Source organism: Colius striatus, chromosome 4, assembly GCF_028858725.1.
Source record: "Colius striatus isolate bColStr4 chromosome 4, bColStr4.1.hap1, whole genome shotgun sequence".
Lineage (NCBI taxonomy): Eukaryota > Metazoa > Chordata > Aves > Coliiformes > Coliidae > Colius > Colius striatus.
Window position 1 is genome coordinate 14082988 of NC_084762.1, and position 144179 is coordinate 14227166.

At 37.4% G+C, this 144179-nt stretch overlaps 1 long non-coding RNA gene across 2 annotated transcripts; it reads right to left on the reverse strand.

Moving 5' to 3' along the window:
* Positions 1-12429: 12429 nt before the first annotated feature.
* On the reverse strand, positions 12430-104292 carry LOC133625397 (uncharacterized). Of its 2 annotated transcripts, XR_009818707.1 has the most exons (5): positions 104099-104292; positions 19536-19659; positions 19103-19272; positions 18676-18862; positions 12430-18418 (listed from the first exon to the last, which is right to left on the reverse strand). It is a non-coding gene; the product is annotated as an uncharacterized LOC133625397 (long non-coding RNA). The 2 variants fall into 2 exon arrangements; XR_009818708.1 differs by lacking the exon at positions 18676-18862 and having other exon boundaries at positions 104099-104290.
* Positions 104293-144179: the final 39887 nt, after the last annotated feature.

The following is a 144179-nucleotide window of genomic DNA, read 5'->3' on the forward strand; positions in this document are numbered from 1 at the left end:
ATCATCCTGACCTATGCCAAAAGCCTTTTATTTCTTTTCTAAATGGTTTAAAAGCACTATTTTCAAGCATAGGCAAATATGCCAACATATACAGTTCTGGTGACTTGTGAAATTGATGTCATTTTTTTTACTGCAGCACAGTTTCAGAACAGATCCTGCTACCCCGCCACTGTAAAATCATTTTGCTTTTTCTCATTAGACTGGAAAGTGTTCTGCTTTCATTTACTTCAGTGGCTGATGCTGATTGCATCAGGTTTAAAGGTATAGTGCTAAAAATAAAGTCTTTATCATGTGTGTGGTTGTGCATAAAGGAATGCTTTCTGTGATATGTCTGATTGCGAAAAGATGCATGGTTACAAGAAAAACAAGTCTACACATAGAATAAAATAGTTTATTATGTCCAAAAATTAAGTTTCCTTGAGCTTTTTAACTTGAGCATCTATCACCCTGTTGAAAACAGCATTTTAAGAGAATTTAGAATTGCTCCAGGCTTCCCAGCCTGCATATGGAGATCCAGCTCTTCATAAAGAAATCTTTTAGATGATCTGCAACATATTCAGCAGATAAATATAAAGTGTTTACTCTCATCATTGATCTTCCTGACTGGCAGATGATGTGTAAACAGAGTGATTCCAGTTTGATGGCTTATTATATATTTACACGAGGATGATCAAGAAGAAAGTTTCCTTTAATTAGAGAGTGGGACCTTGGGGGGTCTCCTGCACACTTCATTTCCCCCAGAGCAAGTAATTTAAATCCTATGAGTCCTTGAAGATCTGTAAGCCTGTTGGGCTTTGACAAGTGTCTCAGTGTCCCACAGAGGCTAAAGCAAATGTAGGTTGAATGTATTTTTTACCCCTGAAATGTGAGTGCTGTGAAGCTTGGTAGCTACCTTTCTAATTTCTTTTTCTAAATTTAAGAACCTGTAGATAAGATGTGCATAGTAAATAACTAAAGCGAGGTAAATTCAGTGAAAAAGCAGCACTTTGATAGCAATTATAACAACATTCTGACTTTTTTTAACCATGCATTCAAGTAGCTGCATACAAAGAAATCAGGCACTCAAGATCTCTGGGCCACAGTATTTTCTCATTTATACATTTGCAAACCATAGTGTCAGTTCTACCATTGTAAACTTACAGGATTTACTCAGGACTTACAATGCTATAATAGCTCACCCAATGTCATTAACATCAAAGGATACACTTTTTTTTCCCCTAACAGACAGAATAAATTCAGAAAAACCAGTAACTTGGTTCTGAGGAGCTAATAATTGAAGGACAGAAATAGTAAGACTCTCCATTATACACCGCGCAATGTGGATATTCACTTTAAAAAGCATTTCAGAAGTTAGTCTGCACAGGTGATAGAAAGGTGAACAGCAGGTTGTACAATCTCTACTATTGAAGGTGTCTAAGGATAGATCAGATAAATATGTCTCAGATCAACATAGGTGAAGTTAGGACAGGAAAATGAAGCAGATTGCCTCTCGTTATCTTCTCTAACCTTATTTTTCCATGCTATATGTGATTAGACATTACATCACTCATAGACTCTGAGTATTGAGGAGACAGAAAATCCATAAAGAATAGTATGTGAACACAGAGCCCAAGACTATCAGAATTGAGTCCCTATGCTTGAAACATAGCACAAAAGACTATTAGTGCCATTTATCTTAGGGACACTTCATCACTCAAACATGGCCACAGTTTCCCTTAAATTACCACTGGACTGTCTACCCAAGAGCTTAGTTATTAGCCTATAGCTCCCTAAAATACCAGCCCCCTTAGAATCTCATGGAATGTATTGATTTGCAAATAAACACAAACAGCATGAGAGATTGAAATGCCTGGAGGTGGTAAGGAGAGAGAGAGAGAGACTGAAATGAGGTATTAGAAATTGGAGTGTCTAAACCTACTTATTTCAAAGCTACTAGAACAAATAAAATCCTAGAATGGTTTGGGTTGGAAGGGACTTTCCACATCATCCAAGTCCCATCCAACCTGGCCTTGAACACTTCCAGGGATGGGGCACCCACAAGCTCTCTCTGGGCAACCTATGCCAGTGCCTCACCATACTTGCAGTGAAGAACTTCTTTCTAGTATCTAGTGAAAATCTATCCTCTTTCAGTTTAAAGCCAGGACCCTTTATCCTATCATTACATGCCTTTGTAAAAACTCCCTCTCTGGCTTTCTTGTAGGCCCCTTTAAACACTGGAAAGCTGCTCTGAGGCCTCCCTGGAGCTTTCTCTTCTGCAAGCTGAACCACCCCAGCTCTCTCCACCTGTCTTCATAGGAGGCAATAACAAATGAACATTTCAGTATGCATAAATGCAAACAAAGCCAAATTTTGTCTAGGTTTGCTTCTCAAAGTTGTTATGCAGATTCTCCAGTATTAGTGAGGGGTAAACTCATATTGCAACCTTTCCATAAAAGGAAGCACTTCCAGGTCTTGCTGCTTTACTCTTTTCTCTGTTTTCATCAAACTTGTACGGATTTACTTATCAGGATGTAGCAGGCAGAGAGACATCATATGATTGCTCCCTGATGAACTGGATATGAAAACAAAGAACCAGGTAGGAATTCTAGAGTGTATGGCTATATTATTACATGAAATATGCCAGTGGGCATTTCCTGAGATGAACTGATACATAATGGCCCATGTCCATGCTAATAAACTATCCAAAAGAAGATATTCATAGGTAAGATATATCCACAAGCTAAGACTCTAAAAGTGTGTGATAGTTCCTTAAACATGACTAGATGTTGTTGGCAAGAGTGCAGGCCAAAACAACGGCAGGAACTATTTTAACAACTTAGGTGACTGAGTTCTTGTATATAGAAATAGCCTTGTCATAGTTTAATTTATTAGTGTCGATGTAGGCATTGTTTCCCCAATCCACAGGTCCAAACTTTTTTCTAAGTCTAAGGCAATAATTTCCTTGAAAAATTGCACTTACTACAAAGCTCTCCTACTGTGTCATACAACTTATTCCACTGTGAAAAATGTAGAATGTAAATAAGTGTACAGTTCTTCGTTCTGTCTGTAATTTTCTCCAATTGCTGATGGAGCCAGTGGTGCCACCTGTGTGAAACTGTATAGTGTAATCTGTGATTGTCAGAATCTTCTCCAATTCATTTTTCTGATGTTCTGCATTAGAAACATCTGCTTCTATGGAAGCAAGCATTAGTTGAGCTGAAATTTGCCTTCTTCGCTAGTATTGCCAGGACATGGAACGTGCCTTTGATAGGTGTCCAGTTTTGACCCTTGAATATATGTGTTGGCTTTTGTTATGTTTAAGCCGTAAGGAATGTTGTTAGAATCCAGACTTTGGAAATCAGGAACTATTCCATTTCTTTTATAAAAGGATGACGCTTGTTTGTGTAGCAAAATTTTAACTGTCATTCTACTTGTTCTGGTGTTTGGTTTTCTTACTCATTAGGGCTTGGTTTGTCTACATGCTGATCCTGACATAAAATGAGTCTCTGAGAAAAGTTGATATGTAGGACTAAGAAAATCAAGGAAAACCAAACTCAAAGCTCCCTAAGAAAAATGACAGGGGATAAATAGTACAGCTTATTCAGCATTTGTACCAATTTATAGAAACAAGAATATTTCCTTAAAAGACAGACTAGCTAGAAAGGATTTGTATTTTTTTGACCTGAGGAGCAATGATTGTCACATCTCCTTTTCATTAGCTTCCTCTAAAAACATTTGTGAATGGTAGTAATCATCTGAAACAATTTCAGAAGCTCTTGATGGAAATATTGTGGCACTAGTTTAGGTATAGAAAGCAGTTAACTTGAAACACAGTGGTCCATGTTCCCAGCTGGTAGAAATTACCACTGCTCCAATGACTTTCACAAGCACAGTTAACACAAGGTGTTATTAGTCCAGTAGCACTAGGGATCTCAAATTGTTAAGATTCATTAATGTTGCTTTGGGATTAGTATCTATGAGTTCGATGCACTTATGGTGACATTCTGTGCTTTATCCTTGCTCTAGTAGGAAAAAGAGGGAAAATAACCTTAATTAAAAAGGAACACAATAATATACAGTATACTTTCCCAAAAATGTAAAGTCACTTTCTGTTGTTCAAAAACTTATTAGAGAATAATTTGTCTTCCTAACAACTAGAGGCAAACCAAATTCAATGGGAAGCTGTAGGAGATATTTCCTTGACTCTACCCAAGACCTTTTTTTTAAATGACTTTTGTGTGTGTGTTACATTTTCTTTGTCCCAAAAGAAACAGACTGGGTAATATCTGGACCACTTATTTTATGTAAGCATGCAGTAAAACAGCCCGTATCTCTGTAAAATGGGGGAAAGTCAGAGTTGAGGCCTGATGAGCGGAAGCTTTGAGAAGCAGTACATGGAGATAGCTAGACAGGGCTCTTCCATTGGCTCTTTCTGTGTACTTAGGCTTTCTGAAATGCATGGGACCCACAGGGATGGTAGATTTGCCTCATAGCAGAGTCCATTCATTCTTTGAAATGTGCTCCTGTTTTCTGCTACCTTCATCGAAGAACCTAGAGGGATCCAGAGCCACTTAAGACAGACTTCATGAAACACTTAGGTGCTGCTTCCTCCCTGTTCCCTTCTCCTTGTGAGACTTGTTTAAAACAGAACATAGCAGAGGATATGACAGTGTAGTGATGACTTGCATGTGTTACTTTTCCAAGTGCTGTGCTAAATTGCTTCTGCCTTTCTTGAACACTTTGGGTGAAACCTCAGCTCTTCTGGGGCTGGCAGAGTTTTGCTGCAGGTGTTAGTGGAGTCAAGTTTTCACTTTCTGGTTTATGTATCATCTGTATTGTGCAGTGCGATTGCCTTAAACCTGATGCGTGCATGTGCATGGATTGTCTGAACTATCAAGACAAGACACCAATGACTTATTTTGGTTTGATATGAAGTTATAGAAATGTTTCTATATTGAAAACAAAAATTCTTTTAAGAACTCACAACATCATGTTATGAAATTTGAAAAAAATGATATGTATTGGGTACTAGCTAAGCTGCACAAGACAATGTTTTTTCTCTGAGTTTTGGTGATGCAAATTATATATGAAATGCATTTGTCTCTGTACTGAAATACTCTAAAGCTTAATCAATGGTAGGCCTCTCCTTACAACAGCCCTGTCCCTTGAGATAGGATACATAAGAAGCTTTGTAAATGATATTTCATTGGACTGGGACAGGACATTCATCCTCCTGAATTATATTCTGTTGGAAAGATGATGAATTAAATGGAATATATGCATAGTTGCCACCTCTGTTATTAATGCATAGCTGGGATAGTCCATCATCTCTACTTTTTTACAGTATATAAGAATGGGAGGAGACCCCCACAGTGTATTTTTGAGGTACAAAGACAGCTCAATAAGATTTTCTATCTTTTCCCTCTTCTGAACTTGTTACTGAGATAGTTTTGTTCCTTCCATTAGTATGTAATGTACATACTATCTAATGTGTAAATGTCTAAAACATTTCACCTGTTTATTGAAGGAGATTAGCTGATACATGCACAAGTGTGTTTCTATATTCAACTCAATATATTACACTGGTTTTAAGTAAAGAGCATTTTCAGGTGATTTACACCTGTCTGGATACTAATCCAGGATTTAGGCAACCTTGGTTCAGTGCCATGTTCTTGCAGGAACTTCTCACAAGATTATGACTGTGCTGGCCATTAAGTGGTTTTAATCTTTCTGCTGGCTCATAGAAATTTAGGTTTCAAGGTTTTCCTGAAAGGTCATCTTTCTCTGTAGTCAAGATAATTTCTTGTTCTGCTTGAGCAAAGACATAATTTCATATTTGCAGCTGCCTAATGAATGGCAAAGTAATCTTGACATGGTGTTGGTATTCATTACCATCTAAAGCAGTACCTGTGCTAGGGCTAATTTGTGATTGCAGATTACAGTTCTTCTCTATTCCAGCAATGCTGTGCCTTGCAGTGGTCTACATAATCTTCTTCCTTACCTTCCTCAAACATCCATACAGCCTCTTATGCTAGTGTTGCCAGTGTACTTATTGTGTCTACACGTGAGGAGCATCTGCTCACAGAGACTGTTGAATGGGGATCGTATCTCTGCACATCCCTGATTGCTGAAACAGGGTTGGCAGGAGGTTGTAGACCTGGCCTGAATCTCCTCCGACATCTGGTGCTTGCTGGTTTTGTAATCCCAGATCATGCCAAGATCTGTAACAAAAGCATTGGCTTTACAGATAAAAGCAACAGACAATTGCAAGGGAATGAAAAAATCAGAGAGCATAGTTTCTTTCTGCTGACAGCTTCCTCCAGTCCCATCTGGCATTCTGTGTGCTCTGATTGAACCCATATACCATTAGAGGCAGTGACACATGCTAACAGTTGCTGTAGCTTGTGGTCCAAATACGACTAGCAAAATCTTTCCTGAATGGTAACTTTGGTGTGTTTAAATGTCTTCTATTTATTTGCCTGGATCTGAAAGTTTCTTCCCCTTCTGTGTTTTAAATACTTTTAGTCTTTCTTTTCCTTCCTTTTTTAAGATTGCCTGATGATTTTAATTACAGCAGGCAGTTAGGCAGGGCTTTCACTGGGATTTCAATTTGTAGACTTTTTAAGTTAGTTACTTTGGACATTGCTTCATTATATTGTGGAAGGATCTGTTTCCACAGACTGTGCAACTAAAGTGACTATCCTTTGAGATGAAAAAACCCTCACCTTCTGTTTTCCTCTTTCCATCCATTTAGATCACAGTTTTACATATTTCTAACACAAATTCTGATAACTTCATATGTATTTCTTCAGCTTAGTCATTACTGAGTGCATGACCTGGATAACAAATCAGTTTAATTTCTACAACATCTATTCAATCCTAGGTAAAAAGCCAGATGTAACACAATTTCTTTGCAAGATAATCCATTATCCTCCAAACTTCCTGGTATCAGTGAAAAAGGATTTTTATATTGCTACTTTTATGCCACTTCTTGATGAGCCCCAGATATGCTGAAGATCCTGATATGCGACTCCTCCTTACGATTAGCCCATTTGTTTCATATAAGAAAGGGCTGAAATTGCCTGACCTATTTTTTATTATCTTTCTTTCTCACTTAACTATAAGCAACTTCTTTCCTTTTTTTTCCCCCCTCTTTTCCTTTCCCTTTCCTATTCCTCTACATGTAGCTATTGATTTACAACTGCTGCAGGGCCACTGTTTCTCAGAATATATAACAATGGGTGGTGTTTAATCAAAAAGCAAATAATAAAGGGAACAAAGGCCTCAAAATCAAGCTTTTGTGATAAAAGCCAAGTGAAAAAATCCATCGTGGCATACTTTAAAATGTAGGTGTTCTGCAGTGTGGATGTTCAATCAACATTACACCATGTCCCCTGCAGAGAGCACAGCTTCTCCTGCAGCGGTGATGCTAACCCCAGGGCTTGGCAGACCTGCATTCACAGGTCTATTTTGATCTTCTCTTCTGTAACTGCTGGAAAGTCATTTGTCTGTTGTGTTCTCTTTCTTTCTAGGAGTGTTGGGTTTGTTTGTTTTGTTGTTGTATGGGTTGGTTTATTTGTTTGTTTTAATGGAGAAGGAGTAAGTTGGAAAGCTCAGCTTTTTCTGTTGCTGTGCCTAACACTCAACACAATCATGGGATGAGGATACTACTTCTCCCTGGCCTCTGACAATTCATTTCATCATCTAGAATGGACTTGAGACCTACAAACCCTGTTTTTTCCAAAGCCTTTGAAGATTCATAATTAGAGCAACTTAGAAAACTTAGTCAAATTGCAACACTCTTTAGTCAACTAAAGCAAGATACCATGAGGAAAAAAGGGTTAGACCAAGAAACAAGTCTCTCTCACACTGCAATCTTTCCTGTAATTCTTCTGTAAATGAACCTCTTATCATCTTTATTCCTAGATTGGAGAAGAGACATCATATAGTCGCTTTAAGGTGGCCTCAGTGTGTATTTCAGTGCTTCCAAAAAAAGAGTAAACCTTGATGTTTTTAGAAGAACAAATACAGTGAATAGTTGTGTTGATACTGATTTAAAGGGTTGTAAATACACGTGGATTACCAATGCAAGAGAAACATACTAGCCTCTCTTTCTACATGTGACATCTCTGGTGAATTTAACAACTTTGGTAGGGTTATTTTGCAGGTAAAAGACTGTAAGACCAAGTAGTATCAGGATTAAAAAGGTGACTTGTTGATACATGGTAGGAGGCTTTATGTAGATGTCTAATCTCTAAATGTTTATTTGTAATTCATGCAATTACATATTGATCAGACTCAATCATTCCTAATTTAAGGGTGTAACTGCCCAGAACAGAAGAGTTGGTATTTGTTGTCAAACTTGCAACAGTTTTGAACCCCAGATGTAAAAAGTTTAAGTACTAGAACATGTGTTAGGGTGATGTGCACTACTAATGCTTCAGGGTACACAGGATGAATCATCTGACTGAAAAAAACCAAATGATAACATTATTCCTCAGTAAAGTAAGAATGTGTTTAAGCTTATTATCACTTGACTGAGCTGATAGAAGCTTTGTTCTCTGCATTTGTTAGATAGAGAAAAGTTGATTTTTTTTCCCCACAGATAGCTTGTGGACAGAAATCAGTATGTAGTGGAAGAACTCAGTGTCCCTCACACACAATGAATAGTGGTGTTCAGCTCTGCAGATAAATGTAACAATACTGCCTGAGAATGTGAAGAGGTGAAAATGCATAAACTTCACTCATTTCATAGAATCACAGAATGACAGGGGTTGGAAGAGATCTCTAGAGATCATCCAGCCCAACCTCCTGCCTAAAGCAGGCTCACCTAGATCAGGTCACACAGGAAGGCGTCCAGGCGGGTTTTGCAAACCTCCAGAGAAGGAAACTCCACACCCTCCCTGGGCAGCCTGTGCCAGGGCTCCTTCACCTTAAAGAAGTTTCTCCCAGTGTTTAAGTGGAACATTTTGTGTTGCAGCTTCTGCCTCTTACCCCGTGTCCTGTTTCTGGAGACAACAGAATAAAGTGTCTCCTCATCCTCCTGACATCCACCCTTTAGGTACTTGTAAGTGTTAATGAAGTCCCGCCTTTGTCTTCTCTTTTCTAGACTAAAAAGCCCCAGGTCCTGCAGCCTGTCTTTACCTTATGAAAATGTGGCATCTGAAATCCAGTGCCTCTTTTGCTCTAAAGTGTGTGTGCATCAGTGTATGTTGCCATCATATACTATATTCTTGTAGTAAAGGACATAGTCAGGTCTTCTGTTTGCATGTTGTCCTTTCTGCTGGCTGTATTGTTAGCAACATGAGTTACAATTAACTCCTACAACATCCAGAAATGAGGGAGACTTGGGAATTAGAGGAACACCTGAATGTGCCCCGAGAAACAAACTAGCCATTGAAGTTCATTCAGTTAATAAGATTATCTACCATGATTGGTAAATTGAGGAGTTAAGTGATTTTTTAAAACAAATCTTTGACAGCTCTATCAGATGTTAATAGATATTGTATCTTAAAATAAGCTTCAGTGAAACTAGTATTCGTCTGTGCCTAAACCAGCAGTGTTTCGATCAATCCTTACCAGATGGTGGTTACTCTAAGGGGAAGAAATGAAAACATGGTATATAACCTTTTTTATCTACTACACTCTGCAGAATAAAAAATGAGCAGTTGGTTGGCTGCATCTGAAACACGAAAATGTGTGCTTTTCAGTTCCTTTGCAGCATTTGTTATTTCCAAGGTGAAATACCGCACCGAGTGTGAGAAAGAAGTTACTAGGGTGACAGAAAAATGACCGTACTGGAATGGCCTTTGACTGACAACCCCTAAGTTATGCTGCAGAGCATCCAGGATATTAAGGATGGTAGCTGTAAGAGGGAACCTGTGGTATAAGGTATGTATCACTTGACAGTATTTTCAACAGTTCAGTTCACGTGGTTTTAAATTCTCATAGTTTCCACATGGAGTTTCATGTAGGGTTTTGCTTATCAACACAGGAGTATGAGACAGCTGAATGCACAGGACTGATAAAGCCAAATAAAACCAAAGGGCACTTTGGAGTACCACAGAGGTGATGATCATGTTCAATTAGAAAACCTTATTGCACATTGAAAATAACTTTCCCAGCAATCCAATTTGAATTGATGGCAATATTTAGAACCAAAACGCTCACACCATGTAAAATCTGTGAGCCAAATCCTCCGCTTTGGCAAAGATGCACTCAAGCAAATTGCTGGCACAGCTAGTGATGAAGCTAGAAAATGTCACCTTTTAGTCTGGTCTTTGTGAAATACTTAAATGTTTCAGACAACACAATCTAAGGCATCATAAAATGGATTTGAACTTGGATTTTTTTCCTGACAGGGCACCCACAGGTGCAGAAAACGAAAGCGTACAAGTACTTGTGTATATAATCCAAGTATTTGCTAATAGGAGATTTAAGTAAAGCCTCCAGCACTCAGGTTAGACAGAATGGGAATGATGGCCTGAGGATATTTTTAACTTGTTGGGGTTGGTAACTCAGACATGTAAAGTGATTTGGATTAAAATAAAAACGGCGTCAAAGGTTTGTGCTTAATTACCCTGCATAACAAAGCGGATGCAGAGGTGATTGAGTGTCTTTGGCAATGTTATAAATAATGTTACATGAGACAAGTAAAGGTCTTTGAATGTAGACAAACTAAAATGAACATTATTAGTGCTTATAATTAATGGTTAGGATAAAAAAGTAACAAGAGTGTCACAGAACAGTATGATAGTTCAAAAACCGTCAAAACAAACAAGCACAAAGCTTTCAAAAAATCATTTAGTTTTGGCAGAACTTTGAAGTAGTGTCTTTCTTATGGTTTTGTGTGGGATGACCTCATTGTTTCTTAACCTGTATTTTGTTGAAAACTTCAGGGAAAAAAAATGCTGAATCAAAATTTCAATATGTAATGAGTTTTTGTTGTTTGGGGTTTTTAGGTTTTTTTTATGAGCTGTGTTTTGTTTTTCCACACTTGGTACTTTGCATCCTGCAGTTATAAAAGTTGGAACTTTAGTTTGAAAAATATATGAGAATTCTCCAGTTTCTAAAGGGAAATTTTGGGAAAAATCAAAGCCAGAGGCACTCTGAAGACAATAGAGCAATGCTCTTTTATTTCTTCCAGCCTTTTATATCATAGTTTTTGACCTCCGAGTACTGTGAAATTAAAATTGAAATGTGAATAATGTTTTGAATGCAAGAGAAAGCAGGAGAAAATGCATCTCTAAAATACCTTCTTGCTCATGTATCTTTGTTCTTCAAGAACATTGTGGTATAGTGGGAAAGGTCAGAGAATGGGGTTCCTAATTTGGCACCTGTACCTTTGTCAGTGTCTTCAGTTGTAGGATTATTAATTCACAGCTCAAAACGAGAGTTCGATGTACACAGAATAGATTTTAGCTGCAGAATGAGCATGCACACACAGAAGCTAGCCAAATCTCCATCTTTCATGCTGTATGAAAGTTACATATGCATATAAGATATGATATCATACATATTTTACATGCATTCATCTAATTATTTGCATCTGGTGCAACCAGGATTCATTCCAAGACAGGAAATAAAGTAGAATGACGCTACTGGTTGATCCATCCAGCAAGCAGAAAAAGGCAAACATCTGTTCTTCTTTCCTGATCCTCTTCATAATGTTTGATCTGATGGATCAGCAGGTCCTACCACCTCCCTTTAAAGGAAAAGTATGTTAAAAATTGTGTTTGTGTGTCCCGTCCCCCCCCCCCACATGTCCTCTGTTGTAATAGGACCCCATGTATCCTGTTATAGGCTACTCACAAGGATCAAATCTTGACATATTTGTATCATTTACATGTATGTAGCCTTCAGGAGGACATGCCATGTATGCCTGCCTGCCTACTGCAATGTGCAGCCACAGGAGTTACTTTAAGGTTGACCCAGTGCTTGCATGACATGTGCTCATGAATAAAAGCAACTTGTGCAGGGTAAGACAGGATAGGGTTCTCAAAAGTGACTGCTACTGCATAGTCTTTTTGGAACTCAAGTTATGGCTTTGCCTTTATCATCACCAAAACTGCAGATCTGGAGCTCAAGATGGTGAAAAACACTACCTTCAGGCCAAAGATCATGATTGGCATGACCCTCTTTTATTCAAGGAGGAAGAAGTCTTGAAGGAGATTAAAGTTACTGACAGACAAATTTTTGTAGGAGCTAAGGATTGTTATAGATGTCAAGGACTGGTACATATTTTAGTACTTTCTACTCATAGAAGAGGCACGGCTGTGGGGGTTTTTTCCTAACTTTACCCTTCCAACTAAACAAATGGATAGTTACATATGAACTTGAAACAAAATGCCATACTACACCAAAACCCCAAACTCTTCAAATAAAAAACCCAGAAATGTTAACAAAGAAACTACTTCATTAAAGAAAGTACACATCTTTCTTTGCCTGGGGAAATGATTCACACATTAAATGTATCCTTACCATTTGCCTGCAAGAAACACAGTCCCTGTGCATAGTAGGTAAAAACTTAGCCAGAAAATATTAAGACAGAGGGCTCAAAATTTGCTTCATATGTTTTAATGCAAAATTTTTACTTAGTTGTACTTTTTAAGAACCAAGTTATCTTTCAATAAGCATATAATTTAATAACTTGCAGTCAGACAGGATTGTTATGACATTTCCAGCAAAAAACTGCTACATAAAAGGTTTTTAAGGCCAAAAGAGACCTGTAGTTAATCTAGTCTGACCTCCTGAGTATCACAGGCCATGAAAATTGTTATCGTTTTATGTCAGGGCAAAAGTACGGTCAGTTCAAAAGACAATAAAAAGTTCTACATTAATGAACTATAAAGAAGGTCAGTTACTTAAACTGGTGACGAGTGCCTGTAAATATTAAAAAATTAAAAGTTAATATCCTATCTAAAAATAGGAAGACTAAATATAGGCTAAGTCAGCTTCTATTCACAGTGACATGTATCCAGATTGTGAACACCTTCAAGGACAACAAATTTCAGTTTCTCTCACTTCTTCAGCCTTTTGATACATCCCATAAATTTATTCCATAAGGCTCTGAAATCTGCGAGTTTGTCTTTTAGTGTTTACGTGTTGTATGCAGCAACACTAATCTCACATGAGCAGCAATGTAAGAAATACAGAATGATAGTTTTGGCTACAAAATGAAAAGTTTTAGCATGTAGTAATTGTTGCACATTTAACGTGGCACATGTAAAGTCACAACAAAGTTGGATTTTTTTTTTACTTCATCTTCCCTCCCTAATTTTTTCTTATTACATTAACAATCTCATTCATGTTTATAAATATGTAAAGGCCGGGTGTCAGGAGGATGGAGCCAGGCTCTTCTCAATGATGGCCAATGACAGGACAAAGGGCAATGGGTGTAAGCTGGAACACAGGAGGTTCCAAAGAAATAGAAGGAAGAATTTCTTCACTGTGAAGGTGAGGGAGCACTGGCAGGGGCTGCCCAGGTGCGTTCTGGAGTCTTCTTCTCTGGGGACACTCAAAACCCACCTGGACGAGTTCCTGTGTGAGCTACTTAAGGTGGTCCTGCTCTGGCAGGGCGGTTGGACTGAATGACTGTTCAAGGTCCCTTCCAGCCCTTGAATTCTGTGATTCTTGAGATTCTGTAATAATGATTGACTTGCCCCTATTTAATGACGGATTACAGAGGAACATCAATCAAATTGCTTCAGTTTTAGCTTCCTCAGTGACCTATTAAAGGGCAGTGTTGTATCTGAACCACTGAAGTGGCTAGAGAACAAGAAGAAAAGTCTTTTAAATACAGTGGATTTGACATATGTTAAAGGAACTATAGCATGTATATAGACATTCAGATAGCCACCAAAATGCTTGGGAATGAACTCACATTTTCTTACAGATGAGTCGTGGCAGATCTGATAGCTCAGAACATCTGTATAGTTGTCTGTAGAGTCAATATTATCAGCTCAATGTTCAAAGAAGCATAAACTAGTTTCTCCCTTTCCTCAACAGAAAAAAAAACCCCAAACATGACAAGTTATCAAAATCATGAAGCTTGAAATAATTCATGATGAATTTTGTCTTCTGTTCAGAAGCTTTATATTCGATAGGTGTTTCATTGTTAAACTGAGAACATTGTAAAAATTGTTCAATCAGGACCACAACTCTGTCGTGAACAATTCCTGATAGTAATATTCCCCATCCTGCTGTTTTTCCTGTTTGTTAGTGCACAGCTTTTCCTGCAATAGCTTATCTCCCTCTGTCAGCTAGAAAACACATGGCCTCACAGGGGCCAGAGGGCTTCAATCATAGTTGATAAAGTATGAATGAATATGAACAAACCCACTCTCAGTTTGATCACTGTAAGTCTGTATTTTAGCTAGTTTGTTGTTTTACAATAAAAAAACCTTCTTCTGAGTACAAAGCATACAAACAGGCTCCCTAATATTCATGGTTCTTGGAGGTTCTCTGTGGTTGAAAGGGTATGTGGATATAAAGCGATGAAGCACATCCTTTTGTATTCACCAGAACAAGTTACGTCCCTTATTGGTCACTGCTGTCAGAGCTCTGTGGTAGATATGTTCAAAGTGCCGTGCTGCTGAGATTGTGATTAATGGCAGTTATCAACTTGGACTCTCAATGTGACATAAAACTGATGGTAATCAGAGTGTTTATCTAACCACTGATGTGTGACACATAAAAAATGGGGGAAATGTTAATGCATGCTGAGCGTTATTAGTAGATTAAACTTTAAAAAGCATTTGTGGTATATTATATTTTGTGATAGGTTAATTATAGTGCTTTAAGATCCTTTAGTAAGTCATTTCAGTATTTTACCCACATGTAAATGAGTGGCATTTCACAGCTTCACCTATTACTATGTCAGAAGTTGAAAGGGTACAGAGTGAATGAAAGAAAGTCAGAGCCGCTGACCACAGGAAACACTGAGGACACGGTCACAGAACTTCTCTTTCTTCACCCCCACCTCATTTATCTCACTGCAGTTGCTAACCTGGAAGCATTTATTCCTGGTCCAATTTCAGTTCTACTCAGGTGTCTAAGCTTGATTTCCTTCACGCTTGCAGGCAAGTCTATCTGATTTCAATTTTAATCAAGGACAAGAAGGAATTACAAATAAAATAGACGGCTTAGCAAGAAAGGCAAAGGGATTCTTTTTTTCCCTATTGATTTGCAAGATTAATTAAGAGCTTTGTAAAATAAAATAGGGCTCAACATAAATACAACAAAAATATCATCTGTAACTTTTTGAATAACTGATTGGAAGATGAATCCACAAAACCAGATAAATAATTCTCTGCAAAGTCTATCATCATTCAACTAAAATGATCAAATATGCTAAATAGCAGATGTGCTCTTGCTTTCCTCTGTTGAAGTAATAAAATTTGCATTCATTTTGCTGGATCAAAAATGCCACAAGCTGCACAGCCAAAAACGTGGTTATACCAGTCCAAAGGCCAGCAAAATAGTTAACTCCTAATTCAAGATAGAAATTGAAGCACAAAAAAAGCATCAGCTAGTACAATTGATAGCCCAGGAAGCAGGCCAAATGTTTCTGTCCTTGACTACATACCAAAAGAAATCTATACAAGATATATGTAAAGATTAAATTCTGGTATGTTCAATTGCAGGATTATGATCCAACACAATTTTGCCAGGAAACAATTTTCAGAATAAATGGAGATTTCCATATCTGAGGGATCAGTCTTATTGCTGCCATGGAAACAAAAAGAATAAATCCCGTGCAAGCTTTTAAAATGCATGCTGGTGACAGCGGGGATAAAGGAAAAGTTAGAACAAACCAAAGTATTAAGTACAAAGGACTTGAGTATTAGATGCAAGATGTCATTGAGCCTCCGTTCTTCTCACTTGTTCCTCAATTTGGTACAATTAGTAAACTATTAGCACATTTCATAATGTAAATACAACAAATAAGATGCCCCAGTTGCTTTGTTTCATGTATTTGGTGTTCCACAAGACCTAATACCAATGCTAAACAGGGTTAGATTTTTCAGAGACATAAAACATGACATCAGCAATAGTGGTAACACTGTTAATAACCCTTTCAACACTGTTAGCTGTTGGGCAGCTAACTATGCTATGTACCCATGAGCCCATGGTTCCTATGCAAACATTTTTCCTTTGTTTTTCAGCAAAGCTGCCTCTGGAGAAGGATGGTCTCCTGTTGCCAGCTGCAGCTGGATCCAGGTTCAGGAGCCCTTTACAGACTTCCCCTCTATCAGCAATTTGTCGCTTCCCACATAAGAGCAGCAGTTCCCCTTTTTTCTGCACCAGCAAGCATCTTTTTTCAATGTCACCTGTTTTCCTTCTCCTTTCTTTAAGTGGCAGGCCAAAGGGAGGACCTGTTGCCTGTTGTGACCATTAGCAGCAGACCTTGACTGTTCAGAGCCTTTGATGGTCTGTTCGAAGCTCAGCAGGTACCTTTCAGACACATGCAGCCGTGTCGGCTACATTCAAGCAGCATAATTGGGTCAGAAAGGAGCAAAACCAAAGCATCCTCCTGATGGGAAAATCATCATTTCTACAGTTCAGGGAACCAACATAGGGTTCCTGCACAGGGAATATTTCAGAGGCAGGGTATGAGCGAAGGATAGGGTACTGCAGTCAGAATAGACAGGCTGTTAAGTTTCTGGTGTACATTAGCACTTCACTGGCATGTTACCTCCCCCCGAGGTGAATATTAACTGGTCAACAGAACTGGGAGATGATTCATAGCTCCCTGATAGCTAATCAGTGCTCCTTGTGTCAAGCAGATCACAGGTGCAGGAGAGAAACTATTGCTTTTGTGCATTCCCAAGACAACACATCATCAGAACAAACAGTAAAGGAAGCCAGGGCACTTCAAACGCCTTAGTGTTTTTGAAGTCGTATTTTCTTCCCTGACTGCTCTCTTGTTCACTGATGCAAGGAACCAGTGACTGCACATAGTGATAGCAAATTATATCTTCCCCTGTAGCAAAATAAAGATTCAGTCACAAGACAAGTTGGTGCAGGGTGGGATGTGTAGATGTTAAAATAAGCTTCCAAAGAGCATTTCCACCTTGCAAACTGTTGCAGCAAACTATAGAGGCCCCCATCGCTCAGTAATGCTGAGTGGTTGTGTGTGCAGATACGATTTACATTATCCTGAACGAGGCTCTGGCTCAATAGTCCATTATGTCATTCCATAATCTAAACAGTAATTAGCTGCAAATCTTTAAAGTACTTTTTGATTGGCCTTGTTCAGCTAAGCTTTGTGAGCTCTATACATACAGCACGTAGAGCCATAATGGTGATGTGATCATTTGGAAAATGACACTACACAATTTTGTTCAGTGAGATCTGTGGGCATTTTTTGCTAATCTCCCGTATATTAAGATCTTATGTATATACTAATTACTTTTGTTCCATTTGGAAGGTCTGTCAATCCAGAAAAATCTGAGAATAGCTTCAGTACTAAGAAGGTCCATGCCCTGTACCAGCTAAGACCAATTGCATCTGTGTCATTACAGAGATGTTCATCTAAAGCAGTCATGATATTTCCAGGAAATCAATACCAGCATTTTACTGTGATAAAGATATTTTTTGTATCCAACCTGAATGACCTTTACTGCATTTTTATCCCAATTCTTCTTGTTCTATTCATTACAGACGTGGAACTACATGATTACAGATGGACATTCAGGAAGGTCACAGAGGACACTGTTCTTTGCAGGACCTTGCTATGTGTCTGAAAACTGTTCTGATGAATTTTCTTCATGTTCTTCAGCCTCTTTTCTAGATCAAGTAGTTGTGAGTAGTTGTTTTTTTCCTCTTTCTACCTATGTTACGCTTTTTCAGCTTGTGTTCATTCCTAATCCGCTTCTAGTACCTTAAGTCGTCTGCTTCCATCCCAGCCTGGGATTCTCAAGGCTGAACGCAGTTCTCTCTCCAGTGACTGACTGATAACTTACAAATTTGTACAGTAAAACAGATGGATTATTTCCTGTTTTCACAGGCAACAAATCCCTTGTGTACCTGAGTATTGCCTTTTTTGTCTTTTGTGATAGCATCACTTGATGCCTGCTCAGCTTTATGACATAATGTCCAAATCCTCTTCAGCACTACAACCTGTTGTCCCACGTCCTTTATATTTGCAGATTATTATATTCACCTATATTCTATGGATGTTCCTTGAAGATGTCTGCTTTTGGTTTATTGTTATGCTTTTACCCCTGTCCAAAGGTATTCCTCCTGTCTGTCTTGTCCTCCTCAGCTTCACCTTCTTAACTAGCTCCTTCCAGCTCACTGGTTATGATGGCCTCCAGATTGGTTTTTCCAGCTTTTTTTTTAATCAAAAAGTCATCACTGAAGAGTAGCAAAAAGTTACTAGCTAGCATTTGTCCTTTATCCTGTTTTCCAGCGGGTGACTCTGTAGTGAAATTTCCTGTAACAAGAGAAGAATGAATCGGGCAGCTTTAACGCTTGTCAGGGAAATAAGAATTGTATGCTTTAGTATGCAGGCTGGAAACATCCCTATCTAGTAAGAAGTGATAGGACAAGAGGAACTGTTCTCAAGTTGTGCCAGGAGAGGTTTAGATTGGACATCAGGAAAAATTTCTTCACTGAGAGGCTGGTTAAACACTGGAAGAGACTGCCTAGAAAGGTGGTAGAGTCACCATTCATAGAATCATAGACTCATACCATTCCTGGAGATATTTAAAAGCTGTGTAGCTGAGGTGCTGATGGACATGGTTTAGTGGTAGGTTTGGCAGTATGAGGTTAGTGGTTGGACTTGATGATATGGCAGATCTTTTCTAACAAGAAATTCGATGATTCTGTGAAATTTCATGAATAAAAGGCAGTCATCTCAGTATAGGGATCTGCTGACCTGAAGAAAGAAACGCTTCAGATGAATTAATTAATATTTTGGATATTCACCATATTTATAAAGTCACAGATGCATAAAATGGATATTTTTCTATATTCATCTAACACAAATAGCATTGGTCATTAAACAATATAATAATAACAGTAGAATAACATAGGGAATAAATAAGGTATTTATTTATCTTAGTGTTAGTTCTGTAGTTATAAATGCTGCAAGTTCTGCTCCTTAATTAATACTTACCCTCAGCTGGAAATCACCAGTAAGCTTTGTTCAGCTGATCCTGGTTTCAGGGTTTATAGTACATTCCCAGCATATTGCCAGCTGTGCTAGTGCTTTCTTCCTGGTATTAGCAGGCTTACTTCAGTTCTAACTTCCTCTGCATATTGGACTTCAGAGTGAACAGTCACGTCCTTGAGATAAACAAAAGAATAACTTCGTTTTTAACACTAACTCTTCCAAATAGCTGAGACCAATTTAATATGGAATCACTTTAAATGGAAACATTTCTCATCTGTTTTGCTTATTGAATCATACTATTACTCTCTGTTAAAATCTTTGATGCAGGCAAATATTGCTGTTGCTAAGTCCAGCCTTCCTTTTTGTTCTTCCCATGATATTATTGCTCAAATTGTTTGGTTATTTTTCTGTTTGTGTGACGGTTGTACATGCTTACCCAGGGCCTTTTGCCACCCGTCACCAGATGCAAAGTTACGCTCCTCTTTACTAGAATGCTCAGCAAATATACAGAGAAGGTGGTGAAGAGAAATGAGAGCTCTTTTTCACTTCCTCTGATCCTCCTAAAAGAATGAAGATGAGGATAAATTGAGATGGTAATGTATCATACAACACAGATAATGTGTCCCTCATTTTTAGTTTGTCCTTTTTTGGGGAAATATTGGCTAAGTAAGACACAAGTCTAGAACTAACACATTCTCTCTTTGTCTCTGTATCTTTGTTTACATCTCTTACCAACTAAAAAGCCTTTCAAAATAAGACAATAAGCAAACAAATAAACAAAAGCCCACAAACCCCCTCACCTGTTGATTCAGAACTTCAGTTCTAGTCTGGTATTTTCAGTATGAGAATTTTCTTATGAAAGAACTTGTGATTTTCCCCTGAAAATTATTACAATTGCCCTTCTATGGGTTAAAGGTGAAAATTCCACTCAGTGTTAACATCTTTAAGAATAGAAAAATTTGATGTAACAAATCAATTATTGGTTTTCCAAATAACTACAACAAAAAAAAAAATCTGGTTTTCACATGTCATCATTAAAATCTAAGTATTCTCTGGCCCTCACACGATGAAGTGACACTATTCAATTTCTCTTACATTTAAAACATTGCAAAACCTTAGCTTAATAGAACAAAATAAATTAAAATGAATTCTGTTACAAAGGACCTCCAGGTAGAAAAAAGTTAATGGTCAAAGTGAGGTAAAATAAATGAGCAGAATCAAAATGGTTTATTGAAAAATTAGTCTTGCTACATATAATGAAATAAAATAAAGTGTAAGGGAAAGTAACCCAGAAGAAAGACAATGACCAAATGTGACTGCAGGGATCTTACTTTGTTTAGCTTTCCTTCTGCCCTTTTATAAAGATTAGTGACTGAATCTTAGAACCTGTTCTTTAGTTTTGGTATTGGATAAGACTTTTAGAGCTGTTAACAAAACGAATAGTTAAATCACATGGATTTTCATCTTCATTTGTGAGTAATGTCTAAAATAGGTGTATTTGGAGAAACCAGTTGTTCCTTCCACATGTATAATTTCAACTGTAAACTGTTCTGAAAGCGTATTTTTAGCAACCTGTTTCAAAGAAACGGCTAATTATGGATTGTGAACTTTCTAAATGAGGATTAATGCCATTAAAGAGACTTACCTGGTTAAACTTAAAAGACATAGTAGTGGGATGAAATTCTTTTCAGGTTTATTTAAATGAAAGCGTGCCAGTGTTAGGAAGAACAGAACCTGGTTCACTACGTTTTCAAATCCATTCAGCCTATCTGCTTATCATTCTAAGAATGACTTATCTAAACTGTACACCTAAATTATTAAATATTTTATAAATGTAGTTTGTTTTAATACTTGTTACCATGTTTACTTCCCTGTCTTGTCTTCCTAGGATACTTCTGGTTTTTTGAGTATAAGATGTGAAACCTTAAGTGTTTTTTAAATGCTGTTCAATGAATTTTGAGCCTACAATGTAGGTCTTTTGAGTTTGAATCTCTTTTCAGGTACATTTTTTCACTGCTAGTGGCTGGAGGCATATAATTTTTAGGCATGTGTGTTTGTGTTGTTTTACGTACACCTTGACATATGTGTTAAACCAGGATTATTCCAAAGAGGAAAGATAAAGCAAGACAAATATTAATAAAGCCTCTATATATTTCCATTGTGTTTAATTTTCCTCTGTTGCATATTTCATCTGAGCAGCTTGAAAAGCTTTATTTTAATCTTATGGCTACTCTTTACTCATTCTAGCCCAAAAACTGAACCTTGCATTGAACTCTGCAGGGTGAGAGGGAGGAAAAGTTATAAACAACAAACAGTACAGACCTCTAAATATTACCTGAGATTGCTTTCCAGTGTCATGATTTTATGACCCGATATCTTCCAGCCTGCCAGACCTAGGAAGAATTGCCATCTCTCTTTGCAAGGAAAGACTCTCCTCTTTCAAATGTGATAAAGCATCCATTTGAAGTCAGATGGCCAATGAAATATTGAAACTTAAACCTGTCACTAATCCAGGATTTAATGTTGACTGTCCTGCATACCAGGCCAGTGTAGGTCTCTTACCCTCTCATTCCTTCACTCCTTGCTCTGAACCCCAGCTGCGTGGAAGTGGGAAAGAGAAGGACATTCATATTTGGAGAGAAAGGAAAAGCTGCCTCATATTGAGGTCCAATTTTTTAAATGAAAAATCTTAAAAGTGTATTTTAAACACTGTGTTCCCATTATCAGGGATGAATAATATAATAGCTTCTTTTAAATTGATCTTCAAAAAGGATGCAGGAATTTTGGAGTCTTTTTTTCCCCCTACAGAATAAAGCTACAGAAGGATAAAAGAAACTTAAAAGTCCGGAGTTCAGATGAGAGACAGTTTGTGTATTTAACAGGTTTATGCAAATCTCAAGAGGATCAGTTAGAGGCTTAATTTTTTTTTAATTGTCACATTTAAATGACGAGTAAATTAAAATGTGAGAGTAGCTCTGATAATTAATGCATTACAGGCTCTAAAAGCTTTTCTGTAAAAAAAAAAAAAGTACTCCATTCACATCAGAAAAATAACTGTATTCTCCTACAGTGATACAGCTCGTAGTCTTCAAAAGGCTTAATCGCCCCATAGGGCTCTTTAGAGACCTTCATAGAATGTTTTATGTCCACCTTAACTCTAGACTCATGTCCACGTCATGAATTTAACCAGATAATCCAAATAATCGTTCTTTACCAGTGGTTTCAGCCATTCTCTGGGTAAACACACCAGGGATTAACAAATGCCAAGTCTAAATCACACATAAAGACGTGAGTAGATGTGACAGCTTCAAGGTAAAACAATCACTTGGAGAAGCAGGACAAGCAATGTGTTCGCTTTTCCACTTTTAGGTAAAAACAGTCTTTTTATCAAGGTATCATTTCAAAAGTGCCTGAAAAGATCTGAATATGGTAAGAGTTCAGGAGGCTAGTACTCAGATGTTCTTTGGTAAGATCTTCGTGTGTCTCTGTGCCTCAAAGGTTCAAAGTGGCTAATAATATATCTTTTTTAGGCCATATTTCAACAACCTATCTGGCTAAACATATATTTGTCAAGCAGTCTTTTCATGTTCAGTCATATTTAACAATATTTTAAAGACATCCCTGACTTCACACTAGACTGTAAGTCAGTGGTTAGATATCTATACACTATGTATAAAATGAAAAAAAGAGTAAAGATATTGTGATGCCAGCCAAAAATTTTTGATTTAAGGGCATGGTCTCTATTGCAAATATATTCAATATTATGTTACTCCCTGTAATTATGGTTTATCTAGCTGTTATGTGATGTTAGAAACATTATTCTTTCTAGAAGAACTAGTTACAGTTTTTATCTGTACTAAAAATTTCTAGATTGTGAGGAAAGAAGAAAAAAGACAGAAATATGATTGAGCCTAAAGGTACTTTTGCAAGTGCAAATTGCCTTTGCAAAGTCTCTGCTTTCAAAACACAGCTCTAAACTGCTCATGTCTAGACTCAAAGATACAGATTTGCCTTCAGTTAAAGCATAATTAACTTTTATTACAGGAGCAGGAAGACATGGAGGAGAAGGGTTCATAGCCATGTCGATGGAAGGCTGTTGGAAGCCAAGCACAGAGCATGTTTGGGAAGGAATGGCTTGGCCAGCACATGGAAATGCAGGAAGCAGATGAAATGAAATGGGAAATGGCAAAATGTTGGACAGCACAGGCAGCAAGAACCTCTTCTCTGCAACATCCCAGCTCAGGTAGGAAGAGATTTCCACAAAGACTCTGCAGTCTGAATCTTTTAGCCTTCACCATGTGCACCATGTCCTTTGCTCTCACCAGCTCCATAGCTTCGCGCCTCTTCCCTTCTACAGACAAAATCCTTTCCACTATTACTTCAGCTAAAGCAGAGGAAAGTTTTTGTTAGATGTACTTCTCACTTTTTCATCTCCAACTTTTTAGCTACAACTCATCTCAGATATATATAACTAGTGGGAGAAGAAAAGTTACGGAGGTATCTGTCTTGCAAGTGATAGTCTGATGACTGGAATGGCTGCACCATTGGAGTAGTAGGTTTCTCTTTGAGGCTTTTTGTTTGTCATGACAAGGGTATTTGAGCATACGAACCAGGCAGGTTTCTTAGCACATGTGTGTATCTAGATGATTAAATAAACAATGAATAGATGTTCCCTGGCCCACTAGGATTATGCTTTAGAGCTTTGCATATTGTGTGGCAAAGGCAAAACAAGGAGTTAGCATACAGCACTAGATTAAAGAAGGCATATTTTTCTCTAAGAAGCCATTGCTTAGGTTTTTTCACTGACGCAGGAACAGTAAGAAACAAAAAAATACATCCTCATCCCCCAACAAAAACAACCCCCAAACCCAAACAATAGCCCTCTCCTTCACAGTGTTTTTATTAAACCACTCAGGGAGACACAGACTTTCTGTGAGGGTAGATATTTGTGTGAGAATCCTTAACTGGTAAAACCTCACAGGTTTAGGAGAGCATGTACATATCAGACTGTGTTACTACAAAACAGGATGTTTATGTTTGTGTGTATGGAGGGACAATCTGCAGTCTCCTTTAGCAAGTCCTTTACCTTGTTCTGTTTTAGCAAATCCGCATCTTTTTAATTCAGTGTAAACTTCTTCTGCTAGTTAAAGCTCCAGAAAGCTGTCTGTCCGATAGGCATATAAAAGGAAATGCCCTTTCACCAGGTAATAGCGTTTAACAAATTTAATCAATTGGTGCACTCATGTATTAAAACATAATAATTTACTTTTTTTGGTGCAATTAATTTATTCTCTATCACAATAGCTGTGTCGTACTTGAAAGATGTCAGGGCGACTTCTGCACGCTGCTCCAGTGCTCTCCAACCCCATAACTTTACATTCATACAATAAAGTATGCCCTGTTTCACCTCTAACCTTCTGAGAAGATTACCTTCCTTTCTGTTTCCTTGTTTTTGAGCACACTTATTCCCCTTCTTTCCACTCATTTAACCTTTAACTAGCTCCAAGATACACAGCTTAATTATGATCATGGTAGCAGGTGACCTGAGGCTTTTCTCTGGTTAACAGGACTGACCTTTACTTGATTTGCCTCCACCTCACTGTTTTTGACTACCGGTGCTGCAGGGGAAGTGAAGCTACTGCTTTTGTTAAAGCAGAGAGGAAATAAATAATAAAAATAGTAATAGTACTAATAATGAAAAATATCAGCTTGGTAAAATGGTTTCCTGCTGCTTTCACAGCCTTTGTCGGTTGTGCTCACCCTTAATTACTCCCCGCAGGTTGATTGACTGAACAGCAATAGTGTGAGAAACAGTTGGAGTGAAGTTGGTGTTTCATGTTTACCAACCATCAGACATGTTCTGGCTAGGGAGCCCTTTCAGCTCTGACAAGGTGATGCTGCTTAGTAATATCCAATCTGCTCCAAGTCTGGTGAGTGCATTGACAAGTAACATTTACAGAGACTAAACAAAGAAGTGGAAAAGGATATATAGCAAACAGAAGGAAAAAAAAGTACAGGCATGGTTTTCCGTGTTGTTTTACTTTTGTACATTAACAAAGCTCTTGTTAAAAGGAAGGGGGGAGGAAAATAGCTCTGTCAAAACAGAGTTCTCCATCAAATTTCACTGAGTGAGATTCCACAGGCTTGATGTTGCAGATGAGACAATGAAAAAGGAAAGAGGTTCCTGTTAGTTTTGCATTGTTCTTTTACACAGCAGTTGTGTCATAGTCGCTTTTCAGTGTTCCTAGCTCCTAATTTAGAAGTTTATCAGTATTTTTGCTTGGTACACATTAATCCCTAATACCATGATCTGAATTTCTGTAATCTGGATTACGTTTCTTGAGTTTACAGTACCTTGCCTGCATTCGTGATAGGAAACATTTGCATATACTTACATAAAGTATTTAGCTGGCCTACATTCCTAACAGAATTCAGAGAAGAAAAAAAAAACCAACCAGGTGTCTAAAATAGCCCACGAAAACTTTGGGAATATCCACTGTACTTTGTGTCTCAGTTTGGAGAGCTTTACAGAAAGAGGAGTCAAATTGTGATGAAAATATAAATAAATAAAACATACTAAAACATAAAGTTGCATGCAACTTCCAGAGGCATCCTTTGAAGCAGGGCTTTGATAACACTGCAAATCAGTACCATGCTGCATAGGTGGAAATGGGAGAGCTGAATACCAAGGTATAAGACTTTATATGAAATGTTTTGTACACCAGCAGAACATATGGTACAACGGAGATTTTTAGAGTGGTAGGAACGTAATTACAATAGTAAAATCACATCTCTGTGCGAATTGTACAAAGGTTCAGGTTAGAACCCTCTATTTAATGTATTCGTGATATGGGTTGACATTTGAACATGAAATAGTAACTGGATAAGAGGCAAAACAAATAGTTCAAGGATCCCTGTGAGAAGCTGAAGGAGCATTTTCATTTTATCTGGGCAATACCCCTGGTAATATGAACCAGAGTGAAGGACCTGTTGATAGAAAGTGCCGAGACACTGGCACAAGATTGAATGATATCTAATCTTGGTTCATAAATAGTAACTGCAAGAGTTATCTTTTGTTGAAAGCTGTTCCCTACTCTTGCAGTAGTTCTGATTTCATTTTATTGGATTCATTTTTCTCTGTCTCCTACAAATGTTGCTTAAGAGAACAGAATTAGTTCCATTAACATCAATCACAGGTGATCCAAAGGAGAAACGTGAGGTACTATTATGAGTCTTCAAATGATTCAAAAGTCAAGAGATTTTCTAAAATTATTACTTTGAGACCTTGCATTTTCTGTAGGCTTTTGGTTTGATTTGTTCTTTTTCACTTTGAAGGAAAACTTCTGTATCTCAAACACACAACATGTCTTAAAGGTCAAGTCCCATCTTAAATATGCATGCAAAATGATCCCAGCATTTCATCCTTTAGGAATTCCACCTGGAATGCTTACTGTCTTTCAGGTTTTGGACATTTACATATTTACCTGCAGCATCAGCAGTGCTACTCTCTAGCTCTTAGAGACCTAGTATCTAGTCTGTATTCTCCTCTCCCCCTTGCCCCAGGTCAAAGAAGAAGGGACACCTTGCACATGGTCATGAATGGTGTTGGCATAATTGAAAATAAAAGCAGGCAGTAGCATTTCTATTAATTAATTAATGGGAGGTGGTAGCCATGAGGAAGCTGACAGTTTTGTATAACCTTTTCATAAAACAGACAATGAAATACCCCATAACGACTAGGTGTATGATAATAAGAACAATAACAATTGGCAGCACTGCAGAAGTACAATCTCAGATGAATAAGGAAAGCACTCTGCCAAGAATAAGGAAAAGGAAGGAATCATAATACAAGTATTTTGAGTACAACAGTTGGAAAGCCTAAAATAAAAGGGAAAAAGAAAAGCCAGGGGTCAGAAGAAAGGTCAGATGTTAGGTTCCAGCAACCCACTCCAACACTTCAGACAGCATAACAAAGAAGTGAAAATCTTGGCTTCACTGGAGACCTTGAGAAAATCAAAGACTGTCCAAGTGCCCCAGGCAGAGTCAAGTTTTCCAGAGTAGTCTAAAGTAGAGGGCAGGCTGGGACGAGAGGGAACCAGGGAAAAAGCTTAATTCATTTTTCAGCTATGTAGCTGTCAGGGCATGAATTAATATTGCTTGCATTTAGCTGCTATTTTAGCACATTTTTATTTGCAAATAATAAATTTTTTTGCCTAGTTGATGCTCCCAACACTTGGAATGATTTGTGACAGTCCTATAAACACGTGACTGCTGGGAAAAGAAGCCTCTAAATAATCCCCATGCAATTTAATTTGCTGTTATTGATCTATATTTTTTAATTGATTTGAATGGCATTACAGGAGCAACATTCTGTATTTTGCCATTTGAATTACTGTCTTGTTACTGTGCTGAAGTCTAGACACTGTCTCAGTTTCCAAAGGGCACAGGCGTCTCTGATGATGTCTTCCCACAGAACAGTACTGATTCGTTCAGGGTAAGATGTTTTTGTCTGTTCATTACTGCTTCTTTGACAACTTCATCTGTACGGTCACCAACTGAAACTTACCTACTTTTACAGTGTCTTACATGGACTGCTGTTTTCATGCCACTGTATCCTTGCAGATGGTTCAGATGCAGGACAAAACCAGGCTGTCAGTAGAAGTGGCTTGGGAGTGCAGTCAGTCCTTTTTTTTTTCTTTGGTTTTAATGCCAACTGAATTTAAAAAAACAAAACAAAACCCTAGTCTTCCTCTGAGATGAAAAGTAGTTTTTTAGTTAACATGGGTCTAAAAGGGACCAAATTCCAAGTAAGAATGCTTTCACACTTGAAAACTGTTACGTATTATGCAGATCATGAAGGACAGGTCTCAAACAAAAGGCAAGGAGTCTCTATTCTTACAGAATCCATCAAATCCTCAAAACCAAACTGAGCCACGTGTCTAACAATACTCTTGTTATCACTGGGTTTCCCAGTGATTCTAGGAAGACAATATAGAAATAGTATGTAATGATCAAGGTTTTCAAATCTATGCATCCCCTGCTGTGGTGCAATTGTTATTTTTATATTAATTTATTTTTATGAGAAAACACTGTTTGATGCATTTGCCAGAATGCAGGGGCTGTTATGTGTTGAAATGAGAACAGAGATTTCTAAGTTAAGGAATTCATTTATGCTTGCCTTGAATAATCATCATCCTTCCCATTTCCATTCCCTTACTCTTCCTTCTCCCTCCTTATCCCTTTTTACCGTCCTCATTTTTCCCTTCAATTTCCCTTTACTTTATTTCTTCCTTACTGTATTTAATTATTTAAATCATAATTTTCTGATAAAACATTTGAACAAAAATCTCCATGAAGGCATAGAAAGAGAGAAAAAAGCCCAACCAAAGACAGAACAAGAAAGAACGATAAGAGTAGCATCTGCCATAATACTACAAGCAGGAAGAGTTAGTGCCTCATTTATTGTCAGAGTGGAGCATATGGACAGCATGGTGTGTTGTCATTAGAACATGGTGTTAATTAAAGCAAACATGATCTATTTATAAAACAGTAATGTTTATAGAATTGACAAATCTACAGCGTGGTAAACTCTTTTTTTCCTACAACATGGTGAGGATTCAGTTTTTTTCAGTGACAAATTTAGGGCTCTTTTTGCAGTCTTTAGTCACACAGGTTAACTGTCGTCTTCCCGTTTTCCATGAATGGACATCTTCAGTTCTTTACGTTCCGTATTTATCTGAAAAGCCTTTCATGCAAACTGGGTTGCACCCTTGTAAGCTCCTCATTACAGAAATACTTAATAAAAGAATGAGTCTTAATAGCACGAATAGTTGTATATATTTTTAAAGGATTTTTTCTCCAGGGTTGGAGTTCTTCAGAATCACACCTCATTGAAAGAACTTAGTAAGTCAGATGCAAATAATATTACTGAGAGGAATTTGCCAACCTTAAGGAAAAAAAACAGTACTACTTAGTTATTTAAATGCTAAATATACAACTAATGTGTTCAAGTGAATCTTCCTAGGGCTAGCAGAAGGACATTCAAGATCTGTTGTTCACTCCAAACACCACCGATATAACCTCCAGCAAAGCTCCAACCACAGTAGCCTCTGAGGTAGTGTTTGAAATAGTGAGGAAGAGACTACAGATTCATTTCCATAAATGCAGTAAGAATTTCATTAAATGCAATGGGAACACTAGCTGTTCTTTCACAATGATAAATTTCTATTAGGGAATAATGGCAGAAAGATTTGATTAGTACCTTACAGCCTGTGGCCCATATATTTTAAATGGACTATTGAAGGACAAACAGTTCCTGTGGGTCCTCCCTGTCCATAACCTTATTTTAAGATGATGTTGAGCTCAATATAAAACTGAGTTGTAGCAATCAACTTTTTATTATTCCAAATCTTCAGGATTCCCCTCATTTTCCTCTCATAAAGGTCTTCTTCATAATTCATTGTAGCACGTAGAACTTTCAGATACCAACTGTAGGATCACATTTAAGCCTGACAATCTTTTCTCATCAGTGTCATTACATTCTGGAAATATATTTCTGGAATATGTGTAGAACATCCCACTGGGGTCATTCATGGCTTGGACATTCAGTGGTATGAGGTTTTGCATTCAGCTGACATAATTGCTCAGGAAATGAAGCATCTCCTTTTTCAGTTCCAGAATATCCTTTTGCTTTTCTATTTGCTTTTAAGAGGGAGAGCGAGGAATATTTCAGATGTAGCTTACTGTGTATCTTTGGATAAGGCTTAAATCTGGTTTCCTGAGAACTTTAATATGTTCTGTAAAAGGCATATTACGTGCCCTATTTACGCTTGTAGCTTTAACTTGCACTGTATAAATTAGAAGACACACTGTAAGAGATTGAGTGCAAACTGCAGAATGTTCTCTTTCCCCTCCCCCTCTTTTTCCAAAGCTGAGCTTATTTTTAAAATGTCTTTTCTTCATCTTTATCTTGGGGCAGTAGTGCTTATTAGAATATTAGGTCAATCTTCTTATAAACATGCCTCGTCATTTAAACCTTTCTTCTTTCTTTTCCATGTTGGAAGTCTCACTGTTAGAATTTTCTGTTGAGTAATTATTATCGATGCATTAGTAAAGACCAGTCCTGAATTTTCCATTTAATAAGATACCTGGTCAAACACAAAAGGAATAGTATTTGTGTTCTCCACCCCCAAATATGGGAAGTTGTCTCAGGGAAGTAGCAAATGACACAATGAGTAAAAAGCAGATTTTACAGTTTATCACACAAAATTCATCTAATAAACAATTTATCATCTTATTAAGCTCATAATCTTTTAGGTGATCATTTGGTTCTATAAGTCATTTCTTTTAGCAACCATCTCTCACTTTCTCATGTCATTTACTTTTCCTTACAGCATCATTCTTTTCCTCATGTTGTCTAGTCTATGACCACTTATGAGCCTTCTGACATGGATCAGAGAAACACAACCCTTTGTTCTTGCCCCCGCAGTCTCCCAGCACCCTGTGTGGCTGAGATTTCATTCCCGGTGATGGGCAGCTCTTTTTTTCTCTTGGCTTTTTCAGTCATCTTTACTCTGAGATATGGAAACCCTTGATCTATTCCTTTAATCTGAAATGCCATCAAAAAGACATTTCAGAAAGAAGTGGCCATCTTCTTGGTCGAATTGCACAATCTGTATACATCCATTATTTAATAAGCATTTCTATGTCTTAAAAACAGGCCCCACCCCTGGTTTTGTTGTGTTTTCCTAAGTTTTAAACAAAGATGGTATGAAGTTGCTCTTTGTCTAACATTCTTATTTGTTGCCTCCAAACATGTATGGTAGAAGGGAATGACAGATAAATTATCAAAATAATTAATGTTAAACCTCCTACGTTCTGTGACTCAACATCTGGTACATTTACAACAGGAAACCATTAGAAATTTTATGAGAAGAGTCTCTGTTTATTCACTGTAACTAATGTTTAGGATGTAAACATACTGACATGTTTTTTAAGTTCAGCTATTACCCTGTCTCCTTCAGGCTAGTGCTGCAAAGGAAACACGAGCGTGTGTATTTGTCAGATATGCATGTTCTCAGTAACATATACCACGTGGAAGTTTATGTTTTAGGACTCAATGCTGTCAAATCAGTCTCACTATAAAATAAAATCATATTATCTATATTAAATAAGTGATTGGGAGAAAATGCAATGGGAGGTGATCAGAAAATACCTTTAACCTCAGTCTGTGCAGATTACGATTACTCTCTTAAATGTTGTGATAACGGATGAAAAAACAGAATCCCTGCAAAATTAACAAATGCTTAACCAGCTGCTCATAGAAATATTTGTAATCCTTTTTCAACAAATATGAAAATCAACCTGTGAAGTGAAGACTAAGCAAGGCTTAAAAGTCTTATGAGGAGCTACTCAGGGAGCTGGTGCTGTGTAGCCTGGAGAAGAGAAGGCTGAGGAGAGACATGATCACTCTGTACAGCTACCTGAAAGGAACCTGTAGTGAGGTGGGATCCAGTCTCTTCTCTCAAGAAACAAGTGACAGGACAAGTGGAAATGGCTTCAAGTTGCACCAGGGGAGGTTTAGATTAAGAGATTAGGAAGAATTTGGAACAGGCTGCCCAGGGAGATGGTGGAGTCACCATCCCTGGAGATATTTAAATGATGTGTAGATGAGGTGCTGAGGAACAGGGTTTAGTGGTGGGCTTGGCAGCATGCGGTTAGCAGTTGAACTTGATGATCTTAAAGGTCTTTTCCAACCAAAACTATTCTATGAAAAAGAAGTCACTAGCATAAATTATTTTTCATGAAGCACTCTAAATTCTAACTTATTATCAATTTGTTCTAAGCCATAAATACATGAGTTATATGGCACTTTTTACTGAATTTACCTTTGCCTTGCTATTTTCTGACCAATATTTTAATAGAATTAATGGTTTGGTTTCTTTGGTTTTGAATTTAAATCTAAAACTCAGAAGTGGCGAACAGGTGAGCTATTTCTGACAGAAATGAAGAGCCAAAGACGAATGAGAAAAGCAGAGTAGGGCTAAGCTTTCTCAGACAGCTACCCACTCCTGACAAAACACTGACATCCACAGCAACTGATTTCCAAGCACCTTTTCCCTCTCTTGGTCACATACATGCAGATCCAACTGATACAAGCTTATTGGGAGTAGAGAGGAGTGGGGAATGGGGAGGAACAATGGACACCTTCCAAAATGTATACATGCATTTACAAATTATAGAAAATAACTCCTTTTAGAGCACAGCTTTGTCTTCACATTCTGCTGAAGCTCAGGCTAGCAATCTCATGCCCTCCCTTAACAAAGTATCTCTTGTAGCCTATGTAAAATACGTGACCGTATTAGAGGCATTGAGAGCATTACAGAGCTGTTAGGGGCATCTTCCAAAACAGGTATTGGATATAGATGAATACAAGTCTTAAGTCATAAAGCCACCTCTGTGTATCTTAAAAAATGCAGGCACATTGAAATTGCTTTAATTGCAGATGGGAAAAGATAGCTTAAAACCAGTTTATATAGGTGATGCAGAATCTACATGCACTGCTTCCTGAACTCTTCTGGACTTTAAGTATAATTTAATGACCTGAATGTGTTTCTCTGATGGGTGCTTAGTCTTGATATATTGCAGGTCTAATAATTTTACAATGATATATAAGATTTTCTTCATCATTCAGTATTTACCCATGTCATTTTTCTTAATTCCACTAATCTGTTCACTGCTTTCACATTCAGCCACCAAAAGAGACTAAAATGCTAAGATAAATCTGTTTAAAGGAAAACTTGGTGCACATCATGCTAAAAAAAAGGTGTTTGCAGCATTCAAAATCTAACCTATTTTTTAGTATTGCCACCGAGTTAAACAGAGTTTTATTGATTTGCATTCTATTAAAGAAATGCCCCAAAAAGTGAATTTCTGACTGTGCCCTTAAAGAAAAAAAATTTGTATTTTCCCCAGAATCTGGAAAACTCAAAGACGACTAATAGGAAAATTGGTGCAGCAAGTGCTCCAGTTCTTGTATCTATAGGTGAAATGTTGTCATGGATTGACAGAGGAGGAGCACATTTCTTTCTGCAATGTCTCTTTGCCTGGCAATAACTTAATAGTTTAGTGAGCAGAAAAACGTCTATTTTACATGGAAAATACAGTACTTCCTTTCCTTGTCTTCCTTCCCGATTGGCTATTAAATGAAAATCTGTAATAAACCTGCTCAGCATTCTTAAGCTGTGGCAAAGGAGTTGTGAGAAATTATGCTACTGTACAATATTAACTCTAAACACAGGGTTTTTCCATTTCATATTGTTTTCACCTGACCTGGTAGAGAAATCTCTGTTACAACTTTGTTGCTTTGTTAGGAGTGAATGTTTACAGTTCAGTATATTTCTGCTTCACTTTGTCAAGTTAAGGTGGGTTGACAGTCTTACTGGAAGTAGTCATGGAGTTAAAGACTTGGGGTTTTTATTTCCATGACCAGCAATGAGCCACTAGCTCTCTTCTTCCAGGCTGTACAGCTTCTTCATTTACTGATGCCACGTGAGAGCCAGAAGCTTTCGTTAAAGTATCACATTTTTTTTTCTGTGTAAAGGTTGCTCTTATTTAAATAGTTTCACATTTATAGAAAAATGTCATTTTTCCTTCTCAACTCCCAACACATCCAAAGACAAAGCAAGCAGCCCCACAAAAATACAAACCCACCATATTAAGTCATTAAAAAAAAATCTAGACTATTAAATGAGGCCATTTTAATGCAGATGTAGAAACAGGTCAAGTGAAATATGCACAAAGCCTGACATAAATCTTTCTTAGCCTTTGCAGATTCCCTTTTCTACAACAAAAAAACACATGCAGCGCTTCTGAAGGAGACTAAGTAAGGGTCAGGAACCTAAAGAAAATAGTTGTCATAAGCCATATGAACTTGGAATCTCAGTGTGAAAATAATGCATATCTAGCAAATGCCCTAACAAGAATGAACAGGACGTTAGTATCCGTGGATATATTTTATGGATTTCCAGTGTTATAGAGAGCATATTTATCTGAAAAGAAATTAAGAGCAGCATTCACAAAGTAGTCAACTCTATGCTGACTACACAAAAATGATTGCTTTAGTTCCTGTGTGACCTGCTCTAGGTAGTCCTGCTCTGGCAAGGGGGTTGGACTAGATATCGTTCAGGGTCCCTTCTAGCCCTTGAGGTTCTGTGATCCTTTTACATGTCTTTACCACAGCAAAAAAAGAGAAAGTTAGAAAAGGGTAAAGTGGGTTGCCATCCTGCTTGTGTATCTATACAGCTATTAATACATTATTGTTGGCACCTTAAGAAATAGTATAAAAAGATACTTTTCCTTCTTCCTTTTCATTCTTCTGTCATCAAGCTTTTTCAGCTTCAGAGAGGCCGAGCATTAAGCCAAGTGTGGATTTATGTGCCCCTGGATCTTGTGGGATATGTATGGATGCAAAGCTATTTTGCAACGTGCATTCCTTTTCTTGCAGAACCATTGTTCCGCAGCCAGCATTGACAGCTGGTGAGTTGCCTCCCTATGGTCTTTGCAGAAAGTTTCTTTGTAGGTTAAGTCCCTCAGCACAGAAGGGGGAAAGGCTCATCAGCACCGTGTGTGCTTATCTTCAATTGGTTTCCACAACCAGTCTTGAAAAAAACACCACAAAGCTCCTCATGGCCCCAGCACCACTGGGCCACTCAGGTGCGAAGAAGGCCTAAGGCTTTCACTTTTTAGATGACAGAAGCCCTAGTTCTGACTTTAATTATATTTGTATATGTTTTTTTACAGCAAAGGAGTTTCTTACACTCAAGGATGTGATTTGACAAGAGCAGAAATAGAATGAAGAATCAAGTCTTCGCAAAGAGTTCCAGTCACTTAGTGTGCCTGGCAAGCTTTACCTATTAGTAGCATCATCAAAAAGTCCTCAAAGCATAAAGCAAAGAATTAATTTCAGAAACATGGTGCTTGCAATCATCTGACCAACTGTGCTGGCTTTAAACAAAAGGAATAAAAATATTGTAGTTGTAACAAAAGCCTAGTTGATGAGAAGTTCAACAACAAATTAAAGTGCATTGGACAATCACAGTGCAGTGACATTTTTACAAAGCCTCTCTTTAGAGACTAACTTCTTAACGCAGGAGATTATGCCATGATCATGGCATAATCAATGGCCTCCACACCAGTGGGAGCTCAGGAGAAGTGTATGAATGTTAAAAAGAAAAAAAGTGGGATATTGAGGGAAGATGGTAAAAATGTGGAGAAAAAGAAGGATGCAGAAGGGAGGGAAAGAGGCTGTGGGATTTAAAAGGTGATTGGAGAAACCTGATAAAAGAAGGATCATTATTAACCGAGGGAGAAAAAAAAGGAGGAAGGAGCACTGACATTAAGAATTACTCTTCTGAAGAGAGTCAGGACTGGGAAATTGTCCACTAAACCAAAAATAAAAATAGCACTTAATCTTCAGCCTAAGAGATAAAGCAGCTGTGAGGCAACTATCATATACATATTCCTTACACAGAAATCTAAACAAGAAAGGTCTGAACACCTCCTGTACATTCAGCGGTGATGAAAGGGACTGTCAGGAAACAAAGTGCTTTATTTCCTTCAAAGATTATGCCATCTATTCTTAGGAATTTCAGCAAGTCAAATACACCAACCGCACTATGTACTATTCAGAAAAAAAAAAAGACTTTTTCTCTAAGTATTTTCCAAGGTTATAACCTGGAAATGTTTTCCAACCTCTCCTCAGGGTACATTTGCACATGTTCAAGGTACATTTTCCCAGTAAACTCTGGTTACTGATGCCTATGGGGGATTATCTGTAAGCAGACATCAAACTCTTGTCCCTGCTGCAACATCAGTTTCTCTCGTTCTCTTGTTATGAGGAGATCAGTAGTTATAAACTTCCCATTACAGTGTATTGGTCAGCAAGAAAGCCACATGGACATTAATGTTTATTATCAAGCTTTTTAGCAGAGTAATAGCTAAAGTGGTCTAAGCTTTAAAACTCTCCAGTGCCAGCTGGAGAATCAGAAAATGTGTATGAGGCTTTAATTAACTGTAAAATCTGAAGTGAACTGCATTGCACGATACCTGGGGATTTCAGTGAAGAACGTACATATGTTCTCTCTGCTAATTGAAGATGAGCTGCATTTTAAGGGATTATATCCCTTGAGGTCGCAGAGCCAAAGAGAGCAGAAGATAGGAGAAGAATATTAAAGGCCTAAAGTAAACTTTCTGTTAATGGTCTGCCCTTTGCAAGCAAAGTGTATTAGCAGTTTATCGTTAAGCTGATTTACTGCATGTTATGTGAATTTTATATGGAAATGGGAATGTGGCACAGAAAGGAAGTTAAACATTTCTTCTTCCTAGTTATAAAATAGCAACACTGAAACGCTTCTCTTAGTTCTGTGACACAGTTCATACTTCTTTCTTTTTCATTAAGGACTGAGAAGAGGTTACAGAAGCAGATTAAACACCCTGGTGAGGCCTCATCTGGAGTACCGTGTCCAGTTCTGGGCTCCTCAGCTGAAGAAGGACGGGGAACTTGTGGAAGAGAGTCCAGCACAGGGCAACCAAGATGCTCAGGGGTATGGAACATCTTGCATACAAGGAAAGGCTGCAGGAACTGGGGCTCTTTAGTCTGGAGGAGACTAAGGGAGGATCTCGTTAATAGTTACAAATATCTAAAGGGTGGATGTCAGGAGGTTGGGGCATCCCTTTTTTCTATAGTAGCTAGCAACAGGACAAGGGGTAATGGGATGAAGTTGGAACACAAAAAGTTCCATTTAAACTTAAGAAAAAAATATTTTACTGTTCAGGTAAAGGAAACCTGGCACAGGCTGCCCGGAAGGGTTGTGGAGGCTCCTTCCTTGGAGGTCTTCAAGACCCGGCTGGACATGTTCCTATGCGACCTGATCTAGGTGAACCTGCTTCTGCAGGGGGGTTGGACTAGATGATCTCTAAAGGTCCCTTCCAACCCCTACCATTCTATGATTCTATGAAAAGAAACTGATCCTGGCTAGGAACACCTAAAATGTAGTGGACAATTACAACACTCTAGTAGCAAGGTGATAATGAATTGTCTCTTTCAAAGATGCACAAGAAGTAGCAGATTGCAGGGGGATTTCCCTTTGCAACAGGAATAAATTACAGAACATTGTCCCAAAAAGAGTCTTAAAGCCCTCAATTTTCAGTAACACGTTCCAGCCCTCTCCTTTCTCATGCTCTCCAGGCTTAGCCACTGGCTTTCTGGCAATCTGTTGTAATATTTCCCCTTCCCAGCCTCCTTGCCACATATTGAGAGGTACACAGAAGAACAAGCAAACTGAGTCTTGTTCGTGGATTGAGACTTTTTGGCTGCTCATTCTTCCACTTGCTGCTGCTTCTCGAGGATGAGCAGAGGGAGTAAAGAAAAAGTAAGAGTAGCAGCTGCCTTCAATCCTTCCCTTGGGGTAAGACACAGTGAAATCGCTGAGCAATCTGGCATCCTTGAGATCATACTACAAAGTGATATACTGAAAACAGCAGCAGATGAACCATTATGTAAAAGTGCTTAATTTCATTAATTTTAGAATTGATAGAATCAAAGAATCATCGAGTCCAACCACTGACCTCACACTGCCAAACCCCAACACTAAACCATGTCCCTCAGCACCTCATCTACACGCCTTTTAAATATTTCCAGGGATGGGGACTCCAGTGCCTCCCTGGGCAGCCTGTGCCAACGTCTAACAACCCTCTCAGGGAAAAAGCTCCCATCTAAACCTCCCCTGGTGCAACTTGAGCCCATTTCCTCTTGTCACTCGTTACTTGGGAGAAGAGACCAACCCCTATCTCACTACAACCCCCTTTCAGGTAGCTGCAGAGTGCGTATGTTTTCTCCAGGCTAAGCATCCCCAGCTCCCTTAGACGCTCCTCGTAAGACTTGTTTTCTAAACCTTTCACCAGCTTATACCACCTCTTGAAAAGTATTAACAGGTTGAGAGGGGCAGATTAAAAGGGCAGTGGAAATGACTTTTAGGTATAAGAGGAAGTAGAAGTTTTCAGAATATCCATCGTGGTTGAACTCCACTGAGGAGCAAAGCCAGTGCTATGGACAGGAATGCACTGGTGTATTAAATTTACAGGAAACAAAAATGTAGGAAGAGGCTAAAAGAATGTGGGAAAGTGGAGGCTGAGTCGAATTGAATCTGTTTTCTCAATATATTGGGGCAGGGATATGAGAGAGAAAGAATTAGATGAAACAGTCTAGAGAAATGTTTTTCCAGTTTTTGCAAGTGGGAAGATGTGGTTTTTTTCCTTTCTGTCTTTATCCATTGCTTCTTTCCACAACTGTGGTGTGTGACTGAGATAAGGAGACATTGTACTGAGTGTGTACCTAGTTGATCTGAGTCTCCTCTATGGAAGTGAGCTGTGGATACGTAACATTTTGCAAGCTGCATGCAGCGTTCAGTTTACCTAAGCTGAATGTGCATTTAGCACAGTACATGGTTGCAGCAAGCAGGGCATTGCTTAATATGCAGCAGTTTTACAAACACATGCTTGTATCACCTCCATATTTGGAATCCAGGTTTTTCATAGTTTCTAGATGGGAACTAAAAACAGTGCAGACTAATACATCAGTAAATAAATGAGTAAATATCCTTATTCATAATTCATTGTGAAAATCAAGTGGTTAATAATTACTCTAGCTTTCGTCAGCAAAGTAATTGCATTTTCTCTTACACTTGAAACAGAGTTTTAGAAACGGCATAGAAATTATTGCCAACACAATCTAGAATAATACTTGGTTGCTGGAAAAGCAATGAGCTTGTTAAAATACTGTAACTTCCTCTGTTACCTGGTATTACATATGGGGTGTTCTACTGAAAAAAACCCAACCAAACAAAATATTAAGGAAAGAAACTGAGGGTATATTCAATATATAAATATTGAATACAATCTGAAGGGGAAATTGCCTACATTTCCTTTCTATGAAGTGTGTGAGACAGAAGATGAACACGTAAAACAGCTCATGTAATATTCAGCACAAGAACCTCTGAAGAGGTTAATGAGCTTGACTTAACTTTGGCAATGCTGTACAAGCACAAGATCTGGTACCTAACCTATGAACTCTTAACAGAAATATTTGGGGTCATATATCTTGCAGCTTTAATGCCAGGTGAGAAGGAGAAATAATATGTTGTGGACACCCACAGTGCACTACACATTACTGCCTGTATAAACACCAAAGAGTCACAATTATTCCAGGCCTTTCTTCTCGACCTTTTTATGGACACTGAACCTTTGATGTAATTCCTATTTATTCAGAACTATACTTTGGTGTCCATTAGTGCTGTTGCTGTTTACTTTTTGCTTGTATAATAGTGGTTTGGCAGACAAATCCTGGGGTAAGTAAATCAAACAGTTAGAACTATAGGATCTCTTCTTCATATATTTTTTTGTTAAATGTAACTGACACCTGCTGGCTAACTGGCTATGTAATTACCTCCTTCATTTAAGTATTACCTCTGGAACAGGCTCATGAGAGGTGTGTAAGTCCAAGTGAGAGTTCCATGGCAGGGATGTATAACGTGATGGCACAGTGCAGCACATGGGCCTCTCCCTGATCCAAATCCCATCTATGTGAAGACATGAGGCTCTTTTGAAGCTGAAATCAAAAGATCATTCAATGATCAAGATGCACGCCCATCCTCCCTCCGGTAACAGGGCAGTGAGATCTCCTAGGGAGGTCTCTGCTACCTTTTGTTCCTTTCTACCTTTGAACCATTCACAGGCACCTGTCTGCCCTTCTTAGTTACAGAATAAATGTCTTGTGCTTTTCAGATGTGGTGATTTTGGTATTCAGCTTGCAGAGCCAGGAGAACTAGGCACTGCTGTACTAGACATGGAGTCTGGCAGTTGCTGAACTTGGGAGAATTTTCCATCCTTTGCATCTCCTTTGGGGAAGGCAGCATCTCCTTGAGCATCAATGACTGTCAGAAAGCAGGGCCATATTTACGTATCATCTGAGTACCGTAAGTAGTTGTGTTGTCCTCATGAATCTTGCATAAAAACTGCCTATCATCAGGTATAATGTGCCAAACAGAAAAAAAAAGTTTGCTTAAGTTTTATTAGGAAACAGAATTTGGATTAAGTGTTGACATGCTAAACATTGCTCTATAATCAAAAATGTCTTTGTTTGTGTAAGTATTTAGATTATGGTAATACTGCAGATATAATAAGCAGTTAAAACTTTCCAGAGACTGAGCAGGTACAATCCTCACCCAAGAAAAGAACATTCAGGAATAGAAACTTTCAGATACAAATTGAGGTTCTGTCTTATGGCAGTTTTATATCCTTACCCAAGAGGCAAGTTACTGATTGGAAACTTTACTTGCATGTTCTCAAATACAAACCCCATGTCTTTAGGTAGTATATCCAGGCACTGATTAAAGCTTGAAATTAAGATTACTCTGAAGCAAGTTTCTGCTTGAAGCTTTCCACATCTGACCTTCTAGATTTTCCTACTGCATGCACAAACTCCATGACTGTATCCAAGCTCTGCTGAGCTCCAGTGCAACCTTTCCAACTCACTATATCTTGTTGTTAAAAAGGCTCTAAGTGGAACACCTGAACATGGTAAGGCCCTCAATAACCTATGGCAACAGATTAAAATTAGTTTGCTGAAGCTGATAATAACACTGGGTGTTCCCATTTCTGTTAGATACTGCTACTCCAGCACAAGCGCAGCTGCCTTACTACATTTATTCCAGGGCTGGGTGATAATAGCATTTTCTGCTGTCTGACTTCAGTTGACATCCAATATCTGTTAACGTGCTATAGCTCACTGTAAAATGAAAAAAAAACCTGAGCAAATGGCTATGAATATGAATGCAGTTCATTGGTTTCATTCCTGAGTTATGCTAAGGTAGCATTAAGACATTCCTGCCCAGACATGGAAATGGATCCTTCTTAAGTAAATAAGTGCTTTTAAGTTCCCCTGATTTGGTGGTGTTAGTTTGCCCAGGTATTATTCATTTTTTTTTTCAGTTAAGGCTATAGTAAAGGGCAAATTATTTCACTCTTATGATAAAGCAGAATTTCTTCCTTTTGACTACTTCTGCAAAGAACCTGCAATTCCAGAACTTTTGATTCTCACATTACTGCTATAAACACCATAGAGATTTGAGTAACTAAATAATAATAATAATCTGTGTTTCATTGTTGGTTTTGGTTTTCATCATCTATCTTCTTACAAAACACGCTTGATGACTTTCTGCATTTATTTCCATCTTGGCTAATGTTAGTGTTTTGTAGTTCCAAAAGAGGACAGAGGACAGTATGGTAAATACAAAAGAAATATTCCAGAAGAAGGCTATCATGAAGTTATAATGTGATTTGTAGGAAATTGAGGGAACTTAACAACAATACATAAAGGAAATTACAACAGCAGTGGGAAGCAAAGCAGTGTAAAAGAAGAAACTTGACGCCTTAAGCTACCCAAATATTGTCGAATCCATTTTAAGGAAAATCCCTTTCTTTTAAAACGAGGGGGGGAAATGTGCTCTGTTCTATTTCTGCCCCCTTTATTTTTGCTTGATGCATTCTTCCTTTGAAGCTCTAGCTATTAGAAATACCATTAAAATAAAATAAAAAAGGTGAAAACTGGATTTTTGAAAGACACTTGATTCCAACACTTGATGCTTTAAAGCAGGTACAAGTGTCTCAGAGTTACCTCTAAAATCGTGTAAGTTAGCAGTCCTGGAGGTGCCAGGGGATAGATTTATGTTCTGTGTAAAATAAGAAGCGGGGTCAAGTCTGAGAGTTTTAAAGGAGAGAGCTGCAACCATTTGTTGGAGGGGAAAAAAGAGATGAGAAACGGCAAATATTTCAAAAGGGTACTAACAGTCCTGATATGAGCAGGCCAGAGAGCCATTATTGTGAGGGGAAAGCAGATTCATACTGGGTAGTACATTGAAGGTGGTTATCTAGGGTGTTACTGCAGTAAGGAGAGTGAGGACCCTCTTAACTTAGAACTTCTCCTTAGTCTCTAGGCAGCCCCAGTTCCTTGACATACTTTAACTCTTGCTCTAAAGACTGTGATTTGAATTCCATCGCTCTTGGAAAGCACCTAGTCATCTACTGTAAAGAGTTTTCATGGCTATATTATTGTCCAAATGTCAGCATAAAATCATGGAGAAACATCTGTAGTTCTCTGGGAAAAAAAGCTGAGAGGCAACTGATTTCCAGACTAATAGATACAGCATCTTGCCACATTCTGTGCTGCTGTTGAAGACATAAAATTGCTACATCAAAGGCAGTTGCTAAATGCTTTTATCTTTGGGGTTTTTTTAAGTATTTTTAATGCATTTTTAGTTCTGCAATCTTGCAGTATCCTTACTTATTGAGTAGCATAAAACACAATTAACGTGTGTTTGTTTTGGATGCTATAATGTGGAATCAACCATAGGCATCTCCAATAGTGAACTGTCCCTGCTACTGCCCACAGCAACGATGTGACACTAATTTCTCACAGTATTGCTATTTGAGATTTGTCATCAACTGTAACTTACACTCTTACACAAACGTATCTTTGGAAAACGTGACTTTTTTTACTGCTTACTGTGGCTTGATGTACTTCAATGATTCTCTGTATTGTAGAGACTATGACAGCACATTTCGTTTCCTCTGTTTGTTCAGCTCTTAAGTGCAATCTACTCTCAACTAAGTACAGAAAGGAGGTTTTCACACAGTCGGGATTCTCCCACTGAAAAGATATTGAAATAATCTGAGGAAGAGCAAAGCTTCTTCCTTGTCATTATGAAGCAGCTGATATTGAAAATACTACAGTGCATGCTGATGACATGCTAAATTTTATTTTACTCCCAAAACAAAGAAGAAGAGGAACATTCTAATGAACAGTAATGTATGTTATATGCTATCACTGTGAGGCCATTACACTGAACAAGAAGAAAACATACCCTTGATTATAGAGGTTGATTGAATCACTTTTCAGCTGCTTTGTTTGCATGCAAAACGTATCCTTGTATTTCAAAGTGCCTGAAAAAGAGTGAAGACAAATTCAGAAGTCCAGTTTTCCCTATTGATGCCATGGAAATCTGATAAAATCTCATGGGACTTGTTTGAGAAAGCTGCTGGATATGACATGCAATGATAATAGACAAAGCGAGAATAGATGAAACAGTCGTGAACAGAAAGTACATGATTTTGTATTTGTGATGTATGGATGAGGTGCACGTGTCTGAAGAGTTGATTAGACTTCATAATGGAGCTGGTGCATCAGCAGCCAGAATTTAAATAGATGATTATACAAATCTGAAAGTAAGTGAACAACTCTGAAAAATCATCTCTGTGATGAGATCATTAAAATTAAATGCTCAAGCTTATTTGTAACAACCAAACCAAGCCTATGGTACCAGTATTTGTGCTCTAGGAAGTCTCCTCTCTCTCATCCTTAAGACCTGGCTACTGGCTGCTCCCTCAGTTCTCTTTCATGGGTCCTATGTGAGATGTGGAACTTTTCCTGTTTCACGTTTTCTGCTCTTGACATCCTTTCAGTACCTGCAAGCTCCTCTCTTTGAGCAGCCCTCTGCTTTCTAGATGAAGTGTAATTTCCTCCACAGCAGAGGTCTTTCCATGATAGAGTCGGTAATAAGGTCAGCAGGGACTTCTGGAGACTATCTAATCCGTTAGATTGCTCAGGACTGGGTCCAGTTGGGTTCTGAATGTCTCCAAGGATGGAGGCTCTGGAGCCTCTCTAGGTAACATACATTTGACCGCTCTCCCACTGAAAAACTTTTTGTTGTGTTTAATGGAATGTCTTGTTATTTCAGTTTGTGCCTATTGTCTCTTTTACTGTCAATGAATACCCCTGAGAAGATTCTGGCTCCTCATTCTTTACCTCCATCTATCAGGTATTTTCATACATTGATAAAATCCCTGTGCCACAAAACTCACTCCTCTAAAAGAAATATAACATGACTGGGAACAACTGAGAATCGAAGATAGAGGCTGTCACAGACTGGTCTGGAAGGGTTTTCTCCAAGCCCACTAAAACACCTAAATGAAATATCTGACAATTTAAAATATGAAAAGTTAATTCCTTCACTGGCAGACAAGTGTCTGTCCCATCAGAAAGAACTTTACTGTAAAATTTTTTGCCTCCTGGTTAATACCTGTTACAAAGTGTAACGGGATGTAACATCCAGTTAGAATTTCTAGATTGCACATAGGACCCCAGTAGCATATACTATAGTAACCCATATTAATGCCATAAAAACAATCAGGGGTGTCTTATCAGTGGTGTCAGCAGTTCCCTCAGTCACAATGTCCATGGATAATCAAAGATCCCAGAATTCCTATTTTGTGGGCTGCTGCTTCCTACACTTCAGACAGGTCCAAAGATCTTTGCTCTTCTGCTGTTCACATAGTGGGTTATCTATGCTGATCATCTTTAGCTATCTGATTGTGGATGTTGTTCGCTGCTTCTCCTAAATAGGGGACTCAGCATAAGCATCAGTAGTCCAACCACTGAAAATAAGCAACAGTCTCACAGAACTAAAAGCTTGTTATTCCTTTTTTCATTTGACATGTCAACAAACAAAATCAACTAATACTTCATTTCCTCATTTTACATTTGTTGAAAATATATTCAACATGAGGATTTCAGTGGCTCAGATATAAACATTTATTCCAGTATCACCAAGATTTAGAAATTTCTTAAGAAAAAGAGAGAAAAGAGAAAGCAATAGGTTGTATTGGTGACCTAAGCTGATGGGAGGACTTCTTAACTGGATGTAGAGACATCAATCTCTGATGGTAACTTTTACTTCAGTCTTATCAAGTGTTTTATGAATGAAAACTCTGTGGATGTTGAATTCTCAGAACTAGAGAAGAGTCCCCCAAATAAGCACAGGTAAACTTGCTATGTAAATTCAGTAATCAGTTTTGCAAAAGCTAATATTGAACAGAGATGTGATGGTACTGTATCAATTCTTGAGGCCTCCATAACTATTCCAAATGTAATAGACATGCGAGTTTAAGATAGTTCCAGGTGCACGGTTCTGTTTTCAGCCATGATCAGCTGATTACTCATCATCATCTGTTGAAAGCCAGCTGTCAGCTCACAGGGAGAGCATTGAAGTCAGTTTGGCTGAGCAAACAGAGTTATTTCTGAACTGAATGTCAATTGGTTTCCAAAGCAGTGAAAGTAATAAAAGAGGTGATGTCAGTACTAGCAATCAAACTCCAGAGAAGAAGCATTATTTCACTGCCCTAAATCATATTAAACCATGGCTTTGATTAACAATGAGACAATTTCTGTTCCACAGGTTCAGGCTTCTACTTACAAAACTGTGTTACTGGTAGATCAAAGAGGGAGGCAAACTTGTTTCAAGAAACTCATCTTAAGAACTTAATAAATACTAGCTATGAGGCATTAGGTGTGAAACAATAAGAGAATTTAACTTTCTAAATATTCACAACATCTGCAGGTACTTTGGGTAGGAGCAGAGGGGAGACACTATCACTCTCTACAACTACCTGAAAGGAGGTTGTAGTGAGGTGGGGGTTGGTCTGTTCTCCCAAGTAGTGATAAGACAAGAGGAAATGGCCTCAAGTTGCGCCAGGGGAAGTTTAGATAACAGATTAGGAAGAGCTTTTTCCCTGAGAGGGCTGTTAGACGCTGGCACAGGCTGCCCAAGCAGGCGGTGGAGTCACCATCCCTGGAGATATTTAAGATGTGGTACTGAGGGACATGGTTTAGTGATGAGCTTGGCAGTGTCAAGTTAGTGGTTAGACTCGATGATTTTCCAACCAAAATGATTCTATGCACTATGTGGTTAAGTTTGATGTTTCCTTTATTTCTTTTTTCAATGGTCGTTACAGTGGAGGCAGGGAGAGTGTTGAATATATCTATTTGGGAACATCTCAGCAGATACAGGTGTACATGTGCAATGGTTCAGACATTCTGTAAACTGTGATTCCTTTGGACACAGATGCCTGTAGAAACTATTAATGAATGACAGTTCTAGTGCTTTGTTTAGGAAATGCTGATCCTAATGCAAATGTACAGAGCAACTGTATGTAGTTTGTATAATAGATAATTACATCTCTCAGACTGATATTTGTCATTTCCAGAGAAGTAGAAAGTTGTCTGGAGTTTCTGTATTTCCCAGCTGTGTGTTTGGAAATGCCAAATACAGCCAGAAAGTTCTGCAAATCTACCTGGACAAGAGGGATGTGTTCAGGAAACTTCAGTCATGAATAAGCATTGAAAGAAATACAAAAACAGCAGGCCCACAGGTTAAGAAAAAGCACGTGAGTTCTAAGTTTCTGTGCCACTGGAAAAAGGAGTGTTTATTACTCGCATGTGCTCATGGAGATGAACTTTGCTTGTTGCCTTTCTAAAACAATGTTATCAATATACTCCTTTTTCTTAGGGCTTTTCTGCCCCATCACTATTTCAAGAGTCAAAATGGAGAAAAAAAAAAAAAAAAATTATAAAATAGAAAGATTTTCATATCAAACAGGAGCTACCAATGAGAAATTAACATTAACCCTCTCATGGGGGACTGAAAATATCAGAATATCAGACTTTGGGATCACCTCATATGTAAAAACTCTGTTACCAAATACACTTTAGAAAAACCTCCTAACATTATTCATTTAGATTAAACAACCATCTGGCTGTCTCCTTAATCACTTGACCTAACTGCAAGGTGGTCATTTAGCGTATGTTTCAAAGTGATATTCAGGTAGATGAGGTTACCAAGAAAAACAGCTGTTTCATATCACAAATAATGATTAAAGTTAAACAATTAAAGCAGTGATGTGCCTCTGGGATTTGTACGGAGTCCCTCGTTAATATTCCACAAACTAAATGAAGGTACGTTTATACCTAATTTTCATGCCTCTGATGGAGCTGATTTGCTTTCCACCTACTGTTAAATCATTCCTGTAGGATCCCTGCAGGCAACTTTGCCAAAGCAAATATTTTTCACTATTCTATCATGATAGACACAATAAGGAATGGTGCTCTTTAGAGACTAGCAGGAGAAAAATACAGCACAGAGAGCTAAATGCCCTTAAGATAAAAAGTACTTGAGAAGGTCCTTGCTTACCTCTAGTCATACCACCTGTGTTGTTTTTCCTGGAGTGTGATTGAGTAAGTGTGCAGTAAGAAATGGCAAATCTATTTAGTCCATATTTGTTGCCCTGCCCTGTTATCTTCCTTCTCAGTGACTGTACGGAGGTATTATTTTGGAAGAAGAAATGCACAGCCCCCACTGCCCCTCGTTCAGCTGGCCCTGAAGAGTATGTAGTTACAACAGGCATTCTTGGGCACAATGCTATCATAAAGTAACACGTTACATGTCAGATAATTATTCTGGCAATTTAGAAAACATCATTTGGGTTTTTTTCAGACCAGAAGGGAGACCTTTTGATTTTGTGTCAAATAGTTGTAAACTTTTAATGTGAAATTAAATTAATGGCTTAAAAAGAACATAATTTCTATTTTATTGTATTCTAGATTTGTCTAAATGTACAACAGAGCAAGATTTAGTTAACTTTGCTTAGCAGCTGGATGTCACCAAAGCTGTAATTTTAATTAAAATGAAGCTTGAATGGTCACATTTTATCTAGATCTATTATTTTTTAAGAATATAAGAAATCATAGTAGCAATTACCATTGGAGTGAGTGCTGTCTTTCACTGCTCTGCCGTTTTACAGACAGCAGGTATAAGAAAATTCACAACAAGTGGCTGAACTTAGCTGAAGTTTCTTCTCTGACAGTCACAAGGCAAAATACACTTTGAATCACAAGAATTGAGGCAATTAATATTTTAGTGTGAGATAACAATGGAAGTTTTCATAAACACATACAGACATGTTTCGGTAGTATACTGATACTGGCATACTACTAAATTTTGTTAGTCTAATGACATTTTGGGGCAGAAAGTTCCACAAATATCATTATATGCCAAAACCATCCAGGATTTTTAAACAAGTTCTCAAGGATGAATACATCTACTTAACTGAAAGATTTTACTACTACTATTCTACGACAGCAAGATTCCATTTATATCCTTGGAATTATTTTTTGCTTGTCTCTTCCTTGTCCTGTTTCAAGTCAACTTACTGAGAGTCAATCTTACTTGCTTTTTGTGTGACAGTCCTTATCATGCTTCTCATGCAATCATGTTTATTTCTATTATTTGAATATATATCCTCTAAAGCCCATAACAAATCACAGTATTCCTACTGGGAATATGTTATTGTTTTCCACATTCTACATTATACAAACTAAATTCAGGCGTATTTATTTATTCTGCATTTTAGGATTTACCTAGTCTTTGTATCCTTCTGTGGTTCGTTTCTGACACTGTACAGTGAGAAAATGTTTTTGCTGAGCAATCCAGAGAGGCACAGGGATCATTCATTTGATACATTTCAAATTTAATATGTGAATGTCATTTTTTTTCCCGTCCACTGGATGCTTTCTTGAATTTATGAACACAAAATTTCACATGCCAGCCATGTGCCCACTTTTCTAGCTAGACTGGATCCAGTAATTTCTTCTGGTTTCTATTAAATGGGATGCATACCAGCCAATTTTCATTAGAGAAACCAATTTCATGATAATTTCTTGATGAGGGCACTGAATTACAGCACACATGTATTTTCATATTATGTTTGCATTTATGTGGACTGTTTTGTTTTACAGGATGAATTCCACTCAGCTAGATCATTATAGGTCTGTGAGTAAGCTCAAGGACTTAGTCTCTTTTCTCTTGCTGATGGCTTTTTGTTCTGTGTTTTACTAGGTGATTTTGAAACCAGAGTTCTTTCTTTTTATATTTGCAGAAATAAACATGAGAGAGAGAACAAAGAATGATTTTGGAATGGTAAAATGGAATTACTCCAGCTTATTATCTGTCTTGCCAAGGATAAAATGTCATGTTTGTTTTCAGCTTTCCCACTGAGCTTGGGAATATTCAACAAGCGAAGAACATAACTTTGGATACCATTGCCCAAGGAAGGAAACAAATTTCTTTCTCTGTTGTTTTCTTCTTCTTCTTCTTTGTTTTTGAAAAACGTGTTGAAACTGCCATTAAGTCAGTGGGTGACTAATGTAAAAAGTAGATAGGCCTGAAATTGCTACTAGAGGCCAGGAAACGGTGTCACAGATTCAGAAATAAAGACGTTTTTAGAACTAAGGGCAGACGACATAATTTGCATGCTTTATACAAGTTACTGTGCCAAGAAAAACCTTTTGTTGAACGCTGTTTTGCAGCTTAGGTGGCGTGCACGTCGCAAAACTAACTTACACTGAGAAGATAGCATAATTCCTGAGAAGATAGCATAATTCTTAAGAAGATTCACAGTTCCAGGCTACAAAGGATAAAAAAATGTATATGCTATCTTCAGTCTTGAAAATCTTTATATTGCCAGGAAATACATAGAGTTTATCTTCTAGGAAGAAAGGGAAGATTCTATCTTATCTAGGTTTCCATTTCACCTGTCACATTTCATACTTGTCATCTTTTTCTTAACAAAAGGTACCTATCACTCCTTGGTGTGTTGGGAAAAAAGAAGAAAGTGAGTCACTGCTGTTTGGACAGTGTATCCCCCCAACTGCAAAGGTACGTGTCTTCTCATTCTGTGCTGCATGTGTGAGATACCAGACAACTGCTGCCATGGTTACGGTACTACTCACTGGCTCCATTTTTCTGGATATTGTCTGCCCACGTTTTGTAGTAGGAACTAGACTGTTACTGTTGTGGTGCTCAGGCAAGATAGCAAATGGCACATAAAAATGATGCCGCTGTAAAGAATATTTCATGTATGTCTACCGCTCAAAAGAAAATGATTTCGTTGTGTAATGCTTTTTGCCATCTTTGGAGACGTCTTGCTAAATAAAGCATGTGATTCTGCTCCCTGTCCAGAACAACACATACAAAGGTCTCCATAGCAAAAAGCAATACAACACAGGATTTGAGAACATTGTGGTTTGAACCTGAAAAATATCCACTTTTATTGAAATTGGTTGTGTCTATGTAAGAATGGGGCAGGCTTGACCTAGATCCAAAAAACCAAACCACGAACTTCTGTGGCTATCAACAGACCCTGGAACAATGTCAGTCATCAGAAAAATCAGTACTTACTCATCCTAGTTTGGATGGGCAGATTAAGTTTTCCAACAGCAAGCAACTAGTGCAGCCTCAGGACCATGAGTGAAGTGTCATGGACTGGCTGCAATCTTACGTACCAATAGCAGCTCTCTATAAAATTCCCTGATATTAATTCTCAGACTATGGCCACACCGCTGAGAGCTTTAGTAGCCCCACATCTTAGACACTATGTAACGAAGAGTAAAGTCTTAGCATTAACTCTGTTGAATACATATATATACACACATAAATCTATATGGGAATTGTAAAACTGAAAAGGTGTATTTGTTGCACAAGGTACTGTAAAAAATCCCATTTCTCAATGTATTTAATTTAATCTTGATGTAATCCTCTGACTTAGTTCTCCCTGTGGATGCTTTTTGTCTGTTCTTTTTGTTCTCATAGCTGGAAGAAAGTAAATTCTCATGTCTATTTCTTCTCTCCTTCGGCCTGAGAATAGGAAGCACTTTCTTTCACGGGCCAACTATTACATTTTAAAACACACATTTCCTTCACCCAGTGCTTTATGCAGAAAAGCTGAGCCTGCGGGATAAGAACCAGATGGGAAAGAAGTTTGGTAAGCTGTTCCTGCCTTAACATTCAGTAGACATTCAGACAATTTTTGATGAATTTGCACAGCTATAGGGAACAACATACATTATGATGTAAATGCCATCAATATGACATATGCTTAAAGTTCTGTGTATAAATAAATAAAACATATTGAAAAGCCTGCTGCTTACCCCAGCTGTTTATTTCTCACAGTGTATAAATACCAGAGGAAAAGAGAAAAAAACCCAAACCCTTGCTTTCGTAGTGTTTTCATATTGAGTTTGAGTCATAAAGCAATTAGTAATCTTAAATCAAGATTCCTAGCTACATTCAGGTCAAGTCCCATGTGTAAATTTCTGCTTTTGTGCTGAAAAAGATGCTAAACCTTCTACATCAAGCTGACAGAAAATGACTTTTTCTTTCAAGATTGTGTCCTGACTGAAAAACAACATATTTTGCCAGGATATTTTAAGTAACTCTTGATAATTCATGGATGAATCGATGAAGCTATTCAACATCTTATTGGGGCCACTGCAAAAGGCTTCAAGCAACATCCATGAGATCATCACTGGTTCTCAAGGTCAGTTTTCTTTGCAAGTGTAAAAAAAAAAAGCAGTAATTGAAGTAGAAAGTAGGGAATTGCTATCATATGCTAGGAAATGCATAACGATTGGCAAAGCAAACCCACTGCAAGAGTCATCTGCAGTTCCTCGGAATGGATCTGAGGTCTAGCATCCCCAGAGTCTGCTGCTGTGATGCGGCACCTGGAGACTGGTAAAGGCAGTGGCCTGCATTGCCATTCAGCTTGCATTTCACTGCCAAGAACTCGGGGGGGAAGGAAATAATCTGACCTGTGAGCAACGGACTGTGGCCAAGTATTCGGTGTGACTGTGTTTTAAGTGTAACTGCTTGCTTGAAGAGAAAGGTGCTAAAATCATAAAACAGTAGAGAATTTGTATCTCTAGAAAAAAAGTGTTATTGTATTGCATATTATACACATATCCTCTTTCATAGTGATTTGAATAACCAGATCCATTTTGAAAAACTGAGATGGGCTCTGACTTTATCCCCTAAGCAAAATCCCCCTTGCATTGAAACAGGGTCTTTCTAGAGCCTAGCTTTTGTGATTTCTGGTAATGCATGTGTACCACACAAATAAACATTTCTAACGCTGAATTAACACTACTTTGTAGTATCTTCCAAAGTATTCAACATTTAATTTCCTCTGTTCCAGTGCTAGAAATTACACTACATGTCCTATTGATACAGATAGGTGTAGACTTGTATTAGCACTAGCATGTCTTTGAAAATCCCAACAAATTCTTAGTCCTCAATCTATGATTATTCAGTTTTGTTCCCTGAATGATCAGGATGAGCAAATTTGGATCTCACTTTTACGAAAATTTCTAACTTGATGGTTTGGATAAATCTTGGAGCATTTGTAAAAAAGGAAACTCTGTTAAGAAAAATATGGCAAGTATGAAATATGACAGGTGAAATGGAAACCTAGACAAGGTAGAATCTTTGCCGTAAAAATTCCCTAGGAAATTGCCTCTGAAGTTAAACTGGCAAATCACAGAACATGAGTATACCCAAGATGGTAAGTTCTCCAGCATCTGCTGTGAAAATTCCAGTGACAGAGTAGTGGCCTTTTAGTAATATCTTCATCATTTGGATTATCGCACCACAGGTGAGGAGTAAGTCATGGCTTACTTCTTGTCATGAATATGTGCATTCACCGAGAACTGGTAAGAACAGCTCTTTAAATGTCTCTAAATGTTAATATTATATGAAACTAATATTTTCACTACTACAAGCTGTCTTGATGGATTAATGTCTTTTTCCATATTCCACATGTTTGAAAAAACATCAAGTGGAACAGCTAAAACCCTCACTTTCTAAATGCTCTCCATTTTTTTTATCTTTCTCATATTAGGACTGGATTTTTGTCAGGTTTTGGGGTTTCCTCATATGCTTGCTATCACTTGACCTCAAAACAGAGTCATAGATGATTTAATGGAGTCGTTTTGGTTGGAAAAGACCTTTAAGATCATCAAGTCCAACCACTGAAGATATAGCTCCATGTACATCAATCATGCAAAGAAATAATTAACTGCCATTAAAATTTTCACTTGTGTTTGCATCTCTAGCACAAACATTAAGCTGGGCAAAAAGCCAGTTAACACATCAAAGGTACATTTGGTGCTTGCTTCGTGAGATAAAGGGTGGGGATATGTTTGGTTTTTAAGTTAGAATTTGCACAGTGAAATGAAGTGTTATTTTGTTAAGTCTCCTACATTGTAAAGAGTTTGTTTTCCTCATCAACTTCTTATTTTTTTGTCACTTTCTCCCAGCAAACTGTATATTTATTATTTTAAAAGTGGATGAAAAAAATCTAGTTCTTTTTTGAAATACAGTGACTCTGATCTATAACCACACGACTATTAAAAGCCTTATTCTTGCTTCCTAATCTTTCAAGGGATTTGAGCTCCGTATGAATGTCCTGGAGGCAATGGTGAGCTCTTTTTATCAAAACTGGGGGTTGAACAAGTTTCTGTGAAATAAGGAGAGCCTGCTGCCCAAAGTCTGGGAGTTAATGTCTAAGTTCTTCATGGTTGATTGTCTTCTGAGAAAGGTTTGAAGTGCTTAAGTTTTTTTTTCTAGAAAAATATTACATTAGCAGTTTCTCATTCTAACCAGACACTTGTGCTAAGCAAAGTGATCAAGGTGGTGCTCATTTTTTTTAGTTTCCCTTTTCTTCTTTGCTCCTCTTTATTTTTTCAGGGATATGCTTAGTACCATACTGCTGAGATTGTTCGGGGATTGGAGCATGTGAAAGATGAGGAGAGGAAAAAGAAAATGGATTTGTTTAGTTCAGAGGAGAGGTGACTAGGCAGGGGAGGAACAAATTGCTATTTTCAGCTACCTAATGGCTGCTATAAAGAAGAAAGAAACATTCTTCAGACATTAGGTGCAAAAGGAAACATCCAACTAGGTAAGGAAAAAATTAAACACCATGAGACTTGTTAAGAACTGGGGCAGGTGCCCAGAAAGGCCATGAAATCTCAATCCTTCAAGTTTCTTATAATTCAACTTGACAAAGCCTTCAGCAACCTGAGCTAACTTTGAAGTCTGCCCTGCTTTGAAGGGACTAGATGGTCCAGAAGTACCTTCTGACCCAGCTTATGACTGTTTCTTATAGTCATAGTCACGTTTGCAGAGTTGATCATTAACTGGATTTCTGTGCATTGCCATCACTGAAGTAAATAACAATACTGACACTCTCCTGTGGTAAATATATGTTATATATATATATATATATATATATATAAAATCATAGAAACCTTGAAAAGATCTTAGCATTTCTTCACAAAGAAAAAGAAATTCTATTTATTTTGCGCTAGTCTGTCAACGGAGACATTAATTTAAAAGATGGAATTTCAATCTTTCTGCAAATAAAGGACAAAAGAGCAACATTCCAGTTTGGATCTCAATTAGGGTGACTGCTACATGACTTTTTGATGTGAAGTCTAACACAAAATAGAGTTAACTTGCCATTCAAACTCATGAAGTCTTGTTCTGGCACAAGGGAGAAGGCAAGTGCAGAAACTGTCTCTTTGGACAGCAGTGCAGATTTATGCCAGATTAAAGTGGGCAGTAGTCATGGTTTATCTTTAGGCTACTGGTGAGATTCCACATTGTGGTCTCAGAGCAGCTTGTATTATTTTCTCTCCAATGATGACTGAAAAGAATGTATTTCTAACAAAAGCAACCTATGTAAGATTGCTGCCAATTGCATTCATTTGCCAAGGGGATAACCCTTCCTATTCTAAGTTTCTGCTACTTGAAACCACGTGTGAGCTGTATCAACTGAAGGATCAAAACTGGTATGGATCCATCTTACAATTCCAGCCCCTTCCTTCTTTTCTTTCTGGTATTATATGTACAAGCCTACAACTAAGCTCTTACAGATCTAAATCTTGTGATGGAATCTGTCAACATGTCTTCTGACAGAGTGAAAAGAAGCTGAGGACTCTGATATCTCAGACAAGGCATGTCAAGTTCTCCTAGCTAGATATAAACATTTGCATGTTTCTTTTATCTGTTTTACAAGCAGCTACCATGTATTTTGTGTGTAGAAAATGTCAATTGATGACACTGCTTTAATTCTTTTCTAACCAAGTGAGAAATATTTAGAGATACAGAAATCCCAAACTAGGTATTTCAAGAGGGAATAACTTGCTAGCCTTATTTAGAGAAGAATCAGCAACACAGGATGTTTTCTGTTAGAAATCTTTGACAAATGCCTTGGAACTGCAGAAATGATTTTAAAGACAGCAGGAATAGCTAAAATAGATTAAATTTATGTGCTAGGCTCACTTTCTCACAGCATGTTTCACTGTAATTGATTACACTATAGCCAAACTTAAATTACTAATATCAGTGCAGATAGAATAAAATGAATATTTAATAAAATCCCTTTGTGCAGTTGTAGTAAATTAACCTATTTGAATAAGCCATAATTTGTGATAAGCATGTGAAGAATGTTTTCTACCTGGAACACTTTGTTGTGGAACCTGTAAGAGGTTCCTGTAAGACAAAATTATTTAACAAAACAGAAAAAAGAACTCATTATGTAAGCTCATATTATTTGCTTATTCAGTAATGTATTTGATTTGAAAAATAGATGTCACCTGACTAATATTTTAAGCTTGGTCTTGTAGCTGCACAGGATCTTCAAATAGGTTGACTTGAGAAGAAACAAATCTCCAAACTAATATCCATTTGGTTTTAACTGTAAAATGGGGTAGAATTAGTCAATAAAAACCTGTAATTGTGACTAACGCCTGTAGCTGAGCAAAAATCTATGATTCTAGGGAATACAGAAGGTTTTATTTGTAGGTAGTCTTAATAGAGAAAATCCATATGTGTCCCATGCTATAATTAGTGTTAGAATAATCAATAAAAGAAATAATTTTGACAGGGCAGATCTAGTGTCCAATCATGAAAGGAAAATTGGAACATGATACAGGAAAGCCTGAGTAGATGACAAATGTAAAGAAAAACATTTCAGCAACAGCGATATTACTAGGAACATGGCATAAGCAACGGAGGAAAGAAAACTATTTCATACTAGCAAGAATTCAGGTTGGTTAGTTTACTTCTCAGAAGCCTATTTCTTATATGCTACTTTACTTTAAAACCATACTTAAATTTTATATGATTTCCCCACACTGACTCTTTGAGGAAAATAATGGACTTATCATAAAATCCCATTGACTCCAGTTGAGCTGTGATTTAGCCTGGAAAAATCTGCTGGTTTAGATCTTCCAAATCTGTACACACAGCCTTTCCTTCAGCTTAATTGTTGGGTCTTTATTTCATTACATTAATCTAAGTAATGACTCATCATCAATTTGACGTTCTTTTCAGTTTTTAAGAGATAGCATTCTCTGCTTGATTTGCCAGTGTAATACCAAATGAGAATTAAAATGAGGGAGGACCGAGCAACTGAACAACATGTGCTCTACCGGGTTCCTTCAACTTCTCACACACCACCACCTCCTGCACATGTGAGGGTGGCAGTACACAAGTATACCAACTCTTCTGAAAGGCATGAAAGGAATTTACTTACAACTTTATTACTTTCACACAATTAAGTGTATCCAGTGAAGGTTTTTTTTCTAAAAGCTGTCTACTGAGAAATGCCAAAATGATACCCAGATGATTAAGTAAACCACACTTTAAAAAGCTGCCATCATTTCACCCAATTACTTGCCTTGTTACTCCAGTCTCAGCTGTTTTGTCATGAATGCCTCTTCATCATTCATCAACAACAGAACTCTGGTGTATATCCTACAACTTCTCCTTTTTAATACTCAATTACTTTTTTTGCTACAAATATCTTTTTTAGTACAGCTCAATTTTTTTTCCCTATTTTTTTGAAAAGTAAAAAAACAAGATGGAGCTTAGTTGTTGCTTTGTATTTTTAATGAAAATATCTGTTAGTGTACTCATAGGATTTGTTTTCCCTATGTATGAAAAAATAAGGAATTCATTATATGTCATGTACCACACACACTCTATAAGACTGTAAAGATGATGGAGACATTTTACTGTGTACAGAATTCTCCACCCAGGCACTTGCTATTCTCTTTTCTTTCAGTAGTTGGGCTATGTCTAGATCATTACACCAAGAATAGCTTTTCTCTGCTTAACCTATGTCTGCATATTGCTTTGCCCAGTATTAAGACAGAGGCACAGTGTCCTATGTAATGTGCAAAGCAGCCATGCTTAAAGATACTGCATGCTTGACTGGAGAGTACATCAGTTAGTGCAGTCAATCAGAATAAAAACAGCCACAGACAGTATCTTTACTACAAAGTGTTGAGGAATTTACAGCAGTGCTATTTTTTAAATAGCACATGCTTTGGGGGCACTAAAAAGTAATTATGATTTGGAAAAGTCAGTAATTTTAATTGGAGATTTTGCTACTGAACATCATTGCAGTTTGTAATATATTCATGTGATAGTAAAAAAACCCCATTCATTCAACTAAATAAATAAAACAGCCCCTTCTTGGAGGTGGAAAATACACCAGATAAAGTTGAATAATAGCAAGATTGTGATGGGAAGAGAGTGTGCTGTTGAAGTCACCACAGCCATAGAATTGCACAATAAATTATTTCAGAAATTAGATGGATAAAGCTTGCTCTGAGACGTTGCAGAAAAATATTATTTGACCACAGAGATGTTGCTTTTGTTTGATTCAAGAGATTACAAGTCAGGGAGGCTATTCATCTCCCTTACACTGCAATTTAAATATTTTATGATACAAAGAACAGAAAGATCCCAGGTCTCTGAATGGATTAATGAGTTGTTAGTGAAAAATACTCCAATTCAGCTTGAGATTTTCTGTGCTGTTAGTAGTACTAGAAAAAAACCTGAACTATCAGTATCATACCCACTCAAAAGTCACAGTATGCAAAGAGGATATAAAATGTCAAACAAAAGAAAAACTAGATTATTAAATGTAGCCATGAAATACAATAATCATAATATTATGGGACTTTAAATGAAAGAGTGGAAAAGGAGACAGTAAGTCTTAAGATCCTGCTGAGGCTTCCTGCACATTGGTTATTTTTAAAAAGGATATGCTCCACTTACAGAAGTTAATTCTATAACTGGGCAAAACATAGCAGAGTTATTGATGTAAAGCATATGAATGTGGAATAACTATGGATGTCTTGCCTTGTTGGTGCTGATGGAACAAAGTATCCATTCAGACTCCAGATAAGATTATTAGTAGAAATCTCACTGAATACTTCTTACAGTACTTTGAGGGGAAAAAATCAACAACAGAGAAAGAAGCAGGTAACTACATCACAAACTCACCTGTGAGAAGGTGCCATACTAAACTACACATATGATCCTCACATCAAATCAAAAGTCACAGCAAATCAGAAAGCAGAAGCTGACAAGGTTTCAGTAACAGCAACATGAATGCCTAAATGTGCAGAGTATCTGGTTCCTTCTATTTTCAAAGGCAAACACTGGAAAAACTATACAATCCCACACAGTGTAAAATCATTAGATTCCTCTCTCCATGTTCCTTATGTAAGTTAAGAAACATCAGGAATGAAATTTATGGAAAAGCTTTCCTTTTCCTCTGTGACTTTAACAAATACAGTTCTAGTAAACTTTAACAATGAGTTGCTTTTTGTTCATCACAACAACGGGTTAAATATAAGCAATAGAAGAGATACAGGTAAAGAAAGAGAGGTATTGTCATTACTGTTGCTAACATTCACTCTGACTCGGTACTTTAATAAGCTGATGTAGTTCTAAAATCTGATGGTAAACAGTGTTGTTTAATAAGGTTCCTTCAACTTTGTAACTTTATTATTTCAAATAGGGGCCACATTGTGCCTATGGTCTGTAAGAATGGTGGTCACTTCAGAATTTCAAGAGTTACTTGAAGCATAGAGTAAAATTTCAGGTTTATCGTGCAAGAGATAAGATTATCACTTTTGTAAAACAGAGGTTATGTATCAAAATGTCTTTCGTATTGGTTCTGCTCATTTCCATATAGCCTTTTTGTAATAATATGTTTCTTTATTGGTACCTGTTGTCCTTAGTGCAAAAGCCCAGACTTGTCTATCAATGAGGTACAGCAAAGCTTCAAGTTATATGTACTTCAAAGACTTAAAGTACTGTAAAAAAACCACTGTAATTTAGACTTATAAAAGGGCTTATAAGGTTTCCTGTGAGTTGAGTGGCAGTACTCTGTACAAAGACTCCTTTTGATTTAGCTGGGTCTGTTGTATTTATTTAAAAAGGTTGGGCTTTAAGAAAAAAATAATTAGAATCCTATGGGAAATAGAGCTGCATGCAGCGAAGAACTCCTGTAGTACAAATTTAATTGACTCCCATTATCCAAATAAGCTGGATAATTTAGAAATTTGTATCTGCATGAAATTGCAAAGGAGGCTGATTATAAGGCAGAAACTGAGGAAAATAGAGATAATTTATTTATGATGATAAAATCTTATTGTATTTTATTAAATAAAACCCAAAATAATAGGGGACAGACTTTTTCTTTGTCCTCTTTGAACAATGCTGTTCTAATTCATAACTATGTGTCCCCCAAAGGGAGATATTTTTCCTAGTTGCTTCTCAATGTTAAGCATTAAATATCCAAAGAAGACATTAAAAAGAGGAGGAAAATCCAGGAAAATTGCAGGTAAGAAAATAAACCCATGGTCCTAAAGTGCAATGACCATTTAAGTGATAAGTAATTCAGCTATAAATGAACAGACACACTAATTTCAGTCTCAAGGGATAGGTCATCCTTTTCTTGAGGTAGAATCAACAAAGTTGATCCAAATACTTCATCTTTTGCTTATATAAAAGTGGTGGTTTTCATTTGTGTCCTGTGCCTCACTTTTATATCAGCAGAAAGAATGGAAAGCAGTGAAATAAAGGCTGAGCTGGAAACTTGAGCAGGAGGAAATTGCCACTTTTCCTGTAATAACAGAGGAGAGTTGTATGATTTCTCATTTCACATTTATTTGCAGCAATGTAGACATTTTTTTTCAGGTATGTGTGGTATTTCTGCCACCTGTTAAGATTGCACACGTTAGAGTCTGTCATTACTAGTGATTGCAGTCAGGTTCTGGCAGTGTTTAGATGTGTATTGAGAAGGCACAGTTCGTAACCTTATTCTGTCAGTCACTGACCTGAAGTTTCCAGAAGTGTTAAGAAAACATAGTGCTCTGTTATTAGGTGGTGAGTGGATTATTGTTTTACGCGACCTTTAGTAGCACTGAAGATGGGAGAAAAAATACAAAGACTGTCACAGTTTCTGGTGTTAGAAGGTTTAGAATGTTAATATTTATGCATAGGTTGAAACTGAAAAGTTCATGAAGAAAAAACTGGTAGAAATTCCAGTGACTTGAAACCAAAGGGTTTTTATTTTCCCCACTCAAGGAGTATGTTGAGTTTCAGTGATTTATTTTAAATTATACAAAGCCAATCAAAACTATGGAGACAAGATTTCTAGAAATGAAAAGTAGGCATTATTTCCACAAAAGTTAGATCCGGTCCACTTAGCTTGACATTTACGGCCCTTTCTCTCTCTCTGCTTCACTTAACTAGGCTAATACATCATTGTTTACCAGAGAAGAGTAGTAAAAAATAAACTCGCAGAGTACATTTCTCTTAGCAAAAAAATATTTAAAAGCTAGCATACTGGATAAAATGCTTTAAGCCAATGCCAAAAAAAGTTTCTGTTTTCACCCCTAGGGCCAAGATTTCGCTTCTACGTTTATGAGCTGCAGTAGTACAGACTCAGAATGTCACTGGGGTTGGAAGGGACTTCTGGAAATTATCTAGTGCAACAGCAAGGGTTCCTGCTCAAGCAGGGTCAGCCAAGGCAAGTTGTCCAAGACTGAGTTTTGAGTACCTCCAAAGATGAAGATGTCACAATCTCTCTGGACAACCTGTCTGTTTATTAAGAGAAGTTTCTCTCTCTCTTCTTCATTCCTTTCTACCAGATATGAATATACAATGATAAGATCCCTCTTAGCTTTCTGTTTTCCAGGCTGAACATTCCCAGCTCTCTCAGCCTCTCCATGTATGAAAGATGTTCTGGTCACTTCAATATCCTTGTGGCCCTTCACAGGTTAGCCTCAAAGAATTCTTAAAACTGTAGGGCCTCTGAATCCCAGAGCTGAACTGTGAGAGTACTAGAAATTTGCCAGAGATTTACTGATTCTTTCTTATAATTATAAATGTATTGTTCTGGTTGTTAATTTGCAGTTCAGGAGACACCACCCACAGACAGGTGCACAGAAGAAAACAAAGTACAATTGCTCATGCTTAATTGTCTCTGTAGAGTCTCTGGTTCATCTGCAGGGAGACTTCCTGAAGAACTGAGTATTTTTAGCAACTCACGAGAGTTCCAGTTTGCCGTGACCTAAACTGCTTCTTAAGACTGCTTTTGATCCACTGTCCCTCTTTATCCTGAGTAAATACTTAACACTTGCTAGGATATGTGGATTTCATATTGCCTTTAAATGCCTTTTAAAGCCTTTGGAGAATAAATATTTTTAAAGTCATCATGTGCCATTATCTCTGTGCCGTTTAGCTCTGTGTAAACCTTTGATAATTCATAGTCAGCTGTAATCTCATCTCAGCAGAGTTAAGTTAAATGCTCTGGCTGTATCTAGCTGAAGAGTCAGGGAGCTGGAGAGAATGAGGAGGGATGAAAGGACTGTGAGGTCTTAGCTTGTTATGAGGTCGGAACATAGCTGGACTGTGCGACAGTTGGAATTGGAGCTGTGATTATTTCTTCTTTAATACTTAATATGCAGAGTGAATACTCTTTAAATATTTTCAGAGTACTTTTGAAGCATTTGTGACAAATAGTCTGACTGTCTTTACAGTTTTTAAATATGTTTTAATGTATGCTATAAATGATCAAGGAACTCACTCTCTTTAACACTGATAGAAAAGGGCTTAGAACAGAAAATTGCTTCCTCCTAAAACATGCAGTGAATATTTTTTCTTCAAAGACGGTTTCTATAATTAAAAAAACAGAGTAAAACTTCAGTAGCTTGACACATCTGGGTGACGATCTGGAGCTAGGTTTGAGTGGCAAACACTTTATCACTGGAAAAAATGAATACAAGTCTGAAGAGTAGTTTAGTTTAGCTTATATAGCTTTTTCTTACAGTAAATTACAACTCAATTTGAAAATGTAGCTGCCTTATTTCTTCTGCTGAGCAGTAACTCTGATACTAAAAAAAATTACAACTCCCGTGCAATGTTTCAGTCTGCCCTAATTAACCCTGAGATGTAAAGAGAATGAATCAATCCTTATCTTACAAAAATGTTGCTGTTTTAAAGCTCTATGGCTAAAAATTTTATATTTTAAAGAAAATGTTTTGGTTTTGTTTTTCCTTCCTGGTATTTATAATCAGTGCACATTTTGTGACTTCACAGTCAAGATAATCAATTAGTCTGTGAATCCCAGGACTTTACTCTTTTGGCACAGATAGCCAAAATCCCATCTAGCCCAACTAGCCAAAACTGCATTTATCTTTCCAGGGAAAAGTTGCCAGCTGGTAAGTTAGATCCACTCCAAGTTGGAGCAGAAAGCTAAAATTTTAAGATGTCTTGCGAAAAAGACAACAGAAATATGAAAACAGTTGCTTTACATGTATAAAATACAGATACTAATATAAAATATTGGTATAATTTAATTTGCTAATAAGTTAATTTGATACCAACATTAAGTTTGACCTTATTAAGCACATTCAAAGAGCAATGGCATCATTTTTTTAAAAAAGACTTCTAGAGAAGAAAATATAATACAAATTGATCCATTAGTGAAAAACTCTCAAATTTCTAATGTAATCTTATTTTCAAATGATAAACTGGTCCATCTCTTCTACAGGGGAAGTAAAAGAAAAAAGACTAAAGAAAATCCAGCTTTGTTTTCTGGGTACACGTCTGGCTTCTGACCCAGTACTGCCTCTCAGCCCAGTCCCAGTGGGTGCCTGGCCTTCCCCTTAAGCAAGAATTGACACTGCAAGTCACCCCAGCAGGTATGAAGAGGAACCCCTTCAGATGTGCTTCATTTCAGCAACCTACTGAAGACTTTTTCTGCAAGTAAACAATAAAGACAGGAAGCTTTTTGCCCTAGAGTGTTCTCTCTTGCAGCCTCCAAGGTCCGAACTAGATGACTCCCCTTCCCCTAAACATGACAGCAGTTTATATCACAGTTTCAACTCTCCTTTCTAGATATTCTCTTCAGGGAAAGAAGAAAATAGAGTTTACTAGCATAGAAAAAAGAAAAAGAAGAAAGCTGATTAAGCCTGCTTTTATTTCAAAACCAAGGGGAATTGTTTTTGTAGGAAGAACGTAAATACGTCTCTTGGAAGAGATTTCACAGAGCCCACCTAAGAATGAGAGGAGTGGCAAAATAAATCCTACTAGACTTTGCTGCAAGAAAGAAGAAACTTACACTTTTATCTGCATTAGGGGTATGTTTTCACAGGCATGTTCAGGGATTTAGTTAGAGAACTTCCATTAGCATCACTGGGAGCTGAGAGGCTTTTTCTTTGTGCTCTGCTTTGAAAACAGACCTCTTTGTGCTGTATGCACAGACACTGTTATATAAATACTCTCACTCACTCTTTTTATTATAATAATAATTGTTAAAGAAACAATGTTTTGATTACGATCAGCAAGGACTTCATACAGTGTAAAATAACATACGATATTAATTAGGGTCAGAGGACCCAGTTTTTCTAATAGTAACTATTTAAAAGGCGCTATAAAGGAATCGCTTTTGAATTTCACATACTGCAAAAGCTCACCGTAGAAGCAAGTATAGCAAAAATTGGAACAGTGCAAATAGTAGAAGCTAAAATATTTTAAGCATCCTTTCTACACAGATGAAAGCTCCTTTTATATTTCAAATACCTCTTAAGTAAAAATCAACATTTAATAATCATGTTATATAAAGCTACTTTTACTGATATTAGCTTAGGGATAATTAAGACTAGCTTACAAATTGATTTTTTTTCCTTCAGTCCTGTTAGTAGGAACATAATGTACTCTTAAGCATATAGAGGGAAGGATCCATCTTGTTTGTCCCTCATATAAACGTACAATAGAAATGTCTTTGTTCCTGAAAATTATGCCAAAGGTCCAAAGAGAGGAGGTTTTTAAAACCAATGAAGTCCTCAGTGATGATGATATTTGTGCAAAGTAATTCTAGTCAATTAGGTCATTGTGGCTTGAGAAGCAGTACAAAGCTGTGGTCATCCACTTTCTTTGTAAGAGAAGGGTAAGCTGAGGAAAGAGACAAGGAATCAGCCCACCTCATGGTGATATGAAGCCTCAGAAGCAGCAAGAGCTTGTGACAACAGTTCCTACAGCATATAAAATAACTGCCCTTTTGGAAATGGATGCCAGAACATGCTGGGACATTCCAGAAACTGGCAAGGGCCTACAAGAGCAAGAAGACATGACAGTCTAGCTAAGGGATTAAAAAGTAGAACTGTCTTATATAGGTAATATATATTTTATTATACAGTGAGCTCTTACTAACATTTCTAAACAATGTAAATGGATGCATTTATTCCTCTCCTTGTCAAGGGAAGAGCTGGCTAACAAGAATGTAGGGGGAAAAAAAAAGAGCTGACTGGGAAACTAGGATTGTAGCTGTCCTTTGGGCGAAAACATCTCAGAGCATTTCTGGCTTTCTTTAATGGCATGAGGAATATTATCAAAAATGTAAGAAATTTAGAATGAAAAATAAAGCAAAAGTGTTTCAAGGAACAATTTTTATGTAAATTATCTTTCATGCATCTCTCACTGGAAGACAACTACCATGTAGTAAAACATGATGAAGTGAGGTTTGTTGCGTTTTCCAGCATACTCAAATTCTTTTCCTGAATTGATTCTTCATAACAAAAATGGTCAAGCAAAAATATGAGGGCTCAAGAGAATGAATACTTTAAAAGCTAGAGACAAGAAGAACTTAAATTATCCCATAAGTGTTCTGTCACTGGCATGAGACAGGTGTAAATCACCCTCTATCATTAACCAAGAGTTTCATTTCAAAATGTATTACAGCCATCCAGAGATGCAATTGTAAGGCTGAAACACTTAATCACATGCTTGAGCAGGGATTTTTACTTAACGAAATGCAACGAGCAGTTTGAATTAACATTCAGTACAGGCACTTCATCTTAATCCCACAAGGGTTTCCAAGCTCTTTAAAACAAACAAGGAAACAAGAATACAAATACAAATGTTGAGTCTTAGGAATAAGACTTGTCAGCATTTTTCATATTTAAAGCCCTAATGAAAATTTTTCATTTGAAGTGTGTGTAGGGAACAGTTCATAACATTTTTCTGATTAGAATATCAGAAAACTCTTACTCTTTCCCATTCTAACAAATTCTCATCACTTAAGACGTTAAGGACAGGCTTCACTTCAAAGGAAAGCTGTGAATGTACTCTTGAAAACCTGACATCAAATTCAGTTGAAAGAGGAAAGCAGAAAGGCAAGCTTAAAAGAAGGAGGAATTCAAGAAACTTGGGAATGTTTCATAATACTCTAAGCACTAAGGTTTGCAATCAAAGAAATCATCCAAAGTAAACATCTTTTTACATATTAGCTCTTCCTCCAGAAGGCTTAATAGATTTGTTTCTGTTTAGCTAAAAACTGTCCAAGCTCACAGCATTTTCAGTCTGTAACATAAACTTTCTCTAAATTAGACCTTTAATTCTGAACACAGATAACTAATAAAAATCAAAGTTTTGAAAATAGTGACTTCTGCTTCTTGAGTTCTTTATTCCTAGTGTACACTTAAAGCTCAAAAATCCTCCAGGTACTAGTTTCTGCTGGAAAAATCCTTCCTGTACTCCCTTGGTGTCTGGGAGAAATGAGTCTACTGGCATTTCCACAAAAGGTTTGCAAAGAGAAGAAGGTTGTGTTTACAGGTATGGAGAGGCCTCTTAAATCTTCCCTATTTCCTTTCTGTGATCACTGAGGAACCTGATTTTCTCTAGTTCAAGAGATCAGAGGTGATTTTAGAATTGTCATATGATTCTTTTGGCATTTACTTATGAAACCTCTCATTTAATTTTGTTCCTACAGAAAAAAGTAATCCATCTCATCATACCTACTTATTTAAAAAAACAAACCAAACTAAAATAGTTACCAGTAACGCTTTGAAGACCTATATTCTCTGGCATTTCTGACATCAGATAATACAATTCTTTTCAAATGACTCTTTACTACATTAGAGTGCAAGTAGAAACACTTGCTAGAGCAGGATGAGGATTTTTAGATGGCAAAAGCCTCAGACTTTGCAAAGAACATTCACAAAAAATACAACTAGACAGTCACCTCATTCTAAATCAAAGAGAGAAATTTTGACATCTCAAGCTAAGCTTTAGAGTCCCTTGTTGGCACTGGCACAGAACATACAGTTCTGCACATAAGAATAAACAGAAAAGTTACATTACAGTTCCAGAGCTCTAACATTACCATAAAGGGAGGAAACAAGTATTTGTGTATTCTAATACTTGTCTAACCTCATGTTCTACAGTTAGTACAAAGACAAGGCTACCACAGGCAATTTGTAGCTAGTAATGACAAAGTGTCAGGGCCTGAAATGTCTGGTTGACTTCCTTTATACAGCTCCAAGATGAGTGGTTTGAAGGAAAAACTACAGGTATTTCAGCATTTCATATTTTCAGTTCATGTTTCCTTTTCAGAGTTGCCAGCTTGCCCCCTAGTTAGAAAGGAAGACTTACAAATGAAAGTTTTTATTGCATAAAAAATGGTTTATCTTGATAGGAAAACTATTGATTAGGTTGGAGAAGTATGGAGGGGTATTTACATCATATTTACCAATACTTGTGACAGGCAATTACAAAATATCAGCAGTGGATTCACTGCAGATGTGTAAATGACTAAAGGTCAGCTTCTTCAGTTAGTTTTTTCCCCTAGGTAAAAAATGTAAAACTTCACCTTTACACCCTCATAAGTGTATTAGGCAGTCAAGCAATTGTAAGGAGTGACTCCCCCTTTGTTCCTTATTGGGTATTTACACATCCTTTTCTCAGAAGGCAGTATTATTGAAATATTTGTCTTAGAGGGAAAAAAAGTAAAGAGATGCATCACTGAAATAAGAAAACACATCCAGGAAATGCTGTTTGTGTTGCAGGGTTTTTGGCCAGTTGGCCATCTGTTGTTGAGTGATTTTTTTAGTATATTATTATTAACACCAAGTAAACTGTGTCCTAAAACAGGTAAGCACAGAATACCAACAAGTAAAGCACTGCAAACTGTTATTTAAATCAATAGGTAGAGTATAAAAGTTTCATGTAGAACTTTAAATTGCTTTCTCCTTCACTCTTCTGCAGCTGGTGTGTGTTAGTATTCTGCAGGTTGGTAACTTTAACATCACACAATACATCCAGCTAATGAGATTGCAAGAACATTGTGCTCCTCCATCATTTTCTTATCAGTGACAGTCAGTCCATTAAAAGCTGTAACCCTGAGAAGTGAACTCCAGTCTCAAACTTTTGCATTCTGGAAATGGTCTTCCTTAGGCTGTTAATAGATAAGACGGTTTCAACATTTTGTGACAGTTCAAGACACATGGCCTCCAAGAACTGTTCTGAAACCAACAACAGACCTATTATCTCCTTTTAGAAAAGGGTGTTTTTTTTCATCCAGCACAATTAAGTGCATTGTGTGCTCTTGTGAGCTATAGGCTCATCTTCCAGGGTTGCATCTACCCTCATGGATACAACGCCCTTGTCTTCTCAGTTTTAATGAGTTTCTTCTAAGTGAATTCAAAGGAGGTAGAGACATTTCTTTCAGTCATGTAATAATTTAGAGATAGCTGGAGCTGCTGAATGAGAACATCTCCATTCATAAAGTCAGAAAAATAAAAAGGTAGTATTTAATACTGAAGGCTGTTGTACAGTCTTCACTAGCAAAAACACCAGATAATTGAATGTATGGGTCAGATTCTATTCTCTATGAGCTTATTGTGTGTAATGCTCTGGATTTGCATCAGCGTACAGAAGTAGTGCTTGGCATTGTAACAAGTCTCAAGCAAAGATTTGCTATTGATGATAACTGCAACCTGTGAGCGATCGATCATCCTACCTAGGAATGTTGACTATCCTGTATAGAACAACTTGATGAAAAACTATTCAGTCCTCTGGTCCTGTCATGATTTAACCCCAGCCAGCACCTAAGCACCACACAGCCGCTTGCTCACTCCTCTCCCATCCCATTTGGATGGGGAGGAGAATCACGGAATTTTTAGTAACTCAAGAGAAAGGGGCATCACATATATAAATAAGTCTGTATGTGTTTAATGTGAGGACTGAAGAGTTCACAGCTACTAGAAATTCTTGGATTTCTGTCAACATTGTTGTGTTTTTAAATATTAATAAGATTAATAAGAGATTCTCTGAGACCGCTGGGAAGGGAAATTGAGAGCCTGGCTTGTATGTGGTATTATCAACAAGTAAAAATACTGTCATTGCTCCAACTCAAACTTATTCCAATGACAAAGGAGAATTACGAGCCTACAGTTAAACTAAGCTTCTGCTTTGATATCCTGAAGAACCAGGTTCTCCTTGTTTACTACATCTATAGGAAAAGTATGTAAAAGTGCCTTTGATTACAATTAGCTATGTATGGTTTGCTCCTTTAAAAGGGAGTTTATTAGTCATTACTACTATGAAGATACGTTCAATGTATGTGTTGCATCATTTAAACAACAACCCATTAAAATTCAAAGAACTATACATGTTAACTTCCTCGTTAAATGTAGCTGGATTTGATCTGTATTCTCTGGCAGAGGGATACCAGGTATAATCTCAACAGAACAGTGGCAAGTAAGCTTCAACACAGATAAAGTAATGCATCTAGGCAAAAGAATCTAAGTCAAATCTAAGAAAAGCTGAAGTCAGAGCTGGCAATTAGAATTCAGGAGAGATCTTGGAGCTGTCATTAGCAATTTTCTAAAATCATTACTTCAGTGTGCTGTGGCAGCCAAAAAAAAGTCAAACAAATGCTGGATAAAATCAAATAGGGTATTCAGGAAAAATCTGAAAGCTTGGGGGGGGGAGGTTATACTCCTGAATAAAACCTTGTTTTGCCTGTCTCTCAAGGAGTGTATATAGTTCTCATCCAAGAAAGGTGTAAAGGAGTTTGAGATGTTTCAGGGAAGGACAACGAAAATGATGGATAGGGCAGCTGCTTTACGAAGACAGACTAAAAGGCTAAGGCAGTCTGGAAAAGAGATAGGTGAGAGGGATAGGATTTAAATTTACAAACCATAAATTGATTAATCATAGAACGATCATGACCATTATTCTGCTGAACAGCTCTAATAATAACTCCTTTTTCCTCCCCTCAATCTGCTAAAGGTATTTTTCCATTCTCCACAATATCAGGAAGTTTTAAGAGGTTTAGTCAACCAACATGTGACATGTACCTACGAGCATTGTATTGGCAACCGTAAAAGTATTGTTCTGGAATATACAGTCCAGAAGAACTCTTTGAACTTCAAATGCTATTTCACAAGTTTAAGAACTTTCTTAAGAGTATTTTAAAAATCCTTCTACCTGAAAAAAGTATCATATGGAGCTGACATTCAAGATATGTGAGCTTGAGAAATATCTTTGCTAGCTATAGTACAATTTTCCAGCTTTGAGTCAATTTGCATCTTCTATATTGCTGATGAGTGAAATGGCAACTCCTCTGGAAATGCCTGTATGTGCAGGATAACAGCTTTTCATTTTTAAGACAGAGCAAATAATTTAATAAAGACATTACTGTAAACCATTTCTACCTTTCAAAAGCAATGTATTTTAATACCAATTTTCAAAGTGCAAACCAACACAATCATATCTATATATAGTTAATCATATATAAGTACCTTGTAAATATATAGTCTGTCTAGCTTATAATGCAAGACTAAATTCACTTTCATTACTTTCTGGTTCATAGATGTATTCACAAATAATTCTCAATGCTGTAAATAAATGAGATTCAACTGTGACTCCTCACAAGAATGTAAAGTAGCTTTTCACAAACAAGTAGTTAAGATTCCCCATATTTTCACCGAAGTTATCTTAGAGAAAAGCCAGAGAATAGGCTGCTTTCTGCATTCCTGTGGTGTTTTGTTTCATGATGCCCTCAGATAAATGTGTTCATTACCACTGAATAGTATCTCTCAGGGGTCTCTTGAAGAACATAATGAAAAGAATATAACACTTCTTATTCAAAGATTTTCCTTTAGCCGTCCATAAGAATAGAACACAAACCCAAACAAAAACATTTCTTTTAGAGCAAGTTTTGCCATGTGCTTGTGGTATATCGGGTCCTAGGATTATCAGCCAGTGGGAGCATGCACCCGAGGAAAAAAGATAATAAAGGTGGACTTGCAGAGAAAAAGCTAAAAGCAGAAAGTTCTGGGAAAGCTTAAGGTAGGGTTTACGGTGGGTTTTTTTCCCCTTAAGATAAGCAAATGCCATTGTAGCATAACTAATGTACTGCATGTGTTCCATGTTGATAATGTGGTATCACCCACTTCAGGGGATCCTGCAGAGATTCAGTTTGCTTCAGAGGAGATCTATGAAATTGAGAAGTAAACATTGAACATTTTTCTACTGCCTTGATCTTTTCACACTGTACTGAGCATTTGTTTGTATGAGCGGTTCAAGCACAGCTAGGGAAGTGCTTGGACAGAGTACCGAATGAAGACTGCATGGAACCATTAACTGGTACCAGGACAAGCCCCACTTTGACACAGCTTCCTTTTTGTGAGATTGCACTGAAAAGGCTATTTTCTTGGACTTGGTATAGATTATTAGGCCAGAAATTAGAACTCATTACAGAAGCTCTCTACTATCTCTACACATTTAAAACTACAGCCAAGCCACTGCTAACATTGTGGGTAAAGAGAAGAAAGTAAATGTTAAGAGATGTGTATTATTAGTCAAAGAGAAGTGATTAAAAAAAAAAAACAAACCTATGTTCCTGTCCTCTTCATTCTGAATAATTTTATATTTCAGAACTCAGACACTGAATACACATAAAACATCTTTTCATTATTAACTGAGGTGAGTTAACCAAACACGCCTTGCTTTGCGTTGCTACCAATGTGTCAAGGGAATTGTTTTCAACTGCAGACACTGCTGCCTAACCCTTGTAACTCAAACACCTACGAATAAAAGTGTGCATATGTAAATAGTATTAATTGTCTTTAATCTGATTACAAGCAAACTAAAATAGTCTGACAACAGTGTGCTATTTTGTATCACTGACACAGTCTTTTACTAAGTATGAGTACAGCCACTAAAGGAGCAAGCAGAGGGTTATGGACGGTGTCATATAAAGGGCATCCAATTAACACAGAAGTGCAAGAAAGAGAAAAGGTAAGTGCAAAGGTGTGTAAATAGTATGGGCTGGATACACAAAGGAATGACTGACAAAACAAAGAAAATTCGATAAACGGGATTGGGACAGATTAGACTTCCCTTTTGGGGAAAGGAAAATGTCATAAAAACATCACACTTAAGTGCAGAAAGTCAGAGAAGACACAAGACTAAACCACTATGGTTTTGGCCTCTCATCAAAGATCTCTCCAGCCTGATTACTTGGACATCAGTGACTACAAACACCCAGAAGCACAGCTGTTGTTACCAAGTGGACATCACCAGCTCCATGTCATTGCATACTCTCAGATAATTCAGAATATAGGTTTGCATATGTAGTGATCATGATTAACACTTCGTAAGTACAGCTACAGCAAGAATTTTGACAATAAGGCACTCAGTAAAGTTTGAAAACTAGCCTAATCTGTCAGTTTTATTAACAATCCCATCACAGTAACCTCCGATTACCTGATATTTTCTACCTACATATACATGTATTCCACTGAAATATGCTGAATTTGAGCCATTTCCTCCGTGTCTTCAAATTATCATTTAGTACCTGTCTTATTGTCATAGTTGAGAATAAGAATATCAATATCCAAACTTACATAAATAAGAAGTATATAAGAAACGTTGCCTTGCAGTTTAGACTTTCTATTGTTATTTAATAGATTTGATACAGGGTGCAAATCTTACCTTGTTTTCCTCCCTAGAAACATATGCTGTTTCACAAATACTTTAAATGCAGTGAAGTTTGCCAGACTACAACAAGAATGGTTGCAGTATTGCTTTCATTTTATTACCATTGGCAATTTTAGGGTAATTAGCTAATTAATATGGTAATAATATTAGCAAAAACATCAGATGGGGATTAATTAGTCATACTAAATATCTCATATTTCATGAGTTATTTTATGGCCCAAGAGAAAAGCAAAATTAAATGAAGGCTTAAAAGTCTAGTTAGTAAGTAGTTCTCTTCCTATCTTTTAAAGCAACACAAAGAGCAGGAAGAAAACAAATATGTATTTGTTATTATTTAGGGTTGTGTACTCACAGAAAAATGTTATACCTTTATGTGAACCTGTTCTGCAACTGTGCCTGCCTGTCTGTCTCCTCTCTGGTCATGTGTCCCTTCACAAAACAGAATCAAAGTAATTGACATTGAAGCTGATTATTTATCACTGAGGAAAATATTTTTAATGGAAAAAAGATTATCATGTCACTATTAATACTGAAAGGTATTTAAAGAGAATCAGTATCACTGGGTGAACATACATTACAGAGCTTTATGAAATGCCTTTGGAAATTAAAACTGAAATGGAACATCAGAGCTCTTGTATTTATCTCTTCATGTTTAATTGTAATGAAATATGCGAGACGCAAGCTCTGGATGCTGAAAGTCTCCTATTCAGTGCATAGGGATAGCACAAGTAATGACAGTTTTCTCTGAATACCTCACCTGTAGTAACTACATGAACTACAGAAAGGGGATGTGGTGCAAAATGGATTATTATAATAAAAACCCACCACATTTTATGATTTGATATGATGTGTTGAATGAAAATATCAAATGACAATATTGAATAAAGGTATTTTACCAGTTTCTTGTAAGACTAGTGGAAACATCCTATTGTCCTCATTGTTTTGCATTAGCTGAAATGCAAATCTTCCAGGAACAAACTCAGCATATCAATTCGGTGTTAAATAACACTTAGCACATGAATCAGTTCTTTGGAGCATACACACTGCTGACCTCACAGGTTCAGCTTTTACTTTGTGTCAATTCTTGAACCCTGACTTTTGCAATGGTATGTTATTATTGATCATTGCAAGATCATAGCCTAGAAGTGCCAAAACTGAATCAGGATATTTGGTCCATCAGCCTTTCTACATATCATAAAAAAAATACATTCAAAATTCTTGAAACCTTGAGAGGACAATGAAATAGATTTCCTAATGAGTAACATGGGAATAAGTCAAACAAATTGTTAGGTTTGTATGTCATTTGTGGAAGTTTTTGTGGGTCGGGAGGAATATCAGTTTCTGGAATCAAAATTCTAGTCTCTGTATCAAAAGACTGGGGAGGAACTCCACTTGCAGAATCTAGATTAAGACTTTTATCAGTCCTAAATGTCATACTGCTAGATTTAAATTCTAACACATCAGTCCATTAAGACTAGAAATGTAAAGGACTATTAACCAAGTCATTAGAAAAAACTGTGGTCCAGAACAGTGACTACAAGGCCTTAAGGCAAAATTCCTGGATGACGCTCTGCAGTTACACTTTGCAGCTGTAACAGCAAAGGTGTTACGGCTTTGTCTGTCGACCTTAAAAATTGACAGGTTGACAGGTCTAGAGGTGACAGGGAAACAAAGATTTTGGAATGGCTGAAGTAATAAAATTAGGAGTTGAAGAGGCTAAGAATGCTGGCATCAAGAAAGAATTTGGGGGATAGGCTGTATCTGCATTCCAGCTCTTTGATTCTGCCAATGTATGCAAAAATCTTATTTTTCCATGTTTTCCATAAATGTCATCATGATGCAGAATATTTTTTTTTGCATTTTCCATATAATGCTACATAATTGCTACCTGTAATTATGCTTCCTATCAGCAGTGCCATCAGAGATATGCTGGTGTAAAATTTCATAATCAACACATTGCTCAAAGGAAAGGAAGAGGTGGACTTTACATAATTAGCAACAACAATATCAAATTCCTAGAGATGTCCAGCAACAATATCTTGCTGTTCTTCCAAAGGGAAGGAAGAATGGGGAAAAAATTATCTCCCCTTCACACTGCTTAAGGTCCAAATGGATTGTTTCCTTCTCTGGAGACATTCAAACCCACCTGGACCAGTTCCTGTGTGACCTACTCTAGGTGGTCCTCTAGATGATCTTTCGAGGTCCTTTCCAACCCTCAAGATTCTGTAATTCTGTGATTCTCATCTTGAAAGGCAAGTATCTTTCTTCATGGGGTGGGAGAACGTGTCTTGTAGATGCCTACCACTGTGCTTAGTTTTCTTAATGAGCAGGTCTGCCTACTATCCTCTGTTGTTAATAAAATCCTAAGAAATTAAAGGAGCTCTGTACTTCTGAAGGGAAAAGCTTGTAGTGCTAATAAAATTTATAGTCACAAGCTAACTATCATTGCAATCTCTCAAGAAGTAAACTGGCAGTGAAATGACTCTTGTTAGCCTAGAGATCTCTTTCCCACCTCAGAAAATGTTTTGAGTGAAAAACTTGTTTGAAATCTCTAAAACAAATTAATTCCTCTAGTAAGAGAGGGACTCTGGCAAGGCAAATGTTAACCTTTTTCATAGCACATATGTACACATTATATGACTCTTAAAATTCACTTCAGATACCAGCAGTATCTCTGGAGAGTTTATTACACTTGATTATTCCACTTAAGTATTCATAAATATTTATGCACCAATTGATGTTCTCGATCTAATCTTTCAGTGGCTGGTACAAATGTGTCACTAAAAAGAACAGTGAGGGAATATGCAATTAGCAATTAGTGATTCAAACATATCGTGTGAAACGTTCAAAATCTCACTTGTATAAAATAAGCTTCTTCATTAAACATATGGATTAGTTTAGTTTCTAAATGCAAGTCATCGCCAGAGAGCTAAGGCTGTTCTCTCAAGACTGAGTTATGAACCTAACATGACACATGAAGGCATAACCATTTACCTGAATAAGGTTACAAAAGCTTTGTTTACCCAATAATATGCAAATTTCCCATGATTGTTCCATTCCTTTTAAATTTTCTTTTCAGCCTTTCTTCAGCAGTTCTCTTGACCAGTCTGATGGCAACAACCCTGGATAGTCTCCTTACCAAGCACATCTGTATTCCTGGAGTGTTTTACCTCGTACAAACACCTGCTGATACAGTTTGCTTGATTCAGAAATTTATATAGGCTGGTTAATTTTGTCATCGAGATAGTAGCCAGATATTAGCATTCTTTTTTTTGAGAGGAAACTCATATGCAACATGAAAGTAAGTCCAGAGTGTTAAACCATCCTTTCCATTTACACGTTAGTTATGATCAAACACAACAGTGATTTATGAAGCACTAATCAGGCAGGCCTTACGTTAGCCCATTTTATCTGGAAGGAAAAAGATGTGTAATCATATTTTTTAACTGATTACTTAAACATGACTGAATTTTATTTTCTCCACAACAAAGTCCTAGTATCTAAGGTTCCCGTCACTTCAGGGGAAGACTTGGGTTAACATCACAACTAAATATGAAATAGACACTGCATGCCTAACTCTCAAAGATCTCCATGTGGTATTTCTTCTCCTCTTCTTCAGTTATATTGGGCTTGTATCCTTCTTCCACAAAACTGACCCACAGATTGATCTTTGCTGTCACGTTCTGAGGTATGCCAAAGACCCGCTTACTTGCTGATCTAATTACCCTGACTGCTACCCATGACCCCCTTTAATTTTGAAGCTCAGTCATGAGAAGGCTGTCAAGGAAAAACTCTCTTTGTGGTTTAGTTGAGTGAAGTTCATCACCCTGCATATGCACTTACTTTGCACAGTTAATGTCCCAATTGCCTGTGACTTGTCCCTGACTAGATTTCAACCACACAGACTCGTCCTACCAGTATACTGACACAAGTGTACAGATCCACTTCAGTGCCAGGTTTACAAACAGGAAAAAGAAGTAATTGATGAGAGCAAGCTGGCTGCCAGACACTGCAAAACAGGAGTTGCAAAAATGTTAATGCCAGAGCCCTGTGAAAAAAAAGCACTATGCTACTGCTGTGGCTCTTGTTCCTCAGGGAACTGCTGTGTGTCAGCCGCTGTTCCCAGAGACGCCTGATGCCCCTGGCAGCTCTCACATTGGACTTCCTTTCCTCACCTATTGCAGCAAAAGCCTTAAGCTTCTGCAGGACTGTCACCAGCATCACATCACTTTCAGATTCAATGAATTCAAAGAAACAGACAGTAGGGCAAACATATTCTGACCAATTTATTTTTTTTGTCCTCAAGGAAACAGATGTTGCAACTACAAGTGTTTTCTGGAGACTTTAGGAAAAGCCTGGCTTCATAATGAGTCAGCAGATGGTTGTAATAAGCCTGACTCTTTTGTTCAGGCTATTGCACTCTTATTAAGCTTGGTAACAAGAAAGACTCCTTTTAGTGATTGTTCTCCTTTGTGCTAAATAAGTGTCTTCTCTTACTTCCTGTAATTTTTATTAGAAAAAAAATCACATCTCTCTGAAGTAATAAGTTTGGGAGGTGGAAACCAACCATTTTAGGATATGGAAAATGTATCTTTGTTGTGAAATACAACTGTTCTTCTAAGACAAAATATAATTGGCCCGAAAACTAAAATACCTGTTACTTCTGTGCTCAAAAACTATCCTTCATTGTACAGGTGACAAGCAAAGGGGGAAAATCTCTTACTTGAACACATGGTCTTTCCACTACGTGATGAAACTACACCTATGTGCTCAGATTTAAATAAACATTCTTTCCAGCTTTTTTATATTTTCTAAGATCATGAGAAACAAGCTGAATTTGAGAATCTCATGCCAGGAATTACTTGTTCAGGAGAAGAGTTATTGCTTCCGTTAACATGCTTTGGGATTGGATATGTTAATGTACTTCCATTGCAGTGATACCATTTCTTGCTGTCTAACTCAGAGCTATAGGCAATGAACCGATCCTAACACTAACAACTGCCATTTCAAGTGACAAACTCTGACTCAAGGAGGATTATTTGTACATGTTAACAAGGTATCTATGAGTATCTGTTTTCTGTGAACTAAAATTTGATGTCACAACACAAGAGCAGGCTTTTAATATATTGGTCCTATTGCCCTCATTTGTGTAGTGTAAGTTATAATCAATGCAATGTTTTATTGCAGATTTGAGGCGTGTCACCTATGAAATCAGACAGTGAAGACAGATGCTATATACATCTTTCAAATGTGTATGAAAGACATGAACAGTTGACAGAAATTCAGAAGTTTCATATGTCAATTGAATGTCACTTTGGGACATGAATTCATATCATCCTTTGCTGAGATTCACAGTCATAATCAGTTTTGGCTTTACTAAAAACTTCAGCAAGGGAGAAATGATGCAGATATGGTATCATCAGAAACAGTAAGCATATTCATATTAACCAGCTTTTGGATATTTTTCTTTGAAACATGCAAATTAAAATGACATTGACAAGAAGAAGTCAGAGAGGCCTCAAGTGATTAAGGAAAAAAAGAGATGTTTTGGCTTAGGAACAAAAGGAAATGAAAGGAAAAGGATGGAGAATTCAGTTAAAACCCTTTATGTGCAGGTGGAGATGTGCAAAAGCGTATCATGAAAAAGAGGGTAGATGCGTTCCTCAACTTACACAATATAATAGATTGTTAGTGAAGAACCTCTTTCTCATCCAGAGGCACATTTTTGTACCAGCCATGAAGAAATCAAAATAACAACAGAGAAGAGTATTATGTAATAGAGATTCTAAACATTCTGCAACAAAGAGTCTGTAAAGATATGGTTTCTTTTCATCAGAAATAACCTCATTGCTAGTTTGGAAACAGTAAGAATTAGTGACCTCACAGAAGGATCAGTGTTGTTCAGAAGACATATGAAAGTCAGTAAATTAAAAAAGTACCCAATAACATAAACCATAAACTAGAAGGAAAGTTACAAGCATGCTACACATTCTCTTGTTGGAAAAAAACCCAAAACAAAAAGGGAATTTATTGCTTGTCTAAGAAAGCTTTCTTAAAGTACTAAACGTGGAGTTGAAATTACCCAGATCAAAAGTAGCAGATATACAAGCAATTTTAAGTAGATCAAGTTTATAGCTGAAAGATGACATTTAAGTACAAAGTATGAATGAGTTATGGCCTCCTTCCCTCTAAGTGCTCCAGCTAGATTCTCTTTTTGAACACTGTCATAAAGACAGAGGAAGCGCCCAGTTTACCAATCTAGGTAAAATAAATATCAATATTCCTCACCTAGGATTCTGTAACCACATGAGTAAAAATGTCATAGAACGAAAAACGTTTTGGTTTGAACATGCAAAATATGAACACTCCAGAATACCCTGAACATTCAAATATCTGGAATACTGATCATGTCACTGAATTATCACTGGGACAGACAGAATCCTTTCATTCCACACCAAATATTCAACCTCTTCTACACAGAAACAACTACAGCTTGGAATAAAATTGACACATCTGAGGAAAGAATGTTGCCTCATGTAGAGAAAATTGCTTTTTCTGTCTCCTTTTACTAGATCAGCATGCAGACAGACATTAGCTAATAGTGCAAAAAAAGTAAGTACAGAATAATCAATGCAACCTTATTGTTTCTGTCCTATTAAAATGCTCAGAAAGGATTGAATCTTCTCTGTTTCCAGTACTGGAAAAGAACACTGTCAGCATAATACATAGCATAAAGAAAGACTGACATACTGACTTGCTATTTCTGTTTACCTGCTTTCACACCAAAATAATCCCAGACTTAAATTTATGAGATAATCCTACTGCTGGGTTCTGGTGCTGTTTCAGGTGAGTGTTGACAAAAAAATTTCTATCTAATCCACTAGTCATTCCCCTAAAATAAACCTGCCCTTCATCAGCTCTTATAAACTAGTCATTGGAGAACATGTAAGTGATGAAGTTGTATAAAAAACACTTCTTAGATTAACATGAAATAAATTTCCTCCTTGCCTACAAGATAATTACATTGCTGATGTTGCCCACTTGGAAGATGCACTTAAATGTATCAGCAGTGCTTGAGATAACATCTGCTAAGTGCTTTTTGATTAAGTCTTTTATAATTACTCATTTTTACAAACCATGTACCTATTTGAAGGGCACCTCAGTTATCAGAGAGTGGATGCTAATGGAAGCCTTTCACTATTTTGAATTTCTTATACTGATTTGACATTTTACTTAGGTTTTTGAGAAGTGACAAAAGGGTATAGATGCTCTGTGTGAATCCCCCACATGCCATGATTCCCTGAATTTTGATATATAATCCCAAATCTGTCTCTCCTGTGTACTATGTGACTATGCAGAGATGATGGATGCATTTGTTAGCTACTCAGCCTGGAAGCTTGTTGGCACAGACTGGAGAACTGCAGTACATCAGGCAACAGAAGAGACAGCAAACAAAAAGTTATACTATGTGTCTTAAACAGAATTTTTTAAATGACACTGCTTAATTCCTAAGAAATGAACTTTTATGAGGCTGCTGAGAAATCTGATGTAACTGAAATACACCTTAATAACTAGTGTGGACCTCTAGGTATCTGGCATTTGAAAAGACCAACAACACTAAAATCTTTCATGAAACAGTGGGTATTACCACAAAGACCTTTCCAGTCTATCAACTGGTCAACTAATCCCACTACATGTTGTTCATAACTTGATGAAGTCACTAGAGGGATAAATGTATCATGATTTTAAATCTAGTCATCTCAAGTGTGAGGTGATTGTTGTCCTTCTTGTAGAGACCGTATAATCAGACATCCTTAAAGTGTTTTCAGATATCAACTCAAGGAGGGAGTTGTGAGTATCTTAGGAAGGGAAGTTATATTCAAAACAGACAAGAATGTATTAAGAAATACATTTACTTGTGCTCAAAGCAAATGGTGGGACGGTTAAGATATACTGTTTTATTCTAGGCATCAGCAATACTGGGTGAAATGTTGAAAAACAAATGACATATTTCAGGGTAAAGGGATAGTATGGACTGTAAATCCTATAGAAACCATCCCCAGGCCCTTTGTTATACCAGCAGCCTGAATGCTAGAAAAAAAACACTTGCAGAACTTCCAGAACATGCCTGGTGACTGGCAAGAGAAGATGATACTGTAGGTCAAGTAATGAATATAGACCTCAGCATGCACTGGGAGATATTAATAAAAGATGCTGAGATACGCAACAAAGAGCCAATAGAAGCATTATTTTTGAGGGAAAAAAAATGCTGCAAGTCAAAAGTTCCAGCAACAGTGAAATCATTTGTGCATCTCCACCAACAAATCAAGCTCCATCAAATTATTTGATGACAGATTTTTAAAAAACACAGAGATACTTTACATGGCAAAAAAAATCTTGTGACTTGCAGATTAACAAAAGACTGATCTTGGAAAACTGAGTTTCTGAAATCCTCCTAAGCAGAGGAGAACTTAAGTCATTTTGCATATATGCAGTAACAAAAACGTCAGCAGAAAACCAATCACAATTACTATTTTAAATGTTGAGTGCGGCAATGATGTTGGAACACAGGCCCAGACAAGATTTTTACATTAATGAAAGAGAGGACTTTAAGATTTATGTATGCAGAGCACTGATTGCCCATTTTTCCAGTTTGGTATCGTGAGCACTTCTGCAGGAAAAAGAAACTTGAGAATACAGTTTGAAGCAGACCTTTGTAGGCTTGGACAACTTTGGAGAAAATAAGGAAATAATTTCTCATCTTTTTATTCCTAGAAATGTAGCAACAGCTAAAACCATAAATGTCATTGCTAGATTTTCTATGTGCCAAAACTGACACAATCAACTCTGGAGACTGACTTTACTATGTATTAGTAATGTGGTTAAGTGATAAATGTAACAAGCTGGAAGGATGTGCCAGTCAAACAAGAATAAAGAGAAGGTTGTAGGAGACTTATGATTCCATGATTTTCTATGATTAATTGAAGATCTGGAGAAAAAAGTTGAAGAGGCTTCTCATTAGAAAGATTATTTCTTTCTCTTTCCTTTTAGTCCTGACTTCTTATTTAAATCTTTCTATAGAAAATATTGCCACAGTTGGCAATATGTGAACTCAAACCATTTAAAGAAACTTCTAAAGACCAACTTTAAATTGAAGAGCCAGCTTAGCATATTTTTATATAAGCCCTATTACTCAGTCAAATCACAATTCTTTATATGTGATCTCATCCAACAGTATAAAAATTGTTATGTCCTATTATCAAGAATACTCTAAGATAACATGGAAGCGTCCTGGGTATGTGCTATTTCTTGGTAATGAAACCTTGATGAACAACATCAAACAAATTGCAGCTGCGGCTTGCTGCAGCTGCCCTTTACTGCAAGACACTGAAAAGAGCTTATCAGATGCCATCCATTAGGGATAGACATACTTTAGACACATCTGAAGCCAAAAATTTCTAAACAGCTTATCAGATGAGAAAAAGAGAGAGGAAGAAGTAATGACTCCCAAGGAAAGAAATCTTGTCTTGACTTATATGAACACAAAGCTATTCTTTTGGCAAGTCTGCAGCCCAGGATTGCTAATTATAATGACTCCTCCACCAGGATTTCCTGAATTATAATATACTATGTATTTTGAATGAATGATTGACTTCAGACAGAAAATGACACATGCCATGAAGATGTGTATATTATCTACCTGTCTGAATGACTATGCTTGATACTTCTTTGAAGATACTTCTTAAGAATCTACAGAGCACTGAAAGCTTCAGTCAAAGAGGAACATTTAAAAGCATCTCCTTGTGAAATACATATTTCCTTACAAAGCTGTGAATGCAAATGACACTGCTTCTTTTTGGGAAAAAAAAAAAGGGGCTTTGATTTCCAAGTAAAATTCAGTGTTTTCTAGAAGATATGTCTTTGAAAAATTTGCCTTTGAATATTTTTAGGCTGCCAAAAGATATCATCTGTCCCTATACCAATGGAAAAAGCCCTACAGTATTATTCATGGCTTGGTATATAATCATGGTGCATGAAGTAACTGGCACTCACCTGAGGCATGTGTTTGCATCTAGAACTATTTCAGCCAAAGAGGGTCCAAGGTCCCTACAGAGATGTAATGTTTCCACATAAAGATATCTTCCTGTCCATCAGATCTCTATTTCAGTGTGCAGCTGTACCCATACAGGCTATTCCCATTGCTAACTCTGCATGACTTGTTTGTACCTCTGATCTTGCATGGCATAATATGCATTTTGAGGGTATGCCCTGAATCTGACACAAGTTCCATGTACACTTGATCCTTCCTGTTTGCCTTTCTGGAGTGCTGAAACAAGGTATCATCTTCAGTGAAGAACTGAGTACAAGGAGGCAGGCTTAGACTATTTCTTAAGTTTATGTAGGTGACTGATCACTTTGGTGAAAGCTGTTATTTATATAAATATATTCCTATTTTTTAAATTGTTACCATAATTTTACCAGCTTACCAATATCTGTAACTGGGGGAGCTGTAACTGGAGGGCGTCGTGGTTACTGGGAACCGGATCTGAAGGGAGACAAACTCTACATCACTGTGGCTACTCTGCATCCCATCCTGGCTAAGGAAAGGACCGGGAGGATATGAAGCATACTGCAGAGCAGTCCCTACCCTAAAAGTAGCCGTATCCAACATGAAATTAGATGAAGAAAATCCAATGGCACACAGCTAGTCATAGACAATATGTAATCCCTTTGCTGGAATCCCAGTGTGGTCTGTATGCATGCTGAACAATATGCCAGGTGCAAGAAAGTGGTTTCAGGGATGCTTTAGCAGAGATGCAATTTCTAGTGTTTTACTGAAACAGTAATACTTGTAATATACATATATTAAGCAAATAGGCCATTACTTTCTGAAGTAAAATAAAAGCAATCATCTCCTCTGGAATACTGATGAAGCATTTGATCTGTGTCAAACTGTAAGTGTTTAGGATGCAGGATAACAGACTGAAAAGTCCAGCATTACACTTTTAAAATTTAATTTCCATATTAATATGAATCAGATCTTCAGAGATTCACAATTTAAATGTTTGTCAGCAATTCATTGCAAATGCTCCTTGTTTCTTTGAGAACAATAATTATTTGTCAATGCTGTGGTGATAATTATAAATGATGCTTAAAAATAATGGCCTTGAATATTTGCAGAAGAATTAAGAGAGCTGATTGTAGCTTTGATCTCATTATTTACTTTGTCTTGTTAAATGTGTGGCAGATTTATCTACTGTGAAACATTTAATATATTAATATTTTTGTGTCAAAATGAAACTCTACATCACAATACTACTTATGATTGTGGTATTATCCACTGGCATCAGTTTTTATTGTCTTTAGACTTGAAGTCAAGTATTCTAGAACTATTCTAGAAGGAGGAGTGTGTTAAAATGTTTTGTCAGATAGAAATCAGAGTGTTCAGCAATGGTATCTGGACTTACCTTTCAATACGTTTGCCCAAAGGGTCAAGACACCTAGTCGTTCAGAACAGCAGCCCTTTAAACTGCATTACAGCTCCTATGTGGATATTCACTTCTTTTGAGTGGAAATCTGGCTGTCTGAAAGTGCGAGGTAGGATGTGGACAAGGCCTAAAAACACCTTCACATCCAAGATTAGGAAGCGTCCTCGAGTGCTTTTAAAAATCATTGGTGCCATGATGTGATGCGTTAACCTTGACTGACTGCCAGATATACCCACCCCCCTGGGTAGTTCAGAAAGATGAGGAATAAAGGCTTGCAATCAGACCCTAACAGCTCGTCTCTGCCCCTCCTTCCTCCTCAGGCGTCTCCCGCCCCAGCCTGGGCCTTTTCCTGGGGCTGCAGGGAAACCCCTCCCCAGCAGGGTCTGCCACACAGCCGCAGAGGCCTCTCTGCCAGGGTGCCTGGAGCCCCTCCTGCCCTCCTCCTGCTCTCCCTCATGGCTGGCAGGGCGGTTCCCCCCCCCTCTGTCCCTCAGCCCTGCCTGCTGTGAAGGGTTTTGCCCTGAATATCCACGTTTAAGTACAATTCACTACATAAAGCGCTCAAAAGACTTTCTTTCTGTTCTGTGGAAGCAGAAATGGTTGTACACTAAGGCAGTGAGGCTATCTGACTCCTGGGGCCTTGCAAATGGATGAGTCATGTAGCAAATTATCACCCAAAAAAGAAAAACTTCAAATGGGAAATTTAAGTTTTTTAGACTGTTTAGCTTAAAAAAAACCAAAAAAATAATTAAAAATAATTTCCCAAATAATCATTAATGAAATGGATGATTAATATTTACAAACATGTTTTAAATGTTGCAAGTGTCAGCAGGATGGACCCAGGCTGTTCTCAATGATGTCCAATTACAGGACAAGGGGTAATATGTACAAGCTGGAACATAAGAACAGTTAGAAGAATCATGGCCTTTGCTTTGGCAAGGATGTGGCTGGTGGACAGCACATTTACAGACCATTATTTCTGATGCACTGTGTGATGCCATGGTGCTATGCACACACTGCTGTTTGGGTTTTCTATGGTCCCTGGCTTTCCTGGACAGGTTATGACATTAATAAATGCCTGGTAAAGTCATGCTATACAGCACAAAAAACAGAGGAGGGAAGTATGAAGTTTGCCTTTATGCAGTGATGTGGCACACAGGGATATTCAGTTGAAAGCCAAACTCAATGGAAACAAGGAAGTCTGTCATTTCAAGACCATAAAGTTTTTGAACTCTCAGAACAGTTGGTCCCATAAAAAAGCTTTGAATAGTTGATTTGGGCTGACACAAGTGTCAGAATTTCAGGACTTCCCAAGGGACTATGCTCAGGTTTTCGCCTGGCTGAACTATCACTGGAAGCTGTTGATATTTTTCTATCTATTCTTGACAATCAGGGGCAGAAAATGGAAGTTAACAGACCATTGCCTAGAGATAAAAAGACTTCACAGTAACTGCATTCAATACAGAAACAATTAAAATTAAGAGAGTCCACAAACTGAATCCCTTCTAAAAGTATAAGTATAGTATTCACCTGATAAAATTTTTGGTGCTTTGGGGTTTTTGCAGTGAAGTAATTCCTTAATTCTGTAGCGTATCACTGAGAATTAGTAATAGTACATGAACTGTCATGAAAAAGAACAAAACACCTTGGTTTTGGTTGATTTCATCTACCTCACACAGTTTATTCTTGCTACTTTCATGATAGTGATGTTACCTGCTGTTTTCCTTGATATGTCATGCAAATATAGAGTTTCAGCTACTGTATCAAAACCAAGTATTTTGTTCATCTTATAAACTAAAAAGTAAAGTAAATATCCCTTTAGATTTGTACAAGGTTTTATAGTGTCATGATTTCTGAAGAAAATGATGAGATTTCCTTTGTATAGTCAAAACTCCTGTTAGCTGGAAGGATAACATTACTTCCTATAGTATCACACCTTCCTTTCTGATCTAGCAAATCCTTTGATAAACAGTAGATTCTCTGCCAGCATTGCACTGTATATTGCTTTCAGTATGTTCTTATAAGTGAAATACTTTCATCTTCATATCATGACTTTCTCAGTCTGCTTCATATAAATACATCTGTTTCTTCAAAATAATTTAATTCAAAGTGGATTATAATATTAGCTTTGTCCCAGCCAAGTGGCAAGGCAGAACACCATTTCCTACAGCCACTTCAGTTGTAAAAAACAGACCTCACTTCTAGAAAAAGGAGAAAGATCTTTCAGCAAAGTATTATCAATCGAGCATTTCTGAAGACACTCTCCTGGCATTGCCAGATTTGGAAACTATTTCAAGGGCGCACATTTCAAGGGCATACATCTGAATTTTAAAGTGTGCTTGAATATGTATCGATATGTAAAAATACTGAACTACACTTTCATAGAACTGTAGTAAATAGCAGCATGTTTCTGCGACTTTTCTTTCCTTTTACTTCGAAAACTCACAGAACATCAAAAACTTCTGTGGTTTACCGAAAGTTACAATGAAAAATGTTCTCAGAGGTTTTGCAATTTCAATCCAATTTTACATGAAAGAAGCATGATGCTCACCAATGCAGTTCAGAAACTCCACGTGAGTGCTGACATCCTGTTGAGTACAGGGAAACAAAGAGTTTTGTACAATGCTTATACATGCAGTTTATTTAGGATCCAAATAATCAGAGGAAAAAGGTATCAGAAGCTCATGTTGTGTGTGACTTTTTTTCAGCTGTGGATTTTGCATGAAGAGAGGCAGCAAAAGGAACGGTTGCCATCTTGCACGATGGTGGACAAACACATGTACATGCTTGGCTCTAACACAGTAAACGGGGACCCACAGCATATGCTGCTCTTTCTGCCCAGGTGGTCATGGCAGTGTCCCCATGAGCTATGACCCAGTAAAGCCATCCATCTCCCTCTTGGCACAGAGAGTTTAAAAGTTCTCAGGAAACAAAGCTGGCTTACTGTATTGTTGAACTCTGTCTCCCTGCTCTGGCTGTGAAAAGAGCAGGAAGGCCGAAAAGATACTCAGGAAAGGAAGGGAAAGTACCGTGGGATCCACTGCCCACTGTTTTGAGGCAATTCAAAGAAATCAAGCAGTCCCTGGACATTCCAGGACCACAGAGATCATCTTCCATTCACTGCAAGGTAGAGGTTGAAATACTGATCCTGTCTCACAATGAAAACAGTTGCTACCACAACCTATTGAATACCCTTACATCATTCATGCCTCATTCTGGCACTCTGGACAGAAATTCCATTTTGTCAAGTTTAGTTCAATGTGAGAGTCACATTTCGAAGCAGAAGTAAAATATCTGGACATTTAACTATCAGCCTCTAATACATTGGGCACGCTGCAGATACTATTCTTAAGTACAAGATGTATTCTTATGTATGTCCTCAGATTTAGATTCAGGACACATTCCTTCTAAAATAACTTAGTGTTTCTATGAGATGATGAATGGACTGAAGTAACCCATCTCGACAGAGAAAGATATCATCTTAATAATCTGATATTTTATGTTCTTTGTTATAATTACTTTCGCCTCAGATTAATGAATTCCATTTACAGTAGCAAGCTAGCAAATGAAAACCATTCAGTGCAAGTATGAAATATAATGGAAAGATGAGATTATCTGGTATGCAAGGCATAAATAAAGGTATTGAAGAGTCATTATTTACAAAAAAAAACCCCATGGTGTAAATTTTATTAAAAAGAAATCCCTTTCCCTCACAAGAAATCAAATGCATTTACATTCTTGAAGACAATTACCCAAGCCACAGAACTGAAAAAACTAAGCTTTCAATTTTCTTCTCAAATCACTCCCTTTGTTCCCAGTTATTTTTCTGTACTGTATTATGTCCTTCCTGTCTCTGTTTGTTCCATCTGAAGACTCACCATTGAAAGAAAAAAAACGAAAAAGCCCCAACCAGTATTTTTTAAACAAACTTCTGTTTCTATATAAATCCTTGTTTAGAAATGCATGTCCTCATTTCCTGAGGAATGCACATCTCTTTCAAACAGGGTCTCCTTGTAACAGCTGTTCTATAGCCTAGAGCAGCTGAGTGCTGCCTAATAAAGCCATTACACTAATAAGAGAGATGGAAAGGATGCATGAGCTGGGAAGGAGCTGTACCAAGGAACTGGAACACAGGGCTCCAGGTAACAGTGCTGAAAGCAAAGACGTCAACACGAGAATCAAATGCCACAGGAAGAAATGGCCAAAGAAGTCAGATCTCTCCAGAATGAAAGGCAGTAAGTAACTCTACAGCAACCAAAGTCTGAGAGGCAGGTTTCCAGTGAAGGCAAAACAGACAGCACTCTGGTTGTGATTTAGCATGGTCTGAAGCAGAGGAGCAAATGACAAAGAGAAATGTGCCTACTGCTGGAAATATCAGAAGTCTGGTCATTTTTCCCATTATTGTGTCCAGAATAACCAGCAGTGACTCAACTAGTGGAAATATGACCTATGTGAAAATCCAAGGTCCTGAAGTACCATTCCAGCTAGCAGCATCTGATATGAAATTTAATGCAAAGTTCCTACTGGTATCTGGAGCTCTGATTTCTACGTTAATAGAAAGGCTAACCCCCTGCCCATCCCCAAAAAAACCCCTTCACAACAAAGTCTCTCACACAAACCCAAAAACATCCTCCTCCTCCTGCCAAGAATCAAAACCATTCCGGGGAAAGACTATAGAAATTAACTTTCTGATAAAAGGTAAAGTGGCAGAGACCAAAGCAAAAAGTTTTCTGTATGTAGCTGATAAAACTCTATAGAAACCAAGAGTTTGTGCTGGTATGGAATTTTACTGTAGCAACAGATGTAATACTACCTGTCAGTCTGCAAAAGGACCAAATGAGACAACATACACATAGCAAATGAAGACAGAAAAGAATGAGGTGTTACCCTGTAGACATTAGAAAACTATGTTTTCCCAGTAATACGTGCTCTCAGAACTACAAAAAAAACCCCTATTATCTGGTCTAAATAACTGAATATGCAGAATGTAACAGTATATTCACTGTGCCAAGGTGAGAAATGAAGACTATGACTGCATCCCAGAGTCTAGCAAACACAGGTGAAAGAGTAGGAGTCTCCAGCACCCAAGACTGCTTCTGTGTTTAATCCACAATGGTTTAATGTGAAACACATCTAGTATTGAGAGTAGTAACAACTTTAATAGGCAAGAAGATTGTGTCTGCTTTTCTGATATTTGTGCTGCTGAAAGCAGTGATATATAGGAGGGAAAATAGAGATGTGTACTGTTCATTTCCCTCTTTTGTTTAATGTGCCTCAGCTTGTCATCTCAGAGCATCTCCATTATTTCTGGGATACTGCAAACACTGGTTTTGTTGGCTTCTCTTTTTGCTGAGAAGTACAGGTACAAAGAGGGGAAGATTTCATTTCAACATGCTGATGCTCTCTCTCCCTGCACCATTCAAATAGACCTTCCCATTTCATTCTCATGCTTGTTTTCTGAACTTAGCAGTTAATCTATGGAAAACTGAAAGAATAAAAAGCCATGTTTTTATAACCACATGTTTACTCACCGTTGCTTTTCCTGCATGGACCTTTTATGACATTCTATGCAATCTGGCAGCTGACACTTTCTTGCTTCTTTACAGTAGAAAATGATGCTTGATTTATACAGTATAGTAAAGTCTACAGTAAAGTGGTATTTCACTGGCATTTAAAAAAGATATAGCATATGGAAACCCATGAAAGAGTAGTTAACTCTATTAGTTTTGAATGGGAAGGTTTTGGTACTAGGAAGGATACAGGTGTGGCTTCTGTGAGATGTCACAACCTTCTCCAACGTCCAATAGAGCCAATGTCAGATGGCTCCAAGATAGATCCACCACTGGCTGAGGCCAAGCCAACCAGCAATAGTGGTAGCACCTCTGGGATAACGTATTTAAGAAGGGGAGAAAAGTGGCTGTGCAGCAGCATTTGGAGACAATTTGAGGAGTGACAATATGTGGAAGCAACACCTCAGAAGGCACCAAGGTCAGTGAAGAAGGCCCAGAGCAGAGATTTCCCTGCAGCCCATGGTGCAGCCTATGGTGAAGCCCTGCCTCTGCACCCATGGAGGCCATGGGGGAGCACAGATCCACCTGTAGCACAGGGAAGACCTCACACCAAAGCAGAGGGATGCCTGAAGGAAGCTGAAACTCTGTGGGAAGCCTGCACTGGAGCAGGCTCCTGGCAGGACCTGTGGAGAGAAGAGCCCAAGATTTGCTGGCAGGACTTGTGACCCCATGGGAAGATCCGTGCTGGAACAGTTTGTGAACAACTGGGGCCCATGGGAAGGATTCATGTTTAATGAGTCTTTCATTATATTTTCTCTCCACTGTCCATTTGAAGAGAGGAAGTGATAGAGTGGCTCTGGGGGGCACCTCGAATCCAGCCAGGGTCAACCCACCATATTAACCACGTGAGATTCCAAACTCATGGCAGACCATGTGTGATTTGGAGTGGGGGGTGGCGATTCATAGTCATACTTTGACAAAGAGCAGACAATCCTGTCTTTAAAATCCTAATATGCAAATTTCATCAACAGTAATATAAGAAGTTTAACTACACACAAGTCTTAGTTTCTTATAAGCTGTTCTTCAAGGCATATCTTTTCTCCCAGCTTGCTAGCAAAGGGGAGGAGGGAAGGAATTGAAGTCATGAGACTATAGCTGTTTAGATTGCCAGTCTAGTTCGGTTTTTGTCATATTTGCTTTGGAAGGACTGTCAGTGGCTAATCAATCGAGCCTGCTTAGGACTACTAAATATATTTAAGTTTGGCAAGGGCACTGTAGCTTAGGATGGCCTCCCTTTCATGTAGCTATCATAAGCCTACTGTTATCAACTTGCAGAATTTTACAAGTCTCACCCTGTTTCATCACTACCTTAAATCCCTGGCTTTCAGTTCTATGTGGTAACATAAGAGTCTCACGGTTCATTTTATAACATGAGTTTTGGTGCCATGGAACAAAGCTTTTTCTCTTTTATAAAAGAAGCCCCCACATTCTGTTATTTTTAGGATCATTATTAAGGAAAACTCATCATATTATGGCTTTTATTTGCGGTTTGACTAAATTTTCAGTCTAAAAAATGTATTTAAGCATCTAGTCGAGTATCAGCTATTATATTTTTGTTGTAAACATATGTTTCTGCTGATGAAATCTAGTTAGCAAGACCAATCCAAAAGTTTCCATAACATGTTTATGAAAAACATTGCCACAGGAACTCATTGAGGCAAACACTACAGTTACCTTCTAAAGAAGAGTGGATAACTAATAGCATTGCTAAGAATCCATGCCTATGCAAGCTAAGATGATAAGAAGGTAATCAGATTTCATGCTTGAGGATGTTAGCTAATCGCCTGCAGAGGTTTGGCACTGCACAATTGGCTGAGTGCATCTTGTTTTATGCTTGCTCTGAGACATCAGTTATTCACTGCCACTGTCAACCGCTTACTGGACAAGATGAACTAAATGGTTTGTTCCAGCATGATGAACTCTATGTCCTGAAATAAATGTTATCATAAATATAGCAAGCCATCCATTTTAAGACATCGATAAAATGTACATTACAGTGTAATAACTGGTTAGTGGTCATATGTACTGCTGCCCTCTACTGACTTACAAACCACAGGAAGGGGGAGTGATACTCCTGAAGTTTTGTGTTACTCCATGGGGAAAAAAAAGTAAAAATATGTTGGTGCCACCTGTATGCTGCAGAATGAGACACTTTGTGCTTTAGCACACATCAAGAGGAGAGCAATAAAAGCTTTTCTTTTCCTCAGAAGCAAAGGTAAAGAAAAGCCACACAATATGCTCCCCACATTTTAGGCATGAAGATGGAAAGACTCTTCTTTGACCATCTAGCCTTCAAAAGCACCAGGTAGAACAATTTCTGCCTCCTTGTCAGCCATTTCCTTTAAATATCAGAGAAATGGGACCCCTGACCAGTGGCACAGGGGTAATTAAGTTGCTCCCTACTCCTTGAAGCAATTGTCTATTTAAAGTTGAAAACAGTCCTGACTGTTTTCAGGACAAGACTGAGGTAAAAGGGAAAACAAATGTGAAGGACTTGAGAACGAAAATTCTGACATTAAAAGCCCAGAATTTAAAAAATGAAGGCAGCTTTGGTTAAATAACTTTCTAGAAAGAGAAATTCAAGCTACAGATAAATCTGTGTAAAAGATGGGTGAAGAGAAAAGGAAAACTGCCATGATGACTCAGTCCCCAGATTCTGGGGTATCCTGAAATATTGATGTTCTCATCATACTCACGAGAGGATCTACTAGAGCAACGTACTTCCCTCTTATAGTTCAAATCTCTTTGAAAGAAGCTGGACATAAAAGTGACTTTTTCCTTCAGAATGGAGCTGAGATGAAGTAGGGCATGTCATAGTTTTGCCCAGCTGGGAACAATGAGGTCACTTGCTCACTTCTACCCCCCTCCCGGTGAGATGGGGAGAAGCATTGGAGAAAAACCTCATGGGTTAAGATAAGAACAGTTTCATAGAACACCACAAGTTAACAGAAAACAGTTACAACAATAAATGAAAGGATGTACAAAGTGACTGAAGTATGATGCAGTTACTCAGCACCTGGAATGTTCTGATGTGCCCCTCCCTGCAGCTCCTCCACCATGACTGTGTATGATGTCAGTATGGTATGGAATATCCCTTGGACAGCCTGAGTCAGCTGCCCTGGCTGTGCCCCTTCTTACCTTCTTATAAAGGTTAACCCTATCCAATACAAACCCAGGACAGACACCTTTAAAGCCCAGGACAGTAAAAAAAAAACCCAAAAAACACAGACCTTACTGACAGTACTCTCATTCCATAGACAACACTCAGTAGCACCTACACCAGCCTACAGGGTTCTATACTGTAAACCCAAGACTGATTGTTATAGTTTCCCTAAACTATAATACCTAACTCCTTTTAGAAGCTCCATATACTCTTTCAGCCTCATAGAGAATTTGTAATTAGTCATTCTGTGTGAAAACCAGGTTTGACTTAACCCCTTTAGACTATATACTGATGCAGCTTTTTGTATGGTATATTTATGATATAAATTAACATAGGTTTTTTTCCCCTTTGCCCTACAAACAGATCATGCAGACTTCACATGTTCTAAGATACATTCAGAAATGGCACACACAAAAATAAATAGCAGTGTATTTTCTTTTAGTCTTTCACATTTAACTTTTAACTTGTCAGTTAAATTTCCATAGGTGGAAGGTACTTTACTCTTTTAAACAATGTCCATAAACATCTTATTGATTTAATTTTATTCCAAGTCATTAAGCAAAATGGCTCACAATTATCATTAGCTAATGAATAAACCATTACCCAAACAACAACCCAAATTACTATAGAAATTGAGATGTTTCTTTAACCTACTATGTGTTGTTCATTAGGTCTCACACAAAGAAAAATTATATTATTGATGTAATAATATGATTGATTTGAAAGCCAGAAGGACCAAACAAGCTGGTGAATTGCTGTATATTCTCATCCTGTTTATTTTGTGGATAGCTACTGAAAAGCCTCTTCATGTTGGGCTTCTTTAGTCTGGCAAAAACATTAATTTTCAATTCAATATATACCTAGTTCTTTTTTTTCAGCTATCACTTACACCATATATAATACATATTTTCCTGCAATCTGGGACAATTTAGCTGAGTTAGAAAGCCATAGCTGAAAAAAAACATTTGGAAATTTTTCTCTCTCTTTCAGTGGACCTCCATTATGTTAGGCTGTCAGGGAAAAGTGTAGAAATTAATATCCCAGAAAACTGCATGGAGCCCAAGAAAAGAATGTCTGCTATCATTTTGTCAGCTGTTTGATGACCAAACGTATTTATTTTTATAGAAGTTACATTTAAAGTACTGACAATCTACTTAGTCATGCCTCAGACTGGACCTGTGTTCTGAATAGAGTCATAATGCAGATGTAAGTCGCCTGTTCAAAGTTACATTTAGAGCAGTACTCAAGTTGTTAAACATGTTTTTTCTTTTCCTCTGAAAGAAGAATGCGCAGGAGAAATGTAGCTAATAAATTCTATTACTTGAGTTTACAAATTATAGCACCTCAGTCTGTCAATGTTCACTTCACCATTTAATTGCTATTCTTTTACCTTAAGAAGATCCATATACATCCAGTTACAAAAGGATACTAAATTTTAACACTGAACTCTACATCAAACATCTAATATATGACAAAGTAGTCTCTAATGGATATTGCAGTATATCATGTCTTCAGATAGAGTAAAAAAACCACAAGGTCAAAGGAGGAAAGCCTTCAGTGCTCTCTCAGCTCAATCCTTCAGATATATCTCACTAACACAGTGCACTCATTCATGGACAACTAGGCAAGGCTGAGGTCCATGCTGCCATCAATATCTGAACTAAGTAGCTTCAAGGTAATTTGCATATATTTGCACACAGATTTCCTTATTGCAGTGTGGATACATGCACATATATGTGTTGTATCAACAGAAACTTGTTGTCTACTTTACTGAGCAGACACAGTCTGCTTCACCTGTGACAGCCTACCTGATCCCAGCTGCTTCACGCAGAATGGCTTATTTAACAACACAACACAGAGCAGCTGCTCTTGACCGCTCTTCTGTTGCAGGTGCCATTTCTGATTGAAATTAGTGGAAACGGAAAGTCCCGGTGTGGCCAGGTTCATCCCTTTGGAAATTCTATAGTGACTCAACCACAGCACTGCAGACCCATTTGTTCCTTTATGTGGTACAAAGTATTAGGTTCAATGTACTTAAATGGTTACACGTATCTGCAAAGTGCTTTAACTCTTGCTTACTTGGCTAACAAGAAGACAGCAACCAATTAAGAAAAAGCAACAATGTACCAGCCTATGAAAGGCTTTCTTGGGCATGTGCAGCTCTGTCACTGAGACAGCAGAAACAGCTGATCCACCACTCATGTTCACCTGATTTTATTTAAGAGTAATGTTGAAAACACAAGAGGACACGTGTCAACAGTGATGAGTATCCCTACATAATAATTGAATATAGCATCAGTGTCTTGTCATGCATTTGTTGCAATTGCCTTAGGTGCTTCTAAGTGTAGCTAAAAGCTATCTGTTAAGTCTCTACATTCCCATAGATCGGACTGAGAAGCCTCAGACAAGCTGCTCTTCCATAAGCTATTCTTACCCTTTCCTCAGTTTCAGTTGCACCCTACTCCATGTGGAAAAAAGCACCACTTAGCAGTGAATTTGTAGCTTTGAATTTTACTCCCTTTGGAGTCTGTTAGGACTGAAATGGCATATAATTAATTTTTTCACAAAACAAGTCATTGAATATAGTCTCCTAAAACATGATAATTTCAATTCTTGCCAATCCATCCTTTAGACACAAAAATCTGCACCATCGCAGCCATCTCGATGATTTTTTTTCTTACAAATGCTGAAAAGCCTCAGAACCCTATGTCTTTTACCTTAAAATATTAACTTTTTCAATCACAGCCAGAAAGGAGAATGATGGACTAGAGACAGAATTCACAAGATAAGAAGGCTGGAATGCAGAAGTTCGCATACTTTAGCCCTCAGACACTTCACAAAAACTTGTCCAGATCTGGATCCAAATTCTCCATCTCAATCTTTTTTTTTTCCCCCCGCTTTCTTGACTTCAAAAGCTTCTTTTTCCTTTAAAAAATTCTGCTGTGATAACAATGCTCCACCTAGTGGAAATAAAACTGTTTAAGCTATTGTTAAAACTAGTACAAACTCTGAGAACTCTTCTGTCATTGCCTAAATAGTCAGTTTTTGCACTGATAAGAAGTGCCAGTGAGACTATTACAGTGCCAACTGAAGAAGCAAAACACTGACATTTTACAATATAACAGTGAACAAAAAGAACAAACCTCTTAAACATCTGATGTAATTTTGAATCTGTCACTACTTTTTTTTATGACTCGATACAGTTCAAATAGTTACCTTTACAAAAACATTAGTCATTGATCTGCCACATCACATGGTCTAAAACAAACACATTTCAGGTTAGTAAATTTCAATACTTCTCAGTCACTTTGGTTTTATGGAAACACTTTGGTTTTAAGGCAGTGTCTGATGACTTCAGCAGGGGATTGAAATCCCATTGTTTTTATTGTTGGGGTCAAACTTGATTGAAGGGAAGAATTAATCTTCCCTTCAAAAGATCAAAACGTGGTGTTTTTTTCTCTGTCATCACACAGCATGTTCACAACTCAGAGAGCAAGGGCGGTATTTTTCATTCTAGAAGATATTTTAGATCGAGGTGTATGGAACAGCCAGAAGCCTTTAGGAGCCTCTGTGAAGTGTGAGACAAGGTAATGAAGAATCATTCACAGTACTATCTGTGGGAAAAAGTCTGCAGTACCTAGTGACCTTGTACCTATGGGAACTTGCACCTACTCTAAATCAGCATCAGGCTTACAAATCTTTTGATAGCTTTAAAAGAACAACCACAAAACCTCTACCTTTCTTGTTGTATTACTGCAACATGTCTTAGAATTACAATACTCCAAGTACCCAATATGAAGAACACACTGAATAGTTTAGACAGCTGTATACACTGCATAAAGATTTTTAGTCATTGACAAGAGTAAGACGGATAGCTCCCATTGAAAGTCAGTGAGAATTTGTGATGCTTGCCTCCTCTCAGAATCTCTCTTCACTTCATTCAAACTGATACGCAAGGAAATGCTAAAATCCAACCAAAACAAAAGCTAGACTAGGCATCTGTAGATCATTATATATATGTATGTATGCATGTACAAATACATCAACATACTCCATAGCACAAATCCTGGGCAGATTGGTGTCTGGGGTTTGTTCTCATGCAGTAATTTGTTTCCAAATGATGCTTACACAACCGATATATTACATGACTTCAAGAAAATTGAGATTAAGAAACAGAAGTCTGCAGGGATATTTGAAACTTCCGGAGAATAATATGCTTACTTTTCATTCATTCAGGACCTGCTTTATCTTCTTTCTCTTGCATGCTGGGTGCCCATTCCTCAATACCCTCTTCTTCAAGACCTTAAGTCATCACAATTCACAAGTGAAGGCAATATTTACATGATAAGTATATTTGAGGCAGCAATTTCATTCTCATTAACGATATTTCTAGTCTAGATTCAGATTACATTTATTTTCTTCCATCAAGGTAACTGCCTTCAATATCAGTCATAGAACCATAGAATCACAGAATCATTTCAGCTGGAAGAAACCTTTAAGGTCATCGAGTCTAGCTTTTGTCCCTATCAACCCTGAGACCATTATTTCCCTAAGTGCAATATCCAACTGTCTCTTAAACACCTCCAGAGATGGTGACTCCAGCACCTCCTTGGGCAGCCCCTTCCAATGCCTGACAACCCTTTCAGTAAAGAAATTCCTCCTCATATCCAGCCTGAACCTTCCCTGATGTAACTTGAGACCGTTTCCTCCTGTTCTACTGCTTGTCATTAGGGAGAACAGACCGACTCCCACCTTGCTACAACTTCCTTTTAAGTAGTTGTAGAGAGGGATAAGGTCTCCCCTGAGTCTCTAGGTCTCTAGGCTAAACAGCCCCATTCCTCATGAGACATGTTCCAAACCCTTTATTAGCTTGGTCATTTGATTTGAAGCTGACACAAGCCTGCTGAGACTACATAGCAAAGAAGGAAGTCAGATTTGACCTCTGCATACAGAACTATGCAGAGAAAATTGCCACGAAGACACGCAAGGTATGATTTTAAAGAGCACTGCTTTCTCTGTAGTAAGTTCTCATGCGTGTACACTTAATATGCAGGAGGGGTGAGGTAGCCTAGAGCATTCTGGAATGTTCCCATTGAGAGACACTGCTGTTGTTACACAGCATGCTAACTATGCAGTTAATAGTTACTTTTGCTCTGAGGCCAGTTAATAGTTACTTTTGCTCTCAGGCCCAAGATGTGGATTTCTACTTGTTCCAAAGAATAATCTTAGTTAAAAAACCCACCCAGTGCAAATGCAAAGATCAACAATTTCTTTATATGAATGTGGTATCATTCCAACCCACAGGTAGCGAGGAAAGTTCAAGGAAAAAACCTAGTCATTTAATTTGTTAGGATAAATACATTTCTGTAAATTTCAAAAATTAGGGCAGAAATTGCACAAGCCTCTTTGAGTAATTTGTACTGTTCGAAATAAAGCAAATATAAACTTGTTAACTTCCTTCATAGTTTAATCTAAATGGTCCTCTCTGACAGAGTCTAAAGATTTAAAGGTCATATGCTTAACCTTCAGGAAAGGGTGAACAACAGAGATGAAAGCATATGATTTAGCCTTGTCAGAAACGAGGTGTAGATAAATAATGAAATACCTGCTTATTTTCTCAGAGCTACTGATTTCCTTCATACAGACCACTCTGTATAATGAAACCTTTTTATCACCCTTTATCCTCTCAGAAAGCATCACTTTTTTCAGTAAGAAGGAAGGAAGATAAATTATTAAATAGGCTAGTTGACACAGTAACATTTCCTACAGTAAAAACATTGGTGTAAGATTTGACATTTTAATCCATTCTGTCAGTAAATGAAAGGTAATTCCTAAGTTAATTCCTTAGTATCCTTAAGTAACTACATTGACTCCTGCAAAGCAGAAGTTATTCAGTCTCTTTATCAGAGACTTTAAAAAAGTCATTTCTGCTTTTTTGAATGTTATATTACTTTGAGAGTTTTAGATGGTCTTTTAAATTATTTCTATCCAATTTTTTGCCTGTAACATAACAGTATTTCCAAAAATATGTAAATGAGGACTGAGCAAGGATAGATAGTCAATGGAGCATATATTCTTAAATTACCTGGGTGCTTGTAAATGCCTTCTCCTGTCATGATATCACAACCACTGATGATAATAGTAGATATATCTTTTGTAAGACCTCAGTATTACACATACATTTAGTTGTTTAACAGCTGTTTAACACAACACATATTTACATTCAAGCCAATAAAGGAAGAACCTCTTCATGAAGAGCATGAAGGCTGATCTCCTTAAAGATTTCATTAAACGAAATGTTTCATTTTGTTCTACCCGTTGACTAAGCTCCCTGTGGCCAGGTAATGATTGGAAGTAAGTCAGCCAGACACACTACAATTGTAAAGAAAACAGAAGAGGAAACTCATTGCTGCTGGGAACTTCTACACTGACTGGATCTTAACTCTAAATACACTGGTCATCTCTTGTGACTCCTGGTGACTCTCAGGAACAAGAGATCTGCTACGTTTGCTCTTTCCAGAAGCCCCTTTGGGGCAGCCAATTGCATGGATTCCTTCTTAGCTACCCTTGAGGTTTTCCTCTAGTAATGTTGCTCAAATCCTCTTCATGATCTCCACTGCCACAGATATCTCACTCAGGCCAAGTTTGCTGTGAGTTGATTTGTTTCTGCCCAAAAGGGGTGTCTTTCCCACATATGCACTCCAGATGTCAGCGTGGACAGGCAGAGTGCACAATGCCCCAAAAAAGAGAAATGCAGATGCCCTATGTCTAAGGAAAAGTCTGAACCTCACGTATGCAAATTTCTTTCTGGCATCTCTCTGTACCAACTCTCAGTAGGTAGGAATAACAACAGCAAATCTCTGGTCCCCCACTCACATGGCACTATATAAATTACATGAATATTACATGAATGAGATCTTGTCATATTGATTAAAGATTCTGGCTGTTCTTCAGGCTTCCTGTTTTAACCACAAAATGAGTTTTCATACTAAACTCTATTTTATACTCATAGTTTCTAGCCAAAATATAATCCTTGAAAAAGTTGCAAGTGACTTTATGTTGCATTACAGTTTTAATTCCTAATCTAGTCCAGCATCCCTAGTGAAACAGAGAGAAGCAAAAGAGACAGGGCTCTGTTTCCTCTTAATTCCTCTGCACTCAGCAATATGGGCAAGTAATTATGATACAAAACACCACAAAGGTGGAACCAAAGATACCAGATGTCCCTTACTTCCCTAAAGTTTTCTTGGCAGCAAGTGTTATTTGTGTTACATGGAAAAATACCTTTTCCTACATAGAGATTACAACCTCCTTTTTGCTTGCATTGAATGGAAATGTGTATCTAGAAACCTGAAGATTACAGAAATCTTGCTTTCAAAATTGCTTGAAAGCTAATGTATGAAAAGCATTTTCCTGTGGCCTATTTACAAAGTTAGAAGAGACTATAGAGAAAAATGGATTTGACCCACAAACAGAGCACACCTCAGATGAAGACAGCTGAAAGAAAAAGTTACTCCAAGTAATTTTACCTCTGTATCATCTATGATAGTCTTGAAGAGTAATTGCTTGCACACTCTAGCTATTTCAAAATTACTTGCTTTCAACAATTACTGCATCTCTTGGGTGAAGTAAGTGCCATTTTGCCCCTGATTAATTTTACGGATTGAGAGGAACTAACATTATATAGATACCATATTGATTTGTCTGCTGACATGGGTAATAATTTTAATTGTGTCTCTTTATGCTAACTACTTTTGATTAATTGGGCATCAATTCAGTAGGATCTGTGAAGTGCTTAATTCACTATTGTACTTAAACCAAATACCTTATCTTACTCTTTCTTTAAATTTGAGTATATAAAAGTAACACCTTTATCAAACAGGAAAGGTCAATAAACTGAGGAAAACCAAGGCAATTTAGGAACAGTACCTCAAATTGCTAAGTAGACATCCTAACGATTTGCAAACTAAAGAAAAGGTAAAACTGTAGTTCTAGTTAAAACAAGAAAAAATGTGAAATACACACACTAAAAGTAAAATGTGTTTTGTGAGAAACCAAAATGGCAAGGAAAGATTGGAAATACCAGCAATGATTTATCACTTTTCCTCCCTGCACTTCCATTTTGCTGTGTTTTCCTCTTCAAACTCTTCTTCCCTCTATGATATAATAATTGAGAGACAGAGAAGTAACTGGTTATTGTAGCTAAGGAATATGTCCTATCTTTCCTGCTCCTGCAGTTTACCGAGGTTTAGAAGATTGTTACTTGTGGCTGCACAGTGCTCTATGCAGAGCCATGAATCTGCCCTAAGAATAAGGCCCAACTCTATGTGCACTTGCTTCAGTTCAGGCACACGCTGAAGAAACGCAATACAGGCTCAAGCTTTTTCCCAAAATGCAGACCCTTTCTCATGCCTCTTCCTGTTCTTTGCCTCTCCTCAAATGCTGTGGCAGTTCCTTGAATTCAGTATTTTTTTTTCTGTAGGTCTATCCACATGCTGCCAGAAGAAAGTCAACCCTCAACCATGAAGGCATAATTGCCATCTTCCCACCTGCTCCTTGTTAGCTGTCTGTATTAAGAGTTTTTATTTCTCAAACTGCATGTATGACGAAGATACCATAACCTTTTATCTGCCTAACCAGTGTCAGATCACATTCTTTATAATTCAGTTGTATTTCATGCAGAAAACTCTTCAAATCTCAGACCTTCTTCCTTGTAAAAGAAGACAGAGGGATTCACTAGGAATTTGCTGGGTAGCTTATGGGGTTAGATTTTCCTATTGATGTATCTGTGACAATTGAAAGATACTTCTTATACAATTTTCCTTGTACAGCTTATCTTCATTCTACAAGTACATGTGGTATTTAGACTGCTAAGTAAATCTATGGCAAAACTGTTTACCAAATACAGTAACGTGGTAAGAACTTTTACATTAGCAAAAGATGTCTTTACAACTGCGAGCACGATTATTGTTACTAGCACTGTCTAGATGCCCTGAGATTGTAATCATTATCATACATTATTTATTGTGTTGCTACTGTTATTAACTTTGAATAGACAACTTTACTACTATTTACTCCATTTTATTAGGCCATTATATTTTTATTACTTTGCTAGTCTTTATTGTTATTGCTATTATGCAAATGACTTGCACTGCAAATGTCTTCATTATCAGTGAAAACTGCAAGGAAACAGAAAGCTCTTTGGTCACCATTTCTAAAAAAAGAATAAATCATAAACTGCCCTTGATAACTCAGAAAACTATGTCTGCTGAACCAAAACAACATCCAAAGCAAATACCAAGCTTTTATCAACTTTGCAAGAATAATTCAGCCACCTGGGGATACCCTACTTACAATATCAAGGTGACAATATCAACCTGGTTCTATCCCTTGAAACTGTGTGGTCTAATAAGAAAAAAGTAACCGCCCATCAAACTGTTAATGATGTATCTTTATTACATCCCTTTCTACTCTACTACCTATCATTTTAGTACCTGTAGCTGCAAGAACAAATTGGGCACTACATAAAACTTTCATCAATCAAACCTCAAGACTGAATATTTTTTATTGTCACTCATGTATCTGATTTTTGGTTTTATCTTTTCAAAAACTGAAATAATGTTTGACTGAGAATCCATCAGGCTGTAAATACACAGAAAATTCTGAACAGCTGTGGCTGAACAGCTATGGTTTCATGAAGGGGCTTAATACTCACGTGCTGTGGATGAGGATAGTCAAAGCAGTTTTAACTGTCTTTATCTGGAAGGGCTTTCTAATCTTCTTTGAATGGGTAACGCTTTATGCAGGGTTGTACTTCACATTGAATATATTTTACATAAAGCTTAATAGTCTCTGCTTTGATACAGATGTTGACTTGGTCGTTTTTCCTTACCATTTCTCCTTTTTTGTTTGTTTGGATTTTTTGTTCTTTCTTTGGTTTTGTTTAGTTCGTTGGTTTTTGTGTGTTTTGTGGAGTTGTTTTTTCCATTGACGGTAAGTCATCATGAATGAGTTTCATTAGAATATACCTTTTCTCTACTCGTATACTTTTTTCCTGATATGGGACAATATTTCCAGGCAGTTCTTGTCATCTTACTTGCTTACATGATATATTTTGCTCCTTTCCAAAAACAGGTGGTATATAAAGACTTCTAAGCTATCAAATAGTCCATATTTCGCCCAGTGACTATGCTTCATAACGTATATCTAGCTAAAATTTAACTATAGGAAAGGCAATTAGTTTTAACACATCAACACATCCATCACTTGATTTGTACTTTATTCTAGTGGCTAGAAACCCTCTTGATTGCTACTTACTTTAACATCTAAGGGAATTAGTCAAGTTTTTGTCTCCTGCTCTTGGTCCTATCCACGTCTTCACTGAGTCTAAAATACTTTTATGAATAAAACTACACATGACTAAAAGAGAAAAGAAATATAATTTTACATAATTGATCCATTCTTACACACCAATACTTAAGCACTAACTGAATTAAGTCAATATAAATTCAAATAAACAGTATTTAAACTGCCTAGTAGATTTTTCCCCTTTTCAATTCCTTAAATCTGATTGACATCTACAATTGATCAGGGATTTAGAACCAACATAAAGGTTCTCTTAACTCCTATGCACAATATCCATGTTTGAAACACAGATGAAAATGATTTTTGTCATTTCATTTCTAGTTATGGAAACAAAAACAGATGGGAAAACTATCTTCAGATCTTCCACATTATTGCTTTTCTGTTACAGTCCAAGTATTTAATGTCAGATTTGAAAGGGTTTTTTTTAATAGAAAAAGGAAAAAGAACAGACTTCGTAATATATAAAGCACCTTCAAGCAAAGTAAGAGTGTTTCTTACATGTCTTGTCTAGGTGAGAGCTAATGGGATCACACAATGAAGTATGTTTCTCTCTTCTGTTTCATCATCTGTTTTACATTCCACTAACTAAAAGCTTTGGTGCTTATGCTACTTACAACATCATTTCCAGTGTGCAAGTTTCAGTGATATTCCACATTTTTGAAGACAGAAGAAACAAAAATCCATTTTTGTTAAAGTCAAACTATTCTGTGCTGCAACATACTGCTAAATACTCGACCAGCAAAGAGTAACCGTTTTATAAATCTCAAAAACCGATGAGGAGGACAATTATACTGGCAAATGGAGAATAGAAGCAGGTGGATGGAAAGAACATTCTGGAATGCAGGTATTAGTCTTGGAAGAGATTTTTTTGCTTTCTGAGATTTTAATATTTAGCTATTTACTCTCTCTCCATTGCCTGTCATGGAACTTTTTCAAATACATCCCACTAAATTAATTAACCTACTAAATCATACATAGAATACACTACTCAATATTGGAAGGCCATTGCTCACAGAAATAAAACATACAACAGTATCCTGTGTTATTTTCAGGCAGCCAATTTTACTTTTAATGTTATAAAATCTAATACTAAAATAAAGATTATTTCTTGAGTTTTTACTGGGATTCACTTGTAGTTATTTTTTAGATACCAGAATTAAAATACTTTGAAATTTAGTAGTTTGAAACTTATGCACTGTCTGTCACGATCCCCTGCTGGGTTTAATTTGGCAGAAGTTAAACCCCCTTGCTTTCCAACCGACCTCAGACAGCTCTGGGTGGCTGGGTGCGGCTGGGCTTAACTCCTGAGTGATGTCCAATCCAACAGCTGATCCTCATCAGGTTTCGCTCTGTTCCCGGGAACAGAACTAAGACTCAAAACGGAGTCAAACGCTAAACTAATTTATTTTACCCACAACAATCCACAATCAAAACAAATAGAGAAGAAAAAAAAATAGAAAAAGCACAACACTCACGGCCGCGAATCCACGCGGAGCGCTCCCGGCAGCCGCTAGTCTGAGACCTCCGCCGCTCCGTCCGGTCTCGTGCGGGGAAGGAAAAAAGGAGGAGAGGGCCTCCGCTCGTCCCCCTCTTGTATCCACTCCTCTTGCTGGCTCGTGTTCAGTACCATCCCTGGAGGCTCCTGGAAAGTTCTCGAGTGTCCAGAAGGGTCTTGGAAAGTCCCTATAAGTCCGTGAGGGCCGCAGCCTCGTGACCCCCGGCTGTGGGCGCATGCGCAGAGGCGGTTCATCCTGAGGCAGCGGGACGCGCAGGGCAAGGCAACAGCGCCTCTAGCAGGCAGAGGCCTTGCTGGCCGGGGCAATGTGGTTTCCGTGGTTAACTGCTGCCGGCAATGCTGAGGCTTAGTACTAGTACCTTACACTGTCTCACTAAAGTTAAAATGCTTTTAATGGCCATACAGTTGTTTCTCAGAACCGGAATACAGGATTTAACTTTCACCTCTTCCAGTCTTCATCAAGGCACGTGAACGTCCTGTGACACATAGCACTTACATGCTTCTGTATACAACATAGATATTATATATATATATGTATATAGAGGGATGAACCCTCATAACATCACTGTAAGGGAGCAACTGGAATGATTCATTATGTACATTACTCTATAAAAACATGCAAAAGACTGAAAGAAATTTGTGAAGGTTATAAAATGCTACTTTGAAACCGAGAGAGTTCAGACTCAAGCTTCCTCTATCTTCATAGAGGTGAAAGCACAGAACCATGTTTTATTTACCTAAATTCATGCTTAGGGTTGCCAGCCACACACGAAGACCCTACTATGTTAGGTATTAACCAAACATAGAGCTGGTTTTCACACCCACATGTTAACTTAGAGAAGATGAGATTATTTCAGTTGGAAGGGAATTATAATGATCACCTGCTCCAACTGCCTGACCAGTTCAGGGCTGACCAGAAGTCAGAGGACATTGTTAAGGGCATTGTCCAAATCCCTCCTAAACACTGACACACTTAGGGCATTGACCACATTTCTAGGAAGTCTTTTCCGGTGTTTGACCATCTTAATAAAGAAATGCTTCCCAATGTCCAGTCTGAACCTTCCCTGGTGCTGCTTTGAACTAGTTCCACACATTTTATCACTGGACCACAAGGAGAAGAGATCAGCACCTCTCTCTCCATTTCCCTTCCTTAGGAGGCTGTAGGGAATAATTAGGTCACTCCTCAGCCTCCATTTTTCCAAACAACACAAGCCCAGTCTTTAGCTGCTCCGCATAAACATTCAAGGATCTTCACATCCTTCTCACATTGCAGGACTCAGAACCGCACATGGTATTCAATGTGAGACTTTACCAATGCTGAATACAGTGGGATAGTCATCTCTTCTGACTGGCAGTTATACTGTGTTTAATGCACTTCGGGATGGCGTTTGCCCTCTTGGCTGCCAGGACACTGCTGACTGCTACTGAGTTGCTGACAACCAGCACCCCTAGATCCTTTCTGCAGGGATGCTCTCCAGCCACTCCTCTCACAGTTTCTACTTATGCACAATTTTCCGCTGTCTTAAGTGCAGAATCCACCAGTTTGACTGTTTAAATTTCATTCCATTAACAATAGCCCAATGCTCCAATCTATCTAGATCCTTCTCCAAGAATCCTTCTCCTGTCCCTCCAGAGAGACAACAGCACCTCTCAGTTTGGCATCATCAGCCAAACTGGCTAATGATGCATTCAGTTGCTGCATTAAGATAACTGATAAATACATTGGACAGAAGTGGCCCTAGAACTGAACCTGAGGAACACCACTTGTGACCAGTCACCAGCCAGATGCAGTTCCGTTCATTACAACCCTTTGAGCTTTGTCCTTCAGCCAGATCTTCACCCGATGCACACTGAGCCCCCTCATTCCATGGTTGGGCAGCTTCTCTGGAAAGATACCGTGAGGAACAATATCCAAAGCCTTACTACAATCCAGAAAAACTACATCAACTGCTTCCCCTTCATCCCCTGGATGGGTGACCCTGTTGTAGAAAGTCACCAAATTCATTAAACGGGACTTTCCCATTGGGAACCTATTACCTTGTTCCATACATTTTTCAGGAACTGAGGTTAGACTAACAGGTCTGTAGTCCCCTCTGTTTTACTTGGTGTAGCTTCCAGTCAGCAGAGACTTCCCCAGATTCCTAAGACCTCTGATCAAGAGGAGTCCTGTCAAAACATTGGCTAGTTCCTTCAGTACTTGTGGATGAATCCCACCAGGCCTCATGGACTTATGAACATTCATAGCTGATCCAGCTGGTCCCTTACAATTTCTGTATCCACTAACAGAAATGCTTTTCTTTCTTTTCCTTAAAACACACATGTAGACACTTACCACAACAAACATTATTAAATAACTTTCACAAGTCCATCTATATTTCAAGAGCTGCAAACAGTAAAAGTATAGGGGGTTTTTTTGGTCCTGTATTATACATATTACTCCCAAAATTTTAGTGCCCTGTGCATAAATTAAAAAAAGACCTGCAACTTTTCTAACTATGCCAGTAGGACATACGTATGCACAAATATGCATATGCACAGTCATAAATGGTTCAAGAAGTTCTATAGGTTGTCTGCATAATAAAAAATCTGTTCAGATAATTTCATTTATTAAATATATTTGGGTTAAATTCACATAATAAGTTCTACAAGGAGTCCTTCAACTCTGGTAAAATACAACATCTATACTATCTTTGTTTAGTGCACTTGGGGTTTGATGCAAAACCTACTCAAGGCTATTGAAAAGTCTCCAGTTGCTGTCAATCGGCTTTGGAATTAGTGTCTTAAGTATGTGCTTGCTATTTTCTGGGTTTTTTTCTGAGTAGGGTAAATAATGCACCATTTTCCTCACTGCTTGCTCAAGCTAGAATGGGTCTGGCATGTTTTCAAAATTTATCCCATAGTGAGGATCAGAACTAAATGTTCTATTTCTGTTCAAACTGCACTCAGCATTAGTTTCACTAACAGTTGTATACATGAGCTGTAACTGGAAAGTTCAAAAGTCCTATGTTTCATTTTCTATCTCATGCTCTTTCTACCTCAGCCATTTGTTTTTGTTGGCCATGAACTCATTAAGAACTGAATCACCAGAGTGGGAAAACAATCCTGATTGACTTCAATAGTAATGATATGGCAGCAGTCACCTGTAAAATACCGACACCTGCACACAATATTAAAATTTTAACCACCGGAGACTGTTTACTGAAGAGAATCACATTAACATAACATTTGACATTCATACCAGAGTGATGACAGTCAAGGAAGACAGAAAGACAAACAGATTGTATTTGATATCTTTCTCCGTATGTGGTCAAATATAAAACCATTAGCCATTTATTTCATCTTTTGATTAGGCACAGAGGTAAGTAATATTGCAATCATTTGAGCTTTAATTTCTAATCTATTTTCTACATGGCTAGACAGAGCCAGAAAGATTAGAGAATAGCTGGAATTACGCCTGTTCCTAACAGTTCCCAAGGGTGATAACATAACATCTTTGAGAGGTGTCCTTAGATGTGCACTTCCTTGAGAGAAAAAAAGGAAATCCCAGAGGCATTCTCAATACTCCCACTGACTGTTAGACCTCAGCTTCCAGAGTTATGCACAGGAGTCAGAAACTTTCCATTCAAGGATCCTATGATTTATACAATCTGCTGAACGCCTTAGTCTCAAATTAAGGACAATGCAACCTACTGTGTACTATGTGGAAACATTTTTTCTTCTTCTTCTTGTGGAGAGAAACAGTATGGTAATGGTACCCTGTCTAACTTGAGTTACAAATTGTTTTCTCTATATGAATCCAAAAAGGTAAGGAGTCATTTAACTGAAAAGGATATTTCTTTATCTACCATTCGTAAATAAGGTGAAATGTCAGCTTCTGTGCTGCTGAGTTGTTTAAAAGCAGCTAAGGCCTTGGCTGTCAAATCTTGGTCACTGAAATTTAAATAAATCAGACTGGCCCCATGAATAATGTTTTATGTTGGTTAGAAAACTGCCAAGATTGAAAGGGCCTTTAAAGCCTGTCAAGGCTAAAAGTTAGGGGCAAGTCATATTTTTAAAGTACAATAGGTTCAACAGATTTTTTTTCCATCTAAAAGCTTTTATTTGGATCTATTATTTATGACCATTAAATGACTTATTAATATTGAAGACTAATGCAAACCACAGAATATGGTTCACTTTTTCCGCTAATTAAAGATTTAATTTTTTTAAACACTAATGCCAATTGTTACAGAGCAAAGTGCTTTGGGATGGAGAAAGAATAAATGAGCTCTTTGCTTCCACAGAGTTGCCAACAGATTATTCAATTAATTGGCCACATAACTTGAAATCAGATAGCTTCAATATTTACTGGATACCGCTAGAGAAAACTTGTCATCATTATGTCTGTACTTTCATCCTGAGAATGATCTCAAGGTTATGTTTGTTATCAACCAGACATCAAACCTAGAAGCACAGCCACGTGGAGCACATAGTTTCCTCATGCATCAATATACAATTTAGGATATCATTATTAATGTATTAAGTGTCTCTCAATGTTTGCAGTCATGCTTGACATAAGGTATTCTCTGGCATGCTTGTAGAGACTGTGTCAGTGAAGTCAGTGGGATGTAAGGCAAGAAATTTGTGGGAGGATCCCGTATTCTCAGTATGTTGGTTTTGGCTGGGATAGAGTTTATTTTCTTCTTAAAAGACCATGCTATGTTTTGGATTTGTGACTAATACAGTGTTGATAAAACAGGGATGTTTTAGTTATTGTTCAGCAGGACTTTCACAGCATTGAGGCCTTTCCTGCTCCTCATCCTGCCCTGCCACTGAGTGGGATGAGGGGGCACAATAAGTTGGGAGCAGACAGCCAGAACAGCTGACCCCAACTGACCAAAGACATATTCCAGATCACATGGCATCATACTCAGCAATAAAAGCTCGGGGGAAGCAAGGAGGAACCTTCAGAGTTACAGTGTTTGTCTTCCCAAGTAACCATTACACATAGTGACACCCTTCTTTTCTGGAAACAGTTTAACATCTTTCTGACAATGAGAAGTAGAGAATGCTTCCATCTACAGCTTTTGCTTTACCTATCTCAATCTGTATCTCAATCCATAAGTTTTCCCACTTTTGCCCTTCTGATTCTTGTCCCCCATCCCACTGCAGGGGGAGTGAGTGAGTGAGTGAGTGAGTGAGTGAGTGAGTGAGTGAGTGAGTGAGTGAGTGAGTGAGAAGCTGTGTGACCATTAGCTGCCTACTGGAGTTGAACCACAACACCCAGGTACACTAATTACCGTGCTTAAAGTTTTTCAAGTGTTTCTTGAGCTGGGCATATTACATGTACAGAATAGGTGCATCACAGCAAAAGGTGAACATTATAAAATGAAAAAAGGAGAAAGCAATGACTGAAGTGAAGGTTTTTGAAACAAAATTCATAAATAAGATGGAAAAGGGCAAACATATATACCAAAAAGACAAATTTTTTCCTGTAGGAAAAAAAAGGTAAAGTAAGGCATTGAATTGTTAAGCATGAAAATGGAATGAGAATTTCATGAGAATTTCAAAGGTTAAAGAAAATGAAACAGGTCTGAAAGCAAGATGAGGGTGGGAATCTGAGAGTGTGGGAAACCAAGATGCTGGACTCAGTACAGTGTGAGAAAGAAGTGGACTGGTGTGTGAATACAGCGTGCACATCTAGCTGATTGGAAGAGCCTCTGCCTAAACAGGAGATTCAAGCAGCAAACAAGTTATCAGCACAGCTTCTCTGAAGGCCACTGAACAAAACCAATCTTGATTAGAAGAAACTAATGGGGGGTATAAGTAAGGGGGATGCTTGTACAGTAAACAATTCCAATTCTGCTTCTGCTTGCACCATAACTGGGATCCGTGTCTTCACTTGCTGCATGAGACACTTGCTGAAATTCTAGTTGATGTCCAAGAAAGGCCTGAAAATATAAAAATGTCTTGAGCTGTGGATCCAATGATTCCCTCATTTTTAAACCTCCTTATAAATTCACCATTTGAATCATGGCAAGTAGGCATTCCTTCTGAAACTCATTATTTTTTTGCATTTAAAGATGAAAACTGGAAAAAAAAATCCTAAATATTCCTTAGAAAAGAATACCAAATGGTTCAGCTATCTGTGGAAAATACTGTTGTTTTCCACAGATACTGACTTTTGAGAGTAATATCTCCATATGTGCCACACGTTGAGGGGAGGTTTGATACAGAGCACTCCAGAAATACAGCCTATAGGAATACTACATAGCTTGCAAATGGCTCAGGAGTAACCATTCTGTCTCAGGAAGACTTGTATAATTATGTGCATACTGCTTTAGTATGTGTTCTTCATTTAGTTTAAACATCATAGAATAAAATAGTTTAACTCAATTGCACTTACAGCTTTATGAACAGAATATAAGTTTGCTGTGGGCTCAAGTTTCCCTGCTTGGAGACATTCAAATGAAAGTGTAAGTCACAGACGCATGAAGGCACACATGGTGGACCCAGTCCAAGCTCAGGATTAAAGGCACTGTGAAAGTACAATCTTCTCATTTTCAGGTATTTCACCATTGCTGGAATATTTGCATTTGCATTCTTCTGGGATGTTTTCTTTCTTTAGTCATTCTTTCCTCTTAACTCAGTTTGTGTTATCACAGAAATTTTAACTCCACATGAGGCTCTGATAATTGGATTTTTTTTCAACAGAAGGTTGTATGGAAGACTTCATATAGGCCACCTCAAGTATACGAAAACTCTGACCTCTCCACATTTCACCTTTTTTTTAATGTTTTGCTGGCTGCAAAAGGTGTGGATCAGCAAAAGAGACTCTCAGTAGCACATTTTGCTCACCTTCTTTCCTTCCTTCCTCATCTACTGGTAACTATTATTTTGAAAGCAGGCTTTCACACATTAGATTATTCCTCTGTGTTTTGTTTAACTATAATCACATTTTGTGTGCCAAAAGTTGGATTTTTCTCCCAATCCATTATTTTCCCCAGTATTTATAAAAGTGTTTCATGATCTGGCTTTTTTGGAAATTGTCATTTTGGGGAAATACTCATTGATAAGAAAATGTATCCTGGTCTCAAGCCTCTATTTCTCGGCAAAATGGGAAGATAATCAGTGTAAATTTGGTCTTAACTCATAGACATGCTCAACCTTTAGACAGAATTTTTGCTACATCTACCTTAAAAGTTTATTAGAGGCAATTTCTACAATTTAAAAATATCTGGGTTAATAATAACTTGGCATTTTCAATCTTGATTTCTATACACAGTTATCATTGATGTTATTCTTAATCATCAAAAACCAAATCTTTAGCCCAAATCTATTCTTTCTTTGTAATTGCAATGTTTATATTTAATATTGGTGCTTATTCCATGCATTGGTCTGCCGTCTGACTTCAATCATTAACAGAAGTGAGAACTGCTTAACTGTATTAATCAAGTCTGGAAAAGGAAAACAACATTCTTTGGTTTATAACAACAGAAAAGAAGAAGCCAAAGAAATACCAGTTCCTGACTAACACTGATACAGGTGATTTGGACCGTTCAGTTTTATAAAACAGAAAAATACTGGAGCAAATATTCACACTATTTTAAGGAACTACAATATAACTAGGAAATAATAATTGTCTATAAAGATACTCCTGATACAACTTATATCAAACCAACTTAGTTTTCCTCTGTGACAGGATGCCAGGTCTTTTAAAGTTCTGAATAATGCAATAACTTCCAGGATCTGTCTCAAAAAATAAGACATATATTAATCTTCAGGTTGCCTTATACTGGTCACATCTGTGCTTAATATTTCTAGGGACTATGTTGCAAAATGAGAATTCTGCTCAATTCCTGCCTATTCAGTACTTTTAGTTCGATGAGGAGTCCTGACACAATGGTGGTATGTTTGCCACTTGATAAAAGTAATACATTTGTGGACCATGCTCATTCCTACTCTAACTTTTATAAAGATTTAGTAAATCATTCCTTTCATGAACATACAAGGAAATGCTGATTTATGTCTTTACCTAAGTCTTATACATCTAACTCCAAAGCAATGACAGAATTTACCTATTAAAAATTGCAGTAAGGACTGTTTAAAGAAAATGTGAGCAATAAAGTATTCGTAATTTTAAATAGCTGATTTTCAAATGCTTAAGCCTTGGCACATCCTGAAAATAAAACAAAAATTCTACAGCTAACTTAAAACTGGCAGAGGAAAGCATAGCAAATTGGTAGCTTCATACCGATCTTTCATACCAATGTTTGTACAACAGACTTCAAGTGTACATACATCTACAAACTTGGTTCTGGACCTTGCTTACTTTTTTGTCTGTAGGTTTTTACATGTGCAAGAAGGATGCTAGCAATTTTATGTTTGTATGTCTATTATTGAAACACTCCTGTGTACAGTAAAACCAAATACACAAGTGACTGAGAAAGCACAACTGCAGAGACCACAAGATCTGCCCTATAAAAAACTTATTTGCACAGTACTTGAAATCTGAGGGAAGAATGTTTCCTTTTCTGTTATCAGCAATTGAAAACAGAAGTCTATAAGAGAAATTATGGCAAACCTGCATTTATTGTATTGTCATTACTAAAATATAGCAAAAGCCGGATGAAATAAAGTCTACTAAATTATTATTTGAAATGGGTAGAAACAGCATTATTTAAAAGAACAAATTGAATAAACAAATAAAAGAAACCTGACAGCTTACATTATGCTGTGAAATTCAGTGGGCTTTTTCCACTAACAGAATTATTTTTTCATTCCAAGTAATCACACAGTATACAAAGCCTTTTTAATAATTACTGCTGTTTCTCATCATAAATTCCCACAAGCTACAGTTGCAGATTAAACTTAATATTCCCATTTCTGCAGATGTTATTCAACTATTCCCCTTCCAGTTCCCAACTCTTTGAAACTGTGTATTGATTTACCATGATTGCCGCCTCAAAAATATCATATATTTCCTGTATGATCTGATCTGGGTGAATCTGCTTTTGCAGGAGGGTTGAACTAGATGATCTCTAGCTGTCCCTTCCAACTCCTACCACTCTATGATTATATGATATGTATAGACTCCCTCGTAGCACTCACACAAATGCCGTTTTCTCTATTCTTTCTAAAAACTCTCTTGAACCAGTCATTAGGCTTTAACTTAGTTAATGCTCTCCTTTTCCAGATGAAAACATAACTTCCCTTCTAAAGTATGGAGGTATGTGATAAGAAGACTGTGAAGAATTTGTTTTTCAAGATCTTACGAGGACTTCTTTGATACCTGCAGACAAAATTCTATAGTATCTACAGGTAAGAATTTTAAAGGACCTTATATAAGTTAAGTATGAACTCCAAACCTATTTATATGTTTTCAGCAGCTTTCAAAATCCCAGCTACAATTTAAGAAAAATGCCAAAATAAATTCCAGCAGCTAACAAGAAAATTACTAATTTGAAGTCATTTCCAAATACATAAACATAAAAGAACAAAATCTCCCCTTTGACAGCTCTGTACTTTCAAACTCAATGTCTTTCAGTTTACTTGGCTGGGCCATGCCTGACCAGACATAATATTCTAATTATCTTTCTTATAGGACCTTTTTTCTTTTCATGTCTTAAAAAAAGAGAACAGATTGATTATGAGTGTGCTTTGTTTAAAAAACAATTAAAATGCAAGATTTAAATTTTTCCATTTTCCAAACAACCATATTATAATAAATATTCAGAAAGCAACCTGAAGCATTATCAGTAGAACAAAGATTTGGACGGTCTTTTTGCTTTTAAACATGCTCAATGTATTACATATTCTATACGTAAAGTTTTCATACATTGTTTATACTTACTGTCCTCTCACCATTAATCCATCTCTAACTTGCATCACTTTAATACTTTCAATAGTATTTATTAGAATACAACTAGAATTAAAATTAATTAGAAACAAACCCTGTTCCTTTCTTTTCCATGAACTTATCTCACTGCCCTGTCAATTCTTCTGGAAACACAGCTAAAAGGAAGCTCATTAGAAGCATTTTAATGTTTTGTGGTTTATGACTTTCTGTGATTAAAATTGATTAATTTATGAGTTTTCAGATGAAAGAAATACTTATTCCCCAGGGAGCAACACCACAATTCCCAGAAGACAAGAAGACATCAGATCGATTATTCATAAAGTCTTCTTCTATGAAAAAATTGAATCAATTTTAGACCATTTAAAAATGTTCTTAACATCTTTAAAGCTCCATAAAAGTGAACAGTGTGCCATGTGAACCTAGTATAATCCCATAATTTTCAAGTTTATTGTTTTTCCCCTGAATATCTTTCTGAGATATTTTTTGGGGGGAGACTTTTTGAGACTCAAGCTTGAGCTCTTCTATCCAGTGAGTGTCTTCCAGTGTGGGTTTGTGCTGGCTCAGGAATTACTTCACAGCGGTTCTTTACATGGTACTGTGTTACGCAGAGTAATGAAGGCACTTGGCTCTGCTAGGAGTGTGACATGAAGACTATCCCTTTAAGGGACTTCTGAAATACATTTTAAACTATAATATGCACAGTATATTTCCTATTATGATAACAAGATTTTTTTTCATGAAAAAAAGAAAATGTTTGTAAATTATGTGCAAACCAGCATGTAGTATCAGAAGATCCTAATTTGAAAACTCTTTAGAAAAAGGCAACATGTATAAGGGCAATAACTACTTAACCCTCCCAGCTTGGTGTATGTAATTTTGGAGACTCATTCCTGGCACTTTGGAGGAATTCCAAACGAGATTCTCCCATTGCAGTCCAGGGGTTTGGTACTTATCTATCATTTCTCCACTGCTAATGGTATCTTGATGGACTAAGTCATTGGACAAGTTATGGATGCCAGTGGTTTAGTATTTTCCACACTATTGGATTTTGAAAAAAAGAATTAGAAATGAGGAACAGGCTCACACTGAAGTAAGGACATAGTTATGTTCATACAGTAATAAAACATCCTATTTCCTTGTTTTCATTCATGCTTCTAAATTTTCTTTTAACAGCTTACTCAGACTATTGCTGTTTTACTTTTATACCTTTCAATCTACTCTCTATAAGCCTTGACATAGGATTTACCTTTGTGCTAGGTTAACATATCAAGGTGCAGTGAGGGGCTGCAGGGTGGGCCTCTGAGGGCACACAGCCAATTCCAACCGGTTCCAGCAGCCCCAGCGCAGGGCATATCTGATCCTCTCAGCCGCAGACAGGCGGGCACCTCTGGGAAAGCCTGGGGAAGAGCAAGAAAAATGCTGCTTGGCATCTGGGGCTGAGGGACAGAGCGGGAGAAACAAACAGCCCTGCCAGCCCCAAGGGAGAGCAGGAGGAGGGCAGGAGAGGCTCCGAGCGCCCCAGCAGAGAAGCCTCGGGAGCCCCAGCAAAGAGGCCCCTGAGGTCCTGGGATGGATCCCGCTTGGAAAAGTGTGTCTTTATAAGGGCACTGGGGGTTAAAGTGTTTTAGGTTTTCGTTGTTTTTTCTCATGATCCTACTGTATTGTTGTCGATAGATTACCCCCAAGTTGAGCCCATGACAGCAACTGTCAATCTCCTTGTCTCAATCTCTACCCATTAGAATTTCCATCCTATTCTCTCCCGTTCTGTTGAGGAGGGGGAGTGAGCATGTGACTGCGTGTTTGGCACACAACCAAGGTTAATCCACCACAATCACAAAGACACTTCTCTCGTGCTTTTGATTTATTCAAATCCATGTAAGGTGTTGGTAAAATTGACAGACAACAATGATGAAAGTCCAACTGAAGCAGAGTCCTCAGCCACTGTTTTCTCTTCCAAAATGAAACAAAGCAATTTTTTTAAATTAGATTGACTGCTAAACACTTTTCATCTTGGTTATAAGACACAGAAATAATGCCATAAAAGGTATTACCTTTTAGTAGCTATAGAGATAGTAATAGATGATCCTCTTTTTTCTTGTCTCTAGCCTTCCTCTCCTGTACCATCCTCCTTGTCCTCAGAACAAGGACGAAGCCTTTTCCAAATTCCTTCCTTTCTCTACAACACTGAACCACAGCATTACCTCAGGCAGCTTCCAGGAAAACATCTCACATCTCTCAGTCCAAGTGCAGGTTAATCAATGCTTTTACTTTTTCAGCAGCTAGGCAAGTTTGCAATTTGAAAAGAGGGAAAGTGTTAGTTTGAAAGACATTTCTGAGCTTATAAGTGAAAATGCTTCTCTTTTCACCACTGAAGAAATTTATTTAAGCTTTAGGAAAGATGTTCACTTTCTGGGAGTTGCTTTGCTACTGCAGATATTTTTAGTCTCTTTGTTGGCATCAGTTATCATATAGCTTTACTTCTTCCTGCACTTTATTATAATTTTCTTCATCTGTATAATTGCTTTTTAAATATTACAAACCTCTACAGAAAACTGAACATTATGTATTGCACCACTTCTTCAACAATCACATGGAATTTTGCTCACCTCAAAGCAATAACTTAAAACACTCAATTGCTGAAATCTGTTTTTTTTAGGTGGTGTTGTAATAACTGAAGTCAGCTGAATCACTCAAGACTCTCTAGATTTAGAATCTGAATAGTTTAAATTTAGATGCTAAATTTCAATCTAAAACAAAGACTTTAGATTTACCATTTTGATGTGATAAATTTCTCCCAACAGTCTGCGAGAAGCTCAGGTATTTTATGCTGCAGTAAGAGGGACTAAGATAATATTTTTATTTTATGGGTCATGTTGTATCTTTGCTCTGAACATTAAATAAAGTTGTTTTTTCACAGCCATTTCCTCAGATGACCTACTTTAATCCTTTCAAATTGTGTAAATATTTATTTGGATTTTACAATTAGCAACATAGCAGAGTCCTAAATGCTGTGTAGGCATTCAAGAGAGACAAACTAATTTCATTCTCTCGAACATATTTATACATGATCTGTATACAAGCATCTATTTTGAACTAGACTTTAAAACAATACTGTAACTAAGCTGTCAACAAACAGTTAACATTTTCTTCGATTGGTCTCACAAAAGCATAATATATGACAGTAGAAAAAGAAGATTTTCAAGCTATATGCAAAGAACATTAATCCATACGCACGACAAATGCAGTTTTAGTAAAATGTCATACACAGAGCTAAAACAAACATTCTATTTTCAATTATTTTGATGGCTCAGTTATTAATTCCTGATTTTTGGATGTGTGTGCAAACTTATTCACATACAGCAAGAGTCATTTGCTATACTTGTCATTACTGTACACAAATATTCATAAGTAGAACTCTCCAAAAAAAGATGAATGGGCTTAAAGCTTGTATTTCTCATCTTTTTCTTTCTTTTTTTTTACTTTAAAAGAAAACCCAAAAAACAAACAACTATTTCAGGCTACTTAGATGAAAACTCATATTCTATTTACCTACTCATATGCACAGTCACAGAATAACAAGAAAGTAATTGGAATGGTACATGGTTAACTGGTGGGTTTAGATAATTAGCTAATGTTTTTCAGCTCCAAGTACATTTTCCTAATGGTGACATACTAATTAGGGGGAAATGATAGAATTTGCTCATAGTGATTAAATAATCAAATTATTCTTGATAAAATGTTGGAAGATGTAATGAAGAAGCACATTTTGTGTTATTCTTAGTAAAACCTTGTATTTTACCTTTGTTACTTTGATTGGCTCAAGAGTGCATCAAGCTATCTTCCTACTGAATTTAGGCACAAATACTATTGTTTAAAAACATAAATTTACATGTATATTTTTTAAAGTTAGTGGTATATATCATTTATTGTAAAAAGAATTTTACACCACACATATATATTTGTACACTGCAGTGTAAAAAATCTTAACAACACATTCAGCACAATATATTATACTTTAACAGATTCAGAATATAGAAATAAAAATCTCTGAGAAGTTATTACAATCTTCTCAGTGGTGTTCAGTCAGGACTGAATTTTTATTTTAGTCCTAAGGGGGGACATTTTTATATCAAATAATGTTGTAAAACAGTATTATTCTTAGAAATGTAATTTGGAACATATGAGATAAATCATTGCAATTTCCCTGGTGTATAAATGCAAAACACTTAATTCCTCTGAGTATTAAATGATGAGATATATTTCCTGTTTGGAGACAAGCAAGATCATTTTCAGGAAGAAAACCAAAGTGAAACTTGGATTGTCAGGCTCCATGCAGAATAAAAATGAATTCTTTGTTTTTGGAAATTTGTAAAAATTGTATAAAACTACTGTCTTCTCCTACATGTTAATAGCTGGGTATATGTGTGAAAATTCACCCTCTTTTGATGATTTACTCAGAATTTAAGACAAACACTGATAAGAAACTGAGTCCCCCTGGAATGATTCAAGATGTCCTGTTGTATCTTCTTTGCCTGTAGTCCTGCCAGCTCCCCTTCCCTATATATTTTCACTCTTGGGTTCATGATCCTGATTTCTAACTAGCTGTTACCTGGCACCTTTTTCAGTAGCCACAGCTGGACTGGTACATAGACAAGAGGAACAGTGTTGGACAAAGATGCAAAACCCACTTGATATACTCATGCACTTAAGCAGGAAGGTGCCACTTGAATGCAACCTGTGAGAAAAAAAGACCAGATATCTGACCTTTCCAAAGTACATTAGCTATTCTTTAACTGATTGCCAAATCCAGTGTCTTTTGAGTAAATAGTAAATGTGAGAGAATAATTTGATATGTATCTTACGATGACAAATCTCATTCGTTAGTTGTCCTACTGTAATTACACAATGGGATCAGCACAAAATTGCTCCTAGTCAAAACATTTTAAAACACAATGGTTTTGCCTTTACAACATAGTAAAATGCCATTTCCAGGTTAAGTTGCCCTTGTGAATTCAGTTACAGAGTCATAGAATTAGACACTTGAATCAATGGATTTGAATATAAAATACCATGCACTATAGCACAGTTTCCACTATTCTGACACCACTGAAAAAACACAGCACATGACTTCCCTATAAAAGTCATGGATTCCTTTTCATCTTGATTTTTTTGGTCAGCTGAATGTATTCTTGCTGAGTTTTTTTAAAGACATAATTAACAACTCAATAACAAGCCAAGTGAGGTTTTATACTAAAAATCTGAGTTTAATCTTAGGAGTTTAGTAGAAAGAGTATCTTTATGCAAAATGCAAAACAGAAAGAAGATTGTCAACCCCAGGAGCCTTTATTGAGCTTTAAGGTATTTAATAGCAGCTCTTGTTTCCTTAGTGGGTACTGGGAGATCTAACTCCTTGCTTTTCTCATGCATCTAGTGCCAGTTTAGGGAATATGTATGGATAAACTCCATTTCAGACTGTAAGAAAATAAAAACTTCCATGTAACTGTTCCTGTCTTTTTGTAAAATCTCGGTCTCTCCCTTTAGAATTCATCAAGATAATATAATTTTTACTTTTCTTGGCCGTTCCTAAGAGGTGTCTGTGTATATGTATATACCCTTTTCAATAATCTATAACATTCAAAGCAAAAATAAACTACTCATCCTTATTTATCTTCACCATTTTCTATGCATATTTGGCGCAGAACTCTTCATTCAGGTCATGTTTCTACTTCAACTGTTTTTGCAGCTCAACAAATCCAAGTCAAGGATTGAAAGCAAACAGTGCAACTTTTGCAGACATGAAAAGGGACTCTGACATGGTGAGTTGACCTGGATTTCAAATTGATAGAAAACTGTGTTTTCTGATGGAAAAGTGAAGAAATTGACAGCTCTGCTGATGGCTTCATAAAATCCAAACCGTATTGTGCATGCCAAAGTAGATTATCAGAATCACTTCTAGTCTCTTCTCTCTGGTACCGTAAAGATGTATTCTAATTTCATGATTTACCTGACAATGAAGGTTTGCAAGCTTAAAATGAGCTTTAAAGTCACTGTGGAACTGTGAGAGAGACGGTCTGGTCTTGCAGGCTGTGTTGGTTTGAGATTACAAAATGGGTCAGAGAGGAACTTTGCTTTGCACATGAATGTACATCAGAGCAAAACCTTCTGCTGAAAGATCAAACTGCTGCCTGTGTAACCAGATTAGGAGTAATCTCCAATTTACATGTTGTGAATAGTCATGTCAACATTTAAGAGAAGGCAGGATTTTTATCCAGAAAGCTAGATATTCAGCATGAAATTGAGTTCCTTCCCTCGTTCTAACAGTGAACTCCATTATTACCCTTCCCACATTTCTGTGCAGACTTAGATGCAATATCAGCACTTCAGTAATCTTAATGCAAAAGATATTTATAATTTCTGGGATTATCATCACATTTAAAGAAATGCTAACTGCTCTATAACCTGGAAAGAGACAGCAGGATTTCTCAGCAATGCATTTTAAAGATGCCTAAAAGTAACACTTTACTGAGTGCAATTTACTGGCAAATTCAGCTGTGTGCTGGTTTAAAGAGTCTGACTTCTGCAGACAGACTGGCTGCAGCAGTTAACATTGTTTTAAACACCATGACTATCCCTGAAAATTATGAAAACTGTAGAGTAAATATGAGCTTTAGAATGATGGTAAACTATGATTTAGGCTGGTGTTTCTCCAGCGATATATCGTTCACTAAAGTGAATTTACTACTGGACTTCATGTTTCATATATCAACTGGATGTTGTTATGGGGATGCTACTGCAGGATGGAAAGTTTCTTGCTAGGAAGGGGAGGTACGTTCTTCTGTTGCTTTACTGGAACAGAAGTGCTCTTCTTATGCCTGGGCCCAGGCTAAGGACTAATGCTTTCAAAAACCCAACAACTGATATTCCTCTAGGGTCCATAATAAGCTTTATAGGGTCCATTGATAATAAGCTAACCATGAGCCAGCAATGTGCCCTTGTGGCCAAGAAGGCCAATGGCATCCTGGGATGCATCAAGAAGAGTGTGGCCAGCAGGTCAAGGGAGGTTCTTCTCCCTCTCTACTCTGACCTGGTGAGGCCTCATCTGGAATCCTGTGTCCAATTCTGGGCTCCTCAGCTCAAGAGGGACGGAGAACTTCTGGAGAGAGTCCAGTGCAGGGCCACCAAGATGATCAGGGGACTGGAACATCTTTCATATGAGGAAAGGCTGAGGGAACTGGGGCTGTTTAGTCTGGAGAAGAGGAGACTGAGGGGAGATCTTATTAACATTTCTAAATATCTAAAGGGTGGGTGTCAGGAGGTTGGAACATCTCTTTTTTTCTGTAGTAGCTAGCAACAGGACAAGGAGTAATGGGATGAAGCTGGAACACAAAAAGTTCCACTTAAACATAAGAAAAAACTATTTCACTGTTGAGGTGAGGGAGCCCTGGCACAGGCTGCCCAGAGGGGTTGTGGAGTCTCCTTCCTTGGAGGTCTTCAGGACCCGCCTGGACATGTTCCTCTGCGACCTGATCTAGGTGACCCTGCTTCTGCAGGGGGGTTGGACTAGATGATCTCTAAAGGTCCCTTCCAACCCCTACCATTCTATGATTTTATTCTATGATAATGGGATCAATGCTACTTAGTATCTTCATCAATTATAGTGGGACTTACCTCTAGTGACAGGACAAGGGCCAATGGCTTCAAACTGAAAGAAGGTAAACTTAGATGAGATACAGAAAAATATTCTATGATGAGGATGGTGAGACACTATAATAGATTTTCCAGAGAAGTTATAGCTGCCTCATCCCTGGCAGTGTTCAAAGCCAAGCTGGATGGGGTTTTGAGCAACCAGGTCTAGTGGAAAGTGTCTCTGTTCATGGGAGGGGGGTTAGAATTAGATGATCTTTAAAAGTCCTTCCCAACCCAAACCATTCTATGATTCTATAAAAACACCATGTGCGTTCAGCACCTGTACCCAGCTCAAACACAGTGGCAGTAATTGAATCTACTTTTAATGTTTTCACTTCTCCACACTTCTGCATATACCTGTGCTAAATTTCAGTGTGTTTCCTTAATGGCTTGCCGTTCATCTCATATCTCCTCCCATGAAGTATCTTATACCAATCGTGTAAGTTGTGCAATTCAAGAACTGATTATAATGCAATATTTTGCCTTTTAGGGAACTGAGGTAAGTACAGCAGACAGGAATCAGATGTTGTCCCCAAAGCTGAGTTAAAACCTGGTCATTACAAACTCTCTTGAGTAAAATTATAACCCTCTACATTTTTGCTTGACCCAATTCAGAAAATTGTGCTTGACACATAGTTGTCAAGGGTTTTTAATTTATTTAGAAAGGAGTCTCCTGGAAAATGTTAACAGAGCATTTCACGAATTTAAAAACAATCAAATGGGTTTGACCTCTTAGTGGATGGGTTTATTTCTTTTGCACTCCATGAAGCTCATTTAAATTCAGTGGCAAGTCTGAGAGTACTGTGAAATAATAGATTTTGTAATGCAGCTTGTTTCTGTACTTGTAGATTGTAAAGAAATATATGTATTTATGCATAGAAGTATGTGTTGAAGTAGACTACCACTGACAATCTTAATATTAATGGATTTAAATATGACTAAAATTATCTTTCATAATACCGAAGTACAAGTTGTTCATTACGAGGTGAAATTCTGTAATGCTCTGTTGGTTCTTTACAGCCACTTAATAAGGAAAGTTGAGAGCATTTGTCACCTTCATCTCCTTCTGGACATTCTTCGCTTCCCTCCCTGCCACTTCTGATGCTTTCTGATGGTAAGTAATGCAGTTTGTGATCTGTCTTTCTGGTGGAACTTGAGAGTCCTCATTTTTACAAATCCTTCAAGTGGTTCTTGCTATTAAGTTTAGTTGTGAGTTCCATCGTGCTTGGATACAAAATGTTACTTTGTGGGTGGTTTTTCTTTGCTAGTAAGTCGTCCATGCACATCTAGGCACTTGTACAACTTCCAGTGAATAACATCTGTGCATGCATAAACATAGTTGTGCTAGCCTTTCTCCCTCTGTACGTTTCTAGCAATTAATGAAGCAACTGCAGCCATAATACATAGCTGCATTTAAAGACACAATTAACATTTTCTGTATAAATTATGGGGTTTCTTTGAATTTTAAGAAACGAGCACACAAATGCAACTGATTATCCCCTTTACACTTCTTCAGAAAAAAACCATCTAAAACTACACTTTAAACTCAAAATACCAGCATTTTAGGCTAATAATGAGTATACAATCAATTACTTTAGCATTATTACCTTCAAATTATTTTGCTATATATTAATTACTTAGTTCTCCCAGTTATTAGGTTGTATTATTTTAAAGTCCTAGGTTTATTCTGTTAGCTTGTAACATACAACCTGCACACTAACCTAGTTCTATTTTCTTTATGCTTTTTGATAATTTGCTTAGAATAATTTAATCTTAGGACAAGAGATCACTTAAAGGATATTAGAGTACTTTAAAAACTTGCAGAATTATGCTTTTCTTCCATGAAATTCAATGACATTAGTAAAGCTTATAACTATCATGTAGAAAGAGGTAGGAAAAAATGCTCAGAGCCAGGGAAAGTTTTGAGCAACTTCTTACAGGAGCCATTTTTACATTCCCTTCCCCATTACCAGAGATAGCTCCACATAAACCCACAACAACTAGAATAAAGGATGAATTGGGAGAAAGTTTATTTCTAATTATAATCTCAAAATTACCTAGAGAGCAAACATAGAAATAAAAGTATTCTTCTGTAATGTTAATCTAAAACTATTAGTATGTAACTTTTGCAGGTCATATTTTGCAGTGATTGTTTATGCCACCTATGTAGAAACTGCAAATAGGAAGAGAGGAAAAGGTTGACAGTAATTAAAATCATTAGGACTTCAAACTGCTGAAGAAATAAGAAGAGGAAGAAATGGATTCCAGGGAAGAGAAAAAAAAAGAAATACTTGCCAGAATTTAAAAAAAAAAAAAGAGAGAGAGCTAGATTCTTAATGATTTTCATCAGTTTAAGTCCATTTCTAGGTAGAACTTAAAAATTAAATACAAATAATATGAGAAAATATCTTTCTAGGTGCTATTGTAGTGTTTTTGTGTAAAGTCCAGGTTTCGAAGGAAGCAGAACAGGGAATAGATTCCATAGTTCTAAAATTTTGAACAGTGTCAAAACAAGATTACTGATGTACAACTCTTTTAAGGACTTAAATTTAATGTTAAATTAAGAACTTAAAAAAAGAAAGTGAAATTATAGGGTACAGATTCATCTTTGGAATTTGTTTTCCTTGTAAAATACAGCTTTGAAATGCTTGATCGGTTCTCTTTTGGAGAAAAGAAACCTGGATGTACTTTCAAAATTCTGTAAAAGACTTTGTGCCCCTAAACCCCAAACATAAGAACCATGATGCTTCACCTGTGGAACTTATTTTTGTGTGTTACAGCAATTCACAGACAAATAGGAAAAGATGCAACATGGAGAAAAAGCGCTTTCTTCACCTTTGGCAATGGTGTAACTTAAAAGCCTGTGAATGTTCACAGTTCAACTGAAATTCTGAAATACTGGAAATAGCTCTCAAGTCCACAAGAATGCTTAAAGTTTTGGGAAACTTTTCTGTAGCAAACACCTAAGGGAGCTCAATCTCCCTAATTTATCAAAGAAAATGTTGATTGGACTTTCAATTTCTCTATAATAAATTGCTTCTCAAATCTCACAGACAGTGTCACGTAAGAACATGATGAAGGCTAAAATTAGACCAAATCAGACTACAAATAAAGACAAATTTTTAGAAGCATGAATCATTGGAACATCTTGTCAAACTGGAGTTAGATCTTTCATCAGTGAACACTCTAAAATCAAGATTATTTTGTCCTATAGACTGATATTCCAGTGTGGTTGAAGAAGTTTTGAGACACAAAGAATTCTAAATCAGCTTACAACAATGGAAGACAGCAAGAACTTAAGAGCAAATATGAAATAGACACGTATCTATTTCAACATCAAATGTTGGCAGAGCATGACAGTAGTTCACTGAGGATCAAAGACTAAGTTAAAAAAAGCTGTACAAATTTTTCAATGCAAAGAGTAAGATATAAAGATCTGTGTGGATTTTCTAGTGCTTGAACCTATCTATTCCCATATCTTGCACCTGTGGCATAGTTATTTTGCACATTTTGAGAAAACGCAACTAATGAACCTTTTAATAGTCATTGTTCATTTTTTATCACTGTAGCGATATAATATGAGGTAGAATCATAGAACTCTTTTGGTTGGAAAAGGCCTTTAAGAGCATCAAGTCCAATCACTAACCTCACACTGCCAAAGCTCACCAATAAACCATGTCCCTCAGCACCTCATCTATGCGTGTTTTAAATATCTCCAGGGATGGTGACTCCACCCCCTCCCTGGGCGGCCTCTTCCAGCGTATAACAACCCCCTCAGCGAAAAAGTTTTTCCTAATATCCAACCTAAACCTCCCCTGGTGCAACTTGATCTATCACTTTTTACCTGGAGCATCTCACTACAACCTCTTTTCAGGTAGTCGCAGAGAGTGATACGGTGCCCTCTCAGCTTCCACCTCTCCAGACTAAACTATCCCAGTTCCATCTGCTGCTCCTCATCAGACTCATGCTCCAGATGCTTCAACAGCTTTGTTGTCTGTCTCTGGACACACTCCAGCACCTCAATGTCTTTCTTATAGTGAGGGGCCCAAAACTGAACACAGTATTCAAGGTGAGACCTCACCAGTGCTGAGTACAGGGCATAACCACTTCCCCAGTCCTGCTGGCCATTCTGTTTCTGATACAATGCTGTTGGTTTTCTTGGCCACCTCGGCACATTGCTGGCTTATGTTCAGGTGTCTCTTGACCAACATTCCCAGGTCCTTTTCTGCCAGACAAGTTTCCAGCCACACATCTCCAAGCCTGTTACATTGCATGGGGTTGTTGTGGCGCAAGTACAAGACCCAGGACTTGGCATTGTTAAACCTCATACCATTGGCCTCATACCATAGCAGCCTGTCCAGGTCCCTCTGAAGAGCCTTCCTGCTCTTAAGCAGATCTATGCTCCTGCCCAGGTCCATGTTACCTGCAAACCTATTGAGGATGCACTCGAGCCACTCTTCCAGATGATTGATAAAAAAATTAAACAGAACGAGCAAACAAAGATAACAAAAGAAACTGACCAATAGTGGTGTTTGTCTTAATTTACTGACACCAACACGTTGTTGGCTTATGTTCTGTATGTTTTTGCTTGTTTTTGTAATATCATTGTTGTAATTAATGTAAGAGTCACAAAGGTATTTGAAGAAAAATTAATTTCCTAAGTAGCCTTTAAAGCTGGTTCAGTAGAACTTTTATTAGCTTTTTCTCCAGTTCCAAAATAGAAATGTAACAACTCATTCAGATGAAACATGTCTGTATTTCAAAGCATTTTCAAGGAAAAGAACCAGCATGATTCTGGTAAAAGGTAAGATTTTTGGAAAGACTAGAAAAATGCCTATAGGGAATGAAAAGTGAATCCTCTACATGGGTTTTCATAACAAGCATTTATAATAAATAGTTCAGCATCAAGCCAAGCTCTGTTAATTATTTTCCTTAGTATCCTGAGATCACAATTTTTAACTCTCTCTCTGAGACCTGGAGACCAAACATTTGTCAGTTGCCCAATTTGTTGTGAAAATGTTAGCTCTCCAGTGAAATGTTAATGTTTCAAAATATCTCTTTCATATTAGGCTTGTTTTGCCACTGTTATAAAATGTTTATTCCTAGGAGTGGACACAAAAGGATCTCAATGCTTAATGTCAAATATGTTTTGCAATTGAAGGAGAAAAGAATCTGAGAAGCAGTCTACTGAAAAGTGCAAAGCAAATGATCATTAGATTCATTTTCTATGGAAGGAGCACATGCTTATCTTTTGGCTAACCATATTTTACCTGATAATGAAGTTGACCATAATAATGTTATATTACTATAGGCAAAAATGCTTAGCATTTGCTGATAACACCATGCTAATGTTCACACATACAGAATTTAGAACAGTATTGGGAATAACAATGGCACTAGTTAATGTCTTCAGAAAGAATGCATTTTTTTATGTTGATCATGGAGAGATTATGTCCAGCCCAGTAGTGTCCAGAAAGCTTTTGTCAGAAAAAGTTTTTGAATTTCTAATTCTTAGTGGATATTTCTAGAGAAACCTCACTGGAGGGTTGTATTTGTGGAATAAACACAGCACAAGCTACCATACAGAGCAGGAAAACAGGGCTGTTTCTGTTATATGAAACTTTTATCTAGCACTTTTAGGAGCCTCAAATCTGTACTCTGGCAAATCTCCTTCTATGATTTTAGGCAAATTGTATAAGGTCCAGACACAGGTTCTCAAAGAAGAGCTCAGCCAGAAATTAAGTGCATAAATTCAAAACTAGAATTGCAAATAGTCTAACATGTCTAAGCACATTGGGAACTGATATTAATGTTGCCTTGGAATCCACTTCTGCCTTGGAACATGCAGAAAAGTCCTTCAGTCTTGATAGCCCTGGCACATGGCTGACACATTGTCATAGCCAGAAAGAGATGTTTCTCTCCTGCAGGGCTCAATCCACAGGCAACCTGACCCCATCCCTTTGGCTGAGCAACTTGAGCGTTTAACCTCGAGTCATAATCATAGCTGAACTATCAAAGTGATCAATTGTTTTGCTGCTCCACAAGTAAGATAAAGTATAATTTTTATGGCTAACATTCACTATTTTCATTACAAAAAATCCCCAACAAACAGTCCTAAAAAGCAAGTCTGTAGTTAAAGTCTCTACACAGGAAAAAAATGGCTGAAGATTACGTTTGCTGTTCACAGGTACAGCTTCTTAAAAGAAGTAAAAATTGTCTGGACATTGCATAAGAAAAATACAGACTCATTACTTGAAATATTTAGTAATTATTGATCAATTCATTAGTTGGCATATTTTCATAATGAGAACAATCCTCTTCAGAATTTTTTGTTTTACTCCAGAGTTATTTCAACTATTTATAGAAGGATTATACCAACATTCAGTTAAGAGATACCTGAGTAAAACTATATTGATACTTGTCATTAGCCTTCACTGAAGGTTATCTGCTTGTTTCTTGCATAAATTACTGCTTTTAGGGTTGTTTCTTTTTGCATTTTGTCCTATGTTTTGAAAGCCTCATACACCTCCAGTGAACCATTCTCACTTTCCTTATTATTGTCACTTGAAATAATTTGTAGGCCACTTTAAGACTTTTCATTCTGTGTCTGTATTGTGAAAATTTATCTTCCTTCAGTCATTTCTAGAACTCTTGAGTAATTTTGGTTGAGTGCCATTCTTTTTCATTCCATTTTTACATTTCCTTCCTAAATGCACCCTATGACTGACTATCTGGCAACATTTATCTGATTGTAAACCACTAAAATTCATGTTCTTCTGCAAATCTATTGTTTGGTTTGTCCATCTCTAAATTAAAGGCTTAAATAGCAAAGCATATCGTGCATTTCTGAAGCGCTACTTCCAAAAAAAAGCAGATATAAGTGCTTGACAAATGATAGAAAGTGAAGTAGAATGTCCTGATTACAGTTGGTCTCCACAATATCCCATTATTGCCATTGTGTAGTGTACAGGGTTTCTCTGACACGGCATTGTGAATGCCATAATAAAACAAAATTGTGCAAGCAGTTTTGTGTGATACAACTGTATGCCATATCTGTCTATGGCGATAAAGTTTTCTGCACCAGTATTGTTTATTAGCAGAAACCAGTTCTGCAGAGCAATTCAGCAAGATATCACTGTTTCCTGTCACAATAAAATTAGATCAGGGAGCAAGAAGAGTATCTGTGGGGTTGCCCTAAATAAAATGCTTCCTTTCATGCTGATTTTTTTGACTGATAATTAAATTCTTTCCCAGCTTTTAAAAAGTTTCCATACCTTTTGCATTTTTTTATAAACATGTGACCCTAATTACTATGTCCTAAAGCAGAAGAAAAAAAAAAACCTCTGCCAAGTTAGAAATGATGAACTCAGTAGGCTGGAAAAAGTGCATTGCTGGGGAACAGGTAAAAAAGTTCTCTAACAAAAAATAAAATAAGCAATGGGAATGGAAAGAAAGATAAGAAAAGATAGAGAAAGGGAAATTCTAATGTTTTGTTTAGAATAAAAATTACTTTACAGATACATAAAGTGGGATTCTGTGCCTATTTAGAGCCCTTCACACTTCCTGCAACAGCACACAGGAGTAACTTGTGGATGCATATGCAGGACCTCCAACTGGCCTTGCTGCAAGCAGCTGTACTGCACTCTGCATAGGAACCAAATACAATGACAGCTGCTGCATAGGAACCAAACACAATGGCAGCTGCTGGGCTCACCTGAAAAGTATTGCCAATCACTATGAGGAAAAGCATAGAGGTGAAAGGCAGAGGTGAAAAGTAGCTAGGAAAAACGGCCAGATCAAACTCTAGAAGCAGAACTGTGGTAACAGCATAAAGTTCAGCACCATTTCAATTTACTTAGCTACTTCAATTACTTTTCTGGGTTCAAATCCTCTCTGGGTTTGCCTGTGCATTGCTTTTCTTTGACTCTGCACCTCAGGCCAGCTTTAGGAGACAGTGCAGATCTCATTATTTTCTGACCTTTCAGGTGAGAGGGACACAATGAGATTTTTGACCATGGGAAGACTGAGTGTATTTTTCCACGTGTCAATTTTTTCTTCATTTAATTCTAGCTAAGTGGATGAATGTAGGCTGGTGGAGTCATTGGTATCTGGAGTCTTTTTATTTTTGTTTCTTTATTTTCTGTACATGTCAAAATCAATCAGAGGATAGCGTCCTTTACTTCTCTATGTAAATAAAAAAGAAGTTAACAAGTCCACGCTGATACTCACTGCATGCTTTGTAATAATAAGCACTATCTAATGCTTTATTTGATTTTAAGAGTGTAACATACTGGTAAGAGCTAAACAAAGTAAATGTCTTAGAGAGTCACTTCACAAAACAGACTTTCAGTCTAAAATATCTGTACCACAGTTTAAAAAAATGTTGAATTTTAACCTCAGATGACATCCAATATCAGCCTCCCATTTTTGAAATAAAATGTATTTAGTTTTATTACTAAAAAACAAACATCAAAAACATGCATAATTATGATGTCTGTAAGAGTTTCTTGCTCTCTTCAGTATCTACGAGACTCAATGCCAAACCAGCCAAATGTAGCCTATGACTGAACAAAACGTCGCTTGTGGTTAAACATCTTGTAAGTTCTTCCCTGAAATAAAGGGTTAGAAAAGGAGCTTCTGGGCTGATACTAATCCCTAATGTTAAATGTTTTCTCAGCTGAATGTAGTTTTTCGAAGTACCATAAATTTTGTATACAATAAATCTGACTTGAAATCATGGGGACTACTTATAAACTAAGAAGTAAGTTTTCAAAGGTGCAGGATGCATCTTTATATTTGCTTAATTAATATTTAAGTCTGTAACAGGACACAGCAATCACAGCAATCACATGTTTGTGTTTTAGTTTTAAACCAAGAGAATGGGGATCTCATTAATATTTACAAGAATTTAAAAGGTGCATGTCAAGAGGATGGAGTGGCACTTTTTGCTATAGTGTTTTTGTTATAGTGTCCAGTGACAGGACAAGGGATAATGGACAAAAGCTGGAACACAAAAAATTCTACATAAAGAAAAACTATTTTACTGTTCAGGTGAGGGAGCCCTGGCACAGGCTGCCCAGGGAGGGTGTGGAGTCTCCTTCTCTGAAGGTCTTCAAAATCCACCTGGACACATTCCTGTGTGACCTGATCTAGTTGGACCTGCTTTGGCAGGGGTGTTGGACTAGATGATCTCCAGAGGTCCCTTCCAACCCCTACCATTCTCTGTGATTCTGTCATTCTGTGAATTAGTACACTTTACTTCAACAAAATACCAACAAAACAAAACCAAATGGAAACAGAAAACGAAAGTCATATGTAAACACTGCAATTTAAGAACTAGAGCTTGAAGCCCTCATAACTAAGATATCATTTAGCTTGCTATGCAATTATCATAGGAGGCAACCCTCTATGGAATCCTTAGTGCCGTATTTTTTCATTCTGCAGACATTTGTCTCCTATACTGCAAAATGCATCTTTTTTTATATCCTCTCCATCTAATTGCTGTAAGATTAATGCAGTCCCCATCCTGGGAATATTTTGTGCAATCCTGATGAGGTTCATGGACCTGAATTAGAGACATTCTTTGAAATTAGTGCATTGGAGAACAGATGTGCAAAAACAATAATATGCTTAAAGAAGGACCTGATCCAAGATCTACAGAACCATGACCTAGTTCTGACAGTGTCAGTGTGTAGTGGTTTAAGAACGTGACTCAAATACAAGGCAAGTACAAAGGGTACTTTCCCCAGTGTAAATACAGAAGTTCTGCTATTACTCTATATTTGCACTTGCTGTGAATAAGCTTACATACTTTTTTTGGTCATTCATAGCAGTGTATTCCATCAGTGCATAAAGGACTGTGGGAAGGAGTTGGATGATGTTTGCCTACATCTATACTTTTATGAGGCTTATGGTAATTTGCATATTCATGTGCAATTAATCTTAACTTGTTGACATCTCTCCCCATAGACCATATCTATGAACTGCTGACATTAGCCAGTTGGCCTGTGGCTGAAAGCATTGCCACGCTGAGTGCTTCCTCTGAAACATAATCTGTGCTCTTCATTAATGTCATCCATTCTTTTGGATTTGCATGGATGTATGTAATAATGTGTTTTTACTTACAACACATCTGCCATTTTGCTAGAGCTGCATCTGTTCTTCATATTTTCCCCTGGGTCATGTTTTATGTTTTGGTTTACAGCTGGCCAGCTTTTGTACCTTAGTGTTTTCTACATTTTAAGGTTGCCTGCTTCAAATACCACTTCCCTAAAAATGCAGCAGGTAGCTTAGCTCAGCTTATGCCATTTATGTATTCATTTAATGCTCAGCCTCCGGATTTATTAGTTTTTGTGGACTTTTGATGAAATGGTCTTAAACAATACTTTAAATTATTTCATCCATGAAAGCAATCTAAGGATTTGAACTGTCATCCTAATCCAATTCCACACTGCCAAAATCTGCAGGACCACAAAATAAGTATTCTAAACATAAAGGTGGAGAATGACTTTGGTTCTGGGTTCTGTGTCCCAAAGAGCTTTCATGTTGTATTGACTTTGCCTGGAATAGAGTTAATTTTCTTCACAGCAGCCCGTATGGTGCTGTGTTTTTGATTTGTGACCAAACAGTGTTTTGGCTAATGCTGAGCAGTGCTTGCACAACATCAAGGCCTTCTCTATTTCACACTCTGCCCCCATGAGTAGGCAGAGAGTGGGAAAAACTTCGTGAGAAGACACAGTTGGGACAGCTGACCCAATTGACCAAAGATATATTTCATGTATCATGCTCAGCAATAAACCTGGGAGAGAGTTTTCCCAAGGCAGCCATTGTTCAGAGACTGGCTGGGAATCATATTACTGGTGGTGAATGATTACTTTGGTCTTCTCTTCTCTTCTCTTCTCTTCTCTTCTCTTCTCTTCTCTTCTCTTCTCTTCTCTTCTCTTCTCTTCTCTTCTCTTCTCTTCTCTTCTCTTCTCTTCTCCTCTCCTCTCCTCTCCTCTCCTCTCCTCTCCTCTCCATTTCCTTTTCTCACAGTTATTCAACTGTGTTTATCATGACCCATGAGTGTTCTCCCATTTGTCTCCACCCCACTGAGAAGGGGTGTCAGCTCCCTATGGAAGTGAACCCATGACCTGTGAGGAGGTCTGTATTTTTCACATGCTTTTTTCCACTCTTTGATCTCTTTTCAAGGACCTTGATCAAAGTAAGAGACATCAGACCTCTTCAATTCTTTAAATGCTTAAAACTTTGACACTAGTAAAATACTCTGGAAGAATATTGAGTGCAGACATCATTATATGTCACATATTTTTGTCCATCACACCTGTGAAAGCACTTAAGCAAAGTTTTTACGAAGGCTAAAGCCTGGGTCCTAGCTCCTTCATGACCTGTTCTTTAGATATGATATCTTTCTTTGATGTAATGTCTGTATGTTTACAGGTCTTTTCTCCCTGGAGAAGACAAAACTTGGGAGAACCTTGTCACAGTATTCCAGAATTTAGAAAGTGACTTTAAAAAGATCAAAGGTTTTCCCTTGACAAGGAGTCACAGAGAGAAAACAAGGGGCAAAAGCTACAAGTTGCACCAGAAGAAAGCAATTTTTTTCAGTAAGAACAATCATTCATTGGAACAATCAATGTGGTAGAGTTCCCATCATTGGAGGTTTTCAAGATGCAATTGGTCAAGGTGCTAGATAATATCATCTATGCTCCCTATCCCTTGAAAGGTTGGATCAGATGATCTTTCAAAGTCCTGGGCTGTTGCATGATTTCTATGATTGTAATTATGCTCTCCAGATGAAACATCCTCATTCTATGATGCAGGAACAAGACAAAAATGAATCCAGAGATTTTTCATATATTGAAAATACTTTTTGAGGATAAGGTCATCATTCATTTAACAGACAGTGCTTCAAAATGGCTTTTTCAAATTTCTCTTCTGAATAGTCATGTCCTTAAATTCATTTTGCTTGTTTATCTCTGTGGGAAAAATCCTGCCAGGTACTGATGATCCTTAGATGGTGCCTTAGATTGGCCATTTTTAACAAGGAGGTTGTGTTCTTTGTTCCACAGGTTAGAAATCATCTTAATTAGTTGCTTTCCTTCTTAGTTGTCACTTTTTTTCCCCAAAATACATCTTTTTAATGGAATCAGATGAAAGCATACCAGCCAATTGCACAAGCCATGCAAACTGAAAATGATATTCAGTAGTAGACTTAAAGATTTACAAGGGCATTGTCTTTTGTTACAAATACCATGAGTCAGCATTTCACAAAAAACCACAATGACATTTCATCTGGCAAAAGGTAACTGGACTTTTTTAATCATTACAAGTTTATAATGAATATAAATCATCTTAAAGTTATTCACAGAAAAATTCCCAGTTGCTGTGTAACAGACATTTTCTTAATCTCAGCTCATTTAGACTTCTCATTGACACAGAAATTTAACTGATTTTATAGAATTTTAGTACTTTGGAGACAGAATGCAATAGTACTTTTCTATGCTAAGTGCTTAAAAAGAATGTTACTCTAATTATTTTTGAAAAAATACGTTTTTTTCTGAACAACAAGCTGAACTGGATAAAACAGGATTTGTTGTAGCTATGCCAAAACTCCCTGTACTAGAAACACTTGATTTATTCTAATAAAAGCAAGTTACTATTTGATGAGCAACATATTTGTTAACTTAAAGATATTTGATTTTAAGCATTCAGGGAGTTTGTGACCCAAAATCTGCAAAATTCTATTCATGTAAGTCTTGCTTCTAGACAAAAGAAGTAGGACTAATATATTAATGTATTTGATGGCCAGATATGTGTTTTCCTGCATTTTGACAGAAAGGCTTTTAATGATACTCGTACAATTGATACTTAAATACCTTATTAGCTGATAATGAGCCCTATTTTTAAGTAAAAATCTGGAGGATAGAGAGGTATTAGGTATACTATTGTGTAAATAACAGGCTTCTGTGAAAAATGCTATGGGATGTCAGGATTTCTATGAAAGTGTTTCACATAAACATAAAAAGCTGATCCTTTCAGCATGATTTCAGCTTCACATCTGTTTCTGTAGCTGTCTCTTTCACTGAGCGTTAATGCCAGGAAATGACATACTGAAATTTACACTATGTGCATAAAATTACCTTTTTTAAACCCTCTATTGCTGTAAGAATACATAATATGTGCCTTTCTCTTTTGATTCATTTTCTCCTTATGAACCATATGCAAGGGAGTGGATTCAACCTATATAGAAAGTGTTTACCAATTAAGGTTCTGTGCACTCTTGCCATGATTCAGCAAGTAACTTTTCTAGCACTGGAACTTCTCTATTGTGTTAAAAGCCAAGGAGAAGTGTATGTCCTCTACCGGATGCAGCTCTGGGGGTATGTAGCACTTCAGAAGAGTGTGCTGCAGAGACCAAATCATATCTTCCGAAGAGGATAACCCAAAGATCAATACTCCCATCCACCACCCTCACTTTTAGAGTGCAGCAGAGCTGCAGAGCTGGAGGTGTGTACTCTTCTGGAGCTAGGGACACTCCCAAGACATTATGAAGAAGCATGCACTCTGAAGTGAAAAATGGTAAAATTCTCTTTATCTTCTCCATAAGAAGCCTTCCTCTAGAAAATCTGCACCTCCAAATCTGGACTGCAGAGACAGGAATTTCAAAACTTCTGAAGACAACTGCTAAGCCTATTAATGTATGTCAGAAGAGACTTACTGAGAATTAGGATAAAGGAAAGAGAAGAAAAAATTGGGTTTTAATGTATTGGAAATTGCCACTGGATTAGCTGCTGGTGTGAACCTCTTCTTTCACTCCATTGAAACACTTTCCTGTTCTCAGAGAACATGTCCTAAGAAAAATCAGCCAGTGTGTGAGCAGTTTCCTTATTTAGAAACCAAAATTAACATATCTTTAATGCAAGGGGACTGGTCTTTGTGACCAGTGGAACTTCTGAAGTTTGCTGGACTGAGATCAAGTTTAGTGGAAAAGCTTATCCTGCAAGGAGACAGTTGGCAGTGGCAAGATTTCTTTTAATCTGTTTTATTCAATCCTACTCATGCCTTATCTGAGGTTTCCTTACATTAGGAGTTTCTTTGCTCTAATGTACAATTTTATGTTTCAGTACAACCTAGTCTTCAAATTAGACACTTTTGGCTTAGCATACTCTCTTCAAAAAAAAGTGGAGCATTTCCAGAACTCTGGCTATCACAGGTACAAAATGAAGTAAAGCCTGAACTACTGCAATCAAATTGTACTGACTGGAGAGAAGAAACAACAAAAAAGTGTCATTAATTTATGCCAGTGACAAGCTCAGATAATCATTGGTTAATATGCACAGATTTAGAATGTGAAACAATTCTGATAAACCTGATAAAAATACCGTTTTGTTATTTTAATACCTGTATTCCACCAAATGTCCTTGGAATCTGTGTATACTATCAACAGTACGTGTCAGACTTTTTTCTTTGGTGTCTCTGAGGATTTGAAAGTGGAAATTAATTAAAGCTTACACACAACATTTTCCCCTTGAGCTACTCAATATGCTTAAGTGGCATGATGGGGTACCATCCATTTTTCTAAAGCTGTTCATTAAATAACTCAATTTAGTTTAAACACACAGCATATTTTTTTCATAACTAGCCATAATTTCTCTCCTTGACTACATAACCTTACCCTATTAAGAGACTGTGGTTTGTGTAATTAAATTATCTCACTGCCTCCAGTGAGAAGACAATACAAAAATGTGAATGTATGCTGATGTCAGAGTCCATGGACATACAAAGTTACACTGGTTAGAGATTTATCCCCAGGAAAACCACCAGCTTCAAATATCTCAGGGATTTCTATACTATTACTAAACAAAGGAAAACAAGCAGTTAAAATTTCCTGAGTTATGCTACTTGATTAATGTAAGGAAAAATAGTGTCATAAAATGTATAGATTAATCAATGGCTGAGATCTTTGATTGGGCATTTTAATGCCTATTATCACTATTGTGTAGTATTTCATTTGATTCATAGCATTATATAAAACATATTATTGTTATAATGTATGCTGAATAAAGACCATGCATTCATTTTAATATACTCATCAGCATATTTACTAACATAAGGTCTTTCAGTGCAGGTCTGGTATTTCTCCCATTTCCACAAATATTCAGGACTCTGGCTTTCCAATTTTGGGAATGAGTTGAACTGTCCGTCCTGTTAGCTGTTTCTTTTCAATAGGATGGTCATTTCTGGACAGTTATGGCAGAAGTATTCAGTTGTCATTTTCTAGAGGGATGTACTTGAGCATGAGGTTGTTTAATAACACTATGAGCAGTAGCTAGAAAGAAGGAGAGTGTGTAAGGATGGACACACAAAGTGAGAGTCTTCCTCTTGGAAATATTTATTCCAGCTCCTTAATAATAACAGAAGTTGCCTGCAAACTGGTTTCCAAAAATAACTGTAAGTTTGTTTATTTTAATGGGGCCATTGAAGTAAGGTACCACAAAAAGTGAAGGAGGACATACCCTGGGGTTAAGCAGAGTGCTATGTATTAAAAGGTTATCTCACATAAAATTCCATCAATACCATAGGGCAGATTCTGACCATCTCAAAGATCCATGTCTAAGCCTCACAACACCTGAAAAACAGGTAATTTGTTTCAACACAGTGACTCAAAACATAAGATATACCAATGGGCTTCCTAGGGTTGGTGAACAGAGAGAGGAGATCCTCTGAGAAGTAATTCAGAGGTCCTAATGAAACACCTATCTTTGATTGACTGTGTGGCTCCAAACAGCTACTCAGGATAGGCTGGTAGGAAAACCACTCTCACAACTATGCACTGATTGGGAAGCCAACTGATGAGTGACCCTTGGCTTCAGTCTGTCCTTTATCCCCTCATCCAGCTGGGACTCAGGACTCCTGAATCTCCTCTGGAATTCAGCCTCTGACAGCTCATGAGATATATGTGGATCAGTATTGGATCTGGTTGCATTATGGTTATTGCATTTACTTGAGGAACAGAAACTACTGAGTTTGAGGTCAGCAATCTTTAGAACTTCAAAAGCTTTAGATTTTAATAAAAGGGATCTGCCATGGGTGATGTTGTGGGGAGGAGGAGGAATGGTTGTTCTTCAGTTTTCCAGAATACCACTCCCTACACTTGAATCAGCATGGAAAAGCCGATTCTCCTGCTGAGGTTTGCAGTTGTGATCTTAAGGATGTAAAATTTATCTAGCTCAGGACAGCAAGCAAAGAAGGACTGATTACTTCCATCACATTTTGTCCAGTTTTGCTTAAATAGGATATGGATGAGCCCTCACAGGGGAGGTCCTTGCCTCACATATCCAGAATAAGGTCTTCTCATACATTTTATCTCTTTCTCCCTTTGTCTTTGGCCTAATAATTCTTGTGGGCTTTCAATTTTGTTCTCTTATAGGAGCGTTTTGGATGGCTTCAGGGAAGGGAAGGGGTTGGTTTAGGGTATTTAGTGCCTTTGTGGGTTTGTTTCTTCATTTTTTTTTGGTTTTTTCCCCTTCATTTTGGGTGAAAAAATTCTAGCTTTTTTGGCATCTTTAAGGAGAAATGGTTTTCTTTTAGATTTGCTAATCAAGTTTTACTTCAGGTGAGATGTAAAGCTGAGCTCCATCTGGGAAAAAACAACAATAAACAGTGACATTTTCTGCTACATTCTGTCTTCAAGGAGACTTGAATCTGTAACAGCTTACGAATATAGAAATGATCTATAACAGCTTTAGAATGTATAAATTGAACAAGGCGTCCAGTGTCCAGTTCACTGGAACAGGCAATTTTTATCTCTCTTCAGTTGTGTGAAATTTGTCTAACAACAAACTCTTAACCAGTCTGTAAAGAATGCCTAATACACACAACTGTGAAATGCAAATTCTATACAGCTGTCTTGGAGAAAGGCATGTCATTTCATAAATGTTAAAAACTAAATGTCAGTACCCAATTAAAATGTAATTGAACATACCCATCGACATATCCTGGAAAAAGAGGCAAAAATGCAGTATTGCAAGAAATATATGCTGTATTAATACATCTTCTCTTCTAATCTTGACTTTACTGCAATGTAGAGTTTGCCTGAAAATCAGTCTGTTCGGCATTTTTATTACCATTGAGCAAATGGAAAAGGAGTAAATGAACCATTTGCTGCCTTTACTTTCCCTTTAGAATAATGCTTCAGTTTTCCATTTGTAGTCTATCTTTTTTTTTTTTAATCACATAAATGTCTACTTGTTGTTATCTTTGAGATTGTAATTATTAGTTATGGCAGGTTTCTGTTCCAATGTCCCTGGAAACCTTCCTACTGCAGCACAAAAACTACCAACAGCTGAGCTGTTGTAAATAAAATTTGTTTTAAAGGGTTAGTAAACACACTGTAATGAAACACTCTATGGCAGTTCAAGACTGCTGAGGTACAGAATGTGCCTACCTGCTAGAAGGCATAAACAATTGCTATATTGTACATCATTTTCCTTACAACTATGTGGACTGAAGATTAAGAGATCTGAAGGGGGAAAAGAAATAATACAATGGATATAGTATGATAGAGTGGTTTTTTTAGAGTGGTTTTCAAACATGTTCAAAGTGAAAGCAGCATCTATGTTTTGTTACTTTGATCTGGTTTGGGAGGAATGATATTTAAATGGGGTTTTTGTTGTGAACAAGAAATCATAATCCATCCTCTGTGCACATGTCTGAAGCAGACAGAAAGCTTAACTGAGTGTGGTAAAATTGTTCCAAATTCATCTGAATTTGAATATTTTCCTTCCAGAAGTGTTAAGAGAGATAAGCAAATAATAATTATACTTTAACACAGGTGAAAATGATAAGCTGATGGAGTTTTGTTCAGAAAATACATATTTGGATTAAAAAATGAATTTTTCAAACAATAATGTCCAGAACAGTAATAATTCCTGAGTGGTAGTGTGTATTCACTGGCTTCTAACTGCAAAATTCCCTCCTTTTTATGCTCCAAAAAGTAGTAATTCAGGAAGGTGTGGATGAGAGAGTTGTAGGAGACATAAAAGCCTTAATAGAAGATTGTTGGTTTATGGTTTGTTACTGCATTTCAATTCAGCTATACTCCCCTTGCATAAGATTATTACACAATAAAATAAAAATCAGAAATAAGCATTACATCACTGAATAATTTTTGTTGGAAGTGAAGCCTGGAGGTCATCTAGTCTAAAACCCCTGACTGAAGCAAAGTCAGTTAGGGCAGTTGCCCAGAACCTTGTCCAGTTAGATTTCGAGTATCTCCAAGGTTACAGACTCCAGTGTCTCTAGGGAACTTATTCCTTCCAGTATCTGATGATCCTTTTGGTGTAAATATTTTCCTTGTATCTAAATAGAACTTCTTCCGAGAAGCTTTCTGTAGGCAAGCATAGGATCTGTCTGTAACCTTCTTTCAGCTTCTCCTGCTCTTAGTCATCTTTGTGTACAGACCTACTCCAGTATGTCCACTTGTTACTGGCAAGGCCAAGCTTTTATCTAGTTGTTTCTCATCAGAGCTAAACAGATGGGAAGAATCACTTCCCTTGACCTGCTGGCAACAGTGCCTAATGCAGACCATGATGCTAACGGCCTCTGTCACTGCAAGGACATGTTGCTGTCTAATGGTCGACTTGCTATCTGCATGGACCTCCAATTACTTCCAAGCTGCCTTCTAGCTGATAGGCTGCTGGCATATACTGGTGAGCAGAGTTATTTCTCCCAGGTGCAGAACTTGGCATTTCCCTTTGTTGTATGTTATGAGATTCGGGTGTTAGTTTAAGGGCTTTAGTAAAGAATAAAGCATCAGAATTCTCCAACACTCTGTTCTTAATATCTGCTTTACTGGATAACTTGTCACCAAAGTGCTTCCTGTTGTGCAGCTGAAACCTCCTGTGTTTCTGTTCATGCCCACTGCTCTTGTCTTGTACCTGGGAACCACTGACAAGTGTGTGGCTTTGCTCTCTTTGCACCTTCCCTTCACATATTTGTGCACAATAGTGAGATGCCCTGAGCCTTCTCTTCTCCAGGCTGACCTGACCCACCTCTTTCAGCATCTCCTCATAGGAGAGATGCTTCAATCACTTCATCATTTGCATGGCCTTTCACTGTTTTCTCCAGTATTTACACAACTCTTTTGGAATTCAGAAGCCCAGACCTGGACATAGGATTTTAGATGTGGCCTCCCTCAAACTCCTGGTAACACAACTCCTAATGCAGCCTAGGAGACCATAAGTTACCTTTGACACTGTTGTGTGCTGACCTTGGCTTGATACCATGTGGCCACAAAACTGCTCTATCGCTCCCCCTCCATCCACTGGACAGGGAGAGAAAACATGATGAAAAGCTAATGAGTAAGATAGGGACAGGGAAATCACTCAGAAATTATAATCAAGGGCAAAACAGACTCAATTTGGAGATATAAATTTAATTTATAGCCAATTAATGGTAAGAGAGTCAGATAGTGAGAAGGAAAACAACACTAAAAACATTTCATGCCTACAAAGGCTACAATAGGAATTTGAAACTATGCACATTTTATAGTTAAACTTGACACTCTTTTTATAAATATCCTGTTGGTAGCTTTTGAATACTACATTGATATTTTTATCACTGAAAACCAATGTTTTATCTGCTTTTCTTCATACAAAACCCTCTCAGTTTCTGTGTATGTCCCTGACTTATGAGGTTAAGGACTTTAAAGGCAACAATGATGCATTAAAGATAGCATTCATAATTATATGTCCTCATTTCTAGGCTTTAAAAAAATTAGATTCTAAAAGTTCTACTTGAATTTAGGAAGTTAAAAGTGTTTCTCCAATGAATAAACCATTAGAAAACGTTATTTCTAAACTTCCTATGTTTGGAGAACATGAATTCCATTTCATTGATTTACTTTCATTTATCATGTCGATCACACCCTCTTTACATTTACTACCATAAGTTTTCGAAGTTTTCATTCCTGAGATGAGGAGGAAATCTTCTCCTCATATATATTCTGTGTCAGTTACAGTTGGCCTATAAAACACAGGGGAAAGGAAGCCCTAACATCAGAGAAGGTCTCAAATGAACTCCAAGCAAATATTTGCATATTTTCCTTAACTGGGATTCCAAACTGAAGATTTAAGTGATTGAAGTAATGTGGTTTAACACATAACTTTTCCCTTTATTGTCTGCAACACCTAATTGCTTCAGAAAAATGAAGGAACTAAAGAAGACCAAAGACGATTAAAGAATTCTTTCGGGAAATTAGACTGGCAAACAGAAAAGTCACTCTTCAGATTCTTGTCTCCAACAGACCATCAAACAAAGATAAAATTTACTCAGTTTTCAGAAAGCCAAACCAAACCAATAAACAAAAAAAAAGAAATTGTGATTAGGGTCAGGAGATATAAACCTCAGCAAATACAAGGAGATAAATACAACTCCTTTGGGGAGCACCTTCCAGGGGAAGAACTGCAGTCGGTGTTGCAGTGGGACATAGATGTGGAAATAACAAATTGAAGATGCCCACAGAGGCAGGCAATGAAAGACAGCTCAAAGGACAGATATTGTTGTTCATTTGTCATTACCTAAGAAGTGTCCCACACTTTACTGAATTGGTGGAAAGTCTCTGAAAACGTTCATGGAGCTAATCAGACTTCTATTTCATTATACATATCCAACCAAAAACTCTGACCAGTGATTCAATGCAAAGAGAGTCCAGCGCAGGGCCACCAAGATGATCAAGGGTATAGAGCATCTTTCATACGAGGAAAGACTGCGGGAACTGGGGCTGTTTAGTCTGGAGAAGAGGAGATTGAGGGGAGATCTTCCTAACATTTCTAAACATCTAAAGGGTGAATGTCAGGAGGTTGGGACATCCCTCTTTTCTACAGTAGATAGCAACAGGACAAAGGGTAATGGGATGAAGCTGGAACACAAAAAGTTTCACTTAAACATAAGAAAAAACTATTTCACCGTGAGAGTGACGGAGCCCTGGCACAGGCTGCCCAGAGGGGTTGTGCAGTCTCCTTCCTTGGAGGTCTTCAAGACCTACCTGGACATGTTCCTATGTGATCTGATCTAGGTGACCCTGCTTCTGCAGGGCAGTTGGACTAGATGATCTCTAAAGGTCCCTTCCAACCCCAACCATTCTATGATTCTATGATTCATGATTTTAAATCTCGTCTCCATAATTATGCAGTTTGAAAGACAACATTTGAAAGCTGAATACATTTTCTGGTCTCTTCCTGTCTCAAGAATGGCTTAGTCCTTCTAGAAACTTTAACATGTAAATTACACAGAAATTCTGTATCTTACAAAGACATGTTACAAGCTTCAGCCCATATACCTTGAGAAAGAAGTTCTCATGCAAGGTGAGAGAGATCTAACTTCCTAACAGTGAAGAAAAAGCTGCAGGTAATCAAGTAAAACTACATCAAGAGGGATCACTTGTTGCATAGTCAACATAGATAAATTCCATGCCTAAAGAAAAACCTTATTTAACTGCATGTGATCTATGCAGATGTTTTTATAATTCTTTCTTTTATAATTTTAACTTATTTTCTTCAATAAGATGGCTTCAATTTATTTCAGGAGATCTACTGTATATCTATTTGCATAAGGGTAACTGTTAACATATACTCAGATAAAAGCCAGGTGGTCATTTTGTGACTGACATTAACACAGGGATTTGCACACATAGCAAACCACAGAATCACAGAACTATTTACATTGGAAAAGACCTTTAAGATCATTGAGTCCACTTATTAATCCAGTACTGCCACATCCACCACTAAACGATGTTCTGAAATGCCACATCTACACCATGTGGTACAGATGTACCATGAATACTGTAAAAATGACCAAAACACCATTCAAAACGTTTCTTCCTATAGTTAAAAGGTAACCAGTGCAATGCCTAATGCTAAGAAATAACACAAGGTTTGATAAACACAGTTCAGATTAATGAGTTACTTCACATATACCTCGCAGTAATGTCACAAAACTGTATAACGAATGGTGGCCAGTGTATGGAAAAATACAAATGTGTTTTTGGGTGCGATTAAGGTTTCTCACAAAAGTCAGGGATTGATTTCTGTTTTAGCTTTGTTCATCCTACTTCTCTTACCTCATGCTCACTCAGAAGTGAGCTCTATGGGTCTCACATAAAAGTAATTTCTACTTTAAACATAAATTTACTTCAGTGTCTGACTATAGTTGGAGAGATATTCTGGGAACACTTACTTGTCATAATATCAATTACTTTTACTTCAATCAATTGCGTAATTTAGGGCCAGGCTATACTTGAACATAACATAGCTGGGAATTATAAACCCTTTCACTTTCCTCCAAATATCCTCTCCCATCTTTTACACTTTACATGTATTTAGGAGCTGAGTAGGGAATCAACAGAGACAAGGCCTAAGGGAAACACATCTGCACAGCTAATCTGATAGGTCTGATAAGAAAAGTGAAAGCGACTTGTCAGAAGGTGACAGACCTTTTGGTTTTGTTTCCCAGG